This window comes from Podarcis cretensis, assembly GCF_951804945.1.
Source record: "Podarcis cretensis genome assembly, chromosome: 9".
NCBI lineage: Eukaryota > Metazoa > Chordata > Lepidosauria > Squamata > Lacertidae > Podarcis > Podarcis cretensis.
The window spans coordinates 29636211-29776018 of NC_137178.1; the positions used below are offsets into that span (position 1 = coordinate 29636211).

The 139808-nt window shown below is 41.3% G+C and overlaps 1 protein-coding gene and 2 long non-coding RNA genes across 5 annotated transcripts; 2 read left to right on the plus strand and 1 right to left on the minus strand.

Moving 5' to 3' along the window:
• The first annotated feature begins 13737 nt into the window (after nt 1–13737).
• On the plus strand, nt 13738–26371 carry LOC307224081. The gene is made up of 3 exons (XR_013842409.1): nt 13738–14179; nt 19661–19849; nt 26216–26371. It is a non-coding gene; the product is annotated as an uncharacterized lncRNA (long non-coding RNA).
• Nucleotides 26372–27894: 1523 nt separating this feature from the next.
• PRDM5 (PR/SET domain 5) lies at nt 27895–120388 on the minus strand. 3 transcript variants are annotated; one of them, XM_079990516.1, is made up of 17 exons: nt 120115–120388; nt 116123–116206; nt 106685–106807; nt 94287–94485; nt 93166–93340; nt 90013–90105; nt 89594–89715; nt 85294–85373; nt 80288–80372; nt 78537–78694; nt 71425–71514; nt 67472–67565; nt 63983–64143; nt 61265–61358; nt 47852–47937; nt 40126–40230; nt 27895–29475 (listed from the first exon to the last, which is right to left on the minus strand). In XM_079990516.1, the coding sequence occupies exons 1-17, from the start codon at nt 120205–120207 to the stop codon at nt 29311–29313; spliced, it is 2007 nt and encodes a 668-aa protein (XP_079846642.1). In that variant the 5' UTR covers nt 120208–120388; the 3' UTR covers nt 27895–29310. The 3 variants fall into 3 exon arrangements, with proteins under 3 accessions (XP_079846642.1, XP_079846644.1, XP_079846643.1); XM_079990518.1 differs by lacking the exon at nt 78537–78694 and having other exon boundaries at nt 71425–71519; XM_079990517.1 differs by lacking the exon at nt 71425–71514.
• LOC307224092 lies at nt 33654–44248 on the plus strand. The gene is made up of 2 exons (XR_013842421.1): nt 33654–33923; nt 41918–44248. It is a non-coding gene; the product is annotated as an uncharacterized lncRNA (long non-coding RNA).
• Nucleotides 120389–139808: the final 19420 nt, after the last annotated feature.

Genomic DNA, 139808 nt, shown 5'->3' on the forward strand with positions numbered 1-139808 from the left:
AATGATATTGACTGCAGCTTTCTCTGACTGATTCTGTTGTATAGGCTGTGAGTTGTTAGCTACTAAAGTCTCAACAGAGTACGCTTCAAAACAGGAGTCCCTCCCAGGACACTGTTGTAATACTTAAATAACAGACCTTATTTGGCAAAGAACACATTAGAAAGTTTAACTTGGCATAGCTTCCCATAGATGGCTGGACATTAAAAAAGGACAAATACATTATTTTCCTTGCCTTGATCTGCAAGCATCCCCTTTGGCAAAGGGTATGTATTTATTATGACTTAAATGAGAGAAAGAGGCAATACTGTGCAGTTTCAGTACATCCAACTGGGTATTTAAAACACTTAGCAATGCTTTCGATATTCTTGCCAACATTCATGCAGTGCAACTGATGCATACAGACCCCAACATTGCCTCAGATTTAGAGGAGGTCATTTATTACTGCCCCAACTTCCAAATACTGAAGCAGTCAAGCCTTGAGTGATGAAACTGGGTCACAAAAATAATGACCACTGAAGTAGAAGAAACCTGGCTTTCACTTATCTGAGAAACTGGATTTGGAGTGCAATTTGCAAACTGATTTTGGACCAGTCCCTGCTGACTTTGTCAAGACTTTCCTGGAACAAACAGATCGTGGATTTGAGCCATTTGCATGTGCTAGATGATGTGTGCAGTTTTTAGAGAGTAATTTCTAAAAATGGAAAAGCTAGGTCTCAACTTTACACATACACCCCTACTCCTAGGAGCATGGAAACCAGTCAGGATTGGCTGCTTGGTAGTTAAGCGGAACACACTGTACATGCTCAGAAAAACTTTTAAATATTAGTATTACTTTGCATGTTCCTTTGTAGCTCAAGCTAATTTCTGAGGCTGAGGCTTAGCTCTGATCAAGAGCTGCCTTTAATTTATATTCATCCTTCAGTAGGATGTCTGGAAAGCTTCACTATGATTATATTATTGTGTTAATTTTTGTTTTCATATTCTTCTATTAACAACTTGGGTGATACATCAGGGAACACCTGATCTGGTTGCTCTATCAACGATGTATCTAGGATTGTCACCGTTAGTAATCTGCCATGGTTCAGATTCATGGACCGTATGCACAAGAAGCCACAAATTCAGTATCTGTGGAACTCCCTGCCAGTTGAGGGCAGACACCCGCCTTCCAGTTGAACTTAGCAGTGCTTATTTGGAACTTCCTTTTATTCTAGCAGGCTTTGTACGTGAATTCTGATCTTATAGTTTTAACTCACGTGCACGCATTTTTGCAAGGAATATTCTCTAATATAATGACTTTTTCCTATTATATTTTCACTAATATCTTCATTTTTATGCATACTTTCCCCTATTGTTTTTTTTTTAATCATTGGTTGGAGAACTACATTGAAAAATTCTAGAACATTATGCGGTTCACATAATGTTTTTCAAACTGCAGGTTTGATAGATATGGCTTGAAATGTGCACAAAATCAAAGCTTTCCTCCAGCGCTACATTTTTTGGGGGAAATGCTTGAAATGTGCATTGACTGTGTTTTAAATGAATGGTGTGTACCTGCCATTTGAAATCATTTGGGTCCATAGTTCCCCTATTTGGGCTAAAATAACTTATTTGGTTTTGGTTCCAATCCTGATAACTGTATTCTGATAACTCTGAATAAGCTCTGTTGAAAATTCTTCGAGCCTGGTCCTGTTTCCTCTCTGCTTCATCCAGGCCCAATTCAACATCCATTTCTGCAGCACAGCCTCCATTCATTTTACTCATTCATTTAATCATTCATTATAGCAGCAGTGGTTTAAAGGTTGCACCCTATATTATTGAAAGGCGCACAGTAACATATCTACAGCACACTGAAAGATTTATGATATACTGACTTTTTATTTTATTTTGTGAAAAGGTCACTTTTTCCAAGGAACATGAGTAGGATTTTATACTACATATAAAAGGAGTTTATTGCCATTTTGGCTGGCCTCTGCTGCCCCTTTTAATTAGCACAAGTCACAATGCACCACAGTGGAAATGTAAGCATTGAACCTTTGGCTCCACTCACACGCATAATTTCCATTTCTCTAGTGTTAGTTTTAGGTGGCAGATTTCCCCAGACTAATTCCAGTCTTTTAAAAAAATTCCCATGTTTTTATAGGCGGGTGAAATTCCACGCCCCATTTTCACCTGTTATTTCTTCCAGAATGGATGGCAGCTTTTGCTAGGCTGGTGCCCCGATACACTGCCGTGATGGCTGGGGCTGATGGGAGCCAGAGTCCAAATAATTGGGGGGGGGGGAGAGCGCGGACCAGGTTGACGAAGGCTGATCTGCGGTATAAGCCACCTGCTCTAAGTAAGCAGTGAAGGAGGAGGCCTTCAACAGCATAATTAACTGCACACAGGTACATTGAATCAGCGAAAGGTTTACAAGTTTCATAAAAGCAGGGGTTGTTAAATAATGAAATAATTTTTAAAGGGAAATGGAGTAATGTTTAAGCCAGCTGAATGTACGGAACAGGGAATATATTATGTTGCTGGAAAAAACAAATGACTGGCACTCATAGTTCTTGGGTCTTTTCACTTCAACACTGCTCTGTTGGGTACCACTGATGTATAAAAGCTACTCTCCACTTTCTTAATTGAAAGTACTTGCGAAGTAGCTCCACATGAAATTGGATGGAGTTGATCCTTGTGGGCTGCCCACACATGTGGCTTGTTATGACCAAGAGAGGTTCCATACCCTTCCTCAAACTCAAGGGCTATATAAAGGGACTCAGATCTTCCATTAATACCGAATGCACTGTAGACTGTTGTAAATCAAAATGGTTCCTATGTGTCCATGAATGGGTTTATGACCCTAAGCATGTAGCCTGCTATCTTCTATATAACACGAGCAATTTCTTTTAGGAGTCCTGGATCCTCTGTGAATTTTCTCAGTGGATTGGCATGAAGCTATTTAACCCAGATGTTTCTGTAATTCGTATGCATTGGGAGGTTCGTGGCGCATTGGCCAAGTGTTAACATTGTGAGCTGTAATGTAAAACATGTTAGGACCGGAGACTGGCTGTGAAAATGCTTAGAAGGTCTTTCTTGTATTAACTAAATGTCCAGATAGATTTCTGTTAGACCTGTATTTTTATCACAGCACAGCTCACTTTATATAGGTAAGTGCCATTGAACGATTTTGGACACTCAGAGAATACTCTGTAAAAGGTGGAATGAGGGGAAGTACCTTCCTGAGCAGCAAGGCGAGCCTGCAGGTCGAATGACCTTACTGGGGTGTGCCAGCAATCTGCACAGGTGGAAGCCACATGAGCAGGTGAAAACTGTGCTTGTGAAAAGTTTGCTGACAATTTTGTGTGGCTAATATAGCTCCATGAGCGGCAGGGCTAACCTGTGCATCTGTTATGCATTTAACCACTTTAATGGCAGTTTTAAGGATATTTAAGCAAGTGCAATATCTTACATTTAAAGGATCTAATAAAAGTAGGTAAAAGGACCACAAGACCAAAATGTTTCTCAGATATTTTATTTCAGGGTTCCCCCCGCCCATTGCCTTCAAATAATGTTAGCCAGTTTCCCTTTCTGAATATACCTCTTTTTTGTCAATGTCCTTTTTTCCTTTCATGGATACCATTCATTTAGTCCACTGGTGATGCATTGACCATCCTTCTTACAAAGATGATGATAGCAACAGCGCATATTTTTCAGTGTAGTTTGCTATAAATTCAATTTTTCACCTTTTAGCAGATGTTGCACATTAGCTTCAGGAATCTGAACCATGTTTTTCAGGGGAGTCTGAACCATGTTTTTCTCTTTCTGTAAAGTATGTCCATCATCCTTTTATACTGTTTTTATATTATTTCACATCCTTAGGTAAAGGTAAAGGTAAAGGGACCCCTGACCCTTAGGTCCAGTCATGGCTGACTCTGGGGTTGTGACGCTCATCTTGCTTTACTGGCTGATGGAGCCGGCGTACAGCTTCTGGGTCATGTGGCCAGCATGACTAAGCAGCTTCTGGCGAACCAGAGCGGTAACTATTTATCTACTTGCACTTTGACATGCTTTCGAACTGCTAAGTTGGCAAGAGCAGGGAGCTCACCCCATCGCGGGGATTCGAACCACCAGACTTCTGATCGGCAAGCCCTAGGCTCTGTGGTTTAGACCTTAGTACCCCCTTAATGTCCCAAGTCTGCATTCCACTGCAAGGGGAATTAGCCAACAGTTTAATAGTTAGATATTTCTGCTTGGCTAATACATTTTTCTCTAAAAATAAATGTTTTCCTTCTAACAGACACATTCTTTGATTACAGAAGAAAGTACTTCTTCACACAGCACATAGTCAAACCATGGAGTTCATTCCCATAAGATGTAGAGTTGGCCACCAACTTGGATGGCTTCAAAAGAGAATAAGACAGATTCATGGAGGATAGGGCTATGACAATGTTTTTCCTCCCTTCTCAAAGGCAACCAGTTGCTGGGAACCACAAGTGGGGACTCCTGCTTGGAGGCTTTTTGTAGGCATCTAACTGGCCTCTGCAAGAACAAGAAGCTGGTTAGATGGGCCTTTGGCCTAATGCATCAGGGCTGTTTTTAAATATATGGAAAATACAAATAGATTGTTGTGATGAGCTGAGGAGTGATATTAAAGGCTCAGCAAGTTCATTCCCATCAAATGCCTACTAAGCATGACGTAATGTAGTTGAGATACCGGTAATAGGGCAATAAATAAATAAATAAATAAATAAAAGATTTTCATGAAATACAAAAGAACATGCAACCTCTCTCTTTTTTCATACAGAGGTAGGGAGAGAGAGTAGAGGATGGGTGATAAACTTACTATTTCTTCATTTTTCCAACTTGGTATAGGTGTGAGGGCAAGGGACGCGGGTGGCGCTGTGGTCTAAACCACAGAGCCTAGGGCTTGCCGATCAGAAGGTCAGTGGTTTGAATCCCTGCAATGGGGTTTGCTCCCGTTGTTTGGTCCCAGCTCCTGCCCACCTAGCAGTTCAAAAGCACGTCAAAGTGCAAGTAGATAAATAGGTACCGCTCCGGCGGGAAGGTAAACAGCATTTCCGTGCACTGCTCTGGTTCGCTAGAAGTGGCTTAGTCATGCTGGCCACATGACCCAGAAGCTGTCTGCGGACAAACGCTGGCTCCCTCAGCTTATAGAGCAAGATGAGCACCGCAACCCCAGAGTCGTTCGCGACTGGACCTAACGTTCAGGGGTACCTTACCTTTATATATGTGAGAGCAGTCTTTTTTCATGTTTCACATGTGCCTAAGCATCCCCATATGCACACCAGAATGTTGGCTTTTGAATAAATAGCAGTTGCTGCCCAGTTTTGCACAAATGTATCCATCCATTTCAGCTTCATTGTTGCTATAATCTCCTTTTGGCTATCCGTATTTTATTAAGTTTTAAAGGGTGGTTAATAAATATGTTCCCAGTCAGAAACCGGAAAAGAGAAAGGTTTGGTTGTCTGTCAAGTTAGTAAATAGTATGCCACTGGGATAGTTTTTGCCAATCAGTGCAGCCTATGAAAAACAGGGTTACAGTATAAAGATTTCAAGAAAAAGATAGGCCATATTCAGCAAAGCTGTCACATCAACCTCTACATATAAATATTGTCTCCCCATTGCGGAGGCATTTGCAAGGTGGGGATCACATATTAGGGCTTTGCATATATCTTAGCAGCCTGGAGGTATATGAAAAAGGTAATATAATAGATTTTTACAAATTATGGCACTGAAAGCATGAATGTGCTGTAACAGCTAGACTCAGATTAATATTACATGAATTACAAATAAATACACACTTGAAAGATATTTCCATTAATCTTGTTCATGTAATAGTTTTGTTTTGTTTTTGTTTTTAGGACAGAATGTGAATATTACTATCTATTCATCGTTTTAAATTAACATTGTGAAAAATGACGTAGAATAAATAAAACAAACAGCACAAAAATGAAAAAAGGACTGCAAAAGCTGATGGATTCTGCTGGCAATTTGGTCCTCCACAATTCTCTATCACTCCCATAATAGCATGTAATTCTTCCACCTTTGAGAAGCAATTCTGGCTGGCACTTGTTAGTATTTGTACTGCCACCAGCCATTTTTTATAGAGCGCCCAAGATTATTTTTTGATGGATTAGCTGTAATATTAAATTATCACCGGAATAAGCGAAGTTTACAAAACCACAATTCCGCTGTGGTTCTACTACAGACTTGTTACAATTATGGCTTTCAATTCCATTAGGAGCTGAGATTATGATCTACTACTGATTAGAAGTGGGAATAAATGTCTGAAAGGCAGCATTTGACCAATTTATTTTCCCCACGTGCACTTGCTGACAGAGCAGTGTGATAAAGTAGCTTTTCTCCCCCTTAACAAATCTATAACATTTTCTTTAAAGAAAAACATCAGAACGTAAAATATGTGACTCTCCATGAAATGTGAACACCAAATATGTAAATGCTTTCTTTTGTCCATCACATTCTCTCATTTCTGCTCCTCAAACTACAAGAGAGCTAGAGAGATCCCTGAAAAATCTATTAGCAAATACATGAACAAATCCATACCCATGAAAACTTAAGAGGGAGCCCTGCTGGTTCAGACCATAGGCCTATCTACTCTATCATCTTTTCTACAGTGACCAAATAGATGATTATGGGAAACCTAGAAGAAGAACAAGCTCTACATGACCCTTCACTTTAGATGTTATCTTTTTCCTACAGGGATACAGTGGTACCTCGGGTTAAGTATTTAATTCGTTCTGGAGGTCTGTTCTTAACCTGAAACTGTTCTTAACCTGAAGCACCACTTTAGCTAATGGGGCCTCCTGCTGCCGCCGCGCCGCTGGAGCACGATTTCTGTTCTTATCCTGAAGCAAAGATCTTAACCTGAAGCACTATTTCTGGGTTAGCGGAGTATGTAACCTGAAGCGTATGTAACCTGAGGTACCACTGTATTGTTGTTCTTGTTAAGAAAAGCATGTACAAAGTATAAATGGATAGATTCCATTCAATGGATGGATTCATTATTAAAGGCACACTAAATGTGCATAATGTTTATTTGCAGAAAATAGCCTAATTCTTTACATGTTACAGTGCATACGTGCTAGGGCAGGCTTCCTCAAACTCAGTGCTCCAGATGTTTTTGGCCCACAACTCCCATGATGCCTAGCTAGCAGGACCAGTGGTCAGGGATGGTGGGAATTGTAGTCTCAAAACATCTGGAGGATCGAGTTTGAGGAAGCCTGTGCTAGGGATTGACAAATCTGCCAATTTCAATATCTCTGTTTCTCATCTTTCAATTCTTAGATTTAGTTCTCTGCATTTCCACAGCAATTTGCTATTTTTTTAAAAAAATCCTCATAAAAATTCATCAGGATTTCAGCACAAATTTCTCCCAGTATAAATATTTCTGCAAGCAATTTGCTTTAATAAAATGTAGTGTGTGTGTGTGTGTGTGTGTGTGTGTGTGTTATTTTCAGTCAAATACGCTTGTCCGTGCACAGCTCCCCCTGATATATGCATTTTGGTAAAGTCTGTTGAGTTGGAGTACTGCATCACAAAATTTGGAGACATGGATTTTGATGCTTAAATTGTGCTTCGATTTGGTATTGGTTTGAGACCTGTGGATTAGGCAGTTTCTCATAAAAATGCATAGAAAACTGAATTTATTCCTAATATGTACATACTTTCATGGTTTTCATAGGAGAAAAATACAGTGTCCTCACACAGTGCTCTTAAAAATGCACTGCCCTGATTATCAAATAGATACTCTCACAAGTACTTCTTATTTCATTTCAGTATCTGCCTGAATTTGCATGTCAGGTCCTACATTTTTGTGCCACAAATATTTGTGTTCTACTTATGGATATTTATGTTTCACTTACTGGGGTGTGTGGGGTGTTAGGGGAGGGACAGGGCAGGGGACATATGCTCCTTCTGGGGTAGTTTGTCCATCTTTGGTCCCCACCCCGCACTCTCACTTGTGGCTCCTAGAAGCTGTCCGCATGTGACAGTGGCCACACCCCAGACTGGCTTTGACAGGCCAGCTAAACCAGGTGAAGTAGCTGGTAAGTTTCAAACCCTCTCTGAATTAGGGACTTTCCCTGCATGAAAAGGCAGGCTCCAGTGGATTGAGCGGATGGGACCAATAGTGGGTCCAATGGTCAAGAAGGCAGTTTCTGCATGTGCTGTAGAGGGGCATTTGGGACTCATAAACTGCAGCCTTGCAGGATATCTCTGGGAGAAGAAAAGGCCAAGGAGTAGACCTTACACAAATTTGGAGTAGAGTCCCTAAGATGGTTGGATGGCGCCTTATAAGCCTCCTTTTGGCAACTTCTGCAGCCAAGCTGGTGCCAGACATCTTGCTATGCTTTCCTCTGGACCACATCAGTGAGGTCGACTGGGGGTGGGGGTGGTCTTGTCGTCTGGGCAGCCCAGGACCTCCATAACACTACCTAGGCTTGCACCATGGGGAAATCACTTTGGTGCTGCTAATACTGCAGTTTGACTTCATCCCATAAGCACACTCCATTGTCTCTCAAGATTGATGGATGCCAAGAATTTATGGATAGCCTCCTTTCTGAAGGAGGCTCTGATTTTTAAAATTCTAGTAAGCAATGTTGGATTTGCGGCACTCCGCTCATGCCTATAGTTATAAAAGGAGATAAATACTATCTGTCATTCATCTTAAACTACATATTGGCACAAAAGGTTTTATGTTTTAGATAACAATTGATTAGGTAAAACAATGGGGGGTGCATAAAGAAAGAAAGTGACTGCACTCACAAATTCAGTCCTCAAATTTGATAAATGATCCCTACTGGGAATCGTTTGCCTTTGCGAAATTACTTCTATGTGACATTTGTCTTTCTAAAACTGTGTACTTTATTTATGGTAGATTACATTTTTTTAAATGCTAATGGCATAAATCCTATTTCAATAACCAAAAATTCTGAATGCCTGTGGGCATCGTAAGGAATGTAAGCAGGAGGTCAAACGGTCAAATCAATGATACATAATCTCTGAGTAGCATTTATTTAAATGAATATTTACCACTGCTCTATTTAAACATAGATAGCTGCTGTAGCAAGTCATGTAGCGAAACACACAAAACAATGTCTGTGTAAGGTTGCATTCAGTAGCTCCATGTTCTAGCCTAGGGCCCTTTCTTTTCTTTATAGCTTGTACTTTCTGAACCTTGACTTCAATTTCCAGTAAACTTGCTAAACATATTGCGCAAGCATTTCTGCAGTATGTTGGAAAAGTCAGAACAATGGTTTATTACTGCTCATTGCAATGCAATTCCATTAGCCTTTCCATCAACTTTGGCAGTTTATTGTTAAATGTTTACTGTGTCCAAAAATGTCACAATCAGTTTATGACCTTTAAAGCTGGTGTTTCTAGGTATGGTAACATAATTAGGGATTAATGAAATGTGTTATTTCAGGATGAGAACTCAAGCTTCCATGTCCAATGGCAACATACATCTTTAATAGCCTGGTCATAGACCTACTACAGCATTCACCTTTTGTTAAATAAACATAGTTTGGAAATTTACCTGGGAATAAGACCCATTGAACTCATGCTTACTGTTGAATAAGTATTCAGCATATCGACTGCATGCAAGCATTCATTTAATACTAGGAGCCTTTCACCCAACTTTGCTTGGTGATTCTAAGAAATCAAAAGAACAGTACTGTACAGTTTTGAAATCCATTGTTAAAACAGGTGCTGCTTTGAAAGATTCTGGCTGCCATCTTGATTCAAAATGGCGTTCAGTTGTCTCCAGACACAGAGCAAAACAACAGCAACTCTGCTTTGATCTCAGGAACCACCATTCAAAACTTGGTTATGATATCTCAAGAGCTCTCCAAATGTATAGCAAACAGAGAAAACACGTTTTCAAAATATATATAGCAGACTAGAGATTTATATATATTGCTTGAGAATGCTAAGTTTTGAAAGGTTCAGTCGGCCATATTGATTCATAGTGGCATACAATTGTAGCCAAACAAAGACCAAAAAAACCTCTACAGTCTCAGGAACCGTCGTGCAAAATTTAATTACTATCCTGCTTCAGATGAAACCAAATCCAGCAGTTCCAAGTCCACTCACAGAGGCATCTCCTCCCCACAAAAAATGCACAAAAAAGAACTCAGAACTTGGGCTCAGTCCAAATTGGATTGGATTCAAAATATGCAAAGTTATTTGGGAGGAAGTAGCTTAGCCTATTTCTGAGTCAATCCTATGTGAATCGTATATAAACAATGTGCACATGCCAGTAGAATCCTCCAATTGGTGCTGCAGCCCTCCACGTTGAGAGCATGTGCCCCTGAATTTATGTATTTCCTTTCAACACCTTGGCATATTTAGGTATTCTAACATGCACTTGTTTTCATGGAGGGCTTACAAAGTCTTTAAAGGTGCTGAGCACATACTCTAGACTGCACAAGACTTTTTGAGGTGGTGGTGACGAAAGCATGAATGTCACAGGAACTGTTATCAGTTGCAGGTGTAGGTATATTCCAAACTTCTTCTTTTTAAAAATTAAGTTCTTACAGCACATAAAACATTAGTCATGGAAACTTTTTCTGTTCCAGTGTCTTAATCTGTTGGAAAATCTGCCCTTGTTTTAACCTTGTAGCATTTGAGGCTGGTTGGATCTTCAAGGCCTGGTAACATTTCCAATTCCATGTGACTAGAAAGGAACCCACTTTTATGGCTAATCGGAAGCTATTGTCTCACTTTCCTTCAGGCATGGACATCAATTGGTTGTTTGGCTTATCTCTGCTTTGGGTGCTTAATGCTTCTAGGACCCACAGTTAGTAGTTAGAATTCTACTCCTGGCTACAGTAGTTACTATCATTAGTTTTCTGGAGGCAACATAAAGGGTTGGGGTCATATGTGATAGTCTGTGTTTAGACCACTGGATTTAGAGCACTGAGCCTCTTGGGCTTGCCAATCAGAAGGTCGGTGGTTCGAATCGGTGCAATGGGGTGAGCTCCCATTGGCTCTGTCCCAGCTTCTGACAACCTAGTAGTTCGAAAGCATGCCAGTGCGAGTAGATAAATAGGTACTGTTGCAGCAGGAAGGTAAACGGCATTTCTGGGCACTCTGGTTTCCGTCATGGTGTTCCATTGCACCAGAAGCAGTTTAGTCGTGCTGGCCACATGACCTGGAAAGCTGTCTGTGGACAAACACTGGCTTAGTTTACATGGAAATTGTTCGATTTGGTTGTGTACTTTTGTTTTATTTGTTGTTTATGACTACTTTTGTTATGTTTGTAATTATGTAATTTTTTATATGTTGTAAGCTGCCTTGAGCATGGTTTTAATTTTGGGAATCTGGTGTACAAATAAAATTATTGAATGATTGATGTTTCAGAATTGTAGTCTAATATAGCAATATAGCCACATTCATGTTTCTATCTCTCTCCCCCATCACAAATGTGATGCTATATAAAATGTTTCTATAATTCATTTGCCAGATTTTTTTATTCTTTGCAGGTGTGAAAGGCTTTTGCACTTGTAAAAATTATCTGTCACATGATAAGAAAAAGAGAGCATATATTACCTGGGGCTGGTCAAAGAGTTTGTGTAAATATTATTTACACCAACTGTTTCTGGTTAATGGAAATCCATACAATCTTTTAAAATGTTTGGTGCTTCAATTTTACTGGAAGTAAGGCAAGGATAATTGATGCCAAATGCTCTTTTATTGTCTCCCACATGGCAGAATCAAGCTATTCAGTGGATCATTGAAGTGTGCCCAGGCATTGCGCCAGATCATCAGGAAGCAAGGTCATATGCGATGAACACACAGCGCTTGAAACAGGAATAGCATGTATCAGGACTTTGAAAAGGGCTTTCATTCCAGTTTCATCAGATTAAATCAAGAAACTGGATTTTCATTGGGGGGGTGCTGAGCCTCCAAAATATATACAAATCTCTCCATCCTTGCAAAGAGCACAAATGAGATTTATGAATATGCAGCACTAGATAACATGATTACAGGCTGGTATCATTTCAAAGAGCCTCCCAGCTCTTGTGTAAACCAAAGATTATCGCAAGCACCAGCTCAGCTATTTGATTCCCTGTGGAGCACTAATGTCATTTATACATGTCAGATTCCAGGAAGAACCTAGCCATTATAGAAGAAACTGTATCTTTTGCACCTTAACTACATCAACTCTTGTCATATTATTTTCTGGTCAGTAAATCCAGACCGGTAACCTATTATTCAGCTTTCACAAACATCTGCTTTGCAAAGCCAATGTTGAAAGATTGTAAGAAGGAAAAAAATGCAATAGCCTAATCATGGATTTGGGAATAGAACATAAGAACCTGCTGAATCAGGCCAATGGTCCATCTAGTCCATCTTCTTCTCATGGTGGCCAACCAGATGCCACAAGCAGGATTTGAGCACAAGAGCCCCATCTGTGGTTTCCAGCAACTGGTTTTCAGAAGCATTACTGTCTCTGATCATGGAGGCAAAGAATAGCCACCATGGCTAGTAGCATTGGATGGTCCTCTCCTCCATGAAACTCTTTAATCTTCTTTTAAAGCCATCTAGGTTGGTGGCCATCACTGCCTCCTTTGAGGACGCATTCCATAGTTTGACTATGTGCTGCATGAAGATTTAGGTGCTTTCATGCTTCTATGAATACATCAGTTCCACACTGATAATATGAAACTACTTTTGTGGTGTTAAGAGTTTTTTGGGCACTATGTGATGCATTTTCTGAACGACTGGGGATTTAGAATGAGCAGGTAGCATTTTGTTCCACCAATTGCTATTGTTTTCCTTCCACCAAAACACCCACAAAGGAATCTCCCAAGCAAAGTATTTATACTTTTGCCATGGTGTTCCATTTGCAACTCCAATTGCTCCAAAGGTTTTATGAATGGAGTCCATTTATTAAATCACCAAAGCCATTTGTCAGAACCATGTCACTTATAATTGTGACACCTTTCTCAATTCCCCAGGCTTCGGGGAATGGGGACAGTGTACTGGAATGCACTGGGTGGTTGCATCTCAGCCCCCTAACAATTATACTGTGGGGTACAAAAGGTCCCATATTGTCTGCAATGCTCTGTAACATCTTGCTAAAGCCATTGAGAGTAGCTATTAAGGGATTCAGAGTATAGTGTCATCAATATGCTGATGGCACCCAGCTCTACTTCACTGATACATCTAAATCAGGTGTGGCTGTGCAATTCCTGGATCAGTGCCTGATAGCAGTGGAGGGATGGATGAGGGCTAACATTGCATGTTGACAAGATGGATGCTCTGTGATCATTTCCTGATTCCAGGACTTAAGCAGTCTGCTTGTTCTGGGTGCTTCTCTGCATTCCTTCTGAAGGATCGGGTTTATATTGGGGTGGGGTGTTGTTGGAGGACCGGATAGCTGCATTGGCCAAGGGTGCCTATTAGCCTTTGCTTAGTACCTTAAGCTGTTTCTGGACAGGGAGAGTCTGGCCATAGTACCCCCAGGCACTGGTGACCTTGAAACTGGACTACTGTAATGCACTCTGTGTGGAGCTTCCTTTGAAGCTGGTCCAGAAATTTCAGCTGATGCAAAATTCAGTCGCTACGTTGTTGAGTGGTGCAACTTATCACAAGCACGCCACCTCTTTGCTGAAGCCGCTGCACTGACTGCCCATAGGATAAGAGACTGCATGTAGTATCTTATCAAGAGGTCCATTCTGCACAAGACAGGAATCAAGGCTTTCGTGTTGTAGCACCTACCCTTTGGAATTCCCTCCTGTTAAAATATCAGAAGGCAGTGTCTCTGCTCCCTTTTCAGCACCTACTGAAGACCTTCCCCTTGCAGCAAGTTTTCTAAGTAGAGATTTTTCTTAATCTGCATCTGTATTAGAATTGTTTTTAAGGGTTTCAACTGTTTTATTGCTTGTGTGTTTGCCAACCTCGGCTCCTTTGGGAGGAAGGATGGGGTATATATTTAAATAATAATTTTAAAAAGGAATATGAACAAAACAACTTGGGATGCGGTTACCTGAGGGAGCACTTTCCCCCATGCTAAGCTACCCACTCATTCAGATTTCAAAGAAGGCTGCCCTCATTTTTCCATAGCTTGCGGAAATTCATTTTGCAGAAACCAAGGAAAGGGCATTTTCTGTGCAGCAACCAGCCTTTGGAATCATCTCCCCTCTGAAACAAGGCAAGTGCCAAACTTGATGTGTTTTTTGCTCCTTTTAAGGACTTGCCTTTTCACCCAAGCATTTTTGCCAAGCTTTTAGTAATTATTCTGACTTACTGTGGATGTTGCATTTACTGTTTTGAATGTATTATTTTTTTATTTATAATGCATTTATATTGTTGTGAACCAGCCTGGATTATTATTATTATTTCAAAATGATGCTTGTAGAGTTAATGATCTTGTAGAGTTGTTTGCTGAGATGCTTACAATGATTTGAATTGCTTTGAACGCTCTAGAATGCTGCACAAGTGGTCAAGATCATTCTTGACATTTGATTCTACATACAGGCTGCAATCCTATACACACTTACTTGGGAGTAAGTCACAATAAACTCAGGTGGGCTGAGGACAGATGTGCACAGAATTTATTTGTTACTCAAAGAGAGGCAAAATTATTACTTCAAATAATTTTGTGGGTGTGGAGTGTCATTTTCTTCACGACAACACTCTTTCCACAACCCCTAAAGCTAGTGATAATATATTATTGCTTTTAATTTCATTGCAGTTCCTGCTTCCCAGTCACAGGCGTTGTCAAAACTTATCACTTTGCACTAAGGCAGCAGAAAACATTCAAAGCACATCTTGAATCCAATCAGCTTTCGTTGTTGAAAGGTTCTGCACACATGGACACAGGATATTTATACAGGTGCAAATTTTACAAATGTGCTGCTTCCTCACCCAGAAGGAAGCCATTAGGGTTCAGAAGGAGGAGGCCAGACTTACTCTTGCACACATAAGTGGGTTTTTTTTTTAAAAAAAAAAAAAGAGAGAGAGAGAGAGGGAGGACATAATCCAGTCATAGTTGAGCACCTTGAAGATAGTAATTTCAGTGGTAAAGTTAAGTGCATCAATGGGACTTCGCAGTGTTTAACTTTTGCTAGGTGGTGCCTGGCTTCTTTAGGGATAGCTATATAGTATTTTACGACAAAATTATAATCTGTAGCCTAGAAAAGTTGTTTTCTTGCTCTGTAGAATACAAAATAAATTTGGACCTTGTATTAGAACAGATGATGATGATGATGATGTGTGTGTGTGTGTGTGTGTGTGTGTGTGTACACACACACACACACACACTGCTTTTAATAGGAAAAACAGGAATGCTATTTTCTGTCTCATTTCTTACTTCTTTTACAAAAAACGTGGTTTTTGTACTCAGGTATGGCAAAAGCATGGCAAATTATGACTCCAGTAAAGTCAGCGGCTGATGTTCTATGAAGCTGAAGGTGTTGTCTGTTTACCTAACTATTCAATGTGTGCGTTCTTGCTAATAGTCTCTTTGTAGCCCCACCTCCCCCATCCCGATCAAAACATATGTGGGCATTTCATACTTTTGGGATAGACATTCTTAAAACTTTCAGGCAGTCACTGCTTTTCTCAAGGAACACCTTTGTATTCAAGATCTATTTCTGCTTTACATTTTTTTCTGTTTATCTAACCAAGAATGTCTAGATGTTTAAGTAAATAGAATGTTAGGGATTTGTCAGTTCTGGAAAATTAAAAAAAGACTTTATATTTTCAAGCAGGACATTTTGCTATGGAACAAACAGGTCTGGTAGGCCTCTGAAACACTTAAGCCCATTTAAATTTAATTCCATGATGTGAGATTAGCTGCTGCTTACAGCCACTGATCCAGTTATATCCTGCCTTTTTGGTGGTATTTGCATGTGTGTTAAATGCCACAAAAATATAGTGTGTCTATTCTATAAATGCAAAATTATTACATGAAACAGACTTTCAATGTTTATGAATGCATAGACTGGAAAAAAGTTGCTCAGACACTTGATCTAATTTTCAGAAATGAAAATGATGTAATAGTAATATTAGTTGTAAACACATTTTTAAAAATAATAATCATAGAACCATTGCTAGTGAGTGATATTGGTTTGGGGGGAAAAGCAAAACATGTGCAGCATATAGATATGAAGCCATGGATGGTACAAAATCCCCTCCAGGAAGCTTGTGGAGCCAATATCCCAGGAATTCCTTTTGAAGCTAGGAATGTTCAATAATACCCTTTTGTCTGGGGGCTTATAGCTCTAAATATCTCAGATTTAACTTAAGCAAAGAATAAAGATCACCCCTGCTAAAGGAACTCTTTCCATGTGATTTGGAAAGTGATGTCTGTCGTTTTGCCCACTATCCCTCCACAAAGGATGGGTGGAACAATGATGGCAGCCAATATGTCTGAGATATATATATATATATGTCTGAGGTATAATCCCAACAGATTAAAACCAGAATAAAACACCAGATAGTAAAAACTTCCCTAAGCAAAGGTTCTTCTCTCAGATAGTTGCATTCTGCAATAGGGCACAGTTTGAGCGGGCCTCCATGCTACTGGCATAAAGTTCATTTCAGTTCTGCATTTTGCTTTACCAACCCCCATTGATTCTTACCAAGTGAGCAGTGCTGTCGCAATAGTCCCTTTTTACCCTTTAATATGGGTGCATCTGTACAAATGCTTAAGGGCTGTGACATTTGCACTCCACATATGGCCAAATATCCCAATGGAAAAGAGATCACAAGGCTGCAAAGGTCAGTAAGGTGCTTGCCAGTAAATACCTATCCTAGTAACTCGCACTGTTATCCAACTGATTCCCAAATTGCTTTCCTTGACGCTCCCTCCAGTTCAGCCCATGGTAAAAATTCCCACAATTTGGCAGTAATGCAGCAAAGCAGTAACAAGGACTGCAGCCATTCCTCAACAGTGAGGCCAAGTGGGAGGGTCGTGTTGTCTGTACAGCCCAGGACCTCCATACACCCTGCCCAGGCTTGCACTCACTGCATTGCTGCTATTGCAGTGGCTAGTAGTGATGTATGGAAGTGAGAGCTGGACCATAAAGAAGGCTGATCGCCGAAGAATTGATGCTTTTGAATTATGGTGCTGGAGGAGACTCTTGAGAGTCCCATGGACTGCAAGAAGATCAAACACATCCATTCTGGAGGAAATCAGCCCTGAGTGCTCACTGGAAGGACAGATCGTGAAGCTGAGGCTCCAATACTTTGGCCACCTCATGAGAAGAGAAGACTCCCTGGAAAAGACCCTGATGTTGGGAAAGGAGAAGGGGACGACAGAGGACGAGATGGTTGGATAGTGTTCTCGAAGCTACCAGCATGAGTTTGACTAAACTGTGGGAGGCAGTGGAAGACAGGAGTGCCTGGCATGATCTGGTCCATGGGGTCATGAAGAGTCGGACACGACTAAATGACTAAACAACAACAACAACAAAGACGTCACCCCCAGAAGTGCACTCCATTGCCACTCAAGGCCGATGGATGCCAGCAGCAACAGACACCCATTTTAATTTTTCATACTTAACTCCTGCCATTCAATTCAGCTAAAGAATTCCCATTTCAGTTACTGTTTTCATGCTCTTCTGTTTATTTTACCGATAGCCTACATTCTATTAATTGACACCTTGCGTACCCGGCGCCCCTTATACGAGTGATTCCATGAACTTGACCCAGTTATTCAGGAGTTCCAGAGGATTAGCAACATTTGCGTTACATTCCTTTGAACTTCCTTTGAATAAAGGATGGGCTGCTAAACAGGAGTTAGTATTCTAGTAAAAGTAATGAAAAAGGTGGGCCAGGGATCTGCAAAAGTCATGTGAAACCAGATGGCAGCCTTCTGTTACAACAGGGAATTGCTGATGATAATGCCCAGGGCTCGGATCACTTTGGTATGCATTCATCTTGATTGTCTTATTCATTTCCAGTTGCTAAAGTGGCTTCGAATTCAATTATTGTTACCTCATTCTGACAGATCACAGAATAAAGCAGTTATGGTATTCTTCTGTATCTGCTTCTAAAACACACAGGAAGAGTCTGCATTTGAGTAACCATCTGATGGAATCATAGAATTGTATAGTTGGAAGAAACACCAAACTACAACTAATCCAGAATGCAGCAGCTAGACAGGTGACTGGGAGTGGCCGCCGGGACCACATAACACTGGTCCTGAAAGACCTGTACCAGTATGTTTCCGAGCACAATTAAAAGTATTGGTGCTGACCTTTAAAGCCCTTAATGGGCTCGGCCCAGTAACCTGAAGGAGCGTCTCCACCCCCATCGTTCAGCCCGGACACTGAGGTTCAGCTCCAAGGGCCTTCTGGGGATTTTCTTCCTGCGAGAAGTGAGGTTACAGGGAACCAGGCAGAGGGCCTTCTCAGTAGTTGCGCCCACCCTGTGGAACACCCAACCTTCAGATGTCAAGGAAATAAACAACTATCTATCTGACATTTAGTAGATATCTGAAGGCAGCCCTGTTTAGGGAAGTTTTTAATATTTGATGTTTTATTGTGCTTTTAATATTATGCTGGGAGCCACCCAAAGTGGCTGAGGAAACCCAACCAGATGGGCAGGGTATAAATAATAAGTGATTATGATTATGATTATACAAAGGTCATCTAAAGCACCCCACCTCCAAAGCTCTTGGACCTGACATGGTATGCCTGGGACAAAAAGGTGAATTATTCATTTCTAACAACAATTAGTTTGACAAATATGTGTTTGAGAAATATGAGATCTCTTCCACTACTCTAAACAAATACAAATGACATTCAAGATTCATGCTGTATTTTATGAGCCTACTGAATCAAAGAGAAGTATGGCCAAATTGCTTTGCACTATAAATGCACATTTTTTTTAAAAAAAAGTATGCATAAATTGTGTGTTAACACAGAACACTTGAGTCTCAAAAGGCTGTTTTTTTCCTGCTGTTTCACAACATGATGGGCACTTGCAGACCAGCAAGTGCTGAGGTTTCATAACATGCAAATTATTGTCTGAATTGCATTTCAATCCAACAAGATTTTTTATTTTTAAAAAAATACAAAAAAGAACCCCATTCACATACATTGTTCAAAGAGCCGCTGAGCGCGTAGCTCATGTGAATTCTCATGAGCAAATAACACATCCAGTTCAGATAACGAACACAAAAAGATCCCTGCTGGATCACATCCACTGCACCCATCCAGTCCAGTGTCGTGTTTTCTGCAGTGGCCAATGAGATGCTTCTGAGAAGCCCACAGGCTCTTAATCCTTACTGTGGTTGCTCTCAGAAGCTGCTATCCATAGATATACTGCCTGTGAAACCTGGCCTAGTCACTGCATACCATTAAAAAGGGCCCTTGGAATGGACTGTTCAGCAGTTAGCATGACAAGCACAGTTAATTCAGTGGTATGTTTTTCACTGTCGCTGCCCTCTAATATGGTACAGTTGGAAATCAATTAAGCAAGGCAGCTATTCGCCACTAACATGCCAACGGATAGATTTTCCTCGGATACAGGAGATCCAGATTGCATCTCAAGAGGCACATTCATTACTGTCACTTGTTTGTCAGCAGTCTCCTATGATAAATGGGCAAGATCCTCCACATTTGGATACATCTTACATCACACACAGCCCTGTTTCTTCCATCTGTTTTCATTGGTGCTGCAGACCAAACTGTTCCACTTCGTGTACCTTGTCAGGCGGCGGCGGGGGCTTTATTAACATGCTTCTGCATGAGCTCCAGTTAGAACAATACCGAAACCTTTCAGACTACCTAAGCGTGATGAAAATGAAGATGTAAAAAGAAGCAGCTGAAAGGATGATTGAGTGGAAATGCAATATGAGACACACAAGGAGGTAAGTGAAGTGAAGTGTGATGCAGTTACGGAAAAGACCCTTTGCTCTTATGACTCATCCATTGAGAAAGTCTGTCACACTGTCTTTCTGCACAGTGACCACATGCTTCGTCCTCAGTGGGCCAGGCAGTGAAAAGAGATCAAGGAAGCACTGGGAAACTCTAGGATTTTGACCTTCTGCAAGGCATTTTGAAGAACATGAATTTACTACAATTATGCCTAAATCATTGAGAAATGTGGAACATGAGCAGCATGCCCATTTCCTATCATATTTGAGGATAGGCTGTAAACTGGGCAAAGGCCTTTGATAACCGCCAAGCCACTACACTCCCTGCTGGCTACCACATCCTGGTTCCAAATGCCACCACGATTCATCTGCTGCTTGGTTTGACTTCACATTTTGCAGCCTGAGACAAAGGACAAGACCATGGTCCCCGTCAGTATCACGTACAGAGGTGGACTGGACAGGCAGCAAGTCTTAGTTCAATGCTGGTGATGGGATAGCATCCTCCAGCACACCCGAAGCAGCAAGGCCAGATTAGGTGGCCCAAAAGAGGCCATGTGGCGGAATAGCCAGCTGTACCTGAATTATCAGTCTTTTGAAACAATTGCCTCACTTTTATAAGGCAGGCCCTGCGTGGCTATTGTGCAGTTTTACACACTGCAGTGCTGGACAACAGGAAGCACATTATTCCAGGCACAATCTCAACCATCAATAGGATGACACAGTTCTGGAAGCCTGGTTTATATTTTTCTGTAGTCAAGATTGAGAGAGCCTTCCAATGAACCATGTAGAAAATAGCAAGACAGAACAAAGTGTTCTATCAGGAATATACTACATCATCAAAACAATCACAGACTTATTTTCAGCAAACACTTCTTGAATGATGAATTGGTAAGAGAACATTTTCTAATTAGGAAAATGAAGAATGATTTAAGTACTTTTGTAAATCATTCCTCCCCCCCCCCCCCAGATGGGTACCCTAAAAGATTCAGCCTCAGATATAAAATGCATTCATGAGGGGCAAGGGATCTATTCTTATGTATGTAAAAAAAAAGCCAAGGCAATGTAATATGTATATATTTTCTAACTTCTTGAATGGAGCTTGAGCTGTGCTTATCAGTTTAGTCACAAAATCAACAACAGCTGTGGATTCACCTACAGCAAATCAGAAAGAGAATACATAAACCCAAGGAGCCATCTGTGATGCATTTTTTTTTTGCTTCAGGGGGAAAGTATATTTTTGTGGTTCTGGTTTTTCTCAAAATGTTATCAAGGAGGGATAGTGGGTGGAGAAAGATCAGCCAAGGCCAGCTGCATTATCTAGCTTTGCTTTTTTCAATAAGCAAAGTCTGTTACCACAACCATTTGGAGCAAACACAGGAGCTGCACAAGTCCAGCCTGGCCCTGTTCTGAATTGGTTTTGGGAAGACATGTCTGACTACAGAGGGTCCTCCTTCTTTTTCACAGAAAGCTTTTGAACCACGACAGCCAATTTGATGGAGAACAAAATGGCGTCCTTGTAGTCCTAAAGGTAGACTTAATATATCCTCTCCTGCTTTAATGAGCACCTAGTTCAAAACAAACAAAACCAAGGAAGTAAATACATATTGCAGGCCTTGACTTGAGTGTCCATGGAAAAGACTAAAAATAACAATGAAAGCTATTACACGAACTCACATATAAAAACAAAGGAGTTTAAAATGCATTATCAGGCCTTGTTGAATCATCTCCATTTCCAGAAAGAGGAAAAAGAAGAGGAATGTGAACTCTCATTTTTTCATTGCTGTGCAGTGCAGGTGAGGTGCTGCTTCAAACACATCTTTGCCTTGGTCTCTCAGCTAACTTTCACACCTCAGGCCACCACAAGCTGGTTTTGCTTGACCCTTGACTCGGGCTTCACAATGAAATTCAGAAGGTCCTTTGAGGGCAGTGTGCTTTCAAACTGCTGCCATATCCTGACTGAGTTGGTGTAGTAGATCCCTTTTTTAATTTCTTGCAGAGGAGGAGAATAATGTTGCTAGCCTCTGGTAGTTGTGGCATTCACTAACATGAATCAGTTTTAAAGGAAAGTGAGAAGAATGATCACAAGACCCAGTTTCCCTGCGGAGCTCTCCACTGGCCATTAAGCTCCAAGATATAAAAGGGCAGGAATTTTCATCACATTCCTTCCCACCACTGAAGGAGTTATTGACAGGAGAAAGAGTGCCTACACTGCACTCCTCCTTGGTTCCTCTTTCTAAAAACAGTCCATTTTAGAGCCAGCTACCTGTCAAATCTCCAGCCAGCCTCACTTAGATTCGCTTTTACTGAGCTGCATTTTCAAGCTATGCCTTTCGCCGTCTTAGATGGACGATATAACAGGGTACCATACAAAGACAGACTCTGTGTATGTGGGCAACTGCAAGCGGAAGACATCTTGCACTATTTGCTATATTGCCCACTATACATTGGACCCAGGAGGCAATTTCTCACCTGACCATCCGTACAGGAAATATGTCTCTCCCCGGCAGAGAAGGCCCTATGGCTTCTTAGTGATGTAAATGCTTCAGTGACTCATAAAGTCACGCTTTTTGCTTTGGCAGCCAAAAAGATCAGAAAGAAAACCCTGGACATATAGCAGTGAACTGCAAGGGAGACACAGAGATCTAAACAGAGACCATTATTTGTGGCACTACACCCCTTTTGCTTGTATTTATTTTTGATTCAGATTTGTCATGGCCAATGGCTAGTTCAATAAAGTTATTTCGATTGGATTAGATTGATTGGGGGAATCCAGGTTCAGTACAAGTGGTTGGAGAACAACCTGACCATGCATTCAGAGATATTAAAAGGGCAACACTCGTTGGACTATGCATGGTTCTGAACCCAAAGAAAGGTTCCAGGTTCAGTCCCTGGAAATCTTGCTGAAACCATGGAGAGGTGGCTAATACTGAGCTAAATGGGACAATGGTTTGACTTGGAATATTGGCAAATTCCTATGTTAAGATACAGAAGGACTGCCAGAACAAGATGATTACTGGACATGAAAGATGATCCATTCCACAAAATCCCTGCTTCATATGTATATTGATATTATGATCACTAATGGATTGAGGCTTCTTTATTCTCATATGTTATATTTACAATTTGTGGCATGCATGTGACACAGAAAACAAAGGTAAAAACTCCCAACCCTGACACCTGAATGTATCACTCCACTTATGGTTACTTTACTGCAACTTTTAAATTATTCTGTTCCCAAACAGATATATTTCAGGCTGCAATGTTTGTCTGTTCAGTTTATTGGAAAAATAGAACTGAGAGAGTTAAAAGTGATCAAGGTCCACAGTAACCTGTTAATCCTGACAGAATGCTGCTACAGTACCTGCTTCAAATTTTCCTCCAGTTGTGTTTGAACAGCTGTTTAAACTGGAAATGAGATTGTGGATTTGAAAACACACAGCCTCTTTCCTCAGAGAAGAAAAACAATCCCATTATTCAAGAACCTTCTTTGAGGAAAGTCCACAGTCTCTGCCTACTGATTTTTGATCTTTGGATTTTTGCAAATAGTGCAGACATATTTCCACTGTTCGGAATCCAAAGGGAATTTATACCTCCCTTTCTCTCAGTATATAACTATAGTGTGGTATCCAATGTTAGTCAGACTCAGAGCAAACCCTGTGAAATCAATGGACTTAAATTACCTGTCTGTCAATTTCATTGGGGCTCCTTCCAGTAGCACCTTAAAGACCAACTAAGTTAGTTATTGGTATGAGCTTTCGTGTGGTGCTAATGGAAGGAATCTTTTTATTTTGTTTTGACTATGGCAGACCAACACGGCTACCTATCTGTAATTGGGGCTCCTGTATGACTAACTTGGAATATCACCCACAGATATGTCAATGTCACATGAACAAACTGAGCACCGTTTATTTAGTTAGTTCTTTCCACAGTGGACTCGTTTCTTAATTTTATTCAGTTTTTTCCTGAATGAACACTTTCCCTTTTGTACCACTCGAGTACTTGCGGGCAGCACGTAAGAAATACAGCACTCCAAGCTGTAGCAGGGCCCTGCCACATAATAAAATACAGTTTTCTTTGAATAAAAATGTGAAGCCTCTGCACTTAAGCATTCACTGGTTTGTCTTATGAAGCAAGGCATTCTCTCACACAGTGCTGCTCTTTCCAACACCCATTTGACAGTTGTGATGCTTGCTTGGTGGCACCTACTCAAGTCTCTTCAGCATCAGGAAACAGTTTTATTTTCCCAGGCCCTAACTCAGTGGCAGAACCCATCCTTTTGCACACAGAAGAACTCAGGTTCATCTTCATGTAGGGCTGGGGAAAGAACCCTGTTGCAAATCCTGCTGAGATTCTCCCAGCCAGTGCAGATAAAACCTGCATTAGATGGGCCAATAGTCTGTGACTTCTATAAGGCACCTTCCTAAATGTTGGCTGGGGTGAGTTTTTATCTTGTGGTTTTAGCTTATCTGTTTCAAATCTTGCTGTTTCTAATCCTACTATTTACTGCTTTTGATTTTATGTTACTAATTGCTTTATCATGTGTTGTTGGCTGCCCTGAAAGCAATTCTTACTGGCAGGATATTTTTTAAAAGAAAAGAAATGAATGAAAGAATGCATAAAATATCATGTTACCAATTATCCCATTAACTGTGCTGGACCAATGCTCTTGTAAAGGAATCAATTAAAGTGGGAAGTTATCCCGTTGCTGCTACAAAATTGTTATATGACAAGCCTTCATGTACCCAAGAGATTATATTCAGTGTTAATTTTGTAAAGAAGCTGTAGTTGTGTTTAAAATTATGAAAGATTTGGAGTACAAAAGTACGCAGTCTCCCATGGATGCAGTCCTATGAAGGAAGGATTCTCATCAGCACATCTGCCCACACTGACAGGTGCTGCTTTCGGGCATTGATGGTGTGATCATGGCACATTTTTCAGCTGACTTGTTTGCACGAAACATTGCAGAGGCACAGTGACTGTAAACATGATCACAGCTGGTGATGTACTTCTTCCTCGATCACGGTTATAACCACAGAGCTACTTAAAGCGTTTTGGAGAACTGGTCCTCAAAGGGACAAAAGAAACAGTGTGTCCTATGTTCCATAGATATGCCCCCCTTTAAAAATGCTTCATTTCAGTTCAGGCAAACCTAGTCTTTTGCCTGGCTTCTTTCAGCTGCAGTCTCTGGTGTGGCCTCAGAACTTCACACACTATAAATCTCTTTGAAAGGAAATATGCATCAAAGCAGTTCACTCAGTTGTCTCTCCATGTTAGCCATTTCCCAAAACATTAAATGCATCCAGGTTTTCACTTTGCCTCCTTCCTCTCCCCCATACTGTTGGTGCCTTGCTGATCTCAGGGTAGCTAATCTCATGCCAGAGCCAGATCACGAGGCACAGGAATGTAGTCTCACCTCCTTCAGATAGAATCTGTGGTGGGAACTGGGAGTATCTGGGCTTCTCTCTATCTCTGTCATTCTAGGTGGCTGTTCCCTTCCTGTGTTCTTTTGTCGCTGAAGGGTGATGATAAGAGTTCATGTCATGCAAAGTCTCTGAGCTCAGTTTTTTTGTAACCCGAGACATAACCAAGGGTTAACCATCACCTCAATTGCCTGAAAGATGAATGTCACATGAGCAGAACTAACAAGAAACAGGGAAAGTGACACTTAATGTGTCACTTAACACTCAATACTGCATTAACTACTGAGTTGTAAGACGGTGGGGGAGGAGGAGGGAAAAGTGCCCTTGTTTGCTTCTCCTACATTTGAAATTAAAAGACCAAGTGAAAAAAGGGCATTTTGATTTGCAATAAATTCTAATTCATGAAGGTGACCTTCTCATGGCAGAGAGCGGGAAAAACTTTGACTATGCCAAAGGCATCCTTGCCTTAAGCCACATCTGGGAGCATACCTTCGACCTCCAGCATTATTTAATGAAATAGAGAGGACAATAAAGAACATCAAACCAGACTCTGCCACAAATTCAATGATAACAGGTTAGAACTTAATGAAAGAAGCCCGGCCACCACCTAAGCCAAAGTGTGTAAGTTGTCCTAGGAGTACTTGCAGGGTTGTTAATTTATGGTAAACCAGAATTTCCCTTTGGAATTGGCCATCTCTAGGGTATTAGAAAGGTTCCTCCTGAATGCTGCCTCTATGGAGGAGTGGCCAGCCTTAGAATAATCAGTGCAGGGGTAGTCAAAGGGTAGTGGTGTCCAGCTCCAGCCAACATGGCCAATGGTCATGGATGATAGGAGTTATAGTCCACAATTGCTAGAGAGCAACAAATTGACTACCATTGGTTTAGTGAAAAATGATCAAAGAAAACTCCACTGAAGGACTTTGTGTTCTTTTTCTTTCAGAGTCTATGAGTTGTACTACCTCCAGTATCAAGAGGCTGCATGCCTCTGAGCACCAGTCAGAAGATTGCTATGGTCCTCATGTCCTGCTGGTGGTCTTACCACCAGCAAACGGTGGACCATTATGAGAACGTGATGCTGAACTAAATGGGCATAGCATCTGTCAGGGGCTCAGGAGCAGAGGCACAGGGAAGAGAGGAGATGGAGAGTGAAGGGGAAGAATCCGAGGGGAGCGTAGGAGAAGAGGACAGTGGACCGAGGGATTCCATGAGCCTCTCCAGCAAATCGGAAGATTCACAGAAGGGGGCGCCAGTGGCCAGGGGTAGGGGGTTCCCAAGGGGAACGCCCCAGGAGCAAGGGGGCAGCAGGGACTCCCAGAGCAGTAGTTGGAAATCAGGACCAGCTTCCCCACCAGAGCAGAGTGGGGGGGAAGAGTCCCAAGTATCGGGGCCATTGCATTCCCCACCAGGGAGAGAAGATGAGGCAGGGCTGACCACGCCTCCATCAGAAAGTCGGACAACGGAGGGGAGGTCAGATCCGGCCAGTATCCCGGAACAGTATCCCGGAAGAGGGAAGCAGTGACCGAAGTAGTGTAACGGTTAGGAGAAAGGTCACTGGGTTGGCGCGAGAGGCAAGTTCAAATGTACAGGAGCGCGGGACAGCAGAGAATGAGGATTGGGAACCGGGTCCTAAAGCCCGCAGGAGGCAGGGGGAGGAGCTAAGCGACTCAGCGTCGGAAGAGTCCAGAAAGGGCAATGCCCCAGCGGGCAGGAGGACCCAGAAGAGGAGAGAGCAGCGGAAAAGGTGGAGCAGGGCTAGGATCTTAAACTGGTGTCAGAGGGGAGGAGACTCAGATGGGACTTCGCCGATCTAGGGTTTAAGATGTAGGGCTGCGCGCTGCGGCTTTGAAATGGAAATTGAACTTCAATAAAGACTTTTGTACATTACGACAGCCTAGCGTTGGTCCTCTGTGAGCTGGGACCTAGAGGCAGCTCTGACAGCATCTTTCTTATATTCCTAAATAAATTACACTTTTAATTAGTGATGCATCCCCTTTGTGGAATGTCAGGATTGTGTGTATGTGTTTGTTTCTTGTGATTTTTATTTCCACGTTTACAACACACACACGTTTTACTGTAAGAGCGACTTATGCAGTATACAATATCCAATCTCTTCCTTTCTCTGGCTTTCTGTCTGGATACTCCATTTGGTTGTGTTCATTGTACAGCCGCAGAACTGATACTTCAGGCTTCACAGAGCTCCATGGCTTTGCACTAGCAAAACTGATTGGACTATTCTTGACACAGCCATATGCTTGAGTGAGTGATAACTGCTAAATACAAATGACATGATTCAATAAAGTCAGTTACTACAAGCCTTTTAAACTAGAAATGCCATGTGTGCCTGTCAGTGCAATTGACAGCTGAAAGTTCGTTTATGAAGATCTCAAACTAGACTTGACAGAACAATGAATCTCAAATTACATCTACACAGAAGCAGCAACTTGTAAAATATGTCTGACCTACCTTACAGTAGTCTATATCACTTACAGAAGGGACACAAAAAATACCTCCTGATTGTGTCTGTGACAGCTCAAAAATCTTTTGTAGCCTATTTGTTGGTGCACAAGCAGCAAACTTCAAAGAGGATGCTGTAGTCTAGACAAAACTGTTGAAAGAATATCAACCTAGAACCAAATTTATTTAAAAACTTTTGTTTCCTACAAAGATGACACCTTGGTGCATTATTTGCTTCCTTGAACATTAACTGGCTTATCCAAGTAAGAGAATTTACAGGCTTTCCATTAATAATTATGACAAACTACTTGCTGAAAAAGTAATGTAGTTAGCAAATTATTCATAACCCAGTCTTGGTCTTTATAATAATAATATATAAAAAAAGAATATGAATGACAGATTCATTGCACAAGCCTAACTCTAAACTCTGCAGAATTCCATGGGGTAAAAATTCTTCCTAGCAATTTAATTACATGTTCCTTGACTTAATCAGATGTTGAATACCATTCTGAGATTTTGTTTCCTCTGGCACTGGCATTTACAAATATTGCATTAGTGCTAACGTAGCATTTCAACAAAAATTACTCACATTGCTTGCTTTTGATTTGCCTTCCACAATAGCAACCCAAAGTAATAAACCATGCTGAAGCGGTTGAGACAGCATGTCCCCAGATCTCATTCTCCACAGCACGGTGGCACTTGAAAAATATTCTAGTATTTCAATATCAGTTCTGAATTTAATCAAAACATGTATAAACCAGAATAAACTTTGCTTGCAAGAGCCATGCTGGTTAACAGAATTGAAGTCAATTTACCAGGTTAATAAAAATCTAGCCACTATTATAATATTACTAAAGCGTAATAAAGTGCTGCACAGACTTAGCAATCTCTCAGTTACCAGTACAGGGTACTTACTTTATTATCCTAGGGTGACATTTGCTGAGGTTCCCATGCTTTCTATGGAACCCAATCATGTGTAATTATGAGGTGGATTAAGGTAATTCAAAGCACCATCCTCAATATGTAAAATTTCCGACTAGACTGTGATAATGTCTGAGGCATGAAATACAGTGAGTTTATACTATTATTTCAGAGAACTCACTGATTGTTTCCTTAGAGAAAGCAACTGTTTCCCCATATCCTGGCAACAAAACATTTACAGCCTGTGCAGTGCAAAGCTAAGCATGTCTACTGGAACAGCAGACTGGAATTTACACCCAGTAAGTGTGCTTTGGATTGCAGTTTTAGTTAACTATCTACTTCACCACATGATAGAGCATTTAAAAAGAACTCTTACCTATAACAGAATGGCGATGGCTTTGGGAGACAATTTGCCTTTCTAAAATGGTCTTATAAATCCACCCACATTATGTCAACTTATGTTGATATTCTAGCCTCATGTAATTTAGGGTACCCTTTTTCTTTTTTGTCTGAACAGAAATACAAGACACCATGAAAAAAGTGATTATGTGAACACATTAGAGTTTTGTGTGTGTGTCTTGTGTTCACTAATCAGGTGAGAAGTCTGGAGTTTATACTCCTACAAAGGAAACACTAGACACTCTTTCGTGCAAGCCAAAATTAGCTGTCAGTTTCTCCATGGACATTTTCCATGTGTACTTTGAGGTAGTCGTTTCTTGTAAACTTTTTGTGGCATAGCTGGCATTCCGCCATGGGGCGATTGGGATTGTGAGTCAGTTTGTGCCGGATCAGCATTTTCTTCAGGCTGAACGACAAGTCACAAACCTAAAGCAATGATAAAAAGACAAAAAGGAAACCAGTGGATTGTTGATGATTCAGAAGAATATTTCATAAATAGAAATTTGGGCACCCAACATTATGCACAACCCAGATTAAGCAATAGGGTAACATTATCCACCATTTCTGAACCAGGGATATGCTGCTAACCTTATTAATCTTTTATCTAATCATATCAGAAGGCTTTAGTTGTATCTCTGGATTGCACCACTGTAGAGCTGCCTCCTTTTTTCCCTGGAGAACACAGCAAGGCTGTGTGGCTTTATGAGATCACACAATTTGGATATAAAGAAGGTAACCACTCCTTCACTCTTTTGCTTCTCATCCTCTCTAACGTTAAGCAAGTGACTATCTCTCATCCTCAGCTAGTGAGAAAACTAGTACAGCAATGCATGGAGGAAAAAACATCACTCCACAAGCTAGTAACCAGGGGTGGACCAGTAGCAACCTCAGAATAAGACCAACCCAATTGTCTCTACTGTCTCTACTGAAACAATTAAGAACCTGGCAAGTTGCTAATCTGTGCTCACTAAGAGAAGTATGAAGAACAGGAAGTGGAAGTCACTTCCACTACACTTGACAACATTTGAACTGGCCCTGAAGTTGTCCTTTGAAAAGTATTTGATCTTCAGCATGAGCAGATGGTCATATTTACCTCCATGCTGCTGATTTCTGTATCTCAAACCTCTGATAAAGAAAGAGAACAGGGCTAAGCTGTTATTTTTCTGGACAGTTAGTAGCAATATCTGTACTTCCTGCTCCCTCCCAAAGTAATTTTCTGGTCTAAGGGTTTAATTTAACAATAATATAACTACTTGTGCTTATAAACTGCATGAGAAGTAAAACTCAGGTGAGGCTGATGTTTGAACAGTGTCTCCCTAATAGGGAGTTAAGCAGTGTTCTATCTTCCCAAGGATATCTGGTATTATTCATTGTGCAAGCAAAAACAATACAATGACATACTGAATGAGAAAACATACAACGCATCCTGACTGCTGAGTCTTTCTCTGTAAGACCAATGATTAATGAACTGCTTTCCATAACCCTTTGGAAACAGTACCAGTATACTTCTGTCAAGGTATAAGAATGCTGAATCAGCATTATTTACAGGTATAATTTTAAGGACTGCCATATAAACACTGGAAGAAAAGAGTATTTGCCCTAAAAGGAATTTGTCTCAGAAACTGTTATTCTTTCCTCACTATGTTCAATGACAGGCACTGTCCAATGGTCAGTTCTGCTCCAAACGAGCCTATTTTAGTAGATTACAAGTTTGAATATAGAGGCTTAATGCATTCCTAGTTATCAGAAGACCTAAGGATAAGTGCAATGCAATCAGATGATCATTACCCACATCTAGGAAAAGCAGTTGTGTGCAACCTCTACAGTGCACCATTAAATTAGACAACCACAGACTCAAGTATTCCCTGTGACCAGACTGGAATTTTCAAAATGGCTAGGGCTGTCTCTCATTAATAGGTGTCAAGGGCTGGGGAAGAAGAAGCAATGAGACAAATCCTCTATCTCCTAATGCTTAACACACTACTGCAAAGGGCCGGAGAAGGCAAGACACTATTGCAGCTCCGTACTGTAATTACTCCTTCTGCCGTGCAAATGGCAGTAGCCATATTAGTCTTTTGCAGCAAACAAAACTTAAGACTTTCAGGTAAATTCATACTTTCAGCTATGAATTTGGTACAGCTTGGAACAAACTAGTTTTAATGACGGCAAGGAGATGGAGGATCCAGTGCACTATGAATTGTCTCTATGGAAATGAGGGCGATCACCATAGAACCATGGAATTGGGACCCAATGGTCACCCAGTCCAGTTGCTTGCAATGGGTGTGGAGCTTGTGGCTCTCCAGGTGTTGCTGGACTACAGCTCCCATCATCTGTGATCCTTCGCCTTAACAGCTAATGGCAGTTAGAGGCCAACAATATCTGGAGGGACAGATGTTCCCAACCCTGATTTATAGCATGCAGTAGACTTTATGGTCCCATACCCTTTAGCAAAATCAGTTCCTATTTTTTTATATATATTGGATCCTATTTTTGCCTTTTGGTGGCGTCTTGTGCAAATGTTTGTAGTGTGATATAACGTAATTCTCTTAAGTGTGCATGTGGGATGTTTGTGTGGATGCAGCTTGCCATTAATGTTCAGGCATGTAAATAGATGTGCATGAACGCTAAGGCAGCGTGCAGCCGAACATTTTGCAGACTGCAGCAGCTGCACTGTATTTTGAACTGCTGATAAAGATATAATTAAAACAAAACACAAGTTAAGCAAAAGAACAGGCGCTGTCTTGGCTTCTAAATCAGTGAAGGGCAGGCAATTTCAGAGTAAACAAATACAGGTGGGTGACTAGAGCCTTCAGCAATGTGTGATAATAGGCTCAGGCAGTGATCCTTACTATGGAGTACACAGGAAATGACATGTCCCTATTTTCACCTGGGACATGTTGAAGGGCCTGCAATCTCTGCCTTCCCTGTGTTATTATAACATGGTCAAATGGAATCATGTGGACCACTGGACCACACTGATTAAATACTGACTGTGACTTTTGCACACTTAGATGGCAAGTATAAAATGCCTCTTTTACCAAAATCATGAAACCTCTAACAGATGTAGATGCTACAAATAAACATTTAACCCAGTAAGTACTACCGATGACCACATTTGCATGAATGTATATGTTTATGCAGCATCATAGACACATCGTTCATCTTCCTGGAAATAAATTCTAGGAATATCATCTTCAGCAGATGTGCTGCGTCAAATTCTGCTACCAGTAAGTAGTTCTTAATGAGTCTCAATCATACAAGTGATGACAGTTTAACAATGGCACATTATCTTTGCAAAATGAGAAGAATAAACTGCTTACAGATGCACACTTAATACCTATCCCTCACTGAGCAGTAAATTCTTCTTGATATGCTATAACTGTAACATTTCAAAAGCCTGCAAATAAATAAAGAAGTGTGCACTGCCAAGGTTAAAACAAAACAAAGAAACAGTACAAAGAGTTTGCAAAGTGATAGCTGCAATGCATGGAGAAAATTATAAGATGGGTTGCCTCAAAGAGGAAAGGTGAGTCATGCAAAATACAACTTTTCTGTGACATTCTGAAAAGCTGAAGTTTGAAAGCAGTTTTTTTATTAGCTGAGATGCTGTTCTAGATTCTAGAATCTAGCATCAAAAGCTGAAAGAAAAGGCTTTTGAAACATGCTGAGAAAGAATTTAATGTAGCTAATTTAATGTTAAATGTGTTTAAATGCCTAGTGTGAGAATTTAAATGGGCAGTTTAAGTATATGTATGCTAAATGCTGGACAGAACAAGGAAGCATCTCAGTATGAGAAATGTACACTTAGAGTTGAATTGCACATTCAGAAATATCACATGGCGTAGTCTTTCCTTGCACTGTACCAGTTCAGACAGCAAGCTGAGAATCAGATGTTTGAATGATCATCCTCCCTATGCAAAAACCTTTTGTGAAGGTAAAGGGTTCCAGCCTTCTGCCGGGTGTGTCAGCTTCCCCCAGTTTTGAAATATGTCATACTTAGAAGTGGCTCATTGGCTGGAGCAGAGACGCCATACTACATTCCCGGTAGATAGGCTGCTATTGCTTCTCAGGAAGGAGGGGGCAAGGCAGCAGGGTAAATGCAACAGCAAAATCAAAGTTTAACCTCCTTACTGTCTCTTCTCTCTAAGTAAGCAACCCACCTGCCAGGAAGCTAGTGCAATGGCTCTGCCTAGGGCTGGCCCAAGACATTTTGTCGCCTGAAGCAAACAGTTCCCCATGTCCACCAGGCAAGAAGAGTTAAGTGTAGATCTACATCAGGGGGTGGGATAAAGATCTACATTAGACACAAGGGTGGAGGAAGACCAGCAGGGCCTCCTACTCCCCAAGAGGCCACTGTAGAGGTGGCATTGGGGTTGAGGGATGCCAAGGAGACGGCAGATCCAGTCTCCAATGAGCATGTCACAGCTGGCAATGCATTCCTTGGAGGCTGGATCTGCTGCCCCTATGGATCTTGCTGCCTGAAATTGTTGCTTCACCTTGCTTTGTGGGTGGGCCAGCCCTGTCTCCCTATAGCATGGAAACTGGAAGAAGAAGAAGAAGAAGAAGAAGAAGAAGAAGAAGAAGAAGAAGAAGAAGAAGAAGAGGAGGAGGAGGAGTAGTAGTTTGGACTTGATATCCCACCTTTCACTCCCCTTAAGGAGTCTCAAAATGGCTAACAATCTCCTTTCCTTTCCTCCCCCACAACAAATACTCTGTGAGGTGAGTGAGGCTGAGAGACTTCAAAGAAGTGTGACCAGCTCAAGGTCACTCAGCAGCTGCATGTGGAGGAGCGGAGACGCGAACCCGGTTCACCAGATTACGAGCCCACCACTCTTAACCACTACTCCATGCTGGCTCTACACCATGTTGGAAGGGTAAGAGGAGCAGGATTTTTTTTTTAATGCCCTATGGAGTCTTCTGTCCAAGAAGCATGTTTAAAAATGTGGTGGAAGGAGGATACAGAGGCACCTCAATGGAGAGATGAAACGCACATACACAATGTGGTGATGTCACCGAAAACAGCAACCCTGGGTGAATTTTACTGAAATACCTAACACTGACTAATACCTAGAATTACCTCATAGATTGCTGCTATCGTATCTACATGCCCCATAGGACATTCTTGGCAGCTATGCCAAGATGTGGAAATGTTCCATGTGTGGCAGTAATAGATTATCCTGCCTCTAAGGCATGTTGTATGCTACAGCAGCTGGTGCAAGCAGAAAATTCATCATGGGGAAGCCTTTTTCAGTGGCATCCCTGTGGGCAGTGCAAGGTCTGTTATATTACCAAAGGGGCTGGTGCACATTTTGATTCTTAAAGCACTATAAATGCAGCCTATGCATGTTGAGTCCTTTAAGAATCAAATATTTTCAAGCAAAAAGCTAGTATTTGCTCAGTCCTACACACAACCTTTATTTGAACAAACCTATTTTTTATACCAGTTTTTTTTAAAAAAATCCTGCCAGTATTCAACAAAGTTTTACTCAGAGTAGTCTCATTGAAATTAATGAACATGACTAGGTTAGGTCTGTTAATTTCAATTGGTCTACTCTGAGTAAAAAATTATGAATTACAGTGGTACCTTGTTTACATACGCTTCAGGTTACAGACTCCACTACCCCAGAAATAGTGCCTCGGGTTAAGAACTTTGCTTCAGGATGAGAACAGAAATCGTGCAGTGGCGGTGCAGCGGCAGCAAGAGGCCCCATTAGCTAAAGTGGTGCTTCAGGTTAAGAACAGTTTCAGGTTAAGAACGGACATCCAGAACGAATTAAGTACTCAACCCGAGGTACCACTGTACTGTCCATCAGATGTCACTTGTTACAGACTGTTAAATACAACAGTGGTACTGTTCAGGCTTTTGAAAACTTATTGTAAACCAAACAAAATATGGAACAACTATTGAAATTTCAATGAGATCTTCATCCATGCCCCTGCCGACATTAATTAGGCATTTAATTGGTGATATTTTTTATGATCTGCTTTGCAAATAGTCTAATAAAAACCTGCAATTCAGGTCCATGATCGTAAAGCATATTACAGTTAAACATACAATATTTCTAGCTAACGTTAGGATTACACACACACAGGACACTTTTCTTGCTACTGCTGTTTTGTGCAATCTTATACATGCCTGCACAGAACTAAATCCTGCTAGGTTCAATGGCTTTTATTTGTAGGTAAGTATGCACAGGACAGAGGGACGCAGGTGGCGCTGTGGGTTAAAGCCTCAGCGCCTAGGGCTTGCCGATCGAAAGGTCGGCAGTTCGAATCCCTGCGGCGGGGTGCGCTCCCGCTGCTCGGTCCCAGCGCCTGCCAACCTAGCAGTTCGAAAGCACCTCCGGGTGCAAGTAGATAAATAGGGACCGCTTACCAGCGGGAAGGTAAACGGCGTTTCCGTGTGCGGCTCTGGCTCTGGCTCTGGCTCTGGCCAGAGCAGCGATGTCACGCTGGCCACGTGACCCGGAAGTGTCTCCGGACAGCGCTGGCCCCTGGCCTCTTAAGTGAGATGGGCGCACAACCCCAGAGTCTGTCAAGACTGGCCCGTACGGGCAGGGGTACCTTTACCTTTACCTTTATGCACAGAACAAAAATGTTGCAATGGCTCAAGTCAGCCTTCATGCCAAATCATGATCTTTGCAGACCATAGTTCAGAATCCACACCATGAATTGAGCTTCCAGACCTAGGGTTGTATTCCAAATCAGTCATACTCAGAGCAGACCCACTGAAATTAATGAACATGGCTGCCTAAGGTTCATTAATTTGAATGTGTTTGAGTAAACTTTGGTGTTCCTCTGTTTCAGTTATGATCTATTCATAAATTCAGTACCATCTGCATGGTGCAACAACCTTTTAAGGCACAGCAATGGCCCTAGCAGTGGTTTGTCCATGATGAATTGATGAATGATGAATTGCAAATCAGCTTTGGTTCAAACATAATGCCAATGCCTGGTTTGGCTTTGCAAATCATGGTTTTGCATTATTCTGAAAGCAACCAATATTTTAATCTGGGTAGGCATTATAGAAGCTAGTATGAAAAGGGGAGGGGAACAAAACAAAAAACAAAGCACACACAGTCTCCACACACTGCATTTGGATGAGAATGGAAAAAAGCAGAGTGGGAAAGAATTGCCCCTACATTTAATTCTCATTATAGAAGGAAAGGAATATTTACATTTTAAAAGGATCTTTTTCCTAATGCACAGGAGTCTCGGTGCTTTGTTACTGCAGAATTCTCCTGAGGCACATAAAAGTGTTTTACTGCAATAAGCGAAACTTGAGCTCATTTAAATCTTTGTCACTAAAGGCATTTCTCAGTGCTAATTGCTGAACTAATATTAACAACAGAAACGCCTCATGTTACCTATGGTGTCTGTTTCTCACAGAATTGTGCTAGTTGCTAGAGTTCAGTGAACCTTTCAGATTTTCTTACAAATCAGTGGAAATAGAAAAAAGTTAATAATAATCTCACTGGGCCTCTAAAAGTTAATTCTCTGAATGTGGAATGTTGCCATGTCCAGATAATGGCAACCAAGATGGTGAGGGACCTGGAGACTATGAGGAAAAGTTGAAGGAGGTAGGTGCGCCTTGCATGGAGAAGAGACAATTAAGAGGTCACCTGATAACTATCTTCAGATATTTGGTTGACACTTAGCAGATGGAGCAAATTTGCTCACCCTAGGCTTGAGCTGCTTGTCAGTGAGGTCACCCAATGTCTTGGCCAGACATTGTGTTGGCATGTGATCCAAAATAGTAGGTCCAAGTCAGCATTGGTCAACCTTGGGTCCCCAGATGTTGCTAGTCTACAGCTCACATCATCCCCAACCAACTTAGCCATTGGTCAAGGGTGATGTGAGTTGTAGTCCAACAACATATGGGGACTCAAAGTTGAAGAGTACTGGTCCAAATGACAAGAAATGGGATTTCAACTAAAGTTAGGAAGCACTTCTTGAAATTACAAGCTACTTGACGGTATGAGCTGGATCAGACTGTCTAGGAAACTGGGGGACTCTCCTTTAGTGGCAGAGACTGATGGCCAACTATCAGAAATGCCTTAACAGAAGATTTCATGCATCTACAAAGGGTTGAACCACATGACTTTGAGGCCTTTTCCAACTTGTATGATTCTGTGGATTGAGCAGATATATGCTGTCCCTGGTGAGCATGCAGGTACACAAATACTTCAGTTTGTGAGGTCCATATTGAGGACAGGGTATGTTTTGCTTACCCTGTGGATAGCAAGCTGTGGAAAGATAAATGATTGCAGTATAGAGTAGATGGAGAAGAGACTTCAGCAGTAATGTGTAATAGTAGGTGGGTAAATGATGCACTGGCCATAATCATTACGGTGCAATACTATGCATATTCACTCAGAAGTAAGTCCCATTGTGTTCCAATGAGATTTACTCCCAGCCAGTTGTGCATAGGATTTCAGCCACAATGTGAAAGTGGAGATGTCAGCAATACACAAAAGAATGCCTATGAAATGCTTGAGAGTATGCAGTCCCTGTTCTAATTTCTCCTTGCTCATCTGAGCATGAAATCCTTGTCAAGAAAGCATGTGATCAAATGATCTAGGCAGGATCTTGAATAAAACTGGCATGCAGGCAGGTATCCTTTCTAGCCAAAATTCTAGATGAAACTCGTATTAACACAAATGGAATTTATTACAGAGAAAAAAGGAATGTCTTCTCCTTCTCAGACCGGTACAGGTACTGCTCCTCCCTATGTGTTTAGGCATCTTTTAAAAGTACTATCTTTTGTGACACTAGATCATCACCATTAGATTGAGAACCTAGTAGAATTAAACTCCAGAGAATGGTACTTTAACAATTCCTTATCCCTTTAGACAATTACTCAAAGGAAAAAAAAGGAATGACCAAAAATGTAAAGCCACTATCCTAATTTTTTGATGCTAACATTTCTAATGAAACCAAGCATTTTTACTAGGTATTTTAAGAGCCATGAACTTGGCATTAATTTCCTCTAGCTGACATCACTTCCCTAACCAGAAGGAAACAGGGTCAAACAAAAAAAGATGTGGTCTCAGAAACATTTCCCTAAATAGACATTCTTGATGTGTGCATGGAGTCTACACATGTAATTATGGACACTAACATTAGGAAAAATTGCTATGGGGAAAATGACACAGACATTGCAAGCAGTTTGGAAACTAAAGCTTGCAGTCCTACTTACTTAAAGGACCAAACTGGACATTATGAGAAATGCATGACTGTATTTCAGGTATTCGTGTGTTTTTAAATATAATTAAAGAGCAATGTCAACAAGAGGGAGATCAGACCCCAATGGCAGCTTCTAATGGCAGTGGGAATGCCAGCTTCAGGGGTGGCAATTTTCAATTTTCAACAGAAACTTAGTGTGGGATGAAAGGGTTAGTGTGCCAGGTTGAACTAGGAGGCCTCGAGGTTGGTACCGCTGTGGCGGGAAGGTAAACTGTGTTTCTGTGCGCTCTGGTTTCCATCACAGTGTTCCATTGCACCAGAAGTGGTTTAGTCATGCTGGCCACATGACCCAGAAAGCTGTCTGTGGACAAACGCCGGCTCCCTCGACCTAAAAGCAAGATGAGTGCCACAACCCCATAATCCGCCTTTGATGGGACTTAACCATGCAGGGGTCCTTTACCTTTACCTAGGTTGGTATTTAAATGTTTAAAAAGCCGTATGCATTTATGCATCTCATATATCATCTACTTTGTTCTTTACTCGGGTATAAGTGCTATACAGCACAATGTTGCTTATTTTGCATACATTTGCCTGGGAGTAAGTCCCACAGAACTCAATGGAGTTTATTGCTAATGCATAATCATAGGGTTGTGCTGTTAATATGTCTTGCAGTGCAATAAAATAAATTATAATCCTAGACCAGTTAACCACCAAGTCTAAACTGTCAAAAGAGCAGACACTCTAAACAAAACAGAGGAATTGCTATCGTGCAAAAACAATTCTTAAATGATGTGGATAGCTCAGTCGGTAGAGCATGAGGGCTGTGGGTTGAAGCCCCACAATGGCCAAAAGATTCCTGCTTTGCCTAAATGATCCTTTTAGTCCCTTCCAACTCTATGATTCTATGTACACTATACAATCAGTAAACATACTAGGATGTCCTTAGCAAAGCAAGCAACAAAAAGCAAAGCAAATACAGTGGTACCTCGGGTTATAGACACTTCAGGTTACAGACTCCTCAGGTTACAGACTCTGCTAACCCAGAAATAGTACCTTGGGTTAAGAACTTTGCTTCAGGATGAGAACAGAAATTGTGCGGTGGCAGCAGGAGGCCCCATTAGCTAAAGTGGTACCTCAGGTTAAGAACAGTTTCAGGTTAAGAACAGACCTCCAGAATGAATTAACTTCTTAACCCAAGGTACCACAATAATAATAATAATAATAATAATAATAATAATAATAATAATAATTGTCTGAGTGAAATTTCACTAGCTACTCAATAGATTGCTCGCCTCTTCTTCCCTTTGGCAAATTACTGTACTGTTGAAATGGCGACGAGATTGCACTGGCTCATTTATTCTGAATGTTTGTAAGTGATGCCAATAAAGGTCTGATGATGATGATGATGACTAGCTACTCCATCTTTAATTAATCAAAGATTGAGAAAGACTGACAACCTTGTATGCAAATGTTTCTTGAACATATTTTTACTCAGAAGTAAGTCCCAGTCAGTTAGACTTACTCACAGGTAAGTGTGCAGCAGCAGTCGGTGGGAAGTACAGGCAGAGAAGTGTTGCTCACCTGACTTCCCAACCCTGAGCCTTGCTGCCAATTACCGAGGAAAGAGGCATGAGGAGCACAACATGAGGTGGGTGGGGTGGCAGGTGCATGGAACTGGCTCTGCTGCATCTGAAATACCCTCAGCTCCCACACCTTGCCCCTTCCCCGATCTGAAGCTGGCAGTGGCACTTGGCCTTGGGAAGCCAGGTGAGAAATGCCTCCCAACCTGTGCCACCCCACTGACCGCTGCTGTTGGCGTGGGTATGGTTGCACCCTTTGGGGTTCATCTTTGGATTAAACACAAATAGATCAAAAGGAAACCCAACTCACGTCACACTGGAAAGGCTTCTCCCCTGTGTGGGTTCTCATGTGCTCGTCTAGGCCTCGTTTCTGACTGAAGGCTTTGTTGCACTCGGAGCACTGGTAAGGCTTTTCCTGTAGCACAGTGAGCAAGAGAAGGAATTAAAGTGACTCAGTGCAGAGAGCAGGCTATTAAAAGGACAGCATTCCATACTGGATGGTGAGGGCTTAGTATTAGTTTCACGAGGCAAAGTTCAGTGCAGACACCGGCAAAATGAGTCTTTATAGCTGGTGGGAAAGCTGCCACCTTGTATTGCACCGGAAGCCTAGCCATGCCCTCTCTCAATATATCATTTGTTTATCAAACTACGAAATCTATACAATCCAGTGTAACTGTTCCTACAATTATCGTTCATCATCATGATCAAGACAAAATTACAAATGCAAAATCACACCTAAAAACAATTCCAGTATATTAGCTATTGTAACAACTTCAAAGAAACCTGTTAAGTTCCATGTCTCCATCTTCAACTTTCCTCCTTGCCTAAATTTTAAATTATGTCCACTTCATACCATTTCAATAAAATCCAACAGGTACAGTTTAATGCTACACTAACTATAAATTGAGTTCAATTGAGCTTACTCTAGGATAAGTAGGTATATGATTGCAGCCCTTCTCTCTCACTTCTTCCATTTGGGGGCTATCTACATTTTTGTAACGAAAATTTACTGAATACCCCCTCAAAATAATTCAGCAGCAATAGGAGCTGTCTTCCACCTTAACAATTAGGAATCTTTCTCTGTCTTTCATAACCAGTGTTTTTCAGGGAAGTGGGTGTGTTTGTTTTTCCATAACTTTTAATATGAATAACTAAAAAACACAATGTCTCAGAAAGCTTGATTTACAACCTATTTTCAAAAGAAACATTTTGATTGAAGCCATTTTTAATTCTGTGAACCATAATACCAATGACCACAAGTGCTAGGGTTTTCCAGAATCACACAATTAAAAGTAGTTATCTGTGCATACGATATGGAAAGAAATTGTGGGAAGTCTATACACTGAAAGTTTGAGAGGCTGTGGATGTGTTCTTCAGTTTAACTGATAATGCTGGGCAGAGATTCCTGTCAAGAACGCCTCCCATCCCCACACATCACCTATATAAATAATATTAATATTTCTACAGTACTTCAGTGTTAGTTTTAAACTTGCCAAATGCCTGATGAAATTACCACTCTGAATAAGAACTCCTCAATGTAGTCTCAACATACTCCTGATGATGGAGCTCTTTTGTGTAAGTTTTTACTTTCAGAGAAATGTTTATCCACTTTTGTGGCTTTTTGATATTTATTTTACTTTGGGTAACCAGCATTTTTAAAAAAATACATCAGAATAGGTCTATTTCCTAGCAAACAAGATATTTAGAAAAGAATCTTGTGGGTCCTGTCTTCAGGCTTTTGCGTCAATGGGATTTTTCCCCCCTCCCTGACTACAGATTGAGTAAATACTCCACAGACAGGCCGCTGTAATTTTTACAGAAGTATATGTCTCAGGCATATGAAAAACAGGCATCACCAACATAGCCTTAATTTGTTTTGTATTGTAGTTAATGCAAACCACATTTGGTGTAAGCCCTCTGAAAATCCATTTTATTATCTGCATGTGCTGCTCAGTAAAAAGCTCAAAATAAAGTATAGTAAGCAGTTCCATATCTGAGATGCAAAGAAAGGCAGATAGTATACAGAACAATCACAGCTATGGGATTACTGACCATGCCTCACAAATGTTTTGTTTATCATTTGCCTGCACTGTGATTTGAAGATGCTGTCTCGTCCACTCTGGGTGAGTGGCTCACTCCAACTCTGAAAGTGACTCATAAGAAGAGGACATTTGAAGGAGGAAACCCTTATGAAAGAAAACCTCTGAGAAGAAAACACTCCATTCCAAGAAAACAATTATCTGGGCTGAGGCCATCGGGAGCAAGCATTTTCATTGTCTTGTTTTCTGAGTTTAATGCACTTAAACCTATTTCTGTCAGAGCTGCTGCTTCAGCTGCAGTAGCTGGCAACTTCACTGCTAGCAGGGCAGACAGACAGAGTGGCCACAAAGGAAAAGGGACCTATCACGGTGTAATGAGATTTTTTTCTAGTGCCACTCAACTCATCCGGCAAGCTGAGAGGACCAAAAATCTACCTGGCTTCTGTCCAGATATCTTTCTAATGTAACCTCAGCCCAACCCATGGCTGCAATTTATGAAATAAGGCTGCCCCCTAAGTCTTCCAAAATCTAGTATGAAATAAGCTTGTCATTTCTTTACTCTTTCCTATATAGGGCTGGTTCACACATCTCTCAGGGAATGTAGCATTTTGTGGTTAGATAGGGATGGAGTATAGATCAAGGAAGGAGTGAAGAACGAAAGACTGGTGGCAAGATAATTTTTGCAACCTAAAGTTTTAATATATGACCAAGAGATATGTTTTCAATGTGTTGGTTCACATAAAAGAGACAGGTTATAGAGTTTCCTTTATTACATATGCTTTGATTTATGACTGGCATATTTTATATTTACTAAGCTACTTAGCGACAGCAACAATGATCCATACCCACAACCCATTTTTATATTCCTGTCATCAATAAACGCAAACACATGACATTCTTTTACTTTGGTGAGTGGAAGTAGTTGCTTCTATAATCTGATAGATGCTCCATAAACAGTTGGAATTTACAGTCCTAGCAGCCATTCAGTGCCTGTGAAATCCGTTTTTTATTATCTTCCAGATGACCTTCTGTTTGTTGACAGTTAAGCCATCCCTCCCTTTCTTTTTCTGTGCTTTTAGATCTTTTCATCTTTCTTTTAATGTCTTCAGTGTCCCCATTGTCCTTCCTAATGGCATTAATTCTCTTCCCAAATTGTTGCTATAGTTTTTATCTTTATGTTTTGTATAGATTTACTAGTGTGGCGAACGTGCCAGGCGACATCTTTTTCCACATTGTTAATGTTCTCTTGGTGCCTGAAGTATCAGTTACTTGTAATAGAAACTTGGAGGGTTGTTATTATTTACAGTCCTTGCTTTTGTTTAGTGGAACATTTTCTTTAGAAGAGGAAAGGTTTGCAGAAATAAAAGTTGCTTCTTTGGGCTTACTCCAATATGACTAAAATGTTCGTAGAGGCATGCAGTACCATCCTCTCAAGAGATCATACCAGCACCTCAGAATGCATAAGTTTGTTCGTAAGTATCCCCACATGAAAATCTTCCTGCATGTGGAAAACTAAGGCAAAGTTTTCACAAATGAAGTGGTAAACCTCTATCTGGTCTGTACCAGTTCAGAATGCAGATTGCAGATGGCTGTCATGATTGAATATTATAAGATACCACATAGAAAATCAGATGTCAAGCCAAGGTGTCTAGCATAGCCTTAGCCCTTAAGGAATAAGTCCTCAACTGTGGTAGGCAATGACACTGTCCAGACACAGGAAAATCAGAAGCCACTTTCCAATATGGATACCAACCCCACAGTATAACATTTTGCAACCTAAAATTTCAAAGCCAGCACTTCTTATTAAATGAAGAAACAACTGGCTTCTGATAATGCATCCCCCCAAACAGAAATGCTTTCATATTTCACATTTTCAAAAAATCTAACTAGTCTAATAATATGGTGCTCAAGGTGCTTAATGGGACTGCATGATAGGAAAAAGATCACATATACGTGTGCTCAAAAATGACAAATCCCAGATGAAATTTTGGAATTATGCTAATGCTTTCCAATGTTAAAAATCATGCACTTTCTTCACAGATTCTTGTAAATAATCGCTGACTTTTGCTTTTAGTTTGGGGGATAAAACTCAGTTGGCAGCCAATGTAATACAGCCCATGTATACAGCAGAGCAATAACATCAGCATTCACACATTGCATGGTTGATCTACCCACAAGAGCACAGTTAACAGCAAACTGCCATGGAGTTAGGCATGCAACCAACAAAAAAAGAAACAAGAACCTATGAAATTCTTACAACTCTCTTTGGTCTGGAAACCGACTATGGACTTCATGAAATGGGAAAAGTCCTTCCCTTTAGATTGCAATTTAAAGAAATTATTTGTCTAACAGTTGTGGTAGCAGACTACTGTTCCAAAGCCATAATGTAGCCTTTTTTTAAAAAAAAAGTCAAGAAAAATGGGGGAAAGTTGTTTTATTGCTAGTCATGGTGAATATCCCACTCCATAAACCACATAGCCCTTCAGAAATCCTGGTGATGTCAAGCTGTAGGCAAGGACCTTGAGGACTGCCAACCAGATCCATTGCTTTTCAGTTTTCCATAGAAGCATAACAGTGAACTGTAAAATTTTTTTTTTGGAACTACAATAGATTTGTGAGAAAATAAACCTGAAATCTTAATGAACCCTAGGGTTTATTGGAAATTGGTTCAGACAGGAGGTGCCTAGAGATATTTTGTTCCATTCTTAGCAGAAAACTTTTAAAATGCATTTCCCTCTACTGGAAAATCTGATGATTAGTCATCTTCAGTAGAGAGAAACCTCTAACCTATAAAGCTAGATTCCAAAAACATGTCAAATACAAACCCACAGCAGTAGTAAAAGCCATGGCTGCAATCTAGTATACAGGTAAGCGTTCTTAAATTCTACTGATTTCAAAGGAAGTATAGAATACATAATTATGCTGGATTGTGGCCAATGTCTTTAAGTCAACAAGAGACTGGAAGATTTTCTCTGACCATGCCAAAGGGTAACAGGAATTATGTATCTTTTATGTATTAATAAGCCTGTGATTACAAATGAAGAAAAGTTTATTTTCAGACTAGCTCCCTTTGAAAGTAAAAAAGAGGAGTTCAGGAGCACCACTTTGCTTCTTTTCTTTAAATGCTGAGAATTTTAATCTGGAAAGCATGTCTCTAAGCATTAAAATAAAAGGCAGATTTAAAACTTTTCATTGGAGCAATAAAACGGATGTTCAATTAGTAATAAATCATAAAGGTAAAGGTAAAGGTACCCCTGCCCGTACGGGCCAGTCTTGACAGACTCTGGGGTTGTGCGCCCATCTCACTTAAGAGGCCAGGGGCGAGCGCTGTCCAGAGACACTTCCGGGTCACGTGGCCAGCGTGACATCGCTGCTCTGGCCAGAGCCAGAGCCAGAGCCGCACACGGAAACGCCGTTTACCTTCCCGCTGGTAAGCGGTCCCTATTTATCTACTTGCACCCTGAGGTGCTTTCGAACTGCTAGGTTGGCAGGCGCTGGGACCGAGCAGCGGGAGCGCACCCCGCCGCAGGGATTCGAACCGCCGACCTTTCGATCAGCAAGCCCTAGGCGCTGAGGCTTTAACCCACAGCGCCACCTGCGTCCCTGCGCCACCTGCGTCCCTGCGTATAAATCATAAGCTTGCGTATAAATAACCTGCGTATAACCTGCGTATAAATCATAATCTTGTTTAAATCTCCAGACTTAAAAGGGAGGGAAATGAACACCCCAGTTCTATAGACTTCATGTGCTTTTCCTTAAAGTTTTAAAGGGTATCATTAAACATTAAAGATAACAACCATAACTAAAGAGCAATCAGTCAAAACATCAGATGCTGTCAGATTCTGTAGTTGTCTGAGATGGAAATTATGGCAACATTCTCAGGAAACCTAGAACTTAGATCACTGGCAGAGCGCATGCATTGTATCTAGAAGGCTCCAAGCTCAGACCCCCAAATCTAAGTTTAAAAGACCTTGGCTATGAAGGCTTAGTGCTCTGCCTGAGCTAGATAGACCAATAGTCTGAGCTGGGGCCAAACTAGACATGACGCTAGGTGTGTCATTAGAAAGACACTCCGTTTTTAAAAGAATTAAAAGCAGGTGGGAATTTTCATCAGGATCATAATACATGGGGGGGTGAGGTGTGTTCTGCTATGATGCTGATGAATCCCCCACAATGCTGCTTATTAGCCGTGGAGATGGGTGAGAGAGAGACTGGTCAGATTTATACTGTCAGGTGCTGGTGGTAGTTGCTCGTGAGTAACCAGGCAGGACTCCGACCTGTCTTTTGCAGGTTTTATTGATGCAAACTATATACAGTGCAGAAACACAAAGTTCATGTCCGTCTTAGTCGCTTGCAGATTCTGGGAGTGGCCCCTTCCGGTCCCCCCCCCCCAACATAAGAACTTAGACACCCCAAATCGCCGCCTCCCCTCCTTACGTTTCACCCATCTGCGTAAGCTGGGAGACGGAAATGGCATGACTGCCTCCTGGCCAGCCGGGCTAGGTGAGGCGCTTGAGCTCTCAGTAGCATCTTTGAGCCCTCCCCTTGCTTGGCTCCCCCTTCCCACTCTGCTCCACTGGAGGTGTGGCTTTCCCCACCGTTTGAGGAGGCGCTGCTTCTGCGCCCTCCTCTGTCCCCATGGCAGCCCCCTGACATATACCATACGTTTAAAGAACTCTTGGACTACTTCAACAGTCACGGCAATAAAAAGTATACCATAGTAATCAAGTAAACTTGGGGGGGGATGTATTTGCTAAGGATGCTCAGAGTTGTTAGGAGATCCCTCACAGAGCTACAATTCCCATCCACCTTAATAGTTCCCAGGATACTTCATGGGAAGCCATTACTTTTAAAGGGGTGTGAGTGTGTTTTACATGTTTGGTGTGAATACGACCACCAACTAAAACTGGTGTGGTATGCTAATATAGTGAACATTTCAAAATAATTTACAATTCTTTAGTGTGTCCATGTATGAAAAGTGTGCATATATCTCTTGGGCTTTAAAAAGGAAAAAAAAGATGCTCAGAATCCCGTTCTTCATAGGTCTCATGGTGCAACAAACTATGGCTTATTGGGACTGCACAAATATGGTAGCCCCAGAGAGGAGCTTGCCCTCATTTTGGTCTTCTCCAGTCATTTAAGTACAATCTATCACAGCAGCTAAAGCAAGGTTTGGCTCAGCAAAGCAAGGATCAACTATATCTTGTGATAAAACATGTCAAACTGTCATCTATTCACTCAGAAACTCAAAGAGCAGGCTCCAGGTTGGGTTCTTGCTTGGTGTGAAGTGAAGGTGGTTAATTTGCGTCACTGAAAACTCTTTGCAAGCTCCTATTATTTTGCAATGAAAGATCCATAAACTCGCAAGAAGTTACATAAAATCTCAGTGGATTATAAACAAGAAAGACTTTCAGATTTTAGAAAGAGAGTGTGTAAATAACATGAGTGGACTAAACTTGGAGGGTTCAAACAGACTTTTTGTCTCTGCTTTCTATATTTGCAAATCACATTTAGCATGGCTGCAAGGATTTCCAATAGTGTTGTTTGTCACAGGCAATGATGTACATGACATTTCATCTTCTTATCTGACCATCAGTCATGATGTCTCAAACTTCTTTAAAGCATCATGCCACACATGGCTTGAGTTAAATGACTGTGGAAATGCTCTTTTTTCTGTTTTAGAAACAAGGGTATTTGGATTAAATACGAAGGTTTGTTATGCAACAAAAAGTTTGCCACACCACCCTTTACCGCGAAATACGTAATCATACAATGCAGATAGAAAAACGACTTTGCAATTCCACAGAATCTGATAAGGATTCTGACATTCAAGTTGAAAAGTTTTATGAATATGTATCTTGCTGCAATGTTTCCTTTTGAAATTTGCCTTTTTATTGGGGAAAAGATTTCCTACTACGCAATATATTTTTATTTCCATGGTCCACTTTAGGCTGTCAAACAAACAGCTATAACATGAGGTAACAGAGCCATACTTACCCTTGTGTGGGTGCGAATGTGCATTTTCAACCCATCATTCTTGCTGAAAGCTTTGTCACAGTAAGGACACTGGTATGGCCGCTCACCTGAAAATAAGGTAAACATCAGATTTTTAAAAGAATTATTACTATTACTTATATCACCCTTTTCTGCCTGAGTTCAAAACAGCACAGACAGGATTTTCAGATGATATTCCTCAAGGCAGGGTTTACCAATGTTCTCCTATCCAGGCAATGACCAGATCCAGACATGCTTTGCATCAGAAATGGTGCTGCACTGTGTGCCTTCAAACCATGACCAGGGTCTAAAAAAAATGTGGCCTAGGAAAAAGAACGTACTGTCTTAGAAGATCAAAGAAGCACAGCATGTATGTCTGTCAAAGGCATATTTCTGTGGTCAAATGTTAATGTTCACTTCATACAAATGAGGGCCTCGTTCCCAGTAGGCTACTGATTGCATGGGAAAGATCCACACAATTGGCACAGTCCACATGGTTATAATGGACACACACACACACACACACAGCCCTGCAATGAGCAACTGTGCCACACTGAAACTATTCCCATGACACTGTCTCTGTGTGTGAAGGAGGCCAGAAGGCTGGGGCATCGATGCTTTAAAGTGACTGCGCACTTAAGAACAAAAGAACACTAAGTTCTGCATCAAGCAGGGCAACATCAAAGTACAGCTGTTTGATGTTGTCTTAACAAGATATGAATATGACAATGCACCCCCCCCCAGCCCCATATTGCTGGTGACAACAGTGCTGACTGCGGGGTGGGACTTCTATAACGGTCACTTTATGGCCATTTTTATGGATAGTCATTAATTGTATTCAAAAGTACAGTATGTTTTCCTGACCTCACAGCTGTTCATCATTAGAGCCATCTGGGTGTCACCATCCAATTTAATTACCTCAACCCATTCTATTCATGTATCTTATTTAACTAAAAGCAGATCAGCTGGATTGCTCCTGCTGTGACTCCTGCTGCATAACTTCTAGTTAGATGCCTTCAGTGGGTCGTAGCCTACTGTATTCCCCCTCCTTGCAAAAATCAGGGCTATCGTGCAAAACAAACAACAAAATGCAAAACATACAATATACCATTTCACTTTCATGCATGGCTGATAATATTACAGAACTTTCATCCCACGTTTTCAAAAGCAAAAGGAAGTTGTATAATGCTTTGATACGACTGTTCTTTAAAAAGTTCATTAAAAGGAGTTACCCTGATTACACCACAACTGATCCCCTAGATTTTCAGCGCCACACATTTAACTGATTTTGGCAGCCACTGGGTTTCAGAAATAAAACTGTCTTGGCTGCCCTGCTGTATAATCCATGTTTGGCATATGACAGAGCAATGTTGAATCCTCTCTATTCACTGGAACGTTTGGATGGATGTCAGTCCCTCTGATCATGGTATTCTTGTCTAGAATGACCATGCCTCATTAGTTCCCGTCATACTTTGGCAGCGTTACTAAACTGTTAGTCTGATTTCCAGAATCTTTGAACCAGGCCTCAGCCATCTTATGATGTGAAGCCACATCACGAACACTTTACACCCACACCATACATTTGAAGCAGTGTGATACCACTTTATGGGTCTTAGTAGATTAGCTATGTATGCTTTAACACTGTTAGGAATAAAGTCACCCGAAGACCCAAGGGTGGGGGAACAGTAGTGTACTTGTAAAATGTGATTGCCTCTCTCTTTTTCCACTATCCCATCACCCTGCCTTAGCTCATTAACTCTGAATAAAAGGATTTGAGCAAATATTTTTTAACAAAGCCCGAAAGCTGTCCCAAGCACTCCGATTTACCCATTTCACATCTGTTTGAAACGTGACACTATCTCTTGTGACCCTTGATGTCACTAATCCATGCTGTCATCCTTTGGACACTGCAGGAGCTGTTGGGACTCAAACATTTAATTAATCCAGTTGACATTTTAATGTTCTGAGGCTTTTTGCATTTCAAGGGGAAAGTTTGGAAAGATTCATAAGCAAATGACTGCTGACAGGCCAGGGCTGAGATTCCCCCCCACCCCCTTCATTTTTTGTTTACAGAGAAGAGATGTGCTTTAATGGGGTGGCTTTAGGGCTGATAGGAACACAGTTCTCAATGTCCTTTGTAACCTCAGCATTTGTAGCTCTTGAAGAATATGGCTTGGATCTCAACTCACATGAGGAGGAACCATCTCAGCCAACAACCCACTGCACTGCAGTCCCCTTACACAACATCCTCCCAACCCCCAAATTCTGAGGGCCTGCAGGGGAAAGATGAAGGTGGGAATTCCCCATTCAATGAATGTGAAAGTTAGGATTCAAGCAACTCAGTAGATGCTGGTAGAAGGCGACACTGGCATCTGATAACAAAACATTATTCCTGCTTTGACCTGCCTTGGATCATCCATCATATAGATGTGTCCTCATTCTTTTGATGCTTAGCTCAGGATCCCATACAACAGACAATTTCAGCTCTTACAGCTAAATCATATCCCTCGGGATTAATTAGTGGATTAATGAAATGCTGCTATGACTAATGGAAGTGGTGTTTGTGTGTAGGTATCAACTGCAAGTCTTTGTGGGGGCTTTTCTGGACACTGCTACATGTTGCTCAGCTTGGTAACAATCTTAATTCCTGCCACAGCTGCGCTGAAATGAAATTCATCCTCCCAAGCAGCAATTAGCATTAGGGTCCCATTTAACTTCTTCTTCTTTTTACTACACTAGGGAGCAAATTTTACAGAGACCAGAAGCTGGGGAGAGGAGACTTAAACCTCCACTTTGCATGAGCTATGATATTTATAACCACCCCCGGCCCCCTGGTGACCAGTATTTAAGTTTAAGAAACAGACAGACAATGTGATTGCTCAGTCATGCAAATTATGAAGTACACAGAGATGCTTCAAAATAAGAATCTGTTGTGGTAGCACAGGATACAACAACCGCAGCCATAGGAACGCACAATGCTGACAATAAGAGCTGGAGATTTTTAAAAAATGTTGGTTCCAGTTATTTTCAGTTTTCATAAGCAAAAGTTAACATTATTTCACAGTTGTTGAATATTTCTGCAGCTTACTTTGTTATGGTTTGACAAAGGAGCTTTACAAAGAGCTGAAAATATTCCCTCATATTTCAATCCCTATGTGTAAGTAAGTACCATTAATTTCAGTGCTTTCAAAGCACTTTGAAATTACATTCTTGGGCCCATTTAAAATATTACTTTCAAGGTGCATAAACAAGTCATTTAATTTTTAGAAAACTAGATTTTTAAAATTCCAGTTGTAACAATTGTCTGTTGTTGGGGTTTTTAAACTAGGTTTTTAATTAAATCTCAGTACTAACAAATTAAAAATTACACTTATACTGGTTTATAAAAATGAATCTTGAGTACCCATCAGATTATCTTAAAATCTGTTTAACTATTTTTATTTTTATTTTTTAAAAAATACATCATGGGAATAAATATCTAACAGGGCAATCCTATCAGACCCACATCACACTGACCAATGGCCAGGACTGATTCAAGCTGTAATTCAACAACACCAGGAGGGCACCATGCTGGCTAATCCAGACATACAGGATCAATCACTGATGTGTTTGTATTTTTCACAAACCAAAATATGTTGTGAAATAAGTCATAAACCAAAATCAACAAAAGTAGGTTTTGCAATGCCTATGAGCTGACTCTAGTTAGCTATGGCTTTTCCACTTCTGTATATTTCTCAAAGCATTATGCGTGAACGAGCCCTTAGTGATCCTGCATGTGCCTGTTTACATATTGGGAGCAGGAATGAATTATGCAACTCCTGAACAGAGTGCGAAAATTCAAACCTTGTGGTATAGCCCAAAATGGAGATTTAGTCTGTAACTCAGTTTTATGCCGTTACATAAGAATAGGTTGTTTTCAACATGAAGCTGTTTTGCATGCAATGGTAAAGTTAGCCATGGCTTAGCATTATGACCACAAACTGCAGCAAGCTTTGGACTCATGTGTTCCCTGCCCATCTTCCAGCGCAGCCACAAGGTGTTCAGAAACATCCAATTCCACTTTAGATCAACCACAGTTTAGCATTATGTCCAGCCTCCCAATGGGGCCTAAGCTTAACTATCTTAAAACTATTGCTTGAAGTTGGCTTGTTTCAACAAACGATAAGAAAGGTTCAGCACAGTTTGCCGGGTTCAGATGGCACTCTAAAATGGAAACAAAGGCTTCTAGATCTTCATGGCTGTGCCAGAGAAAGAGAGGGGAGAAGGAAGCACATGAACTCTTGTAAAATTGGTGGTGAGTCTGATATAGCGCATTGTGTTAAAACAGATTTTCTTTATAGAACTCAAACAGATTGGGTTTCAGCAGTCTTTTTTTTTATTTCATCACTCCCATACTACATCCTGGCTGATAAAAAGAGAAATCCAGAATATTCATCCTGAATTCTGACCGTTTTATTTAAGTATATCCTAAATCAGATAACAGGAGAAAGAGAAGCATCAGCAATCCAGCACCACAATACCAAACCGGGACCACAGTCTATCTGCAAAATCAAGGTAATTCTCTTGGGCAGGAGGTCATGGGAGGTGAAGGAGACGGGGCCATCTGGATCACACATTCAGCACCCCCTGCCAGGTGATCAATAGAGCAGTCCAGAAAGGAAGCTGTAAGAGAGCTTTTCTAATCAGAGATAGTGTGAGGTGACGACAGCAGGCAATAACAAGTATGAATGGACAAAAGGTTAAGGTAACGGAGAACAGCATAAGTTTGTTAGATACTTAGAGAATGCTGTACAAAAGTATTCGTTTACACTTTTAGCTAATTTAGAAAAGTCTACTGCAGCAATAGAGCTCTTGATGCAATCACTGAAAATTTTACTTTGTCTAATTGCATAGGATAGGTGTTTATTTTATTTTATTCTTGTCAGGAGAGAGAGAAAAAAACACTACACAAAGCTTTTCATTGAAGACAATAGCCGAGTTCTCACTGGCAAGTAAACCAATAGAAATCTGTACCAGTAAACATACCAGCACTACACATGCACGACTCACTGGCCTGTGCTTTCAAGAAATTTATAATACAGTACAACCCAGCTATCCAAACAGACCAAGAAACATCAAAAATAGGGGTGATGTTTTTCTAAGCACACATAGGATATGAGAGATGCACTTTGTTGACAGATAGCCAAGTGACTGAAATAAGTGAGGTTAGGAAAAGGGCTTTTTGCTTATTTCATTATGTAAACCTTTTGTTTATAAAATGTTCATTGAGGAAACGAAACCAGAACATTCAAATAATGCTCAAATTTTGCAAACCAAATAGATATAAATAATCCAAATCAGCTCCAGCTCAATATTGAGCTTGAAATATATTCTGACTGGGTTTGGGGAGAGCTTTCATGAAATTGCGAAGTACTGGCAGTTAGATGTCTTAAAAAGAAACATCAGATGGTAGTATAACACTGAAATCTTGAGTTATGGCAACAAACAAACGTAATGAATTCAACTGTGATACAATCCTGGTTCCATCTATGTATGGTTACTGTAATAGAAACAGCATTACATACTTAGGATGTCTTCAGGAAATAAATAAACTTGACAAAGCCACTTAAATATATTTATTTGGAAATAAGTCACACTTGCTTTAGTAATATCTTCCCCCTTAGGACTCCAATTTATATTTTGAGGTACAATAAAAAAACAATTTACGTTACATTTGATCCAATTGATTTCAATGGAATTAAGCATGTTTTCTTTGTTGGATTTGAGGGCCCTTGGGTTTTTAATGGGATGGAATCAGTATTTCTGACCACCCCCTCTTAAAAAAAAACACTCGATGGAAGGAAGGAAGATTAAAATCTCTGACCCCTGTGAACCCAGTGCTGGTTCTTTTCCCAGCTCCTCACAATATTCAACCTATTGGGTGCTGTAATTCATTTGATCTAAAGAAGTCACTAGCAATCTAGCCAAGCATCCTTTGAAAGAATGTGACTCTAGTAGCAAACCAACAGGAGGCTGACAGCTGCCTGAGACTTTACAGGTACTTTTGAAGATTTAACTGTCGCGGGGAGATAAAATAGACAATGATGTACAACCCCAAAGTGCTAGGAATGCAGAACTCTTTAACTTTGTGGCTTATTAGAATGAAAGTATTTTTATAGACAACAGATTCTTTCTTTTAAAAGGAAAGAAAAATCACACAAGTGATTTGTTATAAAGAGAGGCTGCAGTAAGATCAAGGAAATTTACTATGTGGCAGAGTCCAAGATGAAGGATACTTTAGGGACTTTAGGGAACCCAGAAAAAAAGAAGAAGAAATGAGAATATTTATTATTGCTCTCATTATTTATTAGATTTCTTGCCTGCCCATCACAGTGAAGTTCTAGGGCAGGTTACAATTTTAAAATACCATATTAAAATCAGTTTAGAACAAATTACAGTCAAATACCACAGTAAAGAAGTGCGCCTTAAGCATGCTACGAAAACTGAATGATGGCGGGGCCAGACAAACCTATGTGGAGAGGCAAATCCACAGCTTAGGCGCTGCCAGAGACAACAACTTCTCCTGGACCACCAGTCCCCAAACTTCTGAAGGTGATGGAAATATCAAAAGGGCCGACTCTGCTGGAACTCCAGCTACTAATCTGATTGCTGCATTTCAGAATAGTTTCTGAATCTTGTTCAAGGGCAGTTTCCATGTAGAGTGCATTGCAGTAATCTAGTCTGTGAGTTACTAGAGTTGCTAAGACATATCTGCTCAAAAGAGGCCAAACCAGCCAGTGAAGGAATTAGGCACTGAGACCATCTGAGTCCCCAATGGCAATGTTGCATCTCTTCTCCTGGGGTCGGTGTCAGAAATATAAAACATGCTTTTATTTCAGTAGGATAATTTTACTCCTTTAAAATTTTGGTAAAGTCAATAAGGATTCACGATGGGAAGGAAATTTACCACAGTATTGCCTATTCTCGACAGGTGTTAGCTTTCCAAAAGTCTTGGGGACTGGCCTTTCCGTCCCTTATTATACCATTCAGGATAATCAGGAAACTGCTGCAGACTACAGTCACATGTATTGTGAGTGATAAGGCAAGAAATAACATACCAATGCTATGTGAACTTCACTGGCTGACTATTTACTACTGGGCTCCATTGAACACATTAACTCTAAGGGCCCAAATATTTGATGGAGAACCTCTCCCCTTATCTGCCCTGCAGTCCACAGGGGAAGCCCATCTCATGGTTCCTTCTGCAACCATTTCTTATAAGATAGGGCCTTCTTGGTGGTGACCCCCTTGTCTGTGGAACTTGTTCACTATGGAGATTAGGATGCCACACTCACATATCCATGTCAGCTTATGATACATCTGCTGACACAAGTCTTTGGGCAAGGTTAGTGAATTAGCATGGCTATTTGCAGTGCTGCTATTTAATTGCTTTGTCCACTGCTGCCCCCCGTATGCTGATTGTATCAGTGGAATTTAAACATAGTTGTTAATTTGATATTTTCCTATGTTTGATGTTTTCCTTTGTTTTTATTGGGTAAAGCACTCTGGGATTTTTGGGTGAAGACTGGTATTTAAATTGAATTTAGAAATAATAATCATAATCATCAGTGCAAGATACCAGTATATACTGCAAGGAGGTTAATTAGCCAAGATGCAAAGGTAGCTAACTGAGTTTTAAAGAGTCCAATCTCAAGTTTGTTCATCAGAAAAACAGGGGATTTCAGACTTCTTCGGTCATAACCCCTTGCAGACTATCTTGGGTCATTCACAATTCACTTTGTTTCTCTATGAGAAACAATCTCTACCTAACCAGGATAACAACTCTGTTATTGTTTACACAATTACTTATCAGCAAGGTGAGTCAAGGGTTCTTTTTTGGGGTGTTGCTTTCTTCACTTTGAACTCAATTAACTTGCCTCTGGGATAGACCCTGAATTGTGCAAACAACTCTGAGATTAAAGTGTGTTGGGGAGCCACTGCTTATAAGAACCCCCTCTTGTAAACAAGACCTATGTTAGAAATAACAAAATATTAAATTTTGCTTTCCTTACTAAACCTTAAACATAAGGATTGTTTGGAAATATATGAATTAAGGTCCTCCTAATAGTAGAAGAAGAAGAGTTTGGATTTGATATCCCGCCTTTCACTCCCTTTAAGGAGTCTCAAAGCGGCTAACATTCTCCTTTCCCTTCCTCCCCCACAACAAACACTCTGTGAGGTGAGGGAGGCTGGGAGACTTCAGAGAAGTGTGACTGGCCCAAGGTCACCCAGCAGCTGCATGTGGAGGAGCGGAGACGTGAACCCGGTTCACCAGATTACGAGTCTACCACTCTTAACCACTACACCACACTGGCTCTCAATGCTACTTCATTTCTACTGCTGAATCCAGCTCAAGCCTCTTCAAAGCCATTCATGACCCTGGCTTCCCTTATATCTATGCTTTTATATCTCAGTGCATCACTGTTCATGGTTATTACTCCAATAATAATAATAATAATAATAATAATAATAATAATAATAATAATAAATTTATTTATACTCCGCCCATCTGGCTGGGTTTCCCCAGCCACTTTGGGTGGCTCACAGCATATATTGAAACATAATAAAATATCAAACATTGAAAACTTCCCTAAACAGGGCTGCCTTCAGATGTATTCCAAAAGTAAGTAGTTGTTTATTTCCTTGACATCTGAAGGGAGGACACCACTACCAAGAAGGCCCTCTGCCTGGTTTTCTAGCTCTACTGCTGAAAGATTTGGGCCATTTGCCACATGCTGAAACATTTAGGCCGGTTCACTGGAGTTATACCCTTGACGGGAATCCCAAGGAACAGTTACAATATCTAGGAAACCAATCTGCTGTTCACGGTAACAAAGAGAGGTGATACAGAATGTAATGTTCTGCAACCATTTCGATGGCAATTAGTTTACTGATGTGTTCCTTTAATCCAGGCCTGCTTTAGTTGAAGTGGAACACAATATGCCACCTCTGTCCTGCTGTGGGCTTGACAGCCCTCATTTTTGCAATCCCAAGGAAAAAAATACATTTAACTGAGCCACAGTTGGGTTGACATATGTGGATGGAGGGATCCTTTTGGCTTAATGGGTCACACGTTGTGTATGTCTGCTTTAAGGTCACAGCCTTCTACTACTCTGCAAATTAATACTGGGCCAAACCAAATCCAAATCCAAACTCTAAACCACTCTATAATGAGCAAACCTGAAGATAGCTGTGTGGTGGCCTGGGGACAAAATGGATGTTAGCCCCTTTTACAAAACCACAACCTAATCCTTCATATGTTTACCAAGAATTAAGTTCAAGTGTGTTCAGTGGAGCCTACTCTCTGGTAAACAAGCATAGGATTGCAGCCTCAGCTGCATATGGATCTCATCAGGATATGTTTGCAAAAGTCATGGTGCAGTGAGAGACATATTCCATGTGAATTCCCTAATGTAAAAAATGCTCTGCCCACGGAAAATTACGGTGCCAGAATAAAGGATCCTAACCAAACCTTCTCCCCAATGTTTCAATTTTATGTGTGCTGATTCTGTGATAAGCATGCAAGCATGCAATCGTCTACCTTTATTCTGAATATAAACAGAATACATTTTCTAAAAGCTTCTACTAGATTTTATGTCCTTGCACAAGGCTTGCCCCTTTAGCAACGACCAAGAGTGCAGGACCAAGGCCTGTTGATCAGACCAAAGGCCCCTGTAGTCCAGCATTCTTTTTGCACAGTGGTCAATCACAGATTTACTTTCAAACCTGAAAGTTTAATAAAAAGCTAAATGTATAAACAGATCACATTGCTGCACATTGAGCAAGGAAGAGCCTTCCAGAGAACCGAAACTGTGGACAAATTAGAATTCCAAGTGAAATGGTGGAGGAGGATAAGAGAAACAGACATACTTGTGGACTGCTATCCAACCAACATCAAATAATAGAGGTTGAGGAAAATATGAACATGCTTACTTTTCCTGCCTTGCAGAGAGTGTTTGCTAATCTCTGAGAAGAACATGGTTGTCATTACTAACAAGATTTACTAGACCAGTACATGCTGACAAATGACCGTGAATTCTTGGGGCTATGTTATGGATGTTTCAAATCTAGTGTTTGTCCCCCAATATGGATGGGCAGAATTTGCTCGTCTATTGTCCTCCAAGATCAAATTTTCTTAAATTTCTTTACAGCGACAGCTTTCAAGGATTATACTGTAAATGTTGCACAGGCAGACACCCAGCTGTTGACAGGACAGTGCAGACTGCAAAGGATTGCTAGCTGGCTTCCTACCACCAAGCATCATCAAAGTGAGGAACATCAGATTGGCTCCACTGCTGTGCCCACTTTGAGCTTCCCACAACTGAACCCTCCCCCCCCCATAACTGGCAACAATGTTTGGCTCTGGGAAAGCAGGTGAGAAACACTGCTCTGCCCCGTCCCTCACTGCGCACAAGTAGAAAAGGTTACAATAGGAGGACAAGATTAAAGCACAACACCCACATATTTGGTGCAATGCTCAAGTCTTGGGATTGCCAACACATCATTCACTGCACTTTATTCTGGAGATATGAAACTTAATCCTACATCAGTCATGACATTTTTTAAGGTCTAAATTAGGTATTAAGAAATACAGTGGTGCTTCACAAGACGAAAAGAATCCGTTCCGCGATTCTCTTCGTCTAGCGGTTTTTTCATCTTGCGAAGCAAGCCCATTGACGGCTTAGCGGATTAGCGCTATTAGCGGCTTAGCGGCTTTTAGCGGCTTAGCGGATAAGCGGCTTAGCGGCTTAGAAAAAGGGGGGAAAAGGAAAAAAAAAACCCACAGGAACTCGCAAGACATTTTGGTCTTGCGAAGCAAGCCCATAGGAAATTCGTTTTGCGAAGCACCTCCAAAACGGAAAACTCTTTCATCTAGCGAGTTTTCCGTCTTGCGAGGCATTCGTCTTGCGGGGCACCACTGTACGAAGATGCTACTGCCCTGATGGATCATACTGGGGTCCACCATTTAGTACAATGTTACTAGCTTCCTATACCGCAAATGTGTTAATGTGCAGCTACATACAGAGGGTCAGATAATATCCTCTTACAAAACTTTTGTCCCAGGTTTATTCGCCTGCATCACAGTGACCAGCAAACAAGGATTCTGTGACCATCTGCTGAGTCCTTACCCTCCAGTTAGGAACTACAATTTCAGCCCTTTCCAAGAAGTAGATTCTGTTTCAGCTACACAATCTAAATTTTCATTGGAATAATCAGTATTCAGCCCTGGTTACAGTCAGAATTACAAACAGGACCAAACAAGTAAACAACTTTAATCTTAACAGGTGGCCGTGAGAGATGGAAGTGATTAAGACTTATCAAACATATTAGGAAGCCAAGTGATTAAGTGCACATGTTCTGTCATCTTCCTGCAAGCCAAATTTGTTTATGCAAAACCGAGCAGAATGTCATAAGAAGACTATTTGTTAACAAGCGCTTTGCATGTCAAACACCAATCCTCACCCTTTTAAGTTGGAAACCAAACATCACAAAAACACTCAGCAGCTTGCCAATTACTCGAATACGTAGTCTGTGGTAAATAGAATGCTCTAGGGCATCCACTTTGTTTTCGAAATTTGTGTCTTCGATGTACTGTCAGATCTATAGATAAGTAGAACTACTTCATAATAGGTGACAAGAGACACGTCCAGCCAGTTGTAAGAACATGATGGCACTGAGGGTTTGCCAGCAAAATCTACAAGTAGGGAACTGGAGCTGGGACCAGTGTGTGGCAGCAGTGAAAAAGGCGAATTTCATGTTAGGGATCATTAGGAAGGGAGCTGAAAGGCAAACTGCAAATATCAAAATGCCACCATACAAATCTATGGTGCAATCGCATTTGGAATACTATATACAGTTCTGGTCACCTCACCTCAAGAAGGATATTGTGGAGTTGGAGAAAGATCAGAAAAGGACAACCAAAATGTTCAAGAGTATGCAGCAACTCCCTTATGAGAGAAGGTTACAATTGGGGCTTTTTAGTTTAGAGAAAAGACAAATAAGAGGAGGCCTATATAAAATGATGCACAGTATGGAGAAAGTGGACAGATAAAATTTTTTATCCCTCATGTTATTTTTTGTGCCTAAGTTTTTTTTTACAATACTGTATTTTAATGTTGTATTTTAATTGTTGTAACCCACCCTGGGACCTTAGGAGGAAGGGCAAGTAAATAATAATAATAATCTTGAGGAACTCAATTTACTGATCATTTTAGTATTTCTTATAAACCACCTAGAAGTATTGTAAGAATCAAGCAGTTGTTAAACAAATACATTCTTTTGAATGTCATGAATCTTCCAACTTTTAGCTACATTGGATGTCAACTCAGTAATTCATCATTTCATTGAAGAGTTACAAATTCAACCAGGCAGAGGGCCTTCTCGGTAGTGGGGCCCGCCCTGTGGAATGCCTTCCCATCAGATGTCAAGGAAATAAACAACTGACTTTTAGAAGACATCTGAAGGCAGCTGTGTTCAGGGAAGTTTTTAAAGTCTGATGTTTTATTGCCCTATTAATATTGTTGTTGTTGTTGTTGTTGTTGTTATTATTATTATCATCATCATCATCATCAGTTCTGTTTGGAGCCACATAACAACAACAACAACAACAACAACAACAACACCACAGACTAGGGCAGATGTTCTCCAGAATTTTGAGATTTTAAAGTATCTCTGAATGTTAGTGCAACATCAATGTGCATCAGTATGTGTAATATGGTGTGTTTTCCTACCACACGTGTCACGGTGTCATGCATCACAACATGTACCTTGCTTACTACAGCTGAGTGACATACAGGCTGCAACACAAGCAGAAGAACAGGCAGCAGCAGCATCGTGCATAATGCAGGTCTAAAACAGAAGGGGCCATGTAGCTGTTCCTTGTGAAGAACTTTTACACAGGAAAAAAAAGCTTTTGCCTGACATTCAAGAGAAACAGTGGCCAAAAGTCAACTAGCTAAATCAGAAATGAGCACCCAGCCACAAGTGAGAAAGATATGTTGAACCAGAGAATAAACTATATAGATGTTTCTTAAAGCATGGTTGGTGTTTGCATGGTTTCAAATGTGAACGTTTAAACTGATTGGTTCCTTTGGCAAAGAGTAACTAAAGTGTTAAAGTAAAATTCCAGGAGCACATGCACTGCAAACTGCATTGTGAAAATATTAAAGTATGTTGAATAGAAGTTAGGGCTCTCTATAACGATTATCCTATTAGATTTATTTTTTAAGCAAATAATTCCAAATTGTGGCACAAGTGATTTTTACGGGGGAGTTATGGCAACTGTCCTTCAATGCAAATAGGCAAGTCTACACTATGAAATGGTGCAATTCAAGTGCCTAGGAAATGTTATTCGTTTCTTACAAAGTAATGTTGTACCTGTATGACTTCGAATATGTACTCTCAGTGTTCCATTGCTTGCAAACTTCTGTCCACAGTATGGACAGATTTTCTCCTTTTCGCCCGTGTGAGTCTACCAGGAAGAAGGGGGAAGGAGGGAAAAGAGAAAGAGTTAACTTAGCTGTGAAATAAAACATAAATTAATAATGTTTATTATTCTTATTGCTCCAAGAGTCTAATTTCTTCAGCTTCCATTACATATCACACTATAATATCAAACTCAGGTTTTAAGAGTTTAATAATGGTTACACTTTAGGATTACAATTACTCTTTAGGACAACACCACAAAATGCCTGAATGAATACTGCTACTCATTGCAAAACAAACCAGGTTATCTAACTTAACTACAGGCCAAATTTGTTTTTTATTTCTCAAATGGTTTGGCTCATAAAAATTCAATTAATCTTTATTGGTTCTTGAAACTGCTTGCGGCAGAAGAAAAAGGTCCTTGTTACTTCCATATTTGCACTACAGTTTTTATAGCAAACACTGGCTTGATTTCTTAATGATAACCTTAAGTTCACTTAAAACTTCTGTTTGTGTCCAGTTCTACTAATGCTATTGTTCAATAAAATTGTTAAAGAGACTTTGGCCCACAAAACACTTTTACTATAGCTGGAAAAGAAGATTTTGAGCGTTACAAAAACTATTGTAAGAAAGATGACTACTTGAAAGATTCATTGTGACTAGATAGCAATGAGAAAGTACATTTTTTACACAACTTTGACTGTAGTTTATGTTCATTGCAAAGGAACTTAATCCAGCAATCTTGTTTAAAAGAACATTTTGGAATTTTAATGAATATGAGATGGAATGTTGGACCTAGCCACAGTAAAATACAATGGGAATAATTCTGGCAAGGACATTTAAGTTGATTGATTTAAATAGGAAACGTAAGGTTTTTTGATGACACCAAAATATAGCTTGCCCAGGTGACACCATAGAATCATAGAATTGTATAGTTGGAAGGGACTGTGAGGGGCATCTAATCCAACCCCCTGAAAAGCAGGAATCTTTTTGCCCAATGTGAGGTATGAACCAATGACCCTGAGATTGAAAGTCTCATGTTCTACCAACTCAGTTATATATTTAAAACTCCAACAGTCTCTGCTAGTGAAATAAAGTGGTGAGAAGTAAAAGAGGCCACCACTGCTGGGTGACAACTGTGAGGGGAGAGCAACACCACACTCTTGGGATTCCCTTTAGAACTCTAAACAGCTTAGGTCCAGTATACTGTATGAATTGCCTCCTCCCTTACTATCCTGCCCACTCCTATAGATCAGAAGGACATCGCAACCTAGGGTGGAAACTCAGCTGTCTGGAACAAGAGCAAAGGCCTTCTCAGTGACTGCACTCAGATTATGGCACACTCCTGCCCCACAAACTAGATTTGGCACCTTTTTATTTGGATAGAGTCTGAAGGGCTGGTTTTAAAAGCTCTAATAAATAGAAATCAAAGCCAAGGACATCACAGTGCAGACACTGGGTGCTTCTGGCCACTGTGTTTGTTTGAATGCAGGATTTTCCAGTTCAGTCACTTCCAGTTCTTTCCACAGTAAGGACCAATGAGGAAGAATTAGAGGGCAAAAACTCAACATATATTCCTGATCTCTCCATGGATACAACTGTAAGAAAAAATATCCTCTGAACGAAGGTTTAGGCTTCTGCCTACTAGTTCAGGATTTTATTTTATTTTAAAAATCAATATAGTTAACTTTTTTCCATTACAAAACTGTTAAGAGTTTAATCAAAACCATAAGTCTACCTGCCAGTTAGGTAAGGTGACAGAGGATATGACCTTCTAGAGACTTCTTTTAATCCTAATAAATCCTGCCACTAACTCCTGCATCCCTAGCGGATAAATAATGTCAATATTTACTCTGTTCATCGAAAGTCAGGATTTACAGAGTGAGGTGGAGAGAGTGTTGACTTAGCTCATCTTATCAAATGCAATAGCACAAAACAATAATGAAATCAAAGTGAAGGCAAATACAAACCCGTCAATACTTCAAACTCAAGACCACAGCCTTGGCCTTAAGAGGGCATACAACGTGCAATGGCTTAACAAAGAAGGGAAGAGTTTAGCATTTACCCCAAGAAGCTATGTACTTTGAGTCATTGGGCTTTTTCAATTGCTGTCAGCAGGTATACCAAGGCAATTGAAGAAGAAATGTTGAAAGAATGATTTATTCCAGCCTTTCATACCCTTCTGGGTATTTGTCCACATCCACATTTGCAATGTTTCCCAAACCAATCAATTAAAATAGTACAAGTTCTTGCATAGATTTCTCTCTGAAGATAATGAACAATCCTATTGTTATCAGAATAAGGAATGAGAGTGAGATATGAGGAAAAAAAATTGTAGTAAGTCGCAGTCAAAGGAACAAAGATTGTTGGGGAGTCTTAAAACTGCTCCACTGATTCATAAATAAGATTGGACCAGACCAATAAGCTTGAAGGTCTTCATTGCTTGCTTTTGAAACCTGTGTTTACAGCTACCTTAATTCTAATATTTGCATATGCTATCACTTTTCATAAGTATTTATTACTCTGTTGGTATGGACAATCAGCAGCTGAAAGTATTTACCTTAAAATAAATTTCATTATCTGTATATTCAAAGGTAAGCATAGTACACACTGAATGAATTTAACCTATTACAATGACCTCAGTTTTTACAAGCTACGGGTTATACTTACTTTTTTATGACTCTTAAGCACAGACGGTGTCACAAAGGCTTTGTCACACAAATCGCATTTGTATTTCTTATGGCCATCATGAACTACTTGTATGTGAACATTCAATGTGTCCTTCCTTTTGAAGGTTGCATCACAGTGATCACACTTAAAGGTTCTTTCACCTTGCAGAGGGGAAAAAGGAATAAACCTATGTTAGTAGTAGACTTAGCTTAACTTCCACTATCATACTAAGGGGAGAAACTACTGTTTCTAAAAGTATCCTAACTTCATGCAGCATACAGTCATAGCTTGGTTTTTGAACGCCTTGTGACTAGAACGTTTTGGCTCCTGAGCATCACAAACCCGGAAGTGAGTGTTTCGGTTTATGAACTTTTTTGGAAGCCGAACGTCTGACGTGGCTTCCGCAGCTTCTGATTGAGTGCAGGAAGCACTCAATGGATTTTCAAATGTTTGGTTTTCAAATGTTTTCAGAAGTCAATCGGACTTCCTGAACCGATTCCATTCGAGAACCAAGTTACGACTGTATAATCTTCCTGCTACAGTTCCTTGAAAGATGTCTAAGAAAGCACATTTTCAGGCATCCACTTTAGAAATCTACACTCAATGTGCATTCCAGGTATGTTGTTGTTATTGTTTAGTCATTTAGTCGTGTCCAACTCTTCATGACCCCATGAACCAGAGAATGCCAGGCACCTCTGTCCTCCTCTGCCTCCCGCAGTTTGGTTTTCTTTACAGCATTGGACTTTCCTTTCGCTTCCAGGCATATCCGCAACTGAGCATCCTTTCGGCTTTGGCCCAGCCGCTTCATCAGCTCTGGATCTACTTGTACTTGCCCTTCGCTCTTCCCCAGTAGCATGTTGGATGCCTTCCGACCTGAGGGGCTCATCTTCCAGCATCATAACTTTTATATGCCTGTTGTCTTTGTCCATGGAGTTTTCTTGGCAGGGATACAGGAGTGGCTTGCCGGTTCCTCCTCCAGGTGGATCACATTTGGTCAAAACTTTGCACTATGACCTGTTCATCTTGGATGACCTGCTCGGCATAGTTCATAGCTTCTCTGAGTTCTTCAAGCCCCTTCGCCACGGCAAGGCAGTGATCCATGAAGGGGATTCCAGGTATATATTGGAGGTATTTTCCTATTCTACAAATTACTCAAGTGAAGACGAATTTGCACATTTCTCAGCAATGAAAAAGTTAAGGCAGCTTACAGCTAAAATAGAAACAGCTAAAAATGCAGATAGGAAATGTTGGTCATCTCTATTTATATATTTGGGCCTGCTTGACCATTCTGAAACCACTGAAAAATGTAAACTCGCAAAAACTAATGCAAGCTGCAGACAGACATACTATTGTGAATACAACAAAACATAAAATGCAAGCAGATATACCTTTTTTATTGTATTGCATAGTATTTTTTAAAATATATTGTTTTTAAAGATTTCTTAGTTTACAAAAATACGTGCATTGTCTCTTTTTTCAAGTTGTGTTTTCTACAGATCAGTTTATTGTTTTGCATAGTATTGTGTTGGTTTTGTTTTATTGACAGTTGGGCATTAGACATTTCATTTTTTTAATAGAGAAACGAAGGCTATAAAATGTTGAAGTGAATGAATAATTAACTGCTTCAGCACAATATTGGACCGGGGTAGTGTTTGGCATTTTACAGGATTTTGCTTACTCTATACAAGGTCAGCCTAGTAAACAAGAATCATTCAATACCTTCAGAAACTTATTACAAGCACAATTATGCTGTACAAACATGGCACATTTTCTTCATTTCTGTACACGTCACCTTTGAGTCTCAAAGGATTATCTAAGAATCTCAGGTCTTCAATGAGTCATACAAAAGATACTCAAACAAAATCTCAACTCGCATGCTTGGGCACCAGAGGAACAACGATCAAGATGATCAGGCATCAAGGAGATTTAAAAAATACCTAATGGATTTCAAGGTGGAGAAACAGATTTTGAAGTCTATAGGGAATTCTTTGACTTTCACAGCCACAACTTTTAGTTTCCTTTGAATTGCTTCTTAGTAGTAGCAGTGGGGAATGGTACTGAAATGTTTTTGTTTGTTGAACAGACCCCCAAATTCACATGGGATACTGCAGTACTCTAGCTGTTTTTATATATGCTGTAAGCCTCCCAGAGTGGCTGGGGAAACCCAGCCAAATGGGCAGGGTATGAATTATTATTATTATTGGCTAAAACTTGCCTTGTAACACAGGCATGTGGAGAGCAACATCACATGCAAAATGTATCAGGTTACAATAATAATACTTAGCATTTATATAATGCTTTTAAAGTGTTCACAATGCTTTATGTATCAGGTTGTAATCCTTCTCGCAATTCTTTAAGGCAGATCATCTGAGGCTACCATTCTTGAGGAGCTAACTTACGACTAAGGCAACCAAGTTCAGGACACAGGTGATATTTGAATCATGAGGTAAATTTCTGCATAAGGACTTTAATTCTTCCGCAATGACTTCACCTTCTATATCACCCTCAAATATCCACGAATACAATTATATTCCCCTTCATGTGTGCTAACACAGGAAACTGCCTTATCCCAAGCCATACCATTGGTCCATCTAGTTCAATATTTTCCACTCTGGCTGGCAGCAGCTCTCCAGCGTTTCAGGCAGGAGCTTTTCCTGCCTACCTGGAGACTTCAGGGATCAAACCATCTGACCTATGCCCCTTCCCTATGCTAATCACAGGCAGCACAAAGGACTGAATTGGAATATACATCACACTCTCTGTAGAGATCCACATTCCTAGGGTGAATTTCCCAGGCTGCATGTGTATCATTTAGCACCATTTACCACACGAATTATGGTCATTAGGAGTTTACCGACCATTGCCTGCCAATGACATATCTTGAAAAAAGGGAAGCCCATTACAAAATGGGCAGGATTTACTAGTGAATGGTACTAAGCAGTAAGGTCAGGAGGGGCAGGATACTCACCACGGGAGCTTTATACAAGAGAGACAAAGTGTGCTGTACAAATTTGGCTATTCCTGGGTAAGGAGTAGATGGAAGAGCTGAGAAAACAGGCACGTCAATTTTGAGCATTGAATCAGGATTAGATCTTCTGAAGAACTCATTTGTATTGCCCACATTGACAGAAGGACTCACCACCCAGGGATGTTTGTTAAATAATAAACACATTTGTCTTTCTGTAGCCCTCAGCCTAATGGTATATTAAAGATAGTTTTTCTATTGAATCAAATAAACAAAGACTCCGTTCCCTGCCAAAGATACAATGCATCACTAGTTTATTGACAAACTAAATGCTAGTCATGGTTAGAGTTTTAAATTCTAAATCTCCCTCTCCATCCCCCCCCCCCCCGGTGTGCATTTAGTGAAAAGACTCTGATCCTAACCTACACCAGACAGTCTTCTAAACTAACAGTGCACTTACTTTCACAGATTACAAGACAGCAGAGATATGTGGGAACTTCTTGATCTTCTATATTAGCACTTACTGTTATGTATTAGAAGGTGTCTCTGCAGAGAGAATGGCGTTCGGAACAGTGCTTTGCATTCCTCACATTGAAATGGTCTCTCCTCAGAATGGGTCTGCAGATGAAAGACAACGTATTTAAATGGGAAAGGCTCAGAGAGATCAATTAGAAGTGATTACAATAACTGTGGCTAACCTTGCTGGCTTAGTTCAGAAGAGATATTGTCCCGGTTCACCAAAAAAGCAACAAAGGCTTAAAACCACATGCTCCTGTGATGGAGAAGCTTATGCTTGGTTGGTGACAAGCAGATGAACACCAAACAGAGAAATGTACATATAAACGTGGTCATAGAGATAAAAACCACACTCAAGTTTTTTTGTGTGGTTCAGATGCCCAACATAAAAGAATGACATTTCCCCACTTAATTTCAGCCTACTTTTCTGCCAGCTGCTTAGCTCTATTTTTCTGAAGCTTAAAAATGAAGTTAGAACTCAAATCCTGTCTCTCAGTTCAACCTTGTTTATTATTTTGAAACTGAGATCAGTAGTATCAAAATTTTGGTAAGCAGATTTTTTTGTGGCCACATTTGAAGTGCTTTGTGGCTGAAATAAGCTTCAAATCATAAATAAAACATAAAGCCTGAAAGGACAACCCCCCACCCCACCCCCATACATCTTCTTGGATTTCCTCCTGGAAAATGTATAATACACTGGAATAATCAGGTTGTTAAGATATTTCTGTGTTTTTAATTTTCTCTAATTTCCAGATACATGAAAGAGGTTTGTTGTTGTTTAATGCTCTTGGGCAGAGCTAGAACTGTAGTTACTTTAACCAAAAGTCACTAGATTTATGTTAACTGGGAGATCAGTGAGAATTGTTTCATTATAGTTCAGAGTGCATGGCTACTACACAAATTTATATTCAAAAGCAGTATCTTGCTTAAGGTAAAAATGAATACGCAACACAAATTCTATGTATCCACACATAGTTCGTGGTGGGAGAGTTGTAAAATTCCATTAAATGTAAAATGCAAAATTATTTAAAGGCATTGCTCATGACTTAGACCAGTACCAGAACCTGTAAGGACTGCATTACACCAAAGTTTTGTAGTCACTTTCACCGATATCCTCCCAGGGATTTCTGATGTTGACCAAGGTTAACGTATAGCTCAAGCAAGAACTTCTTGCCCTACTAGAATACAGCTGCTTTCCCTCATGTTTGCCTCACTTACACATTTACCCAATAAATAAGCTTTTTCAAACATAATTTATTATAAAAAAATACGAAGCCAAAACACCACCTGCAGTTCTGAAATTCTTCGGAAAATGAAGTAGTTTTGCAGTATCACAGAGTTCCTTCAGAAAAATTCAGCTACATAAAAATTAATGGGTTGTATCTATTGGAGTAGAAGGGGTCTTTCAGTTCTTGAAAGTGAAGGCCTAATAATGGAATGGGGATTGTTATGTACTGAGGTTCTCACCCTGGGCCAGCAGGGGGATACTGTAGATAGTTTTAACTCAGGTCCACATATGCAAATAAGGGATTAAAAGTGACGTTCAGTGATTGGATAGTTACAGAAAGTTGTTACAGTTGCGTTGCAGTGGAGCTCTATATAAGCAGGCTGGCTGAACCCTTCAGTTCAGTTCAGTTCTGGCCTGTGAATAAACAAGAGCTGTTTGAAGAATCGCTGTGTCGTCTGATATACTCACCCACAACTTAACTGGGATAGACAATTTTCACCTATTACCTCTTCCCCTGCTGCACCCTGTAATACTTCTTACACTGGCTAGAGATTCCCCAATCCTCCAGAACAGAATTTAAGGGAACTGGGAGTTGCAGGAATAATACATAAGTGGGGAAAATTGCCTCCCTTGCTTTCTGTTCATGGATGCAAAAGCCCTTCCGTAACTGGAAGAGGACCATTGGATACAACCCAATGAAAAGGCCATCCCAATGAACAAGCATGAGTTGTGTCCTGGGCTTGTTGCTGTTATTATGTTTACACTTTTGTATCTGGATATATCTGCTTTATTTATTAAAAATATATATACCTGGCTTTTATTTATAAAACAAACTCAAATCAGCTCACAAAAAACAGCCGTTCAAAATTAATAAAATCAGTTCCATACAATAACACCAAGAGAAATATAAAACAATTCAGCACTGAAACAGGGAGACAAAGCTCTAAGCCACATTAAAAGCTTGATAATTTTTTTTAAGTCTTAGGAAGGCACCTAAAGCATAAGAGAGAGGAAGCCAACTGAACTTCTTTTCTAGGGAGAGGAGGCCCACAATGCAGATGCTGCAACAAAAAAAGGCACTGCTTGGCTGTCTTTTATGCTTCTGAAACTGGTGAGACACAGGGCCTCCAGTACGGAGCACAGTCAATAGACAGCATTACATGGGACAAGACAGCCCTTCAAATATCCTGCCCCCAAACCATTTAAGTCTTTTTAGGTTAGGACCGGGACTTTGCATTGCATGCAAAAACCAACTGGATACAAGTGCAAATGAATCCAAAGTAGTTTTGCACCCCATTAAGAGTCTCCAGGTTCTGCAGAGCAAGGAACACATAGAGCACATTACTGTAATCTGGATTGTATATGACTATAGTGGTACTTTGGGTTACAAACACCTCAGGTTACAAACACTTTGGGTTACAGACTCCACTAACCCAGAAGCAGTACCTCGGGTTAAGAACTTTGGCCCAGAATGAGAACAGAAATTGCATGTCAGCGGTGTGGGGTCAGCAGGAGGTCCCATTAGCTAAAGTGGTACCTCACGTTTAGAACAGTTTCAGGTTAGGAATGGACCTCCAGAACGAATTAAGTTTGAAACCGGAGGAACCACTGTACAAAAAAAATACAGATTAAAATATGGAGCTAAACTATCCCAATAAGTATCTCTTAAATAAAAGAAGTTTAACATTGCTTCTGGACTTTGACAAACTTTAAGGAGGGAGATATTTCATAGCTAGAGAACAGCCACTAGAAACATTATGTGCCTTGCTGCTCTCACTTAATGCACTAAGAACACCTTCAAAGAGAAGCTCCTGGCAGATCATAGGAATTGTGATCGACAGTAGAACAAGGCATGGAAACAGAGAACACAGCATCTTTCACGTATAATGCACCATCTGCCCATAGGTTTTGCTGCCTTTTCCCCATTACAGATATGCATTCTAAACTACTGCAGAAGGACAGAAAGGAAAGGCAGAGTGGGACTTTCTCCTCAAGTGCATCTGGAACTACTTCCCACACCATTTTCCACCCTGAGCGCCTTTGGGAGGAAGGTCAGGATATAAATTTTAAAAATAAAACAAGTTAAAAACCACAACATCGTTCTTCACTTTGCATTCACCCCCCACCCTCCATAAACAATTCTGGAAAACGCTCAGTGGGGAAGGGGGGGCTTGAGTTGCTTTAGATTTTCCCAAGAGAGCTCAAGCAAATGAGTGAAGCGTGGCCTCAACAGTCTTCCATCTCCTTCTCAAGCTTTCATTGTGAAAGAGAAGGTTGAAACCAGCAGTGGGGGACAAAAGAAACCTTTCCTTTCCCCCTTTTAACCCAAAACGGCATGCCTTTTGCATGTACAGCAGCATAATTTCCTGCTGAGAAGCATAGGATTTGTTTTCTCAGCCTCTTCACAATAATTAGGAGGCAGAAGAAACTAAAATGACCATGCTCCCCTGTTGTCGTTTTCTGATAATCTATGGCAGGTGATGTGAAAACTCTTCATCCAGAAAAATCATTGAGCCATATTTCCAAAGTTGTTCTTCCATTGCATAGAACAAAATATTGTGTTATCAGTTAACAACACTTTTTTTTTTAATGGATGTGGCCTACACAAAAGGCGGGATGCTTTTCTCCAAAGTCCACATCCTTGTTAGGGCTATTGGTGTGGCTCTTTAACAGCAGTTGCTACAGAAAAGCCAAATCAAGTCTGGACATAAAGAGACTGAACTACCTTCTCACCTCAACAGGTGGTTCCTCCAGAACAGGGTTGAGACATTTGGTTGATACTTTGCTGTGGGAAAGCTTGCATGGCTGCTGACTGTGCTGTACCTGTTCTGTGGATAAATAGAAGGCTTCAGTCTCTAGGGCTGTTAATCTGGCACCATGCATGAGTGAAAAATCCCCCGCCCTCATTTAAAAACACACTTGGGGCTTGCTTAGGTGATCAGCTTATCTGGCTTTTTGAACATCTTAAACAGATTTACCTTCTGATTTCTTTTAATCTGATCAGAAGCTAAATCAAACTGAGAGCATAGAAAGTACCCCCAGATAGTCAGAAGTATTTGGACTTGCCTTGTCTCTTGTGCAAAGAATAAAGTGGGGAAACTGTAGACCTTGAACCTGAAAGTATGACTATATCACTGGGATTTATTTCCTGCACGAAGAATGGTTTTAATTCAGCTGTATCAACTCTGCTTTCCTTATATGGTATCCAAATGCAAAAGAGGGCAGGACTCCTACACCTTTAGAAAAATGAATTTCAGCATGTGTCGTCTGCACTCTAGACCTGCTGAAATTCCCTCTCCTATGCCACTATTAAAAGGTGCGGGAATCTGGTCTTCATTGGCATCTGCTCACCCTATTCATAGATCATGTAAACAAGCCCTTAAGTTTCATTCAGAATAGCTGCAGAGTTTCTCTTGCTTTGCCACTTAACAGCCCTTTATCGGCTTTTCTAAACCACTATCTTGAACACTAAAACCACTGTCACTCCCTTACAAGAATTATCAGGCCAATTTTAAGTGTTACAGACTCCCAAAAGCATTGTGAGTAGCATTTAAAAGCTTGTCATTCCTTCCATTTATCAAAATGTGCACAGTGTTTTCACACCAGTAGCAGCAATGCATATCCCAAGCAATTGCTGGCCCTTGTACAAATTTGACCTTGTACAAATTTGAGCCAATACATAGTGTAAGAGGCTTTTAAATGTTATGCCTAGCATACAAAGCATGAGGATAAACACTTTTTAATCAGCCTTTGCATGGGAGCTCTAATGTTTCAATTGGCTCTCAGTTAACTACATGCAGAACTTTGTTGACTGTGCTCACATTTACCAAGAGTTTTGACTAATTTCTCTTCCTAACAGAAGCCCACATGAGTGAAATCATGTAGAATTTCCAAAGCCATTTGCAGTGCTGATTGACGACACATATTTTCTAGGTTATGAGTGAAGCAGCTTGTTCTACAACACTGGAAGACCGAACAGTTCCTCATAGTAGAGTAGACCAGTAGACAGAGTACATAGTAATAAATGTAAAGATGGTTGAACTGCCTACATTTGGTTACTCTTTTGGAAGCTATGCAGAGTTTGGAACATCAATAGAATTAGAGGCTCAGTACAGCAATTCATTTAGTAGGAAATGGTTTTATTAATTTACATTTCTAAGCAGTGTTTATTTTCTTTCAGATTTTATCAGCTTCATGTAATTTCTATTCTATTTTTGCTCCTTTTCAATTACTTTCAACATTATAAATATGCAATAACAAGGGATGTAAAAAAAATAAATGCACCCAGTATTACAAATGATTCTCACTCTGTACCTCCTTCTTGATTGCTGTTAATGACAATATTGACCCTGCCAGCTCTTGGGCAGATCAAGAGGAGATCTCCAGACTATGACCTCTTTCTAGCTCTTCTTGCCAGAGTGAAGATGCCATATCAGAGGATGGGGATTCATCAGAGGTCTCTTATACAGCCCAACCACGCTTCCACAACTCTTGGGGAATCAAATATGCAAACTATCCTGAAGTATTCTAGTCATATTCTATACTAAACCAATTCAACATGCATAGTGATATAAAGAAATAAAAATAATTTATGATGCCCAAGCATACATGGTCCTCTTCCTCTTCCTCCACTACCCAAATATTACAAATGAGTAGCATGTTATATGTGAGGAAACATGATCCATAAATCCATTGTGAAGATCTCAAATATCTTCTAAAGCCTATCTGTAATGTGAAGCTGTGGCCTGATATATTAGAAAACCTTTAAGGGTATATACAGGTAGCCTTTATATCCAGTTTCTTAAAGAGATTCTCCTCTCCCGCATCAGGTAGAGGTACCCAGTCTCATTAGGGGTGTCTCAGATAACTGACCTCTCTACATGCAGCAGGGTTTTTAAGTTGTTTTGATTGGGAGTAGTTGCCAAGAATGCATATGTTTTTATTAGACACTCTGTCTTATGCATGTGGAGTGTTCAATAAAGCACTTATTTTTATGGCAAATCTGTGGGGACACTGTGCTTTCCTCTCCGCCTTGCATCCCCATGCCCCCTTTACTCAGGGTCTGCTAATGTCTCCACAGTTACTAGTTAAACATAAAAGGCATCTGCCAGGGTGGTGGGGCAATGGATCAGGAAAGCAAAGCTGGAAACATATTTTGTACAAAACTAGCTTGTTATCCTACGCCACAAATCAGTGTAACGCACATGCCTCCCCGCCTGTTATTGTCGCAAAAACCCTATGGGGTAGGATTAGGCTGAGAGAGTGTAGCTGACCTAGTCACTTATAAAGCAATCCAAATGATAGGAAGCCAGGGCAATTTTTTTCCAAACTTGGTTCAGGAGTGGGGCTACTGCCAGCTGTGTCAGCTGACACCACCCTTGACTTACACCAACCCTTCTGCTCAAGTAAATTCTATTGGGTTAATAGGTCACATGACTGAGCTAAACTAAGTTTGGAGTGGGGTAAGTCACCCCCCAGAATCCTCCTTTTATGGGACTTACCTGGGATTTGGATGAGCCCTGAGCCCAGGATGTAAACAAAAGCACATAGTCAGCCAAATATAAATGTTCGGGAAACCATTTTTAATGTGATTGGTTTGTGTAATTTTTTGGTTTTGTGCAAATCTGAAGGAGCAAAATTAAGAAATGTCTTAAGGCTACACTTCGTTCAGGAGCGTGCCAGAAATAGCTACAAAAATGTACATAAAAGGAAATGAAAGCACGAGGGAAGTAGTGCTCATGCAAAGGGGAAGAGCAGAAAGTGGTGATTCACCTATCCAAAAGCACTGCAACAAATAGTCTGTGACCCCGAGTGAAGCGGTTTGAGGGCAATTTTCACCCAGTTCATTGGATTATCCCTGTATGGCTAAACCCACATTTACAAGGGGATTGCATCAGGGTTGGTGTTGTTGGAAGGTAGCGTCATGTAGTTTGTGCAAATTAAATAGGAATGGTAACAGCTGCAGACACACAGTAAACTTCATTGTAGACAAGCCCTGCACTATACAAAGTGAAATAATGAAAGTGTGTACAACCAAGGTGCTATTGTTAGCCATTTTATAATCTGAGGTGATAAGCACCATTGTAGTGCAAGTGTTTTATATGCTACGCATGGATGACTGGGCCACCTCAAAATGAAATCAACTCCTCGTTGTGAAAAGACTATGTTAAACCACATCAGTTACAGCACTGGGTAAACTTGGAAAATAGTCAAACACACACTTCGAGTCAGCCAAGTTTGTTCTGATGCTCCAGAACACCCCCAGATTATGTATCCATAAAAAATTATCCATAGGCGTCAAGGCAACCTCTGCCCAAAGCATATAATAAAACCCTCCCAGAGGGCACAATCCCCATGTCCTGTTTTTCATTAAATATTCTTAAGAGAAATGGTTCTAATACCAATTCAGTGCAAAGACCACAAGATTATCATGGATTTATATTTGACGGTATCAAATTTGAAAAACATGTTTTTTGTTATAGGAGTTGGATTTTGCTCTTCTGACCAAGCCATGCCTGTTGCAGACGAATAATAAAGCACCAAAGTTGGTGCTTTGATATGATTTGTTAGATGTGTTTTGGAATTTTTGGTAACTACTGGATCAAATCAGGCTTGCGGATCAGGAGATGTCTGCTACTAAGCAGGCCTTTGATATAGTTTATCTAGCCCAGTATTCTGCATATTCTAAATGGTACTGCTTCTCCAAAGTCACCAAAGGAGCTCTTTCATTATTATTATTATTATTATTATTATTATTATTATTTATTATTTATACCACGCCCATCTGGCTGAGTTTCCCCAGCCACTCTGGGCGGCTCCCAATCAAGTATTAAAAACAATACAGTGTTAAATATTAAAAACTTCCCTGAACAGGGCTGCCTTCAGATGTCTTTTAAAGATAGGATAGCTACTTATTTCCTTCACATCTGAAGGGAGGGTGTTCCACAGGGTGGGTGCCACTACCGAGAAGGCCCTCTGTCTGGTTCCCTGTAACCTTACTTCTCGCAATGAGGGAACCGCCAGAAGGCCCTCGGCGCTGGATCTCAGCTAACCTGAGCACAGGAGCTGAACTGTGTATGCTCTGTCACTAAGCTATGGCTTTTCCTTTCTTAAAACCACACAAAAACATTGCTTCATTTGACTAGGTCGTATCTCTAATGCACAGTTCTGTTAACTATACAAATATTTTTATTTGTAGAACTCACTAACAAGGTCCAAAACATGTTGGCCACTAAACTACACTTTTGCTTCCTGCATTTCCCTCCCATTTATCCCCCCAAAGCAGGTGCCCTCCAAATGTGAAAGGACTGCAGTCCCCATCACCCCTGACTATTGGGAGTAGTGGTCTAAAACATCTAAAGGTTAGAGAAGGCTGCTATAATATAACCTGTTTTCTGGGAGAAGCACAGGAACAAGCAGCATATGTTTGTTCAGGTTCAACAGATTTTTATAATGTCTTTACTGTATTCCCATTTCTGTTTTGTAACATTTTATGACACCTTATAAGCCACTCTATAGAGACTTTGCTAAAAATGGTCAGTAGCAGATACATTTCCTAAATCAGATAAATAAAACAAATGTGCACAATTACTCCAGTTAAATCCATAGATTAAAGAGAGGATTTCCAGATAAACCTGTTTATATGACTCAGAACTAGCCTCAGAACTAGCCCCTGATATTTTACAAATGAAGCACTACGTAGAAGAGCACAAAAAGCATACAAAAAGAGATTACAAGTGGGTACCTCAGATGTAAGGACGCGGGTGGCGCTGTGGGTAAAACCTCAGCGCCTAGGACTTGCCGATCGCATGGTCGGCGGTTCGAATCCCCACGGCGGGGTGAGCTCCCGTAATTTGGTCTCAGCTCCTGCCCACCTAGCAGTTTGAAAGCACCCTTAAGTGCAAGTAGATAAATAGGTACCGCTTTATAGCGGGAAGGTAAACGGCGTTCCGTGTGCTGCTCTGGTGCCGGCTCGCCAGAGCAGCTTCGTCACGCTGGCCACGTGACCTGGAAGTGTCTGCAGACAGCGCTGGCTCCCGGCCTCTAGAGTGAGATGAGCGCACAACCCTAAAGTCTGTCAAGACTGGCCCGTACGGGCAGGGGTACCTTTACCTTTACCTTTACCTCAGATGTAGATTTCCCTGAGGTAGTGTCAACCCTTCACCTAGACAGTACCATTTCAAATGGCAGGTGGGCATTCACATGACAGAATGCTCTTCAATAAAAAAAAAATACCCCCCCAAACAAAATCTGCATAGAGAAAGCTAGATATGGGGAGGGGAGTATTACTGCCCAGCCCTTGACATGCTATTTCTCTATACTTAGTGATTTGTTATTGTTATGAAGAAAGGTTCAAACATGGGAGCCTCCACATATAGACTGAAATACAACAGCCCAGGGACCAGTTTACTACACTCTGTGAGAAGTAGACTTGAGGGCAAAAATAGAATTACAGTACTGGGGTTCATTCATATTCCTTTAACCACACAGAGAGACATAGGTTAATACTTCATTCATCTTTAAAGGGGGGATGGGGTCTACTTTTTGCAAAAAAAAGTTGTACATAGGTGAGATGAGATAAACTTGTCTGCTTCCCAGCTGACCTAGTTGCAATATTTTGCTTCAGAAACTTTTCTCCACACCGATGTGGACATATTTCCATGACTCTCAAAGCAATTTCAGGGGCAAGGTCCACACTAGGTTTTCAATATTTATTGAATGAATAATGCTTCAGGACACAGAGATTACTGGGGGGACGGGACATGTTTTTCCCCTCCTTTCTCTTTCCCTCTCTTTTTAATTTAAAGTTGACTACTCAGAATAGCTTTCATTCACTTTGCTCTCAATGTAGCCAGTTTGTAAGTTGTATTTTTAAAAGGTCATTACATATGTAAGCTATGGTCCTGATATGCAAGCTCTTGTGTCTTTCAACGGGCTCATGCATCCTGTCTGCCTTAGAAAGAACAGTCATCGTTGTTTCACCCTGTTAGAAGCATTCTGGTTATTATTATTACTTTCATATGATTTATGGCTGAAAACACAAAAGATGGTGCAAAGATCCGGTGCCAGATTCCCAGATGGCATATAACATGAGCCAAACTGTGAAAAATGTGTAAGTATTGGTATATCTATTTCATCAAAGTGTTGGCGCAAGGGGCGGGTGGAGGGAAGGAGCAATAGGGTTTCAAAGACTAAGCAGGAAACCAGCCAGATAATTTTTTACAGTCTTGCAATTCTGAAGCAGCGGCAGCAGTCAAGGGTGCAGCCGTGCCATTGAAAACGTAACCCAGGGTCAAAAGTAATGACAGGCATTATCAAAATTAGGGCAGGCAGATTGGAGCTTAAATCACACAGCCAGGAGTCGTTTAGTGGAGCCTGAATGTGAGGTCCCTCTGTACTTTGGGGGCAGAGTTTTCTTCTGTTGCTGAAATCATGTCTAACTGAAATGTAGTCAGTGCAAACTTTAATGGCTCTCCTGATAATGTCTGCCACAAAGAGAAAAAATGACTGCAACATCACGACAGATAGATATAGTTAAGAAGTTACTCTTTTTTAAAAAAAAAATCCTAAAGGAACAAAATCAAAACAAGTATGCAATCAGTTGAACTAGTTTGGACTGATTAGAAAGAAAGAAACAACCACAAAGGACCCGTTTATGATCTAGATATCTAGGCTATCGCAAAGGAACGCTAGCTAATATATTTTGCAAGATTTGAAGCTCATGTTTCTAAGCATGCCAAAGCGCACTGATCCATCACTAAAATGAGCAACAGCTGCAAATCTAAGCCTGGCATAGCTGTAAACAACAACAGCAGAGTGTTTTTTGTTTTTGTTTTTGTTTTTACCTTCTTGTGATTCTTGTAAACATTTCTGTGGGCAAATCCCTTTCCACAAAGCTTGCATTTATAGGGTTTATCTTCACTGTGTATTATTTTGTGTGCAGTCACTTGATCAAGTCGTTTGAAGGACTTATTGCAAACCTCGCAGGTGTAGGGGCGTTTTTCTGCAGAAAATGAGTGGGGGGACATTTAATCTCCTGTTTATATAGGGGTAGAAGATGAAAGGCAGAGACAGCCATCTCGTTGGAGAGATTTCTGCAATGAAGTCAACCCAATTAAGATTAAACCAATTAGAAAGACATCTAATGCCCTTTATGTTACACAGTTAAGTCGCTTCGTAAAAGATGAGCCATGGCGCATCTCGAGAAATTGGCACGTTCTTTGCAACAATCATGGCTAAAACTAAACTCTGATTAATTAGCTTAAATCAAAAGAGAATGACTTCAAAGAGGCGAAGCCTGTTGCCAGACTACAAATGTGAAAGAGGGCATGACAGTTTAAATGTTTTAAAACTTAATTAACAATATACATAGCAGATTCGTTTTTAAAACAACCAGAGTTGGTGTGTATATGCTTTTGTGTTTCAGTTGCTATATGAAGCCTAGCACTACAATGTAGAATATTCTAATCCAGAATCTCAAAATTCAGCTAAATGCCCCTGAGATACAGTCCTTTTTGTTTGCTTGTTTAAACAAATGCACTTCAAGCATGCAATGAAATGGAGATAGCAGCTAAACATCAACCGTTTTAGCAATGTGGAAACCCTGTTTTAAAGCATTTAGGAAGGGAAGAAAAATTCAGGTTTTGATTGCACCTTTTTCCAATTATTGAATGAAAGATGTGGAAATGCCAGAGCTTAATGAACAGAAATAAGTGGCAGTCCAATCAGACAAAACAGTGTTTCTTGCAAATTCTACATGGCTTCTCCTCTGCCAGTTCCATCATAGATAAGGGGGTGCCTGCTCAGGCTATTGCCTAAAGGTGTATATGGTCTACTTTAGAAACAATGGAAGCATCTTGTTGATACCTAGAGACCAATAGATAATTTAAATACCTTCCCATTTATTTCAGCCCAAGGAAACGTCCCGGAAAAAAGCCATTTCCTCAAGCCATCTCTGCATCACTTACATTATTTCTACCATACAGTGAGCCTACTAATTTTTTTTTAATAACTATTCAATCAAGTTTCAAGACAAATATCATGATGCAAGTGTGTCCAAGAAGAAGAAAAAAGATATGTGGAAGCAGGAGCCTATATAATAAACTTGGGGTTTTCTAAAAGGAAATGCTCAACCTATTAATTGTAAAGTATTAGGATTATATGCGTTGGCTGAAACTCTCAAACCAATTAAAGCAGTCCTTTGAGCTAAATCATTTTTAGGCTGCCAAAACTCCAAACACACTTACAATGGAAGCAAGTGTAACAAGCAAGTGTTCAGAGCTGCAGTATATGCCTTATTCATGTGAACAGCCATCTTAAATCAGAGATGAATAAACTGAACCTCTCCAGATGTTGGGGCACAAATCCCATTATTCCTGACCTGAAGGGCAGTGGAATCCAACAACATCTGGAGGGCCACAGACTTCCCTCCACTTAAATTGACAAAACTAGGTTATGGAACCAACTACCAAAGAGCCTCATTATTAGGTCTTACCTGTTTGTTAATGCAAAGCCCAAGACAACAACAAAAATCTATACAATAGCAATTCAAGCTATTATGTGAAGCTTGATTTAATAAAAAAGAAAAAGTTTTTACCTGAGTGAGTAATCATATGGCGTTTTAGCTGGTTAGCTGAAATAAATTTCTTGTCACATTCCTGGCACTCAAAGATCTCATGAACCTGCAATATGAGTATTTAATGATAATTAAGTATGTGTCTTACACAAGATCACACATCTTAAGCTAATAAAAGAACATCTCAAATAGACTGTAATTATTCCTTAGCTCGGAGCTATGCTAATGCTCATGGATGTTCTTCCTTCCTTAACTCCTTTGCTTAACAACCACATTTCCAAAATTAAAAAGTTCATTCCAGTGAACAAAAATTACCTCACAGTCCACAATCCATAACCCACTCTTAAAAAAATTAAAAATCAACATTTCTAGGGCTCCTGTAGAATATGTGTTCACCCCCCCAAAAAAAAAAATAATTCTCTCAGAATAGGCAATTTTTATACATAACCTTTTTTCTTCTAGCATAAAGCCTGAAAATACAGAGAACATTTCAATAATGTGCACTGACTTCTAAGAAGAATAAAATTATAGTCTAATGTACTCATAAACACTAGTCATACTTACCAGAGAGTAAGCCCTATTGAGTACAGTGGCAGTCATTTCTTAGTAAACTTGCATAAGAATTGCACTGGAAATCATTCTCTTGGCTACTATCATATTTTCCAAAGTAGCAATGATTTTAAAATTGTAAATAGAACTCTATATTACCGTTCTTTGAGTACCAAGCTTCTGGACAAAGATGTCTGGGGATAAAAAACACTAATTGTCTGAATTGCTTGAGCCTAACCAAGGTCTGTGTAGCCTGAAATGAACATATTTCTTCATTTTTTAAAAGTGACAGTTTCAGAAATCTTCATTTGTCTTATTAAAAAGGACAAAAAATAATTTGCCAAACCTTCCAAAGGTGAACTTGACATAGATTAACTTTGCATGAGAACCAACTAGGCGATAACCACAGTATGGATTTAGCACCTTAGTTCCAATAATTTCAATGGGAGTACTCTGAGTATGACTAAATTCAAAACTAGATGATATATTTGACCTCTTTCTCTACATTTGCTTTTCTTCTCTGCTTTCCAAGAAACCTGTAATTCCAAATGTTGCTGCAAATATAATTTTTATGTGGTTTTGATATTTCTATGAAAAGCCTTTTTCCATTTAATTATTTGTTCCAGATAGACTTTTGTGGAACTTGCAACACCATCAAATGCCCAATGTTTAATATAATCAAGAGTCTGCTCCAAATTCCCACATCCGTGTTAGGTTTGGGGTCAGAAGGAAAGTTATAGCACCATAAATTTTGCATCGTGTCATAATCTAGGTACAGCATCATGCCTCAATAGAGGATTCTTTTAAATTTCTCAAAAATGTAGGCCTGTACATTATGAGAATGAGCTACAGCAAAATCCAGATGTGTATTGTCCCCCTCCTCCTCTGGGTGCAGCTACAGTGATTAATTCAGATATTTTTGCTTCCATTTTAGATTAACTACTACTTGCTGTAATATCCAAACCCAAACTGTGGTTAATCTTAACTATGTTAGCCAGAGTTAGGATTTGGACATAATAGGAAACTGAGGGTTATCTAAAGTGGGTGTGGAAATTTCTAATCTCCTCAAAGAGGAAAATAGAACACAAAACATTAATTATGTTTAAATATTTTGCTGTTTGCTGACCTGGGCTCTGTTGGGAGGAATAATGGGGTACAAATTTAACCAGGGAACTGCAAAAGGTCCCCAGAGCATCAGGGTTCGGGACCTCTTTCCTATGTGCTGTTTTATTGTTGAGGTAAGATTCCCCCTTGCTCTTTAGGCAAAGGAGGCAGAAACATTAAAAGCTGCTGCCATCACAGCTGGTTTGTCCTTTAATCTACTGGTTTGGTGAGTAGAAAGGTGTCCTTTGCCCTTCAAAAAACCCCAAACCAAAAAAACCTTATGTGTGCAGCAGCAACATGAAAATCAACCAAAGAACAGTTGGAAGAAAATCAAGAGAAAAGAATAATTACAGAACAAGTAACACTCTCTGAAATACTTGCATAGCAATGTTTAGGGATACCCCTCAGATTGGGTAATTCCTGACAGACTTTGACTTACAGTCCATAAATCTGCCTGATTGTTTTTCCTTAGAACTCAACTAATACTATAAGCTCCTAAAGAGATTCACTAATCCAAGCAATGTGATCTGACCTTTCAAACTTTTAAGACAATTCGAAATAGCTGGCTAGTTCTAGGCTTTATGCAGGAATTAACTTCACAAATATATGTCTGTGAAAGAGGTTTCTCATTCTGTATCACTACCCTCCAAAAACTGTGCCTGGGTTTGGATCAGTTTTTTGCCTTTGAAGGTAGCTATTAAACAAACTGCTTAGAAATAATATTAAAAATGTGAAGGACAGGTAAATTAGTATACAGGTAAACTAGAGTCTGCGCTGGAAACAAAAGAATCTTCAAAGGTCTGAATTTTAAGGGATGTTTTCATTTGGCATTTTGTTTTCAAGTGACAGGAGCCCATTAATACAGTGGTAGGGCACATGCTTGGTACAACTTAAACTAAATTAAAACCTAAACTAATTAAAAGCATCCTGGTCAGCAGGGCTGGCACAACTGTGCCTGAGACCTTGAAGACTTCTGTTGCTAGTCTAAGTAGATCATATTGCAGAGCTGGGGAACCTTTGGAGCTCCAGATATTGTTGGACTCTCAATTCCCATCAGTCCCAGAAAATACCAGGGATAATGTGCGTTGTAGTCCAACAACATTTTGAGGGTCAAAGGTTACCCAAGACTGTAGCATTGGCTAGATCAGACTACAACTCCCATCATCTCCAGCCAGTTTTGCCAATGGTTAGGCATAATGTGAGTTGTAATCTAGCATCAGGGATCCAAGGTTGAAAAAGACTGGGCTAGATGGTCCAATGATAAGGCCGATCCTTGTTTCATATGCCTAAGATCATTAAATTTTATGATAACTTGGTGGAGTATTGACCCTAGTTTGCCACTATGTCATATTTGATCTTCAGCCAGTTAGAACAACAGGCCTAAAGGCCTATCCAGACTGCTACACCTTTCACAGGTACATCTGAATTAGCATGAACCAAATGTGGTTAAGCTGTAAAGGATACCACTACTCCAAAGAACAAGCTAGTTGTGAAAGGCAGCTGCCACAAAATGAAGTGGACTTTCTGTATGCTGATGCAGACCTGCATTTAGGTGAACTTGTTCAGACATACAGTCTGTATTTGGCATGATTCTCCCAGCAACAAATGCCTACAATGGTGGAACCCTATGTGGCCATCAATGCAGCTGGTTCACTACATAATCTCAATGCCATGGCTTTAAGTAGAACTTAATTGTACAGCTCAACGGGATGATTTTCCAGTTTATGGCTTTTTGTACAGCTTTCTGGGATATTTGTAAAATAAAGAGGGAAACACAACCACCTTTCTTCTTATAAGACCAGATCTTAAACCAGGTTTTACGAGCAATGAGCTCCTACCCCCGATGTGATACTCAGCTAGACACAAAGTAAAAAATCTCCAAACATTCCTTTCTGAAGACTGTCTTCAGCTAAAAGGTCAGAAGAAGATTAATGCAAACAATATATTTTAAAAGAGTTTTTAAAAGAAAATCTACAGAAGATTTTCATCTCTCTTTCCAGTATCGTGCTGTAATAAATGCAGCTTAAATAATAGAATCTGTCTTACCAGCTGAGCCTTGTTTGCCACATAAACCCTCAAAACTCTCACTAAAGCTATTTTTACGTAAATAAAAGATACCCAAAATCTCCCCTGCCCCCCCCAAAAACCCTTTATATGGTACTAGCATACAGTGGCTAGGAGTAAGCATGGAGGCAACATTGCTGAGTTGCAGAGAGACTGGTTATTTATGCTGCTGCTGGGATTCTTATAATAGGTCCCATGACTTGGTGTTGCTGCAAAACAAGATATAAAGTCTGGCAATCAATAACACTGGCAAAGAATAAGGGCAGGCAGCAGTAGAAACCTGACAAAAACCCAAGCAAACTGAAGTGAAATTCAGGCAGGTTTATTAATGCAATTAAAGGCTGCCCTATGAATTTCAACAAGTGTATTTGTGTCTTCAGTGTCCTCATGAGCAACAACTGCAAGTTCTTCTACACATCAAAAGGATGCCCCCAAAATGTGATTTAGTTTAGGTCAACTGAAAATAGTTTAGATGCACTTTTCGAATAGAAAATAATTATACAGTATAAGTGCAGAATTTGGTATTAGACAGAAAAGTTGGGAACGTCACTTTTCATTTTAAAAATCTGTTTCTAACAATTAAGAGTACCTGATTAGCTTGCAAATGTGTGGCTGATACCTAGAAAAATCTCAAAATGCCAGAGGTATTTTGAACAAGATTTGCAGGATCAGGGCTATTGTGTCCCCTCAACCTGTCACAAGCAGAAGCAAAGTGCATTTTGCATACCAAGTAAACAGATATCTATTTGCAGAGATATCTTTTTGCTTCATTTCCATAATTTGTAAAGGTTAGAGCAGTAAGCTTTTCTTTTCTTTTCTTTCTTTTCTTTCCTTTCCTTTTCTTTTAAATACTGATTATTTTTGTTGCACGCTACTTGCTGCTTTGACTCTTAGCATTAATAGCCTTTAGCAGTACAAACAATATGCAGTGGGCTTCTGTTAAAAGAAATTAATTCCTTATGTGGATTTGCCAGTTATCCAATTATTCTTTTAGGGTGTTATAAGTTTAATGGGTTCAGAATATATTCAGTGTTCTACATGGAATTTGACTGAAAAGTGAAAACGTAACAGAAAGATAAAGTACTGATCACAGCAAACGAAAGAAAAGAAGAGAAACAAAAGATCATTTTCTTTTCATTTACTGTGTGGTTGTGAAAATAAAAATCTCAGGATCTAAGCAGACTACTGTCTTTGTGAACATGAGAAAAACGATAGTCTGAATTTCAGCAGCTCTCTAGCGACCCTACTCTATGGCCTTCTACCTCGGCAGAGTCACAACCTGCTGGGGGGTCAGCCTTCATTTTACTGACCTTTCGATGCTCTTGAAGATTTGTTGCTGAAGAACACCTCTTATTGCACACTGAGCACATCAACCTCTTCCTTGAGTTTCCTAAGCCAGAAACAAAAATACCACCAATAGCTTTAATAAAGAAGTACAAAGGAAGAGGCCAAATGTTTTCACTGCCTGTGCCATTTTTCACAGGCCATTTGATGGACACAAGAATTTTACACTTTTACCCCACCTCAAATGTATTATGTTACAGGACAGCTCTGTGGGTGCCCTACAGAAGTTTTTGCCTGTGGAATGTAGCTCCAAGAAAGTTTTGGCTGTTTAAAAAATAAATAAATAAAGCAATCCAATTATATTATATCACCTAATATAATCAGCAAGAACATATCCATTTATTAGCCTCCAGTTCAGAATGCAACAAGAGTTTAGTTATCAATTACTGATTATTTTCTAAAAGTGCTGTGTTTACAATAAGCAATTATGAGGAATAAATCCATAATTTAGCTTTCACCAATCTTGTGCCCTCCTAATGTTTTAGACTACAACTCCCAAACATCTGAAGGGAACCAGGTTAGTGAAGGCAGCCATAGTCCATAGTTTACAATGATTTTGTCCCATAGGCTTAAATGAGTCTCAGTGAATTCAGGCAATGCTGTGGAAGATTTGAAACAGTGTCCAGAGTCAGTAATAGACTGGATGAGGGCCAATAAACTGAAAACCATTTCAGACTTCAGACAGTGGTACTGTGGTTCTTGCAGGCATCTCCACAGAAGATGAATAAAAATGTACTGTGCTTTCTCTACCCCTGCTCCCAGTAATGTTTATTTTAAAGTTATGTTTTTATTGTGACTTTTTTTGTATTGGATCATATTTGTGATCTTTGCTGTCTATTTCATTGTTTCTTCAGCTTGCAAACTGCCTTGTTTATAGTAATATGGAAAGGCGGTACACAAATTAAGAGTGAAATGAAATGGAAAATGTTTCCTTGCCAACTTCTCCCCAGAAACTCCCTCAGCTCTCGGCATCATACCTTTGCCACCAGAGGTGGCAGAAGACATACCAGCTTGACCTAAGTTCAGTCAAGAAAAAGAGGGTGACCTCTTTAATCAAAGTTACACCCTGGAACAGATGTGTCCTGCAGGGGTATTTCAGCTTTCAACAAGTTTCAGACCAGCACTGGAGCAACACTCTGGATTATCCGCTTCATTTATGGTAGGCAGCCATATCATATATATTTTTTGTCACATTCACACCATTTAAATAAGTGTCATACCACTTGAAACAGTCATAGCTTCCCATAGAATCCTGGGAATTGTAGTTAGTTAGGGATGCTGAGAGTTGTTAGGAGACCCCTATTTCCTTCTGAAAGCTATAACAACAACAACAACAACAACAACAACAACAACAACAACAACAAATAATAATAATAATAATAATAATAATAATAATAATAATAATAATAATAATTTATTATTTCTGCCCTGCCCATCTGGCTGGGTTTCCCCAGCCACTCTGGGTGGCTTTCAACAGAACATTAAAAACAAAATAAAACTTTGAACATTAAAAATGTTCAGATGTCTTCTAAAAGTCAGATAGTTGTTTATTTCCTTGACATCTTATGGGAGGGCATTCCACAGGGCTGGTGTCGCTACCGAGAAGGCCCTCTGCAATTACCAGAGTTCCCTAGGATGAGGGACTAACTATTAAGCCACTCTGAGAACTGTATGTCTGTCAGGGAGATAGGTGTCTCTTAACAACTCTCAGCACCCTTGATGAACTGCTGTTCTTTGGCTTTTTTGGGAGAAGCCATGAGTGTTTAAAGTGGTATGATACCCCTTGAAACATGTAGAGCAGATGGGGCCTCAGTCTTGCCTCCAGCTCCAACAGTGCTACTGTCCCAGGTTCTGGTGCTAAACTACCATTTGTGTCACTATTGTATTTTCTCCCTGCCAAGTTCTACAAGCCAAGTAAGGGCTAGTGGCTTCTTTTGGAGGTTCAGACATGCACAGAAAACAAGGTTTCCAATTCCATTAGTTTCTTGAAGTTTACACGTATCTCTTAGATTTTCCTGTCATAAATAAATTTAAAGCACACCAAAACCTCTTCTGATTTGAATCTGTAATACATGTTTTCCTCTGCCCTTTAACATAATTAACTAATACCAAGAAAAGTTTCCACTCATCCCAATTATGCTTCAGGCTAATCTGTGAGCCATTGCCAACATTACATGTCTGTTCTATGTCTTAAAAGCAGAACGGTGGCCATCTTTACAATGCTGGAAAAGTCAAATGTGCAAGTTTCCTTATGAAACTTTTTAAAAACTCCCTCAAAAATCCACAGTAAGAAGAAAACCAATTAATTGTTTGTGTTACCCTTAGCACAACTTGAGCTAAGATCCAGTAGGAGGAGTGCTAAGACTTGATTAGTCTTCAAGGGTTGTTTAGAAATAATAATAGAAACAACTGTGAAAACATTGATCTAGAATTTTTGAACAATAATGCACTTCCCTCGTACATGCATATAATACCCAGGCTTCCAACCCCCTTTCCAGTACAAAAGGAAAGACAGCCTGTGGTTTATTTTAGCTAGTCTTAAAAGGTAAAGGTAAAGGTACCCCTGCCCGTACGGGCCAGTCTTGACAGACTCTGGGGTTATGCGCCCATCTCACTTAAGAGGCCAGGGGCCAGCGCTGTCCGGAGACACTTCCGGGTCACGTGGCCAGCGTGACATCGCTGCTCTGGCAAGCCAGAGCCGCACATGGAGACGCCGTTTACCTTCCCGCTGGTAAGCGGTCCCTATTTATCTACTTGCACCCGGAGGTGCTTTCGAACTGCTAGGTTGGCAGGCGCTGGGACCGAGCAGCGGGAGCGCACCCCGCCGCAGGGATTCGAACCGCCGACCTTTCGATCGGCAAGCCCTAGGCGCTGAGGCTTTAACCCACAGCGCCAGTCTTATTGGTGTCCAATACCAGTGGAAGATGATTTTGAGGGACGCTTCCTCTAGGCATGCAGATACCATATTTAAAGGGTGACTTTGCCAGACAGTGTCCCACCTGTGAGCCTCTTATCTTTTCTCTTAACTCTGCCTGCCACATCTGCTTTAAACTTCCATAATTTCCCATACTATGGTCAAATATTACACTACAGATTAGGGAGGCTGCCCCTTTCAAGTCAGAGTTTGATTTAAAGCATGGAGACTCAAATGTAGTGAAGGATCATTAGCCCTCCCCTGGGCACTCCAGGTAGCATGCAAAAGTGTAACCTTGTAATGCTCTGAACCGTGTCTGTCCAACAGTTTCAAAACGGAAGCACATAAGGATATCCAGTTTCACCTAGTCCAGCACTCTGTCTTCAACAATAACTAACCAGTTGTTCTTAGGAAGCCCACAATGATTGTCAGAGGGGTTTGGGGTGGGAAGTGAATGGTCATCTGTGAACTTGGCCAGTCAGTGTCTCACAGGCTACAGGCTCACCTGGCAGCAGTGGCTGGATCTGTGAAAACCGCTCATCATGTTAAAATTCCCACACCCAGTCACTGCCACTCAGGTAAGCTCAGCACACAGCCAGGGGAATAGCAGGAAGAACCAAACTGGCATGGACATCAGTTCTGGCCATCCTGCGATGATGAAGCTACCCAAGAACATGAGAAGAGCCCTGCTAGATCAGGCCAAAGGTCCATCTTTGGCCAACATCCTGTTCCCACAGTGGCCAATCAGATGCCCATGGAAAGCCCACAGACAGGATCTCAATGCAACAGTGCACTCCCCAATTGTAAACCCCAGCATACTGCCACTGGGAAGTGTATTCCAGCCTGACACCAGCCCAGATGATAGTGATAAAACATGTGCTTGTGTTTCTTTCTACAAACTGGTACTCAAGTGTCCTGCTTCTGAAGAAGAAGAAGAGAAGAGTTTGGATTTGATATCCCACTTTATCACTACCCGAAGGAGTCTCAAAGCGGCTAACATTCTCCTTTCCCCTCCCCCCCCCCACAACAAACACTCTGTGAGGTGAGTGGGGCTGAGAGATTTCAAAGAAGTGTGACTGGCCCAAGGTCACCCAGCAGCTGCATGTGGAGGAGCGGAGACGCGAACCCGGTTCCCCAGATTGCAAGTCTATCACTCTTAACCACTACACCACACTGGCTCTCAACATGGAGCTGAACATGGAGCTCTCATTCTCTTCCTCTGAACACTTTGGTTTTCCCAGTTAATAGCCACAGATAGGCCGACATTTTCTTGAATCCAGATTCAGCTCAGGAAATTTGAACACTGGGAAGTGATTCCCTAAACACCAGTGATTTCAACATTTTATGCTTACCAGTGTGCACATTTTCCTTGTGTTTTTTCAGAGCATCCTTGCTCTTGAACCTCTTCCCACAGCTGTCAGCCTTGCATACGAACCTGGCATCACCTCGGCATGCTTCTTTGTGTTGCTCGTAGCTGATGTTGGAGAGTTGGGAGAGTGGGGAAAAAATAATACATCAAGAAATAAGATACTTCCCCCCTCTCCAAAAAGAATCAGCCTCTCAGCAGGCATTTTGAGTGCGCTTAACACATGCTGCGCAGAAGACTTCTGGGGTCACTTCATGCATAATCTACTGCAGGTAGGCCTGAAAGCATTTCTCGTCTTGCACAGTTAGGGTTCAGAAAACAACTAAGGAACTTGAAAAGCAAGCAAGCATGCAAAAGGGAGGTCAGCAGCAGGATGAGAGCAGTCCAGTAATTCTGACATGGAACCTCAATTCTGAGCTGAAGGATGTGTTGCAAACAGAACACTGAAAACTTCTTGAACGATCTCCTGGGTTGACATTCTCTGTGCACTGGAGAACACTGTCAGGAAAGACAAAAGAAAATAAACGAATTTGCTTAAATTGTGTGGGCGTTTGATGCCATCCACATTTATGCTATGTTTGTTTGTTTTCCAAAATAAAACAGAAGTCAAACATTCCAATGTCAATTAGATTTCAGGGATTGACTGGCTTCCCACACATCCTGGGATATTTGTTCAAGTGGTAAATCTGTGTGTGTATACATACATACATACATACATACATACATACATACACAGTGGTACCTCGGTTTACGAACTTAATCCGTTCTTAAACCGAATCCATTCTTAAACCGAGGCACGCTTTCCCTAATGAGGTCTCCCACCACTGGTGCCCTTCCAACATTCAGTTTTCATTTGTAGACCAAGGTAAAGTTCACAAACCAGAACACTACTTCTGGTTTTGCAGAGTTAAAAACTGAACTGTTCATAAACAGGACTGTTCTTAAACCGAGGTACCACTATATATGAATTATTGAAGGAAATTAAGAATATTACGATGAGCCACTTAATTTGTGGTTTAGCCATCTTAATGCAACAATGTATGCTATTTAAACTGAGTACAGTGGTACCCCAGGTTACAGACGCTTCAGGTTACAGACCTGCTAACCCAGAAATAGTACCTTGGGTTAAGAACTTTGCTTCAGGATGAGAACAGAAATTGTGCAGTGGTGGCAGCAGCGGCAGCGGGAGGCCCTATTAGCTAAAGTGGTACCTCAGGTTACGAACAGTTTCAGGTTAAGAACGGACCTCCAGAACGAATAAAGTTCTTAACCCGAAGTACCACTGTAATCTTATTTACAAAGTTTATAGTTAAATTATATATATACTTTTTGTTGTTGTTTTTAATATACTAGGTGTCTTGAAGGGGAGACCACGAACACAACACAAATCAACAATCAAGTTTTAGGGCTGGATCTGTAAAATCTATTTTGGACTACAACTCCCATCAGCCCAGTCAAAAAAAAAATATTGTGTTTTTTTTGGGTGGTTTCCATATTTTCAAGGCTGCAGAATGCAATAGTATTTTTCTGTGGTATTCTGACCAAACAAAATGCCCCTGAAGAAGGAAAACTATTTCTGAAACATGTTGGGATTAACAGCTACAACATAAACCTTTGAAAACCCTTCGTTCTTTTCTCCTTCCACAAACGTTAACACATCCAGAACAACTGATTCACAATGGATCTCTATAGATCCACTGCATTCCAGTGATCTACTTACATATACATTGTTTATAATACACACCATTATATAGAAAACTTCTAAAATTCCTGCCTTGTTGGGAAACCATGCCCATTTTATTTAAATGGTTGCTTTTTACAAAGATTGTGTCTTAGAATGCAAATCAATGGGGGAGAAAATGTTCCATTTCTGCTGGAAAGAGGAACTGTGTGTTGTACGCCCTGTATAATTTCCAGAGGTCTGCTGCTGCTCCAATGTACAATATTTACTTAAGAAATTTTCCTCTGCACTTCAAACACATTCCCAGGGTTGCTTTTTCAAAAACAAAATACACAATTAAAATATGGAATATTTTCACATGCTGAATCCCCTGAAGAGAAACAAAATGTATCTCTCTATTGAGGTCAGACTTAATAACCTCTCACAAATTGTCTACCTATAGCTGCTTCATGTATACCTTTAAAACATAGTATCTTTTCTCATTTTAATATGTTACAAATAGGCTGCAAGTTTGATCTTCTGGTTATGTGATTTTATTTGCTTTTAATTCAATTTTAAATGATCTCTTCTGTTTTCATAGAATTGGAGGGACTGTGAAGGTCATCTAGTCCAACCCCCTGTGATGCAGGAATCCTTTGTTCAATGTGAGACTCAAACCCACCACCTTGATATTAAGAGTCTCATGCTCTACCAACTGAGCTATCAAGCTTTGGTCGTATGCGATTTCTATGTACAATAAATATTATGTGACATCATGGGGTTTGTTTGTTTTTTTGCATTTTGGGGAGAAATAATTACAGCTGAAACTTATCTGAGGTGCCAATTCTTACGAGTCCTTATGAGTGTTCATAACTTATTTGGGCTTATTTGGGTTTATACAATTTAGCTCAATCAATGTGCTGTGCTTTCAGTGGAGTTGTCTTGATTCCATGCTGCATTCAAAGAGGTTGTGGAGCTAAGTCTACAGCACCCACAATATTAGAGAACATTGGAAGGAAAGGTGAAGGTGAACTAGTAGTGGAGTTTGTGGTGGGACACAGATGCTCTCCCAAAACTTGGACTTAACCGTCCAGGAGTCCTTTACCTTTACTGGCTTTGCTGTTCTTACCTGGACCAGGTCTTCAAGAGTCAAGGTGGTGGCAAGGTTGGGACTGTGTAGAGACACCGGCGGGGCCACCACTCTCTAGTTGGTGACCCCAACTTTGCAGTCTCTCTGTCCCACCCCATCTGCCTCCAGGTTAGCAGCAGTGATGTCATTGTCAGGAAGATGGCTCCACCCAACCCAAACAGAACCCATACATTCATAGCTATGATGATGTTCCCCAAGCTTGTTGTATTATCCAAAATGAGGCGCAGGCAAATTCCAGATGTTTGGGACTACAGTTCCCATCATCCCTGACTCTGGTCCTGTTAGCTAGGGGTGATGGGAATTGTAGTCCCAAACATCTGGAGGGCCGGAGTTTGCCTATGCCTGTCCAAAATGTTCAGCGAAAACAGCCAACATGGGCTGTTGTAGTTGGAAGGAATGCTTGGAGACTAACATGAAAGCCCACCCAGAAGAACACCTCTCCTCCAAAACTTCCATTTCATAGACAACACAGGACAAACCCAGGTTGCTCACTGAGGGAACATTCAGCAGGAAGTCAAAGCCAATCCTGACTTTTCTGAGAAGTGTACCTGCTGCAGTGCATCTGTCTGCACACAACTTCTGTCATATTCCAGGTATAAGATGTTTTCAGTGTGCGTTCAAAAATGTACATTTTAAAGTAGTCTAAAAATGTTTGCTAACTTTGCAATACATCCATCCCTAAAGAAGAGAAATTCAAGTTAATGATCTGAGCGACATGGAATCATAGTTAATGATGTTATACACTTACTGCCTCTGCAGAGCTTGCTTAACTGGGAATTTCTTCCCACAATTCCTGCATTTGAATTCCTTTTCTTCACTGGGTTTTTGGTGCAATGTCTGAAGGTGTTCAGCTAGGATTTCCTGGCTGGCAAAACTGGATTCACAGTTAGGGCAGGCATGGTCCTCTTTGCAACTAAAAGAATCTGCACGGCAAAGAAGAAAAATTCAGAAAAATCATTTCCTGTGTATAACATGTTTGGAAGATTATATTCTAAGAAAATGCTCTAATGAAGGAGGATCCACAATATTTTCTAAGCTGTGGTGAGTTCATATTACTGCAAAAAGAAACATGATTAATTCAGCTGACATCTGAAAACAGCAAAGAAATTTAATTATCTTTGTTTATTTCTGTGCAACTTATTTTTCTGCATCGCTTTGTCTTGGTGTAACCCTCTAGCATACATTGCTATAATAATTCTGGCAGACAGTTGGAAAGAGAACTGGTGCTCTTTATATTATAAAGGGCTGTAAGTTTCCGTTTCCTAAGTGGCAACTCTTTTGAGAAGATTGCTGTGTTGCTGAGGTGACTGAGATGAGGCAATGTTCCTTCCAGCCAACAGAAAGATCAACTTTCAAGGAAGAGGTTTAGTGATGACACCACCTAAAAGAAAGAACTTGGGGGAGAGGGATGGTGCTCTGTTTTATTATATCATTTATGTAAATTCTATCACTTCTGTAAAGTCCTTATTTATGTACCGCTGTTTGATTTTTTGGAGTTTTATGTTATTTCATTAAACAAAGATAAGTCCTTTGCTATCAGTGCCTTCTAAGACGCTTAAGAAAGCACCTTAAATATATATTTTAAAACTGAAATAATCTTATAAAAGAAACACATAGAGAGGTGTGGGTTTTTTCAGTAATGTTTAAGAATAGAATCCTGTTTCGTAGTTATTGAGGCAGAAAGGTACGAAGTCTGAAGTAGTCTTGATAGCTTGCAAAGGTTGCAATTTGTAAACTGTTCAGAAAACTGAAATTACCAAAATCCTCAACTATACAGAAAAGGTGCCCCTCATTTTCTTAAATTAAGAAATGACTGTGTGCTTTTAAACAGATGGACATCATTTCCATTCAGCTTAATTTCATCCATACCTTTCTCACTAGTTTGTTGCAATTCCTTATGGCTGCTGTTACCATTGTTGCTAATGATGCTGTCATCTTCTTCCTGGTTAGTAATTACTTCCTCCTCTTCTTCCTCTACTTCTTCCATGTCGCTGTCAAGGTAACCAATCAGCAGTTCTGTATCTGTTTCAATATCCTCAACAGCTAAGTAGAAAATATTTTCTCCTTCCTGGTGGGGAAAGCAAGAGATTGGACAGTCCCTTTAGGAAAGCATACAGCTAAATTAATTTTTAAATTTCTGAGTGGATACAAGAACAAGTAATTTTTGTCAGATACAGGGTGGAATTCATAGTAGCGTTAAGCAGGGTATGCATGAGCTGAACAAGGTCTGCTTGTGCAATAGGACTTTCTCCCCTCTCCTTCCTCTGGGTACCCCCACAAGCCCTAAACCCATTCTGGGGGTTTCCCCAGCCCCCTAAAGCAGATTTGGGGGACATACAGGTGGAAGAGAGAGGGGGAAATCCCACTGCACGACTAGAGCTCATTCTGATCAGCCAATTTACTTGAATATCACCCATTGTTTTGAAAATAATATATTGCTCAAAAGTTCCAGCAGGAACAACATAGTCTTGTTGCACTTTTTAAAAAGTTTGTGCCATAGTTAAATCTGTTAGTCTTTAAAGTACCACAAGGTTGACTTTTCCCTTCAGACACAATTGAGCTTGTTATTTATTTATTTACTATTTGCAAACTTATAAACCAATTCACAGTCAAAGGTTCCAGAGCAGTGTATGACAGAAGGAAAAGTAAGATAAAATACAAAAAAAACCCTGTAGACTCAATGAGCTAGCAGCAATAAAACCATTTCGGCAATTCAATTGTACAATTAATAGTCCATAAAATGCCTGAGTTACATATTAGGAAAAGCCTTCTTAAACAAAAATGCCTTCAACTGCTGCCTAAATATCAGAATACTAGTTGTGTGCCTAATTTCAGTTGGTAACTGATTTCCAGATGGCTGGAATCATGTAACCTGTGGAAGCCCACCTACTAATTTTGCATGCTTTTGAAGACATAAAGATGTTTGTTTTGCAGTATATCAAGCTCAGCACCAGCACCCTAGGCAGCTAGCAGGTCCTTTGGGATGTCAGGACACTGTCTGCAAGCCACCCACTGATATTTTTCAGGATGTCATGGAGTTGCACTATGGAACTCTGAGAGCTTACAATGCCAGTTCCCAGCCCCCCATGGACTACTCCTGCTACTTCCAACACTGTGGCCAGGTATTCCCAATGGGACCTATATCTACATAAGAGGAAGTCCATGAGAGGACACTTTGCCCAGGGTCCTCTCAAAACATAGAGTGTGCCCTGTGCTCTGTCTCTATAGCTTTATTGGAATTTGCAAGCCTCTTGCTTCTGCCCACCTCTCATTTCCATGGGCCTGCTTTCATATGGTTCAGTCAATGGTTTTATGGTAATGCAGACTTGGGCAACAGTTATCAGATGAACAAAGTGCACTGGGTTCTTCCAAAGGAAACAAAAGGAGAATCACATTTACCTAGCAAATGCTGCCAAGTGCTGTCATAAATCATAATTCTTATCTTATCAACATCCAGTAAAGTTAATTGAGCCTTGCTTACGGTGTGCATAGCCATATATTTTGTGACAAGCTTTGCAAGGCTACAGCAAGATAATGATTTTTAATTTGCAATATACTAAGATTCACTGAAACTGCCAACAAGGGATATCTTACTTCTAAAGCTTAGATAGGTCTGTAATGGATTAAAATGACTTATTTATGAAATGGGAAAGTCAATTTAATTTGAAAAACTTGTCAAAAGCAAAAGTGTTCAAGGACCAGACACATTTTTTGCTCTTACATCAGTGATGGAATGGGGAGAAGAAAATTAATTACATATTTTCTTCAAGATGTGTATTTCACAGTGGAGTTCAGATAGCTATCAGGATATCTTGCCTTCATCAAAGAGTTACTTTTTCCTCTTATAGCACTGTTGCATGTTCCAGGGAATTTTAATTTACCACAATAAAAACTTAAAATAAATCAAGTTATAAGACATTCCCCCATCCCTCCTAATGTAAAAAGATTTGGCTCTTACTTTTTCTTGTTTCAAGGAAACATATGTCCAGGCACACAAAGGCCCTGATACACAAAGGCTAAGTCATGATTTGTTTTAACAAATCGTTAGTTAACCACAAGTTGTCCCATAGACAATCAAACAAACCATGGCTAGTTTGTCCAAAGCTGGACTTGTTTTCCAGCTGCTCTTGAGTCAAACCTTTTGCAGTTAGTTGAGCATTTCTGGTTGGGAGCTCAAACAAACCATGGTTAAAGAAGCAGGGTAGAGAAACACTCTACCCAGAAACACTCAAACCAAAGCATGGCTCATAAGACTATGACTTCATTTATAAAACAAAAGCACTGCTTCAGTTACAATCTTTGTATCAAATCCATACCTCTGCTGTTAGAAGCAGGGCATGAAGGGAAGGGCAGAAGGCACCAAAAATTCAGAAGGGGGACATGAGTTGATAAAAGTTTGAGAGAGAGTCATTTCTAAGATTACCAAGATTACCAAGACAGTGGCGTCGCAAGGGGGGGCAGGGGGCGGTTCACCCCGGGTGCTATGTCTCGAGGGGTGACAAGAAGGCACCCCGTGGGGTTCTTGCCCTGCCACAGCCGCATTCGTGGCTGCAGCTGCAAGCAGAGGATCCTGCCACTGTCCATACAGCGTTCGAGCAGTGCCGGCAGCAAACCACTACGTACAACGCATGTGCTGTGTCACATGCATGCGCTGTTCATAGCAACGCCACACCTGCGCTGTACATAGCGGTTTGCCGCTGGCACCGCCCGAGCGCCATACGGACGGCGGTGTGATCCCTCTGCTGCCGCTGCAGCTGTAAGCAGAAAATCCTGCCACCGTCCGTACGGTGCTGGGGTGGCGCCGGCGACAAACCACTATGTACAACACATGCGTGGTGTCACACACATGCACTGTACGCGCCCTACATAGTGACACCATGCATGCGTCCTATGTAATGGCACAACGTATGCACAGCCGGTGGTTTGCCCCGCCCCGGGTGTCGGTTTTAGCCTTCGTTCACCCCATACCAAGATTCTAAGACTACTGCTGAAGGTTTATGCTCCTATACGTGTGCTCAGCTGCCATTTTAATTTCCCATAATGACCCTACATTATTAGAAATTTAAATGGTGGCTCAGAGCAATGTGTCCAACACTACTGCTGCCAGGACTGCCATATCAACAAACAACTTGGAACCAGGGTATCTATGGGACCATCTCTCCTACTGTATCTCTGTCAAGCAGATGGGTGTGCTTATCCTGTACTATAAATTGGGCTGTTACTCCTGTAGCTCCAGTTCTCAGACTAGCCACTCAAAATCAGACAGATGCCTGGCACAATGATGTTTAGGTGCCCACTGGCGGTTCAAATTTTACAACCGATGAAATTGTTTTGCTTTTTAGATTTAGATGAGTGGTTTTATCATTTTTTGAGTTTGTTGAACTTATTGTTTTTGGAACCTGTGCTTGTTTGTTTTAGTCTTCTTTGATGGTTTTATACTTTGATGTGGTCTGTATATTTGAATGATGGTGGTGATATAGGACGACCACTGATATAGGGAGTGCAGTCTGCCATGGGTCCCCTAAAACAAGGAGATGGTCCTGCTTTCTTATAAAAGTCAAACACTATGTATTTGGGTATTAACTTTTTGTTAATATAATTGCTTATGGGCAGCACAAGAAATGAACAGAAAACCTCAAACTTGCCTTATGATAAGTAAATATTGCAATAGGTAAATATATAAAATCACAAGAAGGATCATAAGCAGAAGAGAACTATTATGCTCATGTCCCACTTATGGGCTTGCCATAGTCATGTGTTTGGCCAATGTGAGAACAGAATCCTGGACCAGATAGGGTTTGGTTTGAGCCAGCAAGACTCTCCTTGTCTTCTTATAAAGCGTGTTCTCACTAGCAGAGAGCACGTGTTGCGGTTGGGGAGCAGGCCACCATTATGACTAGGCAAATTTGGTGGGAACCCAAGCCTGTAAAGGGTTAAAGGGGTTGCTGGGGATTTTTGAGTGTTGCCAATTCGGAGGAGTGGTCAGAGTCTATAAGTAGGGGAGACAGACGAGAGGACGTCCTCTTGGCCGTTTTGCATCGGATCACATGGAGCACTTGGACAATCTTCTCATTGTCTGGTTACATTTCTTTATTTCCCCTTTCTTTTTAATCCTCTCTAGTCCCTTAAATAATTTAATTCCCCCCCCTTTTCCTGTTTGATTTCCCACCCCACCCCTTACCCTGCCCTGTGGGAAGATTCTCCCTATATCCGTGGCTTGCCTTTCCCAATAGGGAAAGAGCCCCCGTTAGGGGCTTTCTTTCGCAAAAGGTTTCCCCCATTTTGCCTGTTTAATTGTGGGGCTAGTCAGGGCTGTTCCCAGTCTAGCTGGAATCACTTTCGTTTATAGTATCCCCGAAGGTTGGCTTTATTTTGAGTGTGTGCAGCGCTGTTGGCCAAATTTTAAGCTAGCCTTGGGTGGAAGCACTAATTTGGCTTCCTTTAATATTGCTATGAGACTAAGATTCTCAAGAGCAGAAACAGGGAGGCCTATTCGGCCTGCACATTAACTTCCAAGCCTAAGTCTGCTACAGGTAGCAGTTACTTGTTAAGTCTCTGACACGTGACTCATTCTCGCTATAGGAATGTATCTGCTTGCAGGCCCAGTTGCTCCTAATGTATATCGGAGGCAAACAAAGGGCCCCAGAGGCTCTCTGTGTCTCCAAGGACTATGAGCACTCTGTATATGCTCTTGAACTATGCCATTTCTGAACAAGTTTATTTTCTTTAAGTTTGTTTTGCCCTGATAGTGGCGAATGCCATTTTAGAGACGAGCCATTGTGGCTTACTGGCTAAAGTGTAAGACCTGGGAGACAGGGTTCATATCCCCCTCTTAGCCATTGTTATAACAAAACAAAACTAACTGCTCCTTTTAGGCTATTCTGTTGCTGGGTAGTTCTGCCCATTTGTGATAAAAGAACTTTGGGTTTTCTTGAAGGGGTGCTTCCCTCTAAAAGGGCAAGCAGGGGTACCTGGACAAGCTGTGGGCTACCTCAACTCTCCTATTTCACTGGAAACATTTATGCCTGGCCTAGCAGGTGATCCTAGGGCTTTGCCCTAGAATTTGATGGCCTGCAAGCGTTTCCGGCCTGAATAGTGTTCCCATGTGGTCTATAAGCATTGGTTTCACTGGGTCAGCGCATAGTGCTGGTAATGCCTAGGTTGCAGGATTCGTCCCTGTATGGGACAGCTGCATGCTCCCCCATTGCTCTACCTGGACACTTAGGTCCTTTTGGTGGTTACCTCACTGCGAGGGATGTAATGGGCGCCACATTCGTAATATGCAAGTGGGAGAAAGCACCTTTGCGTGCCCGCATTGTAGTTTGCTCTGTGCATTGCAGGGCACGGTGCTGCATGGGCTGCAATTGCATTGCATTGCATTTCGTGTGAGATTTGCAGTTGCATTGCACGGAGGGTGTGTTTGCATTGCACAGAGTGTATTGTTGCATTGCACGGAGTGTGTTGTTGCATTGCACGGAGGGTGTTGTTGCATCGTACGGAAAGTGCGGTTACATTGCACAGTGTGTGTGTGTGTGTGTGCATTGCACGGAGTGTGTAGTTGCATTGCACGGAATGTGTTTGCATTGCATGGGGGGCGTAGTTGCATTGCACAGAGTCTGTTTTTGCATTGCAAGGAGTGTGTGTGCATTGCACAGAGTGTGTAGTTGCATTGAACGGAGGGTGTGTGCAGTGCACAGAGTGTGTAGTTGCATTGCATGGAGTGTAGTTCCGTTGAACGGAGTGCGTAGTTGCACTGAACGGAGGGTTTGTGTGTGCATTGCATGGAGTGTGTATTTGCATTGCACAGAGCATGTTTTTTTTTGCATTGCACGGAGTGTGTAGTTGCATTGAACGGAGTATGTAGTTGCATTGCACGAAGGGTTTGTGTGCATTGCACAGAGCATGTTTTTGCATTGCAGGGAGTGTGTAGTTGCATTGCATGGAGTGTAGTTCCGTTGAACGGAGTGCGTAGTTGCATTGAACGGAGGGTTTGTGTGTGCATTGCACGGAGTGTGTATTTGCATTGCAGAGCATGTTTTTTGCATTGCACGGAGTGTGTAGTTGCATTGAATGGAGTATGTAGTTGCATTGCACGGAGGGTTTGTGTGTGCATTGCACAGAGTGCGTAGTTGCATTGCACAGAGTGCGTAGTTGCATTGCACAGAGCGTGTTTTTTGCATTGCACGGAGTGTGTAGTTGCATTGCACAGAGTGTGTGTCTGAAAAGGAAGCTGGCTCGGCGGCAGCTTTGTCAGGACTTCTTTAGGGGTTCTGGCCAGCGTCGGCCCTGTAAATTTACATATCATGATGGCAGCACAAGATGCCCCCTGCCCAAGCGCTGGAAGCTGGAAGCTGGCAAGCAATAGCTCAATACCTTTTGCCCATATTCCCATTTTATTTAGGGATCCAGTGGATATCGTTGCTAAAACAAACGACTCGCCTATGGAGAAGCTGTCTGCCTTGAAGGAAGTTATTTTGTAATACTTCTTATGTAGCAAGTGATGCTTCATCAGATCCGATCTTGCTGGGTCACTTAATTAATCTTCCCACTAGGCCAGGCTTGCGGCCTGAGGTCCCCTTATGCCTACCAAGTGTGGTGAAGGCAGATATCAGGCGATGGTAACAATTCCTGAATGTATGCAATAGTAGTTCGCCATGGCAGGATACCTTGAACCCGCACAGGGATTTTCAGGTTCATGCTGGTGCTGCTGGATCTTTGCCCTTTGGTTTTTATTTCAAGGGCTGCTGGGGTGCAAAGCTATGGCCTCAAGCCCGGTGTGGTGAGGCAATCATGTGACATAACTTTTCTTGAGTTTTTTCCCATTGTTGTAGCAGTTCACATGTGGCCCGAGGAGTCCAGTGACCATCGGATCTGCTTTTGGTCTGATAACCAGGTAGTGGTGAGCGTCTTGGCAAAACGGTCCTCACGCTCCAGCAGATTCTCCGCCCCTCCGCTCACGCTTTTGAGCTGCGCCGCTTAAGGTTTAATATTGTGCTTCCTACTCTCCAAATTACGGGATCCTCTAATGATGTTGCTGACACTCTATCCCATTTTCAGATGAAGCACTTCAGATCCTGGGCTCCAGACTCAGTTGTTGCCAGACTTTTCCAGACCATCTGTGGCATTTTGACAACAATTAGTATTTACAGAGAGCAGCAGCTTCCATTTCCCCTTCTGCTTTTAGCTCTTATGGGATGGCCTGGATGGATTTCTTAGCCTTAAGCTTGCAGTCCTCGGCCATTCAGATGAATTAGCCCCCATCTTCTGAGCAGATCCTGCAGTATTTGGTTCACCTGCTGCAGATTGGGCGTGCTGTTATAACTATCAGAATTCAGTCCGCTGCAATGTCTGTTACACTGAAGCTTTAATTTTCAGAGACCCTTGTATAAAGTTTGTAGTGCGCAGGGCCTTGGAAGGTTGGAATAGGCTCCAACCTCATAGGACAGCGGGCAGGAAGTTGGTCAATTTTACTTATGTAGTATCTGCAACAAGTTAAAACTTGTCTGCTGGTTAAAGAGCAAGGCGAGATTCCTTTCAGTAGTCCATTGCATTTTTGCACTGAGGGTTAGGGAAATGGTTGTTGGTGCCAGCATGGGGCTGAGAGTCTGGAGGCTTATTGCTTCAGGACTTTTCCTTATCCTTTGGAGCTTGTCTTTAGAATCGGGAACTCTAAAACAGACTTAGTGGGCAGGAGTGCCACAATCAGGGTTCCCGCCACAGGTGAGGAGGGCCCTTGCCCGGTTATGGATAACAGAATATTTGGCTTTTCATTCCCTGGAGGCTGGCCCGCTCCTAGTGCATGAAAATGGGTTCCCGTTAGCCAGGCATCAATGTGCTTATGTCGGGCACCAGTTATTACGGCCTGCGGCTTGCTTACCGCTGAACATGCCTCATTCCTTCCGAGTAGGACTGCTGCAAAGGCTGCAGACTGGGGGCCTGTCAGTAGACAGGATTGGGAATACGGGTCATTGGAAGTCTTACGCTGACAAGGGTTATATCAAGAAGTGTCAAATGATGTCTGTGCTGATGCTTGTCTGTTATTTCCTTTTTTCATAGGAGCAGCTGTGCACATTTGGGTCACAGCATCGTACACTGGGCTGGCAAGCATGTTGACGAGTTTGGACTGGGGCGCCATCTCAGTCTTCCTGCCCATGTGAACATTTACTGGATGTCCGGATGGGGAATGCTTTGGGAGGAGATCCTTCCTTGGGTGTGGTCGAGTGTGACCTGTGCAGGTCCTCCCGCAGTGCTGGTGGTACAGCTGGGCGAGAATGTTTGCTTTCTTCCTCCAGCATAAGTTTGCATTCCTGCATGCAAGAGGGCTTGGATTGAGTTGATGGCAGCTCTCCCTGGACTCATAATAATTTAAGGCATTGGTTCAAGGTGGTCTGGAGGGGGGGTTGGAGCACCTGTCCCCTCCAATGCGCAAAGATATTCCATTAAGGGAATCCAAGGATTCGCTATGCTTTTGTCGACCCCTTTCAAGGGGTAGGGCCACACAAGAGTCCCTGGGAGCATTTGGGGGTGAGCTTGAGTCTGATCCTGTTTCATTGCTCCCCCACGCTGTTTATTTGTACTGACGATATGGTGGGGCCCAGTCGTCAGTGCTGCCCTGCTAAGGTCAGGTGCAGCTAGTCGGGAACCAATGCCTAGACAAACTACCACTGAGCAGGCCAAAAAGCATGTTAATAAGGCGGTGGACAATAGAATAAAATAAAGTAAATATAATAAAATAAATTAACAAATAACAAATAAAATAAAATAGGTCCTTGCTTTAGGTGGTTCTGTAATATTGCACCCTGCTATTTTCTTCAAGGCTGTTGCCCTCTTTAGGGCAGATGGGGTGCATCTTTACCCTAATGGGGAACGACACCTGACGGGATGCGATTGCCTTGGGATTCTTGCTCCCCTACAACGTTTGCTGGTACTGACGATATGGTGGGGCCCAGTCGTCAGTGCTGCCCTGCTGAGGTCAGGCGCAGCTAGTCGTGAACCAATGCCTAGACAAACTACCACCGAGTAGGCCGGAAAGCGTGTTAATAAGGCAGTGGGAATAAAACACAGGTTGTGGGAAATTGAATGCATTAAAAGGTTATGTTTGTTAACATTATTGGTGTCTTACAATTTTTGCTTGTTTTATCTTAGTTTAGCAGCTTTCCGCATATGGATGGTGGGCACAGCATCGTCCATTGGGCTGGTGTCGCAGCACGGCAGTCGGGAATGGGTCCAGGTCTCGGCCTTCCTCGACATATTCAGTTGTCTTGGCTGTCCAGAAGGGGAATGCGCTGGTCGAAGCTCCTGCCTCGGATTCGGAGGCAGTTGCTATGGGAAGGACCCCCGTCGGCCATTGTGGTGCAACTGGGTGAGAACGACCTGGTTTCTATGGACTGTTTTTCCCTGCGTGCTGCAATTTTATCGGACTTGGAGACGCTGCGGGCTCTGATGCCAGCAGCAAAAATATTTTGGTCAAGGCTGCTACAACGGCGCGCTTGGAGGGGCAGTCGTTGCCCAGCCGCCATTGAGAGCCAGGGGCCGCATCAACTCCGCAGTGACGAAAAAGGTCTTGGAGTTGGGCGGAGATGTGATTTTTCATCCTGAGATTTCTTCTCAGAAGCCATCCTTATTTCGAGTGGATGGCGTGCACCTTTCTGCTTCTGGCAATGAGGCTTGGTTAGGTGCGGTGGTGTCCAAGCTGAGGTCTTGGCTGGGGTTGTGAGTGGTTTGGCGGGGAGCTATGGGCTCCATGGCGGTTAGGCATTGGTTAAATTGGTGCTTGGAGGGGTAAGGTGCCTATCCCTCCAAATGATGCGAAAGGGAATTCCGTTAAAGGAATCCAGGGGCTTGCCATTCTTTCGTCCTTGTCCGTGGTGCCGGGCTTGGGCCGTGCAAGCCCCACCGGAACATGAGGGTGAGCGGTGTTGGACTGATTCCCAGCCTCATTTCTCCCCAATATTTGTTTCCCATGCTGGCTTCCGGTGGTGTCCGGAAGGGACCAGCTCTGTCCTTGGGGAAGGACAGATAGTCATAACCAATGCCTAAGCAACCACTCACATTTGCTGTATTTGAATAAAGTTGTGGCCAAAATTATGCCAAAAACCTTAAACAAAAATTAACGTGTGATGTGTGAATTTTTGGGGGGTGGCACTGTGGAACTCAACACGCAAAGCGTGTTCTCACTAGCAGAGAGCACGTGTTGCGGTTGGGGAGCAGGCCACCATTATGACTAGGCAAATTTGGTGGGAACCCAAGCCTGTAAAGGGTTAAAGGGGTTGCTGGGGATTTTTGAGTGTTGCCAATTCGGAGGAGTGGTCAGAGTCTATAAGTAGGGGAGACAGACGAGAGGACGTCCTCTTGGCCGTTTTGCATCGGATCACCCGCCCCCCCTCCCTTTTATAGGGTGGTTCTTGGGTTCAATTGACCTTGCTATGCCTGTCATGGGGTCGTTCGCCTTTGAGCGGGGGCCTGGTAGGAATTTTGCCATTTGGCTGATTGGCTGTTGCCATTTGGTTTTTGCCTACTGCGTAGCAAATCGTCACAACTTGTAAGGTTGGCGGTTAGGCATTGGTTAAATTGGTGCTTGGAGGGGTAAGGTGCCTATCCCTCCAAATGATGCGAAAGGGAATTCCGTTAAAGGAATCCAGGGGCTTGCCATTCTTTCGTCCTTGTCCGTGGTGCCGGGCTTGGGCCGTGCAAGCCCCACCGGAACATGAGGGTGAGCGGTGTTGGACTGATTCCCAGCCTCATTTCTCCCCAATATTTGTTTCCCATGCTGGCTTCCGGTGGTGTCCGGAAGGGACCAGCTCTGTCCTTGGGGAAGGACAGATAGTCATAACCAATGCCTAAGCAACCACTCACATTTGCTGTATTTGAATAAAGTTGTGGCCAAAATTATGCCAAAAACCTTAAACAAAAATTAACGTGTGATGTGTGAATTTTTGGGGGGTGGCACTGTGGAACTCAACACGCAATAAGATGCATTTGTCTTGGATTTCTTTGTGGCTTACCTCCTCTCCCAAATTCCTGCCTGCCTTTTAGGCTGAGAGGCAGACCAGTTGTGCCATATTTATTACAGTGTTGACTGATTCTCAAATACTAATCTTCCATTATTACATTTGTTAAGTATGACTTTAAACCACTCTACTGCATCACAGTAAATACCTCTTTTCCCATTAACCTTTGCCATTTCATTATTCCAGTTTGCTGAGCTTGTCCAGGCCACCAGAATGTCTGGTGGCTAATGAACAGAGTGCTTGAATAGAAAGGGTTGGCTGTGATCCTGTTTATAAAGAGTTTTGACATTAACAGCTAAGGGGCCTTCGCCATACAGTAGTCACCAGCAGACACCATTGTTAAAAAAAAGTATAAAAATGTAATTGGCAAACACAGGAGCAAATGCAGGCCTTTTTATTCAACCAGGTTACTCAAAACGGGGTTAAGGTACAGGAAAGCAAGCAGAAAACACATTTAGCTTTGAGAGGCATTGTGAATTTTATATGTTCATTGATCAGTTGAATGACAGGAGAAAAGACTGAAGGTTTATTGTTGCTGTCACACTGATTACAAATTCCAACAAAAGGCCAATGACTTCATAGCTATATGTCATACATGGCCTTACAAGTCCTCATTCAATCTGGCAGTATTCCAAAAACTTTGATTAACCATTTCCTTCCACTGGGGGAGGTGTCAAAAAGTATATCATGCATCTGAGGACAGGGTGGGAGTGGGGAGATAGTTGACGCTCCCTACAACTCTTAGCATTCTTATCTGCTTAACAAAGCATACTCACTCAACTGACTTCAGATTCTAAATAGTTTTTACAGTTCTTTAGAATTTCCATAGCTCAGGCACAGCATACAAAGCTAATCTGCTTGAATATGGATGTATGATTAGCCACTATTTTTAATTTCTTATATCCAGTGCTTTTTTTCTTCAAAAAATGATTAGAGGTGCTCTCATTTTGACTCAAGAAAATCACCATTTTATACTTGAAATCGGGAAGAATAGATACAGTAAATGGACAAAAGTACAAAGATTCACAAAATGTTTAGGGGTATGTGTACCCCTGCATACCCCCAGAAAAAAGCACTGCTTGTATCTATAAGGCATGATTTTGGGATATTTCTAAAATTCTTCTTGCCTAGCTTTTACTCTAATTTCATAGACTCCAATCTAAAGGCAGAATCAAGTCAAAGCTAAAGCTTTATTTAAATAAATAAATGAGCACTCCTTTACGGAGATTAAGGATAATGAGCGGTTACCAAATTTACCTGGATAGCAGCCAGGTTCTTCTGTTCCTGGGATGGTGCTTCATGTACAAAGCGGAGCCAGTTGGAATGCCTTGGACTGCTGGCATCCAGCACATAAAGCACCTCACCTTTGTTCCCACGCACCTGCAATGGCAAGAACCGTTAAGCAAAACTAAAACTTTGCAGAACAATTAAAATATTCCACTGTAAATCACCAGGGTTCACCCTTCTAGCCTATCTTACTCTGCCTGGCAGAAGAAGCAAATTTGTCACTTTCCCAGGAATCCACCATGTCTCACATCCTTGGCCCATGTACCTCCACCAGCAACTGGCCCTTCTCTTTTGCTCTCTTCAAATTGACAGCCTTCTTTTCTCAGGGCTCATATTCATTAATGAATAAGCTCCATCCTATGTCAAATAGCCCCACTGGATAACCAACAACCTTCACTAATTCAGACAGCACAAAAGGTTAACTATAGAATTCAAGCATCTTATACAGTCCACACAAGGAAAAAACACAGGTGAAAACGTGTGCTATAAGTTACCTACGGAAGGGCTTGCTTCCCACACTTCTGGTTTTGTCAAAAGCACAAAACTAGATAGTTTCCAAATCCCACTTCCGAACCCATACCTGCTCCCATTTTATCTTGGTCTACAGCAGGCATAGGGAAACCTGACCACCCCCTGGTGTCAGACTACAACTCCCACAGGCATAAGTCTGATTATTGTCAGTTTCTAGTGAGGTGGAGATGGGCTTTTTTTCACTGGTAGCACCAGTACCGTATTATGGAATGAACTGCTCTGGGCTGGCATTATGATGGTTGCAACTGATGGGAGCTGGCTTCCCATAACATCTAGAGGGCCTCTGGTTCCCCATCTGTGGTCTACTTTAATAAAGGACTTCTTTAGCTGAGCTGCCGAGTCCAATAAAAATATATAAACTAGTGACTCTCACTGCTGGATTATTTATTTATTTATATTTGTCACCTCATAATAAAGGCTATGTGATAATAAGCTAAATAAGAACAACTCTGGAGTAGAAGAATAATACAAATTCACACCAAAACCTGAACAAAAGAGTAAAACAAGGCCAGGCACATCTCATTTTACATAACAGAAGAGCTACAACTGCATTGAAAAGATTAAAAACCAACCAATCACTGTCAAACAGTAGAAAAAATACTAAAAATTATGATCAACAATATTCAAAGAATTTTTAAAAATGTTATTAAAAGGCCTTCAAAAAATAATGGATGCGCTGGAGATAATAATTGCAATGGGCTACCCGAAGAAATATTCTAAAGCCCCTGGCAATCTGCCCAGATACAGCTATAGGTTGGGAAAAGGTAAACACATCTGTGCTCTCCTTAGCACTTTCAACTCCAACCATTCTTCCTCATTTGCCTTTCAAAACCCACATTTGTACTGCTCCTCATCATATGTGGTTGCAGCATTTTCCCAATTCCTTTAAGAAAATGTTTTCATATTACAAAACAGTAATGGACCCTCTTCCAGGGTCTCTGAAGAAGGAAGGTCGTGCTTTAATAATATTAACCAAAGCAGTCTATTCAATACTTCATATATATTTTCCTTTTCCATCTTTTAACTTGAGCCTCTAAGACCTTAGACCTGGAAAATAAAAGAACAAACTAGCAAACTGTTCACCGTTGTGCCAAAAGGGACTGTAACTGACCATTGTTCCTGAGTGATATTATAATATACTTCTTTAGCATTGTGTACTCTCCAATGTGAGAAACAGGAAAATTCTGGGGAGAAAATATTATTCCGTTGAAACCACACTTTTCAAAAGGTTAGGTGGATCTCTTCCAAAAAGAATGAGAAACTGTTAGGAAAAGCATTGGTTCCAGATTTCAAGGGCAAGATTCAACCCATCACCCAAAATTCTTATTCACCTAATTGCTAACATGAGTGGTCTGGTCTGCTCATGCTAGCAACACAATGGAGGTCACATTCTCCATCCCCGCAAAGCAACAGGTTGAATCTTAAGGTAATATAGTAGTTTAACATCCTGGTAATATGTGGCTTAATTTTCTACAACACCTGGGTACCCACAACTTCTGGAAGTAATACATTGAAAACCATTGGTTCATGTAAGCCATCATGACTAGCAGCCATTGATGGTCTTGTTTTCTAATATGTATGGTTATCTACCTCTTCCACAATATTATTCTCACAACAATCCTGAGAGGTCTGTCAGACTAAGAGTGTGACAGTCCCAGGGTCATCCAGTAAGCTTCACTGCTGGATGAGGATTTTAACCTGAGTCTCTCAGGTCCTAGTCTAACACGATACCCACTGCACCATACAAGCTTTTTTGTCTTAGTTACCCTCGGGAAGGGACATCCTACTTCCTCACTGACAGACACAGGTAGCCTTATTATGACAAAGCTTAGCAAAAGCCACATGAGAGTGTGTATTCTTCACACTGTTCTTATTTTCTTTATTTAACAGCTCCCGAGGTTCTGCAAAACAATATAAAAGTCTCTCCAATTTACTACTCTTTTTCCAAGGAGAGATTTTGTTCCCCAAAGAGACAGAGATGTGAATATAAGTTGTTTTTGAAGATAACAGGATTTGTATGTGCCTCTGAAAAAACAAAATCTGCTCCAAAAAGTTATATTTATATGCATTTGACTTTGTTTGGGACAGACAAGCAAGGCCAGTGTTAATTCTCGCATGAATATGGATGAAATTAAAGCTATCGTGTTTCAAACAGCCTGACATTTCCACAATAGCACAAGTTTATGCTGTGTTTTCAACATGAAAGGGTTGAAAGCCTGAATGGACCACTGCCGTACACAAAACTGTACATTAAAATAAGCAGACAAGTAATGCAGTCAGGAAAATTGGAGCTTTCCTTTTGGACAATACTATGGCTGCAATCATGTACACAGTTAGATTGTTTAAAAGTATATTGACCTCAGTGGAATTTAGAAAACCTAACTTTGTGAGTTTTGTGCAATTGGGCTTACTCCAAGGTAAATGGGTATAGGATTGAAGCCTTTAATCACTTATACAGTGGTGGGGAAAAACACCAAAATCAGTCATGATTTCTAGCCATTTGCAGTTGATATGAACATTATTTCTATTCTTGGCTAAAGGGAGTTTTGCTATTTTGTCTGTTGATTCCCATTAAACAGACAGAAGTCACATCCACACTTTACATTTCAAGCACCATTATACCACTTTAAACAGTCATGGTTTCCCCACAGTGAATTCTGGAAACTGTAATTTGTTAAGGGCACTCACAGATAGTTGTTAGGAGACCCAGAGTTAGTTCCCTGGAAAGAGGACCAGTTCTGAAACCACTCTGAAAACTGTAACTCTGTGAGGTGCAACAGATTGTTTAATTTGGAAAAAGACAGTAATTGGGGAACTAACAACTCATTTGAACCCACTTTACCATAAACTGGGAGTCAAGAAATTACAACTTTCAGGAACTGGGGGCCATTGGTTTGTATACAGCAGTGAAATGCAGATTCAAAGACCTTCAGTGAATACTACCCACCAATGTGAAATGGTAGCCTTGATACAAGCCAATAATGCAAGTTGGTTAAAAAACCAAAACCAAAAAAGCACTCTGGGGAAGGCTATTGGTGAATGGCAAAAAAAAAAAAAAAATGTAGAAAGCTCATGTTGGCATATGTGGCTCAGGCAACTTGCTAAATGACTCTCTCAAGTTTGAAATGAAATCATGTTGTGTTTGGCCAAAAGGATTAAGCAGCGGGATGTATTCTGCTGCACTACATGAGCATGGCTGTGAGCTGAAGTCAAATACTTTACAGCCAGTGAGGGGAAAATGTCAGCACAGCAATGATAACAAACAGATGGCTTCTGCTACAGCACTCAGTAAACACATTGCTTGCAATTTTGGAGGCCATTTGGTGGATTGTTATTAAATAAGAAAGGCAAGAAACTACATTCCCATATAAACAGCAAGGGCGGGGGGATATTCCGTGACTCCTCTAATTTAATTTTGAAACAGAACACATGAGACCTGGTATAGGATGCTCTTAGAAGCTAAATGTTAGCCTTGCATTGATCTTGAAGCTGCTGGGTTAGAGCAATATGCCGTTCAGAGACTCTATCTAATGGAGTGCAGCCCTTCCAAGGGCAAGTTGCATCTATCTTTTTGAAATTTGCCAACGCCATTCCCTCAAAAGGGGCACCCATGCCTTCAATTTGCTTCCAATTCTGGCAGAAAATTTAAAAGATGAAGACCTTTCTACAGTCGATTGAACTAACAAACTATAGTTTGGTTTTATAAAGTTTGGCTTGCTTTCCAGCTGCTCTTGCCTTGTAACTTTGCAACTTGATGGGCATCTGGAGTGCAATGGCCAAACAAACCATGGTTAAGAGTACTGGGTTTACGTGTAACATCAGGCCATAGTTAAAACAAATCAAGGTTCATAAACCAACAACAAACCATGGCTTCAAATTGTGGTTTGCTGGCAATAAACAAACCCTAATTAAGTTGATTCAGATGAGCAAACAAACTATGGTTTAATAAAACATGGTTTAGCGTTAGGTGCGAACCAGGCCAGTGCTTTGGATACTTTATCCATAGACTATAGAAAGGAACATATAGAGATTACCGGTAATTGCTGTTTATTATTCAGGGACCTTCAGTCCTCTGCAGAATATTGTAGGTGATGGCAAATATTTTTAATGGTATTTTGGGAAGCTTATCCAGAGAGATAAAGCCCAATAAATGTTCTGCCAAGCCCAGTGTTGGTTTGCATTAGTCATGTGGTCTTTAGTGAAGTAACTTCAATGAGATAACTTCAGAGCAAGTGGTCTGTGGCTTACAGATAAAATGTTTGCATACCCTACTACTTCATGCCATGGTTCTTAATTTGGCAACTGAATTGAGGATACTGTTATTTGTTTCAACCCTCAGAAGCCCATCAGCTGAGGGTGTACTGATGCCTAATTTCATCAAAAGCAGACAGCTGCAAGAGCATTGCAGGCAGAGCAATGATGTCACTTGATTACAAATACTGCCACTCTATGAGCACAAAATATTTCATTTAGGAACTGTTTTTACAAAGCAAAACAGCAAACCACCCAGCAGGGCTCCCTTAAGACGCCCTCCAAGAATACTAGTCTCGTCGGAGATCAAGCAATAGTTCTGTCATATATAAGACCACACATCTACAGGATATGGGCCGCAATCCCAAATGCACTGAGCATCCCCAAAGCCTTAATGAAATCAACAGAGCTTTGAAGGTCCGAGCATACTAAGAGCTATAGTCAGCCTCAACAAAGGCTCAGAAGGGCTCAATCTAAGATCTGAACTGCATGTTTATAAAAAGCACTTGATGCAGCCCTCCTAGCACTGTATGATTTCATAATATGAAGAGGGGAAAGACATGCTGGAATGCTGAAGCACATCCAGATCTCCCTGCCTACCAAAGTGTCAAGGAGAAAAATCCCAGCCTAGCCTACTACCTGATATCCTATTTTTCAATGAGCTGAATTTTATTTGTTTACATGAATGAGCATGCACTTTTGATGCCTGACAGTGCTAGGCATGGATCCTAGGGGTGTGCGTAGGGTACTTGTAGCCAAGAATGGAAGTCATCAGAGATCCCAACAGTTATGGAATGGCAGGCTAAACTTTTTGAATATACAGAATTAGCGAAAATGACATATAAAATTCGACACCAAAAAGGGACAAAGTTTGTAGAAGAATGGGGTAAATTTGTAACATATATAGGAATCAACTGTAGAAGTTTAAGAACTACAGCAGGGTTAACATAACTCTTGTGACGTGTATAGAAAAGTAGAAGGCACTGTAAGAGAAGGTGTATATTAAGAAAACCGCAACTGGGAGGGAAGGAAGGAAGTCAAGGCGTGATTCTACGCAATGTAAATAAGATGACACTGAGAATGATTGTAAAGATTGTTTTATTTTGGGTTTTTTTTGGAAAAAGTCAATAAAAAACATTAAAATTTTAAAAAAAAGATACTAGGGGTGTGTGTAGCCCAAATTGTGAGGCAAATCATAGTGATTTGAGGAGTCTTTCACGTTACCACATTGCGCCATTAACAGGTAATGCCAAGGGAGATCAGGCAGGGCCCAATCCTCGGAATAGTTTAGTTGCCTCAGTTTTTCCATAGCGTGAAATATATTACCCCCCCCCCATCCTGCCACCCCACACAGACTGGTTTTTTGAGAAATGAAACACAGGGCTCATCCACACTTCTGCTTTTCTGGTGCCTCCAAAGCACAGGTCTGAGCGGTTTTCTGCTTGTCCCCTGTTTTCTATAGCAGTTTTGTCTTTCCCCTGTTGTTTTTCCCTGGAAAACCCATTTTTAAAAAATGTTTGATATTTACTATGTTTTTATATATGCTGTAAGCCACCCAGAGTGACTGGAGGAACCCAGACATATGGGTGGGGTAATAATAATAATAATAATAATAATAATAATAATAATAATAATATTATTATTATTATTTATTTTATAAACTGAAACAAATGTTAATCCGGAGAAAACCTGACTGATACTTGCTCAGATTCAGCAGTAAACAGCAGGATTTCCCAGGGGAAAGTGGCAGGGCCAGTGGAAGTTTGGAAGATCCCTGAGTTGATAGAGAAAACACCCAGAATTCAACTGGAAAGAGGTGGAAAGGAGAGTGGAGAGGTGGGATGATCTTTTGATTTGACTGAGAGGTCTAGCATTTAAATTGGTCAGTTATTTTCCAGCTGCACCCCAATCACAGTGATTTGGGGGCACAATAACCCTCCTCCCAATGGATCGTCCTTGTCCTCCAGGTCTGGTTATCACCCACTAACAATTACAAAACATAGCGCTTTCTCATTTCTTCATGGAGGGTACTTACAGGAAGGGGGCCTGGTGACAAATATTTTCCAGATTTTTTAAATAACAAAAGTAAAAATAATCTGTCTGAATGTGGGCAGGTTGATCCACCCCCCTGCCCAAAAAAGCCACCCCACTAAATGATGGGTGGGAACTATATTAGGGGTCTTTCAGATTCTATGTAACCTATGAAGAATATTTCCTCATAAACTGGAATGATCTTAACTCTGTTTTGAGGGTGCAGCAATGTGGTTAATACTGCTACTAATAATAATAGACAATATATGAGCTCCAGCAAAACAGTCACTAACTTGAAGCGGCCTTCCTAATTTCTTGAATGGCTATCTATGTAAACCTGGACAGCTGCTTTTTACTTTACGTGTCCCTAGCCACAGGCTTGCAACTCAAGGCCACTTCACAGCATGATTCATAATGCACAACAACACTTGTATTCAGATCAGCGTCTGTAAACGTAAACCGCTTGGGTTCAAACATTCAGGAAGTCATAAAATGCGGTATGTAGGAATCTGTGCAAGGTTCCAAAAATAGGTCAAAGAGGGGGAAAGCTAAGAAAAAGTGTCAAAGAACCATATAAAACGAGCTTTTATGGTTTGCTGTTAGAACATCTATGTGTCACTGAAACACTGTCACACTCTCAAACAAATTAATATTAAACCATTTACAGCATTTAGAAGATTATTGTGCTTCTAGGTCACTTTAATTAGACAAAAAGAATCTTTGTTCTTCATAATGAACAGGGGAGCCAACTTGGGTCCCAGGTTATGGGTGCCCAGTGCACATGACATCATGATGTCACATTGCAGCATGATGTCATGACGTCACATTGCGGTGTGATGTCATGATTTCTCTCACCCTCCCCAGCCTCAGAACCTGACTTCCAGTGGTAACGGAAGTCAGGATCCAAGACCTTACAAGACCTCAGAAGTTGCACTGGGCAGCACCTACAACAATTTTTTGTGGATGCTCAGGCACCCAGATCCCTCTATAGTTGGTGCCCCTAGTAATGGATATATTTAAACAAGCACCACTGCTAAAATGGCATTTATTAAAGGAAAACTACACCCAAAGTGGATCGCTTCTTATAAGAGCACGCTTAAAATTTAAAAGCAGCCATGCCACCATTATTTAAAATACAGGCATTTTAACTAGATAAAACAGCAGAAATGCTATCCATTCAAGAACAGACCTGTAATATATGGCCCTAACTAAGAAAAAGTAGTCTGGATTGATTTTAAATTGGAAGAGTTGTGACCATGCCTTTGTAGAGGTCTATAATTCCCTAGGTTTCTCTATGTATCTCTCTCTCTCTCTCCCTCTCAACTACATTTTGTCAGTCTTGGTTTTGTCACATGTAGTAGTGCCCTTTGAGTGCTCACTGGAACGACAGATCCTGAAGCTGAGACTCCAATACTTTGGCCACCTCATGAGAAGAGAAGGCTCCCTGGAAAAGACCCTGATGTTGGGGAAGATGGAGGGCAAAAGGAGAAGGGGATGACAGAGGACAAGATGGTTGGATAGTGTTCGCGAAGCTACCAGCATGAGTTTCACTAAACTGCGGGAGGCAGTGGAAGACAGGAGTGCCTGGCGTGCTCTGGTCCATGGGGTCATGAAGAGTCGGACACGACTAAACAACAACAAGTAGTGCCCTTGTAGCGCCCTTGTAGCTGCCACTGCTGCTCTGCATGTTTCCACCCTGGTTGAACACAGTGTATTGTATAGCATCCGCACCCATGAGTTGCCCTACTCCCACCTCACATCACTGGCAATAGGTGGTGGGGCAGAAGGGCACATGGTGTGGAGACCTCATACACTGAATGCAAGTAAATGCGATCGGGAACAGGAGGAAGAGATATAAAGATGATACAAAGAAGAAACAGTTTCGTATCCCATCACATCTAGTTAGACTAATAAACAATAGTAATTCTAGCCCTGGGTCACATCCACACAGTACATTTAAAGCACATCGCTTCCCTCATAGAATCATGGGAACTGTATTCCCATGCAAGGAATTGTATTCTGCATGCTAGGTATTGTATCTACATTTGGCTCCCAGTACGTTTCTGAGTACTGAGCCTCGGTCCAGTATACCTGAAGGAGCGTCTCCACCCCCATCATTCAGCCCGGACACTGAGGTCCAGTTCCGAGGGCCTTCTGGTGGTTCCCTCACTGCGAGAAGTGAAGCTACAGGGAACCAGACAGAGGGCCTTCTCGGTAGTGGCGCCGCCCTGTGGAACGTCCTCCCATCAGATGTCAAGGAAACAAACAACTATCTGACTTTTAGAAGACATCTGAAGGCAGCCCAGTTTAGGGAAGTTTTTAATGTCTGGTGTTTTATCATGTTTTTAATATTCTGTTGGAAGCCACCCAGAGAGGCTGGGGAAACTGAGTCAGATGGGCAGGGTATGTATAAATAAATAAATAAATAAATAAATAAATAAATAAATAAAATAACTACAGTTCCCAAGATTCTTGGGGCAGGGGAACCATGTGCTTCAAATGTACCATGTGGATGTGACTTCTTTGTTTTTGCAAAACAATGTACCAACTGAGTCCCTAGAGCCCCAGGAGCCAAGCCATTCCTGCAGTCCTCACCTCCCACATCAGTCTGCAGTCTGTGTCTTCATCCAGCTCCTGAGGCATTCGCTTCTCTCCTGCAAAGGGTCCAAATTTTTCGCCCTAAGGAGTGAAAACACAAGCAAAGCAAAGCCATCAAACCCTTCCTCCTGTTCTAGGAAAATGTATTGCTATGTTCAGTTTCACAACTTCATTGGGGTCAGCTACATAGTATTACAGAAATGTGTGACTGCACCACTGTTTCTTTAAATTACTTACATGGGGTTCAGGTTTAGAGGATTCATGTCTGAACAAAGATGTGGGGAAAGGGGTTTATACCCTTCCCCCAGCACCCATCCCCAATGGAAATCAATCCTAGCACCCCACAAAAAAGTTGCTTTATTCCCCAGTGGTAAAAGCCTTCCAGCACAAATGCTATATCCAGATGTTTTTTGAATCAGAAAATCAGAACTGGCGAGAAAGGTTAACTTCCCATACCCTATTTGAAAAAAATAAAACAAGATATGGGGGACAGGTACCCTGAATCTCTGAAGAGGGCTAATGGGTTTTATCCAACTAAGGTTTACTCAAATTAATAAACATGACTACGTCTGGTCCATTAAGTCTACTCTGAGTAAAACTTCTTGAATATCATGCAAAGTCCTTTTAACAACTGTATTTTTTTAACTGCTTAATGATACAAATTAGCAGCCTAATAAGGATATGAGAAGGGACATGGGTGGCGCTGTGGGTTAAACCACAGAGCCCAGGACTTGCCGATCAGAAGGTCGGGGGTTCGAATCCCCGTGACAGGGTGACCTCCCGTTGCTCGGTCCCTGCTCCTGCCAACCTAGCAGTTCGAAAGCACATCAAAGTGCAAGTAGATAAATAGGTACCACTCCAGCGGGAAGGTAAACGGCGTTTCCATGTGGGGCTCTGGTTCACCAGAAGCGGCTTAGTCAATCTGGCCATATGACCCGGAAGCTGTACGCTGGCTCCCTCGGCCAATAAAGCGAGATGAGTGCCGCAACCCTAGAGTTGGTCACGACTGGACCTAATGGGCAGGGGTCCCTTTACCTTTAAGGATATAAGAAGAGTTGGATCAGACCAAAAGTCAATCTAGTCCAAACTTCTCTATTCACAGTGACCAAACAGATGCCTTTGGGTAGCCTGCAAGCAGGACATGAGCACAGCAGCACTCTCTCCCACTCATGATCTCCAACAACTGGTATTCAGTGGCAAACTGTCTCTCATTCCAAAGGTTCTATATCACTATCATGACTAGTAGCCATTGATAGACTTATCATCATTGGTGAATGTGCCTAATCCCCATTTTAAAAAGTCCAGGTGGGTGGCTATCACCAGATCTTGAGGGATCAAATTCCACGCCTTCAGAAGTTAATTGTGTGAAGAAGTGTTTCCTTTATCTGTCTCGAATCTTCCACCTTTTAGGTTTATTTTATTTTTATTTACTTATTTATATACCAATTGATTGTAAAATACCGTATTTTTCGCTCTATAAGACGCACCTTTCCCCTCCTAAAAAGTAAGGGGAAATGTGTGTGCATCTTATGGAGCAAATGCAGGCTGCACAGCTTTCGCTGAAGCCAGAAGAGAAAGAGGGATCGGTGCACACCGATCCCTCTTGCTCTCCTGGCTTCGCTTCGCTGGAGAGCCACAGCGCAGCTTTCCCTCTCTGTGCTGCACCCCTTCAGCGAAGCGGGAGGAGAAATGGAAGGGGTTCCATTTCTCCTCCCGCTTTGCTGGAGAGGCGCTGAGCAGAGAGGGAGAGAACGTTTTTTTTCTTGTTCTCCTCCTCTAAAACTAGGTGCGTCTTGTGGTCAGGTGCGTCTTATAGAGCGAAAAATACGGTAACAACAGCAACAACCTCAAAGCAGTTTACAAAAGGATAAAACAAGAAAATCAAGGGAGAGGGGGAATTACAAAACTTTAAAACATCCAAAAATTTAAAATACTAAAATTAATTGAAATCCACATCCGCTTTATTGGATATTCCCTGGTTCTAGTATTATGAGAAGGATAAAAACCTCTCACCCCCCCCCCCAAAAAAAAATTACTTGCCTTTTTTCTAAAACTTAAAATGCCCCAGATTTTGTAACATTTCCTCATGGGGGAATTGCTCCAACCCCTGGATCCTAGTGGTTACTCTCCCCCACCCCCTAAATGTGGAGAATTGGCTCATAAAGGTCACACACGTGATTCTCTGCCATGGCAATAGGAATGCTGTCAAAGAGACCCAACCTTCAGGAAAGTAGCCTGTCAGTTTTGTTCAGTGTAAGGTAAAGTAAAGGTAAAGGCACCCCTGCCCGTTCGGGCCAGTCTTGCCAGACTCTAGGGTTGTGCGCTCATCTCACTCTAGAGGCCGGGAGCCAGCGCAGTCCGCAGACACTTCCGGGTCACGTGGCCAGCGTGACAAGCTGCATCTGGCGAGCCAGCACAGCACATGGAACGCTGTTTATCTTCCCGCTGGTAAGCGGTCCCTATTTATCTACTTGCACTTAAGGGTGCTTTCGAACTGCTAGGTTGGCAGGCGCTGGGACCGAACGATGGGAGCGCACCCCGCCGCGGGGATTCGAACTGCCGACCATGCGATCGGCAAGTCCTAGGCGCTGAGGTTTTACCCACAGCGCCACCCGCGTCCCTGCTTTGTTCAGTGTACATTCTGTCAATTACAGGGGTCTGGGGGTGGGGAGAGAACACGATGTCCTCTGCTGTGCTACCTGATAAACTGCAAATATGGTACTCACACATGACCCACTAAGTCAATCATCTATCCTATTATTTACCATAATGTGGACGCGGGTGGTGCTGTGGGTTAAACCACAGAGCCTAGTACTTGCCGATCAGAAGGTTGGCAGTTCGAATCCCCGCAACAGGGTAAGCTCCTGTTGTTTGGTCCCAGCTCCTGCCAACCTAGCAGTTCGAAAGCATGAAGTGCAAGTAGATAAATAAGTACCACTCCAGTGGGAGGGTAAACGCCATTTCCGTGCGCTGCTCTGGTTCGCCAGAAGCGGCTTAGTCATGCTGGCCACATGACCCGGAAGCTGTACCGGCTCCCTCGGCCAATAAAGCGAGATGAGCGTCGCAACCCCAGAGTCGGCCATGACTGGACCTAATGGTCAGGGGTCCCTTTACCTTTACTAAACTGCTTAGCTGCTTATTTGTTTGTTTATAGGAACAAGGGAGGTTGCCTTATACTAAGTCCATTCGTCAATCTTGTTTAGTATTCTCCACACTGACTGGCAGCTGCTTTCTGACTCTACCTGGACATGCCTGCAACTGAACCTGGGTCCACGCAAGGCAGGTGATCTATACGGAGCTGCAGCCCAGAAAGCATAAACCAAGAACCAGAGGAGCAATTACAGTAAGAAAGGACAATAACAGTTTGCTACAATTTGGCAAGCTTTGGCTACCTAAACCAGCTCAAGAGAGCGTCTTGCAAAAGGCACCTTTTGTTTATTCCTCCTTCCCTTTGCCATTGAGGTGAAGGACTGAAATACACAGGCTCTTCCTTTGAAACCGAAGACTGTCACGGATTTGCAAGATGCAAATTGAATCCCTGCCCCCAGGCAAATCTATTTTGGATGCGAATCGGATTTGAGCTCACAGCTCCTTCTTTTATGTGGCTGTTGTCGAACTGATGGGGATTCTGACTGCGCCGAGGAGAGCTCAGTCGAACAACAATGGGCGCAGGAGGCGCTGCGAAAAAGACAGATTAAAAAGCAAAAGTTTTGAGGCCATTTATGTAATAATTTTCACAAGTTGCCGGACGGAAGTGAACTAAAGAGTGTCACAAGAGGAAGAGGGGTTTGGGATTAAATGGTGAAGATCTGAGAGAGAGAGAGAGAGAGAGAGAGAGAGAGAGAGAGAGAGAGAAATACGTGGCAAGCTCTCTGGGGAGGGTGGAAGGTTGAAGAAGGAAGAGCTTGCAGGAAAAGCCTGGCGGATCTCTCCCCCCTCCCGTCCTGCCGATCCCTCACCTTAATGGTGCAACAGCAAGGATCACCCACCTTTTTTACTCTCCGGGCCGTAAAGAGCCCCATCCCGTCTTGAATGTTAGATGACTTCAGGGCAAACCTGTCCGGCACGTACATGCCCAGCATTTTGTACTATTATGGGCTGGGAGGAGTTACTAATGTAGCTTCTTAAACGGGGGAAAGGGATCCAGAGGGGCTTTCATTGCAAAGGGAAGCGGGTTGGGTAGGTGGGGTGTGGGGAGAGAGAAGGGATCGGGCGGGGAAGCCTTGCTGCTCGATCTCCTCCCCTGCTCCCCCCCCCCCCCCGGCCCGGGCCTGCTTCTTCCCCCCGCCCCGATTCCTCGCTCGCGAAGTCTCCGCCGCTGGGCCGGCGCTTCTGCCGAGGCTCCAGAAAGGCGGCGCTCCGATTGGCTGAAAGTTTTGCCGAGAGCGAGCGAGGAAAGGCAGAGCGCGCGACTCCTGCGAGGCGAGCGAAGGATCCCGGGAATCTTGGGCAGGGAGAAAGCGGGCAGCTTCTCTTTTCGGGACAGCACGAGAGCCCTGCATTCCTGCTGCGGAGCGTGGGCTCCAGGGCTTTAAAAAAATGCTTTGGAAATTTGGGTTTAGCAGACCTAATTTGAGTGGCGCGACTTAAATCATTCTATGATGCATGTATAGCACATTTCCCTAATTTTCATTTCCCCCTCCCATAACTCAAAAACTATATGGCATAGGAATTTTTTTGTTCACGTTAGTGACTTTGACATGTGAAATAATCCAGTGCAGAACAGCGATTTCATTCAAAATATTGTAGCAGTTGATCTTTGTGAAAACACTGTGGTGATCTGTCATGGAACAACTCCATTGAAGAAGATACTAGTGGTTACCCAGACCTCCTTGCCGGTTGCGAAGGGGCCCCAATGACAGCTCAAACTTCAGGGCTCCCAAAATGTAGGTCTGCCACTGGTGGTATCATGGGTAGGGCCTTTGAGGTTCCAATCTTCCAATTCCCACTCAGCCTAATGCCTGCCTCAGGATTGTTGTGAGGATAAACTTTGGAGGGAGAGAACTGGATATGTTGTCTGGAGGAGCCCTTAAAAGGCTACTAACCTGAATAAACAGTGTGTTGTAGGAGTTAGGATGCCCGACTAACCATCCCTCAGCTGTGAAGTTCAAGGAGTGATGTTGGACAAATCACAATTTCTCAACCCTATCCTACTTCACAAGGCTGTTGTGATTTTTTTAAAAAAATAAAAATAATGCTGTACATGTGGTACAGTAGGAGTAATTGTCATTGAAAACAGTGGGGCTAACTTCTGAGTAAATTTACAGGGGATTCCTCTGTTACTCTTGCCATAAATGCTAACTTGGATGGCACCAGAACAATAAAATATTTTTAGACACAAACTGGTCCCCCCCCCCCCAAAGGCAACAGACTACTTCATCAGATGCATATAAGTAAATAGATTGAGCTGTAATGGCAAAATAAATATAAGAACTGTATGTAAGTAAGCTGGTATACAGTCAACAGATGAAGGGTCTAAACTGAACAGCCGAAAGCCAACTTCACATCTGAGCAGGGATTTTGAACATGGGACGACTATCTGTGATCTCCAAGGTTGTTGGGTTTTTTGTTTCATTTGTATCCCATATATGGTTTTTTGTTGTTGTTACATTTTTATCCCTGTTTGTTGCATTTATATCTCAGTTGTTACATTTGCAACCCTGTATGATACATTTGTTTTTTTGTTGCATTTGTATCCCACCAATTGTAGCTGGATCTAAATTCTGTAAAGGCAACAAAGGATTGGCGTGCAAGGAACTCAAAGCAATGGTTTTGCCTCACAGTAATCCTCAGTCTATATTGTTTTGGGCCAAGGGACAATTGCATGTGCAGGACCACACTGCAAGCTTCCTGTAACAAGTCTTGAAGAATTTGAATCTGGATTTCCCATCTACAAAACCGTGAAACTAACCACTGTCTCTTTTCCTCTACATTGGCTGTACAGTGTAGTTATCACATCAGCCCCCAAGCCTGCCTTAACTTTTGCATCTTTGTAGACGATACTGCATCTTACAGTGGACACATTGCAGCAGGTGTAAGCAGTGGCGTAGCGTGGGGGGTGCAGGGGGGCCCGGCTGCACCGGGTGCAACACCTGGGGGTTAGGGGGCGCAAATCCACAGGTTAGGGGGCGCAAATCCATGGGTTAGGGGGAGCTAATTACTTGCCTTGCCCCGGGTGCTGACAACCCACGCTACGCCACTGGGTGTAAGGCAACAGAAAAGATGCACAGACATGTTTGCCAGACAGATGCTTGAGCTTTTTAGCTTCTGTTCCTTTTCTTTCCGCCAGCGATATGCCCCTGGCGCTTCGCATTCCTTTTTTTTTTATTAATTTTTTAGAAAAATTTTCTTTTACAGATTTAAATGACACATTCATATCCACTATAATGCCAAATTCTTTTGGACTTCCCCCCGCTCCCTCCACAATCCTCATAATTTTATATTTATTTCACATTTCCTTTATAATTGTATTGTCTACGGCCATACTACCCTGAACACGCCCGATCTCGTCTGATCTCGGAAGCTTTTAGCTTCTGTTCCTACGATATCCAGTATTCCAGATTCTTCTCTACAGAGTTAGTGCATTCAATTTCAGTGATGATAAAGTCTGCATATAGTCGCTGTTGCCTGAAATAGCCCTGTGCATGGAGATTTCCCAAGTCAACATGTTAGACCAAGCATTTCAATAAGTTGTCCATGGTTTTAAGAGTGAGATGGCACAATATCTACAAAGAAGTGCGTAGGGCCTTAAAAAAAATAATAATAAGACCTGTCATTTAAGTTTATTTATGGTTAATTACCCAGGTACCTTAGAAAAATGGGACCTTTTGTTGTTACGGTATTTAAATAGAAAAGCAGGCTATTAATGAATACAAGGGAAGTTAGTGCCAAGTCCTTATGGGGAATGGTGGCAAAGCAGGGCTGTGGAGGCCCCTCTTAACCCTGGAGGCCTTGGCCAGTGCCCCATCTGGCCAGCCACTGGTGCCAGCCCTTCATACGCAGGACTGTAATCTACTAATGGATCTTGAACATGTTTATCTAAGCTATTTTGATGAATATTTCATATTCCCAAATTTGGTAAGGAAACATATTGACCATTGTTTCCCCTCTAGCAATCATTTAAACAGATGCATTAAATTGCCAGCACTTTGCAAGCTCTTTCCTTACAGGATCCTCACCAAAGGCCCTTCAATGGTGCCTTGGAACATGTACAATTTATTTCATAGAACCGAACAACTGCAGAGTTAGATGGGACCTTAAGGGTCATCTAGTCCAACCCCCTGCAATGCAGCGATGTCTAGCAAAGCATCCATGACAGATGGCCATCCAACCTCTGCTTAAAATAAAGGGGTTTTTTTAAGGGTCACATCAAACCAAGTTTTACAAGAAAGAAGAATATGACTTGGTAAAGGTGAGCTGCATTTTTGCTCTTGGCTTGCTGAATTGCTAAGGTTCCATTTTCCAGAAGGCATAACAGATAATCCCAGGCTTCAATGGTGTCAGAAAACATACGAGGAGGAGGAGGAGACCCAAAGAAAACCTTTTTGCCAAATACTCCTCTACGTAGTAAAACTAAATACATCATTAAAGACAAAGTGCACCCAGTTGGAACATTACATTTTGAATAATGCTATACCTTGTCCCAGTTTGAACACCAAGCTGTAAATCACTTTTGGTTATTTTCCTAATATTGTATAGTATCCACTAGCAGTTTTCTGAATGACAGGGGGACCTGAAAGTGAACTCACTCTATTAAACAGATTAATTTAAGATGGGAATTCAATCCAGAGTGCTCGTATTATTCCTGGGTTCGTTTATACACAGTTTATCAAAGTGCAGATTGGAGCTGGCCAAAGATTGTTCTTTTCCCAACGGGGAGATGTATTTGTTTAAATCTGATTATAAAGCTGAAAGAAAAACAATGCATTTGGGGGAAGGCAGAGAGAGAGGGGGGGGAGGGAGGTGAGGAGAAACTGACAAACCTGTAGTATTTAAAATTCTAAATTTAACGCTGTGGGCTTACATCTCATACTTTTAATTACTAGGCTGCTCCGGATTTGTTCTTTTGGCTTATGCTTTGTTACATACGCCCTCCTTTGACATGGCTACCCTTTCAAGCACACCAAAGGGTGCAATTACTTCATTCTCTTTGCTGTCATTTTGAGACAACCGCAGATAAAGTTACGCCTGGTACAACTGGGGGGCTTTGACTCCTTCTGAAGTCAAAAGATAAGGAAAAGGGCATACAAGTTGGCCTTAAAATGCAAACCCTTTCAGGCTTAACCAAATATACAGACTGTGGTACCCAGGTGTGTTTTAAAAGGGCATGTTTAGGTGCATGTAGATAGATAATCTAGGGTGCATATGGTGGCTAAGTTTGGACTTCCAGGCTCCTCTGTCAGGCCTTTGGGACTATCCCCAAGCAACACCCTTCAATGACCTGGGTGTTTCTGTCTGGCTGAGATGAGTCCTTTAACTCTCACAATGCATCTTGCTTGCCTGGATGAAAGACAGAGAGTGAGCTGTGACTGCGTTTAGGAATTAACCAACAGTATAAAAGTAAAATTTGCATTCATTGCTTCACCCTCTTTTGCCACTGGCACAGTCTGCTGTTGACATGTTTGGGCCCAGAAGAAATGTGTGTCACACTTGCCAGTGTGATTGTTCCTGCCCAAAGACAGCACCACAAGGCAAACGGCAAGCAGAGTTTTATTGGGGTCAGTAAGCAACTATAAGGGTGGTAAATGGGACACTTGGAGAGCCTCCCACAACCACAGTTGTTCCAGGGCCAAAGCTCAGGACTGGAACCAGGACTGGCTCAGGACTGGACTGCCTAGTAAAGCAACTGCAAAGGAGCCTTTGGGGATCTGTTTGCAATTGGCGTAATGAGAAGGATGCTTGCCAAGCTGACCGACTGCTTTGAGCTTTCTAATTGCCTCTTCTGATATCCAGCCCTGCATCTATCCTGATGAACAATGTTTGGCTTGGCCAGGAGCAGCAGACACAATGCATCCTTTTCCAACTTACTTTTTTAGAGAGGAGGAAGAATGAATCTCGATAGTATTCAGGTCATCCATTATAGCCAATATTCCTGACAGTATTTAATATTGCAGGAGTGTTCCTGATAACTCTCTACATAATAGCTCTGTAAATGTGAAAATAATCCTTGTGTGTCGAGTTGTATTGTCCCCCAAGAAGAAGAAGAAAAACCTAACACCCCTTCTCTCTGTGTTATGCCTATGCACACAATTTTACTGAACTGCTAGGGAAACATGGTGAAAGTGAAATCCATTTTAGATCACTTGGCCATCTGACAAAGAGGAGGAAATGGAGAGGGGAAGAGGGGAAGAGGGGAATACACTTGTTGGAGAGCAAGGCTAAATTGTAGCATGCCAAGGACAAAAGCTATGATCACATTGGCTGAGGACAGTTCTCTCTCTCTCTCTCTCTCTCTCTCTCTCTCTCTCTCTCTCATACACACACACACACACACACACACACACACACATCTCATTCCCTCAACATTTTTAGATCACCTCTCTTTGAGGTTAGCTGTTTCATCTTCTTCTCCTACCTACAATATGAAGATATGAGATCATTTCCTGTTACTTGAAACCACCAATGTCCTTGTGCTGCCATTCTTTCCTTTTCTTGACTGTTTCAGGCTCCCTTTTGTGTAACATGCAAATGGGAAACATTCCAGGAAAGTGTTTTTTTTAGGATACTAAGAGTTGGTGTTTAGGGTATAACATAGAACCTGGGCACCTACTCCATTGCTCAATTTGCCACATCTCTCAGCAGGTCTGATTCCTCGGGAACAGTTCTATTAAAGAAAAAAGCATATGAAAATTAGTATTTCAGAGTTCCTGCAAGGAGCAAAGAAGTCCACGTCATGTTCCTCCAGACTGCTTCATGCACTTTAAAATGAGCCTTCTGTATCCATTCCTAAAACATTTTTCTTGTGCCAGCATTGATGGAGCTCAGGACATTTGGAAGCAAATTTTGTTAAAATCAGCAAAATACAAAGCACATGCTGTGCTACTGATTTTGAACTTAAATCCTTAACAAGAAACCGAAGACTTGCCTAAACAATTAAGCAGCCCCTTTGGCATATTAAATGCCAAATTAAGCAGCCCATCCAAAAGAGAAATGAGTTGTGTTCTTCCACCACCCCTCCTATCATGTTATTTGCTTTATCCTCAGTTCTGGTGATTTTGGAAACATATGTTACTCATCCTTTAATATACTTTGACTTGCTGGAAGCAAATTTCTTCTACAGCTTTGAAAATGGCTGGCATTTGTTAGATAAAAGTAGCTTTCCCCAAACCTTTTGGCATTAATTAGCATTTCCATTTAGGTTGTCGCTCTAAAATAATATTTTCCCTGCCATCCTTCAATTGCTTTGTTATGGAGAATTAACAAGCAATTAAATATGTAATTGTTTACCTCAGAGGAATTTTGTGACAGATTAATTATTTGCTTTTCAGTTTACACAGCTCAATGCATATCTTTATTTTTATTTTTATTTTTATTTTTTTAATGGATAATGTAAAATTGTACAGCTCATTCTGATCAGTCACTACACCAGAAAATCAAAGTGTAGAATCACAAATGACATTCCAAACTGACACAAAATGTTTGGTACAGCAGAGTGGATCAGTTTTAGTTGGTTGACAGCAGTCTCTATTGCCAAATCCAAGGCAATGAGATTGCACAAAGGCAGAATACAGTGAAGAAACAGATACACAAAAGGGCTTGTGAGGACTATACTCCATGGGCAGCAGCCAATCTTGCATCTCACCTATGCCTTGGATGTGATGGGTACCACTCGCACCACCCTCAGTCAATTGACTGCATCCATCAATAAAGAGCGCTTGCTTGCAGTTAAGCTTGCAGTTAAGCAGACGTATACCATACGCTAAGACCTATTCATTTAGAAATAAATTCCACCAATGCTGATGGAATTTACTTCCAGTCCCAAATGAGCATGTTAAGGATTCCAGCTTTAGGCTGAGTTCAGTTAGACATATTCCCATCTGTTGAATTCAGAACAAACTGAAATGAAAGCAGTAGATTAAATAAGAATATCCTGTTTTAATTGAACAATACTTTGTTGCCAATGGCTTGGAATTTTAAGCAGCTTTCACAAGTGACATTAAGTGACTTTTTGTCTGGGATACATTACTTTTGAACACTTAATGCTCCACATAAAACTGAAGGAAACTGTTTTGAAGCTGAAAGTACTCTCTGATCAATGATGTTCTTCCAGATTATTTACAGACATATGCAATTCAAAAACTAATTTCAGAGTCCCCTGTGGAAATTCCATCAACCCGAGAAAGAAAATAGTTTAGGTACTGTCATCTACGAGTAACAGATTTTTTCTCTTAAAAGTTTGTTTTGAAAAGTGCATCAACATTAAACTCGTGAGATTTAATTATGACGTTTGTATACTACTTATACAGTGCGAACATTTGTTCCAATTTTTGTTTATCATATTGTTTCAGAATGTTGGCAGATTCTTGGTCTAACTGTGGATTGACTGGTTAAATGAAAATCAGATTAAAATGGTTTGTGGAAAATCGAGTTATATTGCTCTTTGGCTGGAACCAATGCCCTGCAAAACTCTAGTCAGTCTGAAGCTACAGAAGCTTGCTCACTTCCACCAACAGAAAACTTTTAAAATAAAACATGGAGCAAAAAGCTTGTTCAAAAGCAAAAACACAAGGCACACTTGTGTTGTCTTCTGTCAGTTTCTGCAAAGCAATGGCTCTCATGGTGTGGAAATAATACTTTCCTGTGCACTGTATTAATGGTGTCATAGCCATAACTGAAAATGGTGCTGTAGGGGTGCTGACACTTTTCCAGGGCTTGGTTTCCTTGGAATGAAGACCAGTGGAGACTGTGGGATCTTGAAGATATATGGTTTTATTTACACAGATATACAACCTGAGCATGGTTGGAGGATGGAAGGACTCCCAGCATTAACACTTCCTTAGATATTGCTTCCCCATTAGGTTTACAGGGGAGTACCAAAGTCCAGCACAGAACAAGCCATACTTCTGTCTCCACAACTCACAGCATCCATCCTCTGGCAACTCTGGCTATTGTTCTTCTATCTAGGATCACAGGACGTCCAGCCTGGTAAGGGGAGTGAGGGAAAGAGCCACCAATTTGTTTCCATGGCATAGAGCAACTTCATTGGATATAGTTACAGGTAGGTAGCCATGTTGGTCTGCCATAGTCAAAACAAAATAAAAGAAAAAAAATTCCTTCCAGTAGCACCTTAAAGACCAACTAAGTTAGTTCTAGGTATGAGCTTTCGTGTGCATGCATACCTAGAACTAACTTAGTTGGTCTTTAAGGTGCTACTGGAAGGAATTTTTTTTCTTTTATTTTGTTTTCATTGGATATGTTAAATTGCACTAGCTAACTAGCTCATCAAAGGCATTACTTGGCAAAGAAAGTGGTTTGGCCAGCTTCCTCTTATACATTCTACCCACACAGATGCAGGATCTCACATTTGGAAGGGCACCCAGGGTTTCATCCAGATTGACCTTCCACAACTCAGAACAATATATTTATTATCATGGTGCTTTAATATACGCAAGTGTGTTAAGTGGCGTCAAGGAGCATATTAAACAGCAAGCCCTCATGCTGGTGTCCTGTATTCATAATTTACTTTTTGGCATTGCTATTGGCTCTTCAAAGGGTCTGAAATGGATGTGGGAGTCAGGCCGGAATATTTTTATTTAGGACAATTGTTGAAATTCCATGTGGTTAAAGTTCCCATTTAAATCGGGATAATCTAGTGTGAGGGGACAAGCATTTGAAAATGGGCAAAAATGGCATATGACACCAATGAAATTGTTTCAAATGAAGATATCTAATTTGAGACTATTGTGGAGCAAATGTTAGGAACCAGGGTCGTTGCAGCATATGTACTGGGCTTGTGGAAAACGTGTTGCAGTTTTGGTCTTTGGAGAAATTGCTAAAATGACTGGACAGCAAGCACTGAAATCTCTGGAGCTGCCCCCATTAAGCATTTTTCAAAACAACAGTGGGTTACCTTCTTGTAGTTGCCCAGCTAGTTGTTGCTCAATATTGGAAGGATCTAAAGAGCACCACTTTAGCTAATTGGTATAAGATGGTTTGGTGAGTCAGTTTGGTGGAAAAATTAAAAAATAATCTATGGCTGGCTTAAAGAAGGAAACATAAAGATTCTTTTGTGGCAGATTGGCACTCTTACTGTTTATGCAAACAAAGATGAAATACAAAGACCTCTCCTAGCAGCATACAACTCTTTCTGGCTGCTATGAATATTGTGGACTTAATTCTGATACTTCCTAGTGGGTTGTACTGACAGATTAATGGTTTTTACTTTAGACTTTCCTTGCCTCATCTACAAGATGAGGAGCGGGTTGTTCTGTACTGTGAAACATGTGTTAATAAAAATAAAATCTTTTAAAAATAAAAAAATAACCAAAAGGCAACAATGGGACTGGAAAAAAGAAAGAGACAATGAATTGATTGGATATATAGGAGGGAAAGCCAAGAGAGGTTGTGGGGAAGAGAAGATGGGAAGGAGAGGGGGCCCAGTGTGAGAAAAAGAAGTACCAGAAAGAAAGAGAAGTTGGTTCCAGTAAATGGATCTTTTTGAAACTACATAGTTTTCCCCCAGGATTACCCTCTCCCCTCAAAAACCAAGAGCAAGATTACATCTGTCTCCATTGACTGAACCATAAAAATCAGAAATCTAGTAGCACAAAAACATGAATGGGGGACATGAATCCTTTTGGATCCTCATGAGGATCCTTTTGGACCCTGAAGAGATTTCCTCAAAATCACCAACAGAGTCAGCTCTCTGTCTACAGATGTATCCTGGGACTTGTTGGTGGCTTTTTTGTCAACTTATGTAAAAATGATGAAGGTCTGTGCCTTGGATCAATGTTTTTGTGGTTTGGGAGCCCAGCCGGCCTGGCCAATGGTCAAGGATGATGAGAGCTGTTGTCCAAACCATCTGGTTGGCACTAGATTGGGAAAGGGGATGAGGAGTAGCAGCTTGAACAAAACATATCACTTATCAAGTCTAAAATGATGCAATTATGTTAGATCTAAATTTAAAACATGTCTATTTGCAATGCTTCTTGAGGAAATGTTGGCCTCAGGAAGAGAATGTGGACTGATGCACTGGAAAATCTGGCAGAGTCTTCTTTAGAAGGGGAATTGCAATTGTGCCAAATGCAACTGTCTGCTAGAGTTATTAATATTTCTCTCCTCCTATTAGCATGAGTGCTACATCCAGGTGTGTGCCATGAATTAAACATTTACCTTTAGGAGCAATTGGCCTCATCTTTATTGTTAATAGCTCATGCAGACATATGGCTTATAGCTTGAGCAAAAACAGTCAAAATCTACCCCAAAGCGAAAGTCTGCTTTGGCAAATTTCACAGCAGCTACATCACGTTTGTTGAGACCTTTATGAAAATCACTGTTCATGCTCTGATTTATGAAAACTCACCATTTCACCTCACCAAGGCCAAATGAAGGGAAGTGTTAGCTTGTCGGCCGAATAATCCATTTAACCCATTGCTGGCTTCCCGTTCTTATTAATAGACGACAAATTCCTTAACTGTTCTTAAATTCCTTTGCAGCAGTGCAGACCACATGGACACAGCTACTTGCAAAGTTTTTGGCTGAGGGCTTCTCTTGGTCACTGTGCAATGCCGAGGAGTAACGACGAATGCCAAATAGGATCAATTTCTGAAGAAGATTATTTCAGAATGGCAAGCTTTTGAAGCAAAGTTTATAGGCTTCAAACTCCAAAGAAGATGAGTTGCATAGTCAAAAATTAATCTGCGTACTAATAAAACACACACATACACACCCTTTCAGACATATGTACTGTTACAGGATTTAATAGGGTTGTAGGCAGATTTCTGTGGCCTCTTTGAAAGGGGAGTTTCTTCTTATTTCATTTGCAGGAGAAGAAACAGTTTTTGGCATCGAGGTTTCTTTTCAAACAGTTAAAGAGAACACTTGAAGAAAGTAACCATCAAAGCAGCCACAACACTGCAAGGAAAGGAACATTGCATGTGCTACCCATGCCCTGTTCAATGCTATGAAAGACTCCAGCAGCAGTGATCCCAAGACTGAGAGTCTACTTGTTACATTTAATATGTAGCCTGTATGTGAGGGTTTTTTTTTTTTAACTCAAAAGAAAGCAATGGGGTCCCCCACTCTGGACCATAAGGATATAAGGAGATGGGTTGTATCAGAGCCCAAGCCCATCAAGCCCATTCTTACAGTGGCCAAACAGAGGCTCTTAGGAAGTCCAAAAGTAGGATATGACCACAAAAGTACACAGCCTCCCCACCCCACATTGGTGGTGGGTTGCAGGAGGCTGGCCAGGGACTGTGCTAAGGAGCACATTTTGAGACAGGGCTGGGGCATCTCATTTCACCGCTTGATGTGAAACAGGAAGTGCTGCCTTGCTCTGTCGCTGTCACCACTTCTGCCACCACCTATCTGCTGCCGCTGCATGCCCTGCCACGTCCACTGCTGGCGGAGAAGCACCACCACCACTGGCACCAATTATGGGCAAGATCATGCCGACTTGGGGTGAAATCTCACACAAAATGGACACCGTTTTGCACAAAATTGGCGCTGATGGCAGCGATGCTTCTCTGCTGATGATGGAGGCAGCAGGTCAGGCAGGGTACCTGGGGACGTGCTGCCTGAGGCAACAGCCTCACCTTGCCTAGCGGCTGGGAGGGCTCTGATCTGAGGCCATCAGACTCTTTTGAGGGTTTGTGAACATTTGCCAGCATAATCAGTTTCTGGGTCAAACTCTGCTGTGATCAACCATCACCATTCTTTTAAAATATTTTTGTAATTACAATGAAATTACACAATACCCATTAAAATATGCAAATAGCGAATGAGCACATTTGACACATGTGTAATAAATCAGTATATATTAGTTGAATTAATATTACTACGCATAAAAGGCTTAATTTCATCTTGAAATGTGTTATTATTAACAGCAATAATAAATATTATTAATAATAATGTCTTGCCATTGAGAGGTATTTCAAACATTACTTAGATGCAGTAGGAAAATCTCCATTTAAAAAAATTAATTAAATGGGATTGTTTTCTAACATCAATCTTTAAGTCACTCTTACCATTTTTAGAAATACATTGTATGGTTCTTGAACATTCAAGCTTGGGGATTTGAACTCAATTGCATAACTTAATGCCCTGCTAAGTAACGACTCCTTAAAAGAAGCATGACTGAATGTTTAAGACCCAGAAATAACATCTCCCCAGACTCATTACAATGCAGTTGAGGGAAGCTGGAAACAGATGGTATTTGTGTTTATTCTATTGTTTTCTCAATTGCCCATTACAAGCTTCTAAAAAGCAGAAGAAAAGTGAAATCCAGTCATTTCGTTTCACAAGAAGGGGTACGGAGAGAGGCTGAATGACACACCCATTGGCCTACAACACATAATATATGACCCAAAGGAGAAAGAGGTGTGGCTTATAATAACAGCGTCTTAATTCCCAAATAGCCATAGGTATAAATCTTTCCCATATCTATTTATTATTTTTTGTCATGGAAAGGAAAAGAGCACTCATGTGAACGAATAGCAATAGCAGAAGAAATAGGAATGTATCCCTCCCATCACCAGGGCTAACCCAAAATAATTTTGCTGCCTCAGGAGTAGCAGAACATTGTTCCTGCCTTTCCTCATCTCAAGGTGCCCAGTTACCAAAGCCTGTCAAGTTATTTTGGCACTGGGGGCAGAAAAACTTCCAAGCACCCATTTCCCTTCCCCTGCAGATAAGAATACACTAATCATAAATCAAATAGTTAGCAATTTGCTCTATTCTTGTGATACAATCAGATGCCTGAGGAGGTTGCCGTGCTCTGTTCCCAGGGCCTGTCTAAGACATTTTGCGGCCTGAGGCAAAGGAGGATGGCCATTCCTATTCCATGAATAGAAGCTGACTCACACAACTAGCAGTTGAATTTTATTCAACACTGTTGATGCAATCAGGGGCGTATGAAGTGGGGGGGCGGAGGGGGCGGTTCGCCCCGGGTGCCACTCTGGGGGGTGTGTGTGTGTGACAAGATGGCCCCTGCCTCCCCTCAGCTGTGCAGTCAGTATGGGCACTGCTCACACAGCATCCGTACAGGCTGCCTCTCGCACAGCGACTGTATGGGCTGCCGCACATGCACACTCCATACGGGATGCCACGCTTGTGTCACTGGGTGGTTCACCCCGCCCTTCGGCATCCTGCCCTGAGTGCCGGAGAGGGTTCCTCCATCACTGGATGCAATAACATCTTCTATCATACCTAAGGCAGCAAGTTGGTTTGTGGCCTTGGCCCAGTATAGCTGAAGGAGCGTCTCCACCCCCATTGCTCAGCCAGGACGCTGAGGTCCTTCTCTGAGGGTCTTCTGCTGGTTTTCTCACAGTGAGAAGCAAAGTTACAGGGAACCAGGCAGAGGGTATTTTCGGTAGTGGCGCCCTCCTTGTGGAATACTCTCCCTTCAGATGTCAAGGAGATAAAGAATTATACAACTTTTAGAAGACATCTGAAGGCAGCTCTGTATCAGGAGGATTTTAACGCTTGATGTTTCTATTATGTTTTTAGATATGCTGTAAGCCACCTAGAGTGGCTGGGAAAACCCAGCCAGATGGGGGTATTATTATTATTATTAGGCCAGTAATGCCATGTGGCTTACATAGCTGCACCTTCCAACAGAGGGGAATGGTCAGGGGACCTTAGGAAGAGCAGTCAGAGGGTGGCAGCTGTTGACCCCCCCCCCCCAGCATTTGCCAGTCCATCTTGGCAGTGTCACCTCACTTTGCCTCAAGGAAAAGCCTGCTCTGTCCAGTCGAAGGGAAGCCCTGTCCTTCATGAGTGGCGATTATGGCCATAAGAGAAGCGGACACGGAGCAATGGTTCCAAACTACAAGAAAGAAGATTCCACCTAAACATTAGGAAGAACTTCCTGACAGTAAGAGCTGTTTGACAGTGGAATTTGCTGCCAAGGAGTGTGGTGGAGTCTCCTTCTTTGGAGGTCTTTAAGCAGAGGCTTGACAACCATATGTCAGGAGTGCTCTGATGGTGTTTCCTGCTTGGCAGGGGGTTGGACTCGATGGCCCTTGTGGTCTCTTCCAACTCTATGATTCTATTCTATGATTCTATGGGGGGAATTGTTCATTACTTTATATCAATGAGCCACTATATTTAGTGGTAGTCCCATAGCTGAGTAACACATGCTGTAGCTCTAATACATGCTAGAATTCCACTTCCTTTCTTGCAGCATGTAAGTGGCTTATGGTTATTTATAAAGTCCCCCAATGTTTGGCTATCTCTTTCCACCTCTGTCTTTTTCCATTGGTGAATCCTTAAGCAGATTGCAAAAGTGCTTCATGGACTTACACAGTTTCTTAAATCCATCTATTTCTCTCATTCGAGTTCTTTGTATGACTATCAGTCCTTTGCACCAGATGCATTAAAGTCAAGTCTTCAGAATTTGTTTGACATTATTGGAGTTTTACAAAAGCAATGATTTTTTTCTCAAATCCTGGACGTCAAAAGGACGTCAATACAAGTTGCTTGCGCAACTCTGGGCTAAATGCAGCCATACACATAACCGTGGATAGATGATGCATACTTGAAATGTGGAATGACAATCTGGGACCAAAATATTTTATTATTTCATGCAAAGCATGAATTTGCAACACAAGCTGGACTGACACTGGATGTTTATAAACCACTTTAAAGACTGCTTTGTGGAGGAAGCTGAATAGTTTCCAAGTTGTCCCACTTGTTAACTGAAGCAGACATTTGCTTTTGTCCCAAGCTATTAAATGTCCTATAAAATCTGTGTTGTAGCCAAAGAAGAGTAATGAAAGGCTTTTCGCAAGAACAATAATAAACATTAGAATACTTGGGGGGGGGGGGAATTGTAGGAATAGGAGGGAAAATAGTAAGAATCACTAGAATTAAAATACATAGCCAAAATTGGTTGACAGTGTTGTTTGCATACTAGAGGACAGAACGAAACAATAGCTAGAGAGAACAAGTAAACAGAATGAAATGTTATAGAAACAAACTTTTTTTAAAAAAAAATATCTAAGCACTTTCTATCTATTTTTTCCTATGTTCAAATGCTGACAAACTTTTGTTCTGTATGCATGCATTCAAATTATCTAAAATAACCCCAAGCTCAATAGCCAGTTATCCTGGGGAAACCATCCCTGCCATTGACCTCTACATTTTTGCTGCTGCTGTTCTTATGCCTTGAAAGGTCCAGGAGATGCAGCAAGTGCAAAATGTAGTGGCTTGACTGCTCAATGGGGCAGAATTGCCATCACTTGCACTGGCTGCTGTTGAGCTGCAAGATGAAGTTAAAGGTACTCAAATATTGTTTCAACTTTTATATACCCAACTGAATAAGATTGGAAAAGTGAGAAAACTGAAAGAAACAGGAACTGACAAATTCATCCATCCCTACTTGGGACTTGGGATTTCATTTTATAATCAGGCATCACATTCATTTTAAACAAAGGTATTGGAATTCTAGTCAAATTGCTCAAATGGCATGCAAACCGCAAAGAGATTTCACATTCCCCAGCCCTATTTCAATATTAACCAAAGCCTAGAAACAATATTTGAAGCAATAGCAAACATTGTGAAATTGAAGAAGTTATAAAAGAAGTTAATCTCTCAGAGGTACTCTTGTCCTTCTCAACTTTCCATAGTGGTAGATGAACCTTCTGTAAACAGCAGCACTCTGAGGCTTATCAAATATTATCTTTGCAAGCCCCAGGAATTTCTGTATGCATTTTAACTGTGACCTCCAAGAATGCTTCCACTGTAAAACTTGGAAGAAGGAGGAAATTGAGAAGACAAATAGTGTTCAGTGGTTGTTTTGGTCACCCAGAAAGCAAATGATGGCTAGAAATAATATTTCAGAATTCAGCGCATTCTTAGAAAATGCAATGTAACTTTTCACAGAGATCTGCTGCTGTTGTTAAAAGCCATGCATCTGAATATACTCATACACAATTTCGAAAGCTTTCAATGTTCTTAAATAAAACTATTTATTGGAATTGAATTCCTAGATGAAATATGAGCAAATTGTGATTCACAGATCTTTTGTGACTCCCCTGCAAGCCCCACAAATGTCCCCCACTATTGCCACAGGCCAAGCAATGGGCCCATTGACAATGCCAACATCCCCAGACGCTGCTCCACCTCCTTATGGGTCTCACTCTTGCTAACTTTCCCCCTCCAAGTGAGTAAGCAGTGGCAGGAGTGAGGAGGAGAAGCAGCAGTCTTTAGTGACCTTTCCCTCGCCTTCTGGGTGGAGCTGCATATTGGGCATCAAACAGCAGGGCAAGTGAATGGAGAGCAGCAACAGCGAGGAGAAGGAGGTGGAGATACTTGGAGAGGGCGACCTGAAGAGCATTTTCTTAAGGGCACATCAATACAGTGGTACCCCAGGTTACATACGCTTCAGGTTACATACACTTCAGGTTACAGACTCCGTTAACCCAGAAATAGTGCTTCAGGTTAAGAACTTTGCTTCAGGATAAGAACAGAAATCGTGCTCCGGCGGCACAGCAGCATCAGAAGGCCCCATTAGCTAAAGTGGTACTTCAGGTTAAGAACAGCTTCAGGTTAAGAACGGACCTCTGGAACAAATTAAGTACTTAACCCGAGGTACCACTGTACCTACTGGGATTTGACACTTAACCATGTCCTGCACATTTACGCAGCCACAACACGCTTGGTAATAACATCTGAATTCTTGGTAACATTATTTGGTAGAGAAATTGCATTGTTTTAGGGAGGACCTTGGCAAAAATGCATACTTTCATTGCCAAATCTTGCTATCAGCATATTTTGATGTAAAAGAAGTGCTGTTTGGGATTATTCTTATTAAATAGCAATGAATTATACACAGATGAGATATATTGACTCCTGCTGTTTGTGATGCTCACTGTATAAGGATGCTTAAGATATATTAATTATGGAATTGCTTACAGTTTTTTCTGTGATGACTCATTGTGACAGGATTACTTATTGATTGATGTTCATGGAGATGTTACTTACAATACAGCAACTAAAAAAATGGGGACAAATAAATTAATGGGTGATCAGTTGCATTAGTATGTTAAGAATGATTCCAATATATTTGATTTACAGGTTAATTTGAACTATACATCTTCAGATAGGATACTGAATCACACTTGAATTTCATTTTTCCATATTAATAGTCACCCCTTTTAATGACTGCCTTTCATTTTAACAAATAAAATATTAATTGACAGATTTCCCCAGAAGTGAAATATTGTACTGGAAAATCAGGGCTGGAAAAATGTGATTGCTCAACACTAGAAACTGGATTAAGATTATTGCCTTATTCTCCCTTAACAAATTAAAACTACCATGATATTGAGGCTAAAGTGTAGGGTGTAGATCAAGGAAGTGGGTCCAGATTTTTGTTCAACCATGAAGTTTACCATGTAACTTTGGGCCAGTAATTCTTTATCAGATTAACGTAGTTAATAAGAGTACTGTGAGGATTAAATGAAATGAACTCTCAAGGACTTGTCCAGGCAACCTGCTCATTCAGCATTTACAGTATCTGGATTTGCTTGCACAAAGCTTACACAATAGTTAGATTGTGTCCAGTCTTTATTGAGCATTCATTCTGATTTGTTTGCTGGGAGGCTGGGAGACAATTAGCATTCATCTTGTTTGGGTTGTGGGATGTTTATAAGTCTTCCATTAATCATTTGCTTATTCTACACTTTTAAATGCATTTCTCTGTCACTTTCTAAACAGCAAAAACTCAACACGTTGTTTTTTAAAGTGGATTTGTTGTGCTAGGACAACCAAACACTTCAATTGACTTTGTGCAAACCTAAAATTCTGGTATGCACTTGAGCCCGTCCCACAAAATAGTGAGTTTGGAGGCAACCTCAGACAAAGCTTGCAACATAAATGAGATTGAGTGCGACCCCATGCATGTCTGCTCAGACATATGTCCTATTGAGTTCAATTAGACACACACACACACACACACACACACACACACGATAGCAACCTAAATATGCACACAAAAGGGAACTGCCTTGAAAGACCCTTTTTATTGCCAAAAAAAAGTGCTACACTGCACCACTGCTAGTTTCATCAGAGCCAAGTGTTAATGATTCTTGGTCATTTCTCCAACCTCCACACTATCTCATCACTAAATAACTACAGATATGAAGAAAAAGCAGACATTTGCACTATTGCGCTATGGTCAGCTATAAATATTAGAAGTTCTGCCAAGTTATATAAAAGGAAACTCAGAGAAAACTTGGAGGATCTCCCATCACATGTGCTGGATTCAGTCCAAATATTTGCTATGGGGAAAACAATCTATTGATCTATGATAATGATTTTTGAACTACAAAAAATGAAGTAATGATGCCATTATTAATCTATATATGATCAAAACTGCTTTCATAACCATCCTTATGCTTTTCTAATTCATGGGCCGTTTTCTCTTATGCACATAAAACTTGAAAATGTAAGATAAGCTTTCCTCAACCTGGTGCCCTCAGTGTTTTGGCAATAGCAGATGCAAGGTTGGGTGTTCTGGCACTCACCTGAACCTAAGTCGGTCATGTCACTGCTGCTTACGGGGAGGTGGCAAGGTCAGTGCGGACCACTGCGTTGGTTCTGCTAGGTTGTTTGCACTGTACCAACCTTGCCAACACCTCACAACTGAAGCTGCTCATAGTCTCTATTCTTTCCATTTGCAGTAATTGCTACTGCTTTCATTTCATTTGCAGCAATTGATATTAGCTGGGGAGGGCAATGCTTTTCGCTCATGCCATGGAACCTGGAATGCGCATATGAATAGGTGCATGTAGGCCCCTCCATTAGTCGTAACACCACCTAGACATGGGCACTAAGCCATGAACAAGGTGGAGTGGTGGAGAGGACATTGGCTGAACCATACTGCACCTGAGGAACAGACTCAAGCAACTAACAGACAGGAACTAATGGTGTAGACCTATATTTGTCAATGGAAACCACTGTGACTTCTGAATTTGTCTGATTCATCTAAGTTTGTGGCTATCATTGCATCTTGCAGTAGAGAATTCCATCATTTGATTATGTGTGTTTGTCAAGTCCAAGGTAACCAAATGTGAAACTGACCTGTTCCTGCCTTATGTGCTGTGGATTGTTGAAACTGATTCATTTTAACCACACCAGTCCGAACCCCACAGCAGACTTTACATGCAACTCATGTTGTACGCCATGTGAAACCATCCTCCCAACAAAATTGTAGTGCCTTGAAACCCTCAACAGCAAGTTTGCTTAATAAAATCTGTTTAAACGTCACAGTCATTTCCCTTCTATTTGAAAAGTGCCCTATTAACCATTATAAGCTTTATAGAAACAGTATGTCACATCCTGGCTGCAATGTGTATGTTCGAACACTGAACTCATTCCCGAAGATGAACTGGAGCATGTTCAGATACTGAGCTCATTCCCAGTGATGAAATCCATGGGTAAGACTTTGGCGCTATTAAAGTTAATGGGAAATTTGCCACCGACTTCAAGGGACTGGAATTCCATTTACATGATTCTAGTA

Excerpts from the sequence above, each read along its gene's own strand:
- PRDM5 (XM_079990516.1), bottom strand. The coding sequence starts at position 120,207 with ATGCTGGGCATGTACGTGCCGGACAGGTTTGCCCTGAAGTCATCTAAC. Across the intron at positions 93,341-94,286 it reads GCAACAAACTAGTGAGAAAG|ATTCTTTTAGTTGCAAAGAG; the intron begins GTATGGATGAAA and ends TTTGCCGTGCAG. Across the intron at positions 85,374-89,593 it reads CAAGGAAAATGTGCACACTG|GAAACTCAAGGAAGAGGTTG; the intron begins GTAAGCATAAAA and ends TTTCTGGCTTAG.